At 38.7% G+C, this 132,423-nt stretch overlaps 5 protein-coding genes and 1 long non-coding RNA gene across 8 annotated transcripts; 2 read left to right on the plus strand and 4 right to left on the minus strand.

The window, feature by feature from the left end:
• Nucleotides 1-6,800: 6,800 nt before the first annotated feature.
• slc43a1b (solute carrier family 43 member 1b) lies at nt 6,801-25,823 on the plus strand. 2 transcript variants are annotated; one of them, XM_056240483.1, is made up of 15 exons: nt 6,801-7,055; nt 15,583-15,740; nt 15,872-16,058; nt 16,246-16,301; nt 16,500-16,576; nt 19,588-19,680; nt 19,802-19,935; nt 21,081-21,220; nt 21,305-21,451; nt 21,707-21,742; nt 22,656-22,788; nt 22,880-23,009; nt 23,709-23,782; nt 24,146-24,269; nt 24,373-25,823. In XM_056240483.1, the coding sequence occupies exons 2-15, from the start codon at nt 15,587-15,589 to the stop codon at nt 24,553-24,555; spliced, it is 1,668 nt and encodes a 555-aa protein (XP_056096458.1). In that variant the 5' UTR covers nt 6,801-7,055; nt 15,583-15,586; the 3' UTR covers nt 24,556-25,823. The 2 variants fall into 2 exon arrangements, with proteins under 2 accessions (XP_056096458.1, XP_056096456.1); XM_056240481.1 differs by having other exon boundaries at nt 6,802-7,055; nt 21,302-21,451.
• med19b (mediator complex subunit 19b) lies at nt 24,878-29,024 on the minus strand. Its single transcript, XM_056240485.1, has 6 exons — nt 28,709-29,024; nt 27,623-27,745; nt 27,301-27,434; nt 26,941-27,037; nt 26,765-26,859; nt 24,878-26,170 (listed from the first exon to the last, which is right to left on the minus strand). Exons 1-6 carry the CDS (start codon nt 28,914-28,916, stop codon nt 26,105-26,107), a joined length of 723 nt encoding a protein of 240 aa, XP_056096460.1. The 5' UTR covers nt 28,917-29,024; the 3' UTR covers nt 24,878-26,104.
• Nucleotides 29,025-29,385: 361 nt separating this feature from the next.
• tmx2b (thioredoxin-related transmembrane protein 2b) lies at nt 29,386-36,327 on the plus strand. Its single transcript, XM_056240484.1, has 8 exons — nt 29,386-29,703; nt 30,388-30,448; nt 30,814-30,927; nt 31,071-31,147; nt 33,564-33,670; nt 34,297-34,362; nt 34,458-34,587; nt 35,821-36,327. Exons 1-8 carry the CDS (start codon nt 29,515-29,517, stop codon nt 36,001-36,003), a joined length of 927 nt encoding a protein of 308 aa, XP_056096459.1. The 5' UTR covers nt 29,386-29,514; the 3' UTR covers nt 36,004-36,327.
• A 2,496-nt stretch (nt 36,328-38,823) lies between these two features.
• On the minus strand, nt 38,824-65,129 carry zdhhc5a (zinc finger DHHC-type palmitoyltransferase 5a). 2 transcript variants are annotated; one of them, XM_056240480.1, is made up of 11 exons: nt 64,745-65,128; nt 60,903-61,024; nt 58,833-58,990; nt 57,707-57,879; nt 57,423-57,525; nt 57,006-57,097; nt 56,801-56,927; nt 48,552-48,669; nt 48,051-48,163; nt 44,135-45,063; nt 38,824-39,328 (listed from the first exon to the last, which is right to left on the minus strand). In XM_056240480.1, the coding sequence occupies exons 1-11, from the start codon at nt 64,897-64,899 to the stop codon at nt 39,115-39,117; spliced, it is 2,304 nt and encodes a 767-aa protein (XP_056096455.1). In that variant the 5' UTR covers nt 64,900-65,128; the 3' UTR covers nt 38,824-39,114. The 2 variants fall into 2 exon arrangements, 1 of the variants encoding a protein (XP_056096455.1); XR_008805569.1 differs by having other exon boundaries at nt 39,189-39,328; nt 44,043-45,063; nt 64,745-65,129.
• An 835-nt stretch (nt 65,130-65,964) lies between these two features.
• LOC130075727 (uncharacterized) lies at nt 65,965-77,408 on the minus strand. Its single transcript, XR_008805570.1, has 2 exons — nt 76,985-77,408; nt 65,965-66,530 (listed from the first exon to the last, which is right to left on the minus strand). It is a non-coding gene; the product is annotated as an uncharacterized LOC130075727 (long non-coding RNA).
• A 37,598-nt stretch (nt 77,409-115,006) lies between these two features.
• Nucleotides 115,007-118,424, minus strand: rtn4rl2a (reticulon 4 receptor-like 2 a). The gene is made up of 3 exons (XM_056240495.1): nt 118,250-118,424; nt 117,311-117,537; nt 115,007-117,104 (listed from the first exon to the last, which is right to left on the minus strand). The coding sequence occupies exons 1-3, from the start codon at nt 118,302-118,304 to the stop codon at nt 116,004-116,006; spliced, it is 1,383 nt and encodes a 460-aa protein (XP_056096470.1). The 5' UTR covers nt 118,305-118,424; the 3' UTR covers nt 115,007-116,003.
• Between the last annotated feature and the right edge of the window lie 13,999 nt (nt 118,425-132,423).

Below are 132,423 nucleotides of genomic sequence, written 5' to 3' on the forward strand. Positions count from 1 at the left end.
TTCCCTTTGCCTGCAAAGATGATATTGTCTGAGATGTGGAGAAACTCCTCCGACTGGACTCGAAGACATGATGACATGATGTTGAAGCAGAATAAATTCCTCCCTGACTTTGATTAGGCAGTTGCACAACTCTTCCGAGTGTACTGTTAACCTGCTTTAACGACGACAGTGGGGCTTCGACAGCCTTAGTCAAACGGGTTGGCGCGTATGGTCGGGTTGCGGTGATATTGGCGTTAGAGATTGAGATTGTGGTTAGGAGATTGTGGTTAGGTCACATCAAGGGTTTATGCCACTGAACTATGAGGAAGGAGCAACCTCAGCAGCAGGAGGGTTCACAATAGAAAGAAAGAAACGCTGATGTACAGGTAAGTAAGCTGGGCTGAGTTGATGGGGGAACGGACACGTCAGGAAATATACTTCAGCCATTAACACACCAGGCAGAAGGATATTCACATCCCCGTATATGGAAGAAAGCGTAAATGGATGGAGACGCATAGCTTACTGTAAAGCTACGTCTTAGTTGGGGTGCTTATCTTGGCGAAAGCCGAGTGCAAATCAGCATGAAGTTCTCTTACGAGAGGTTCTCTCGTATTGAGTAAGTTTAGCTTACGCTACGGGAAAGATTAATCTTCTCAAGATATTGAAGCCAAAAAATTATCCTTAATTTTGTATTCATTGTCAACGCAGTGCAGCAGCTAGCAGACCTAGAGCAGGCAGTCTTGTGTGCTCATTGGCTGCCCTGCGGGCATCTGCTGCAGCCTACCAGTGAGCCCCGCATGACGTCACGCCCAATGAAGGGCGCCCGCGCCTTCATAGCGTCATAGCCCGCCAGAATGGGCTCACGCCTATTTTTCTGCCCGCTCTGTCACACGGCCAGAACAGCCTCATACATGTCAGGTTAAGAATGTAAGTTACGTGCCCGCTCACGAGCGCTCACGCTTACTGACAGTCACATCGCCTCAAAAAAAAAAAAAAAAACGCGCGTGTCCCGCTGCGGCCGGACCGCCGTCAAAGTTTATTTCCCTGTCAGTCCCCTTCAAACAGGCTACTGCAGTGGTTCATTCAGCAGCCAACGAGCCGGTTTGTTCACCCTCTCGCCTGCACACAAACGCTGTTTTCACGGCGACCCAGAGAAATCTCAAAAAGAGTCTAATGTCTGGTCCGGCTCACGCCGTTGGCGTTTTAAGTGTAGTGAAAGTGCCCACGCCCCAGTGTTCACCCCTACACACAAGCACATCAAATCTCGTGTCACTCACAGAGCACACTCCCATAAAGCGCAGAAAAGCCGCTCAAGTGTTGAATATAAGAAATGTGTCCACAGGTCTGTGCCCATGATAGCACACGCACATCATGGAGACGTCTATTTGATGTGTGTGTTTACATCTGGAAGACGTATTATTTAGAGTGTTTGCTCATCTGCAATACGTCTATAGGACGTTTCCTGTTAGTTGTCAAATAGACGTTTAGAAGATGTCTTTAAGATGTAATGATTTAGAATGTATGTTAAACTGACATAAACAGCAGATGCTTTCCAGATGAAGTGATCTTTAACAGACATCTTGCAGACGTACTGTGCACTATCTGCCCGCTCTGTTACACGCTCAATAAAACAGCTTATGAATGTAAGTCTCGTGCCCGCCGGAGAGCGTTCACGCTTACTAACACACACCTCCCCCCGGGCGCCGCCCGCGCGTTTAAATGTTATCACAAAACGCAGGCATTGATAAGACGCTCCCCATCCGTTATGATCGGGGCGTCAAATACACTTGTAAGTCTCGTGCCCGCGCACACGCGCTCACGCTTACAGAAAGCTTTTCCGCCCAAAGCGCTGCTCGCGCGTCAAAAGTGAGAATAAAATGCTCCCCATCCCTTATGATTGGGACACCTCACATAAATCAGACGGTCTCGGCTTTCAGCGAGCAGCCATTGCCCAGAACCGAGAGCGGGCGTGCTGCGCTTTCGGCTCCGGCTCAGCTCCACAAGCCCGCAAATGGCGGCGATCTGAACCCGGAGGCCATTCGCCCCCTAACGGCTCACATAGCCGCGTGGGAAACTATCCCAGGGATTTCAGAATAGGTTCTGAGCACAATAAAGCAGGGCTATACACTTCAATTCATTCACCGTCCCCCACGCTTTCGAGCCCGGACCGCGACGATAGTGAATGCGGAAGTAGCACACTTCACGCAGAAATAGCGAAGCTGCTGTGCAAAGGGGCTATAGAAAAAGTACCGCCTTCTCTGAGCGAGTCAGGCTTTTACAGCTGATATTTTCTCGTACCCAAGAAGGACGGAGCTTTCAGACCTATCATAGATCTGAGACATTGAACAAGGCGCTTGCAAAAAGACCGCTCAAAATGCTTACGACCAGAAAAATCCTCGCGCACGTTCGCCCGAGGGACTGGTTTATTTCTCTAGATCTGAAGGATGCCTATTTTCAGATTCAGATATTACCACGTCACAGGCAATTTTTGAGATTCGCCTTCGACGATCAGGTATATCAATACACCGTCCTGCCGTTCGGCCTGTCTCTAGCACCCCGTTTATTTACGAAGTGCATGGACGCGGCGCCCGCCCCCCTGAGAACTCAAGGGCTGCGAATAATGAACTGATATTGGCTGATATTGGCACAGTCAGAGACGGAACTGTTATCTCACAGAACAGTGCTTCTCAGTCACCTGGAAAGCTTGGGTCTCACGGTCAACTGGACCAAGAGCTCATTAATGCCCAGTCAGTCAATTCCCTTTTTAGGAATAGAACTGAATTCTGTGGCCATGACGGCTCGTTTGTCGACACAGCGCGCGCGCCGTGTTCGCTGCCTAGCCGCGTCTTTCCAGAAGGGCAACTTTCTCCCTTTGAAAACGTTTCAAATGATGCCTGGCTGTATGGCTTCAGCGGCAGCGGTGCTCCAGCTGGGCCTATACTGCGCATCCGCCCGCTCCAACGCTGGTTGAGTGCTCGCGCGTCTCGCCGAGCCTGGGTTTCTGGCGGCCTGAAAATCAGAGTGACTCAGACCTGCATAGCGGCTCTGCAGCCCTGGTTAGTAGCCAACTGGTACCAGCAGGGAGTGATGATGGGAACCATCTCTTATCGGAAAGTCATTTCGACAGACGCGTCCAACTCAGGTTGGGGCGCGCTGTTCGAAGGCAGACCGGCCTTTGGCCAGTGGTCAGACCAAGAGAAGTGTTTTCGCATAAACTGTCTGGAAATGATAGCGGTTGAGAACGCGCTGAAGCGCTTCCTCCCGTTCTAAATGAACGCATCCTTATTTGGTCCCAGATGCACCTGCGCTCGCTAAGGGCGGCGCATGTGCCTGGCCATTTGAACGACGCCCAGACAAACTGTCCAGGGACAACGTTCCCCCAGGGGAATGGTCCCTGCACCCCCAAACAGTCCAGAAACTGTGGCGCCTATTCGGCAGAGCGGCAGTCGACCTATTTGCGTCAAAAGACAACGCTCGTTGCCCGATGTTCTTTTCGAAGAACGAGGACGCGCTGGCCCAGGTCTGGGCCAGCCTCCCACTGTATGCTTTCCCTCCGGTCTCCGTGTTACCACAGGTGATCAAGAGAATCAGGGAAACGCGCCACTCGGTGCTCCTCATAGCTCCGCACTGGGAGAATCAGAATTGGTTCCCGGAACTAGCACGGCTGTCACAGTCAGCTCCGTGGCCTATTCCGATGAGGGCAGATCTCCTCTCTCAGGCTCGCGGCTTGATCTGGCATCCCCATCCAGAGCACTGGTCTCTGCACGCATGGTTGATCAACGGGTACTCGTTGCCCTGCCAGAAAGAGTGATGAACACGATCACGCAGTCTAGAGCTCCTTCCATGAGAAGGCTCTATGCGTCTAAATGGTCGGTGTTCTCCAAGTGGTGCACCGACAGAGATCTGGACCCGCGGACGTGCGAGGTTGCGCATCTGCTCACTTTCCTACAAGAGCTGATGGATAAAGGGAGGTCCCTATCCACGCTCACAGTTTATGTGGCGGCCGTGGCGGCGTTCGCAGAATCGACGCACGGCCAGTCACTGGGAAGACATGAGCTGGTCATCCGCTTCCTTAGGGGAGCTAGAAGGATGAATCCGCCGCACCCCCCGTCGGTTCCTATGTGGGATCTTTCCTTGGTCCTCGAGGCCCTGAAAGCCTTCCCATTTGAGCCACTAGACTCCGTGGAGTTAAAATACCTATCACTAAAAAACGTTTTTCTGACCGCGCTGTCATCAGTCAAACGTGTGGGGGACCTGCACGCGCTGTCAATCAGCGGGACATGTCTTGAGTTCGGGCCGAATGACTCTAAAGTCATCCTCAAACCTAGACATGGCTATGTTCCAAAAGTGATGGGCAGTCCTTTTCAGAGCGCAAGTCATTTCACTGTCAGCTCTGCCAGCGTCAGACAGTTAGACAGACGTGAATCTCCTTTGCCCGGTCAGGGCGCTGAGGTTTTACACTACGCGCTCCGCCTCTTTCAGGCGCACGGAGCAGCTGTTTGTTTCGTTTGGTGGGCGCACCAAAGGTCTCTCTGCCTCGAAACAGACTCTGTCCAGATGGATAGTGGCCGCTTACGCGTCAAAAGGTCTGAAATGCCCTCTGGGCATCAGGGCTCATTCCACTAGAGGCATGGCCTCATCGTGGGCGTGGTCCAGCGGGATTTCTATCCACGACATATGTGTAGCGGCGGGCTGGAGCTCCCCGTCTACCTTTGTCAGGTTCTATAACCTAGAAGTTCCCGCCCTGCAGGCTAGACTTCTGTCAGTCTAAGCGAGTTGTGCGTTCTGCCCAGATATATCATGCTCAGACCACTCTCACGTGACTCATGACACTCTCTTGGTTGAGCTGCACTAGTAGGGATGTGCTATATGCTTACACAGACCAGTGCTCTGCTCTGTATTCCCTATGTGTGCTTATGTACGAGTGATGGCCCGCGTGGCTGGCCACCTTATTTTTCCACTTATTGGGTTCCCCGAGAAACCTCGGCGACTCATGGGTGGTTGCTTGGCGCCTACGGCGTTGACAAAAAGTTCCCGTAGCGTAAGCTAAACTTACGCAATACGAGAGAACCTCTCGTAAGAGAACGTACTCGGTTACTAACGTAACCTCGGTTCTCTCTAGAGAGGGAACGAGTATTGCGTAACCGGCCGTGCTCGCGCCACGAGCGACTTCGCTTCAGTCGACGAAAACCAGGGAATTCAGCCTACAGCCCCTTCTTTTATACGCTAAGCCACGCCCATTCTGGCGGGCTATGACGCTATGAAGGCGCGGGCGCCCTTCATTGGGCATGACGTCACGCGGGGCTCACTGGTAGGCTGCAGCAGATGCCCGCAGGGCAGCCAATGAGCACGCAAGACTGCCTGCTCTAGGTCTGCTAGCTGCTGCACTGCGTTGACAATGAATACAAAATTAAGGATAATTTTTTGGCTTCATTATCTCGAGAAGATGAATCTTTCCCATAGCGTAAGCTAAACTTACGCAATACTCGTTCCCTCTCTGCAGTATCCGGAGGAAGTTAAAACCTCATTTAGTGGAGAAAAAAACCCTCACTACAGCCAGTTACAGTTTTTCTGTATTGCTAAAACACTTAACTGAACCAAATTCTCAATAGTCGAAACCAATTTGTCGAATAAATCACTCTTTCCGTAAAACATTAAACAAGTTCAGGTATAAACACTGTTTGCAAATCTCAGGCACTCCTTTTTCAAAACTCTAAACACATTCTCACTCACTAAAACACATTTTGCACTGTGACATATGTTTCGAAATGCAAAACACAGGCAGGCGAAAGTTAAGCACAACTGCAACACAGTTGTCATCGTTTACACACGACTCAAAATTGTTCACACTTATTTCTAATGATGTACATAATACAATTCAGAGTCCCAAAATTTACTCAAAATGTTGCACTGAATGTTGATACCAACAATGGATGGAAACAATATAAGAGGGAGAGAAGGAAGAGGATGAGTAAGAGGAGGTGAACACGCAGGAAGAGCAAGGTGTGGAGAATGTTGCTAAGGCTGGATCTGCTTTAGGGGTTTTCCCTTTGCCTGCAGAGATGACATTGTCTGAGAAGTGGAGAAACTCCTCCGACCGGACCAACATGAAGACATGATGCTGAAGCAGAATCAAATCTCTCTCACTGACCTTGATTTTGCAGTTGCACAACTCTGAGTGTACTTTACTGTAACATGCTTTTCGTTTTACAGCTTTTACTGTAACCTTTTTGGCTTTTGCAGTTGGGTCACTGTATTTTCACAGTATGCAAGTGGTGAATATACAGACATTCAATAGGCCAATGTATACTATTCAATATTCAGTACAATACTATACTTGCAGTGGATGTATACAATTTATTCACCTTACTACTGTAAGTTGTCATATAGGCTATACTTTTTTACGTAATTACAAAATTTGTTACAATATACTTTTTTCCTGTAACTGCATGCTTTGGATTCTGTGTTCTCCATTTTTTGATGTAGTGTCTAATGAATGATCTGTGGTGTTTGTCATTTTGACTCGCTGTGTGATCTGAGAGCATTGTTTGATTTTGAGCACAGATAAAATGGTTTTGAGGCAATTGTTTGATTTTGCCAGAAGAGTCAGCGGTTCTGTGAATGTGGTTTGAAATTTTGTTTTTTTGTTTAAGGTTTTGAGAAAGTGAGTGGTGGTTTCAAGAAATGTGATTTATAGCAATTCAGAAAAACTGTAAATAAAGTTTCGGCGGTCAAAGCCACACGAGGGCGCCGCTGACACTGCGAATGATCAGGCTTCTACACTAACAATCAGTCTTGTGTGCTCTCTCGGAAACATCCATAAATTGAGTTTTCGTTTGGGAAAGGTTGGGAGGAGGGTCGATGCCGGGAGCCATTTATAGACATAAAGAGAAGGGAAAGAGAAAGAGCATAATAAACTTGACATATCCTTTTTAGTTTGTACAAACGTACGAGTACAACCAGGAGTGCACGAACAGAAAAACGCAAAATTATAGCACCACGTTTTGGAAAGGATACCAACACTGAGGAAAACCAGACACATGCCATTGCTATAAATAACAGTACATAACACAGTGGTAAGTTTACTCTCTCCATGCTTCCAAGATTTTGGAAACTTGTTTTAAGAGTCAAGTTTATAATTCAATGCTCAGTTTTTGCAAAACATAACAAAGAGAGATTTGTAGGCTAATAGCCCACATAACTGGCAACAGTTTCTTTTCTCGTTATCAGTTGATTTTCTAAGGTGTGTGTGTATACTTTGGTGGCATACGAAAACTTTGCATAAGAAACTAAATTGACTGCTTTAGCTTATTGATTTTTTTATTATCTTGTGTTGAGGGTCGTGCGTATCATTTTATGAGATTTTATTAAAGTAGAATATCAAATTACACAATCCAATGCAATAATGAACATTAAAATAGGCTATAGCTGATTAATTACGGCATTTTACAATTGGCAATCTCAAGTCCGCGGTGTTTTTTCCTTTAGGAAACTGAAGTGCGCACGCGGCACTTCTTCCAGTGAGCTGCTGAGCACGCGGTAGAAACTGCAGCCAGTGTGAAGGAAACAGCTGTTTGCGTGTGTGTGTGGTCCTGTCTTGGTAAACCATACGTCATGGGGACAAAATGTCCCCACAAGGATGGCAATACCAGAAATCTTTGATCTTGTGGGGATGTTGGTCCTCATGAGGAAAAGTGGTGATAAATCACATTAGATACTAAAGGAAACTATAGGAAACTACTATAGGAAGTTACTATAGGAAACAACATGTCTTTTTGAAAATGTAAAAATACAGAATGTTTTCTGTGATGGTTGTTTAGGGGATAGAATATTCATATTGTAGCCTACAGTATAAAAAATATTGTCTATGGAAAGTCCCCATAAAACATGGAAACCCAAAGTGTGTATTTGTGTCTGAAAGAGAGAGAGAGAGTTGAGCGTCATTACTTTGGAAGGCTGCTTTTGACCTTTTGAGACTCAGATATCTTGTCTTCTTGAGTGGAAGCATTTCTTCATAAATTGCCCCAGCTAAGTAATGTTTTGCTATGTTCATACGGTATTAAGCTATGAAAAATGTTTCTTAACGTTCTTTGAAAGTTCAAAAAGTAAATTGTGTTTCTTGGTTATGCAAGCGTTAACGGAACATTCAATTTTATCAATATGCAAACATTATGGGAACATAAAACATTACTTTCAACGAACATTCTATTAACATTAGCTACTGGAAGGTTCATAACTTTGACAGAACCTTGACAGCACGTTAAGTTCTGAGAACGATGTTAGCTGGGGTTGCACAAGTTAAACTTTTGAATTGTTAATTAGGAAAACACTTTTGTACGGAGCCCCTAAAGGGACATTGTGATGGAAAAAATATGAGATGGGAGAAAAAAAAATTCATTCAGTCGCAAAGAATTGAAAAGTTTCTTGGGTGAATGCAGGCACGGCGCCAGGATTCCAGGTTTGGATGGGCCAGACCAATTGTGGGTGGGCCTTAAATTAAAAACGTTATCCAATCACTGTTTAACCTAATAAAAATTACTGACTAATATGACTAGTACGTAGGCTAGATTTTAATAGCTTGGTGCTCTTTAAATATTTTGTTGCATTGTTACAAAGTTTCGGTGCATATGGAGTCAGGACGGACCTATCCGCGATCGCTCTCCTTGGTCCTGACCAAAGAAGAGCGCTTTGGAATCTCCATTACGCATCATACCTGGGCTGCGTTTCCCGATAGAAGAAAAAGCGGTGTTCTTTATAAAAGAAGCACTTCAGAAATAGTTGGAATTGCATTTATTAGGACTCATGGTATAGGCAGAGGCGCTGGCGCCCTGCAACGGCGCGGGTCGCGCTAGCAGCGATAGTCGTACTATAGCGGGTGGCAGAGACGAAGATGTGCTAGGTGATGTGGATCTCAGCTTTCCTTCATCTCCTGGTTGCAGCGATGACGACTGTACGTGCGCGTTTAAGGTACCTAAACAACGACTGTTGCAACATTGTCCTTTACTGGAAATTATTTTCACACTTTCACAAGCTAATGATAAGCGCTGAAGCTGCAATATTTCTGGAGACATGGAGTGGGTAAAACATTATTTTGACCACTTGAGTTTTGTTTTGTAGAAAGACATTTTTTTTTAAAAGATTTTCGTTTCGTATAAATTGTATCTTAATTTTGATCAAAGTTTTATCAACCAATTGCCCGTATTTAATAAATAAGAAGCAATATATAGCAGACAATGTAATAAGGCGCCGGCACGATCACTTGCATTGCACGACAACTGGAGCATGTTTCCGCCACAGTAAAAAATAAAAAATGTAATTGCGATTTTTTAATCTCACAATTCTGACTTTTTATCTCAGAATTACATGATAAAGCGGCAATTGCAGGTTAGCTATAAAGTCAGAATTGCGTGATATAGGCCTAAAGTCGCAACTGTATGTTATTAAGTCAAAATTGCGTGATATAAAGTGCGAGAAATATAGCTTGAAATTCTGACTTTTTTTCACAGAATTGCATGTTTATATCTCGCCATTCTGACTTTATAATACGCAATTGAGAGATATAAAGGCAGAATTGCATGATATAAAGTCGCAATTGCGTGTTACAAAGTCAGAATTGAATTGTGAGATATAAACTATTCTCGGGTAAAAAAAAAAAAAAAAAAGCAATTGCGACTTTATTTCACGCAATTCTGACTTTATAACACGCAATCGCGGCTTTTTTTTACGCAATTCTGAGTAATAAAGTCAGAATTGTGAGATGTGTACTCGCAATTGTGAGATAAAAAGTCGCAATTATCTTTCAAAATGTTTTATTCTATGGCGGAAACAAGCTTCCATAGTATAGGCTACTATAGCCTATAGTCCTATTTAAGTAGCCTAATTAAATTAATATAAAGGGGCGATTTGCCCACTAATGGCTTAAATGAACAACTAGGGGAAAAAAATAGTCGGAGGCCTTATTCCACATATCTTGGAAGTTCGAGCCAGCAGGCCATTCTGGGTTGAGCGCGCGACCCTGCGGAATGAGTGAGCAGAGCGGAATATTCAGAAATGCGCTCTCCGCTTACATGCTCTGATCGGAACAAATCCGAACACTGTCTGCTGAACTTGCGCAGAAACATCAAAATAGACATAACCAGCTTTTTAAAATTGTTTTTAAAACTAAACATTTAGACTATTTTAGCACAAATTATGTGCTTATTGGCGATTTTTTTTATAATTATTGACAAAACATTTTTGAAGAAAAGTTTTGGGTGGGCCTGTTGAAAAGTGGGTGGGCCTAGGCCCGTCAGGCCCACCCATAACGCCGTGCCTGGGTGAACGTAAGCATTTTGTAAGCAAATACAGAGTTTCTCATATTATTTAGTTAGTAGCCTAGTATTGCATGTTTAAAAACATTGTGTTAGAAGAACATTTTATATTTTTAGTAATCCCAGAGCAAGCATGGGAAATCTGAGAAACCCTTTTACAGTGTGCACCAGGGAAATAAAATATTTGTATTCAAGGTCAAGACTATAAATTACAACAAGAATACAGATAAGTTGTGCTTCTCATCAACAGTAAGCAAATCATATTTTGATTCAGTTGAATGTGTTCATTCAGTAAAGGATTCGTCAGACTGATTCAACCCGGTAACTCCTGAGTTTGTTCCAAATTCAGCAACTGACTCATACTAATGGTTTGAATCAGACTAAACAGGTCACACTTCATGTAAAGAGGAGCAGGAATCACTGTTTGGTTCTGCAACATATTTGTGGTGTTTCATGTCAAAAATATATGTAAATAAATACAAGTTACGGCATCAATTAACTTGTTAGAATTTACTTGACTCATTTGCTAAAACAATTGCAAATGGAACTTTTTGTCTGTAGGTGTGCTGTATAGGTCCTTCTCAAAAAATTAGCATATTGTGATAAAGTTCATTATTTTCCATAATGTAATGATAAAAATTTAACTTTCATATATTTTAGATTCATTGCACACCAACTGAAATATTTCAGGTCTTTTATTGTTTTAATACTGATGATTTTGGCATACAGCTCATGAAAACCCAAAAATCCTGTCTCAAAAAATTAGCATATCATGAAAAGGGTCTCTAAACGAGCTATTAACCTAATCATCTGAATCAACTAATTAACTCTAAACACCTGCAAAAGATTCCTGAGGCTTTTAAAAACTCCCAGCCTGTTTCATTACTCAAAACCGCAATCATGGGTAAGACTGCCGACCTGACTGCTGTCCAGAAGGCCATCATTGACACCCTCAAGCAAGAGGGTAAGACAGAAAGAAATTTCTGAACAAATAGACTGTTCCCAGAGTGCTGTATCAAGGCACCTCAGTGGGAAGTCTGTGGGAAGGAAAAAGTGTGGCAAAAAATGCTGCACAACGAGAAGAGGTGACCGGACCCCGAGGAAGATTGTGGAGAAGGACCGATTCCAGACCTTGGGGGACCTGCGGAAGCAGTGGACTGAGTCTGGAGTAGAAACATCCAGAGCCACCGTGCACAGGCGTGTGCAGGAAATGAACCAGAACCACTTTTGAACCAGAAACAGCGGCAGAAGCGCCTGACCTGGGCTACAGAGAAGCAGCACTGGACTGTTGCTCAGTTTAGCATGTCATTCGGAAATCAAGGTGCCAGAGTCTGGAGGAAGACTGGGGAGAAGGAAATGCCAAAATGCCTGAAGTCCAGTGTCAAGTACCCACAGTCAGTGATGGTCTGGGGTGCCATGTCAGCTGCTGGTGTTGGTCCACTGTGTTTTATCAAGGGGAGGGTCAATGCAGCTAGCTATCAGGAGATTTTGGAGCACTTCATGCTTCCATCTGCTGAAAAGCTTTATGGAGATGAAGATTTCATTTTTCAGCACGACCTGGCACCTGCTCACAGTGCCAAAACCACTGGTAAATGGTTTACTGACCATGGTATTACTGTGCTCAATTGGCCTGCCAACTCTCCTGACCTGAACCCCATAGAGAATCTGTGGGATATTGTGAAGAGAAAGTTGAGAGACGCAAGACCCAACACTCTGGATGAGCTTAAGGCCGCTATCGAAGCATCCTGGGCCTCCATAACACCTCAGCAGTGCCACAGGCTGATTGCCTCCATGCCAAGCCGCATTGAAGCAGTCATTTCTGCAAAAGGATTCCCGACCAAGTATTGACTATTGAGTGTATAACTGAACATAATTATTTGAAGGTTGACTTTTTGTTGTTGTATTAAAAACACTTATTTTATTGGTCGGATGAAATATGCTAATTTTTTGAGACAGGAATTTTGGGTTTTCATGAGCTGTATGCCAAAATCATCAGTATTAAAACAATAAAAGACCTGAAATATTTCAGTTGGTGTGCAATGAATCTAAAATATATGAAAGTTTAATTTGTATCATTACATTATGGAAAATAATGAACTTTATCACAATATGCTAATTTTTTGAGAAGGACCTGTATATCAGTAAAATGTGCATGCTTAAGTTATTTTAAAAGGCATTAACTCTTAACAGGGAACAAATACTTTTTCTGTTTGAATGGAACTCAACGGAGGATATATTTTAATGCGCTGAATAAACATTTGTACAGAAACAGTTCATCATTTAATAAATTGACTGTCTTCTATTCTTCAATAAATATATTTTTGTTGTCGTTTACATTTAGACTTGGAGATTATCACAAAAAATAGTTTTATAAGATGAATTAAAAACAAAAAATTCTGACATTACTGTTAAAATACTGCTCATGCTAATGGTAATGGTCTGGTTTGTATGTACAACAGGATCCATGTTCATATGAGTGTTACAGCAATGATTATTCTATGTGTTGGTGAAATCAGATAAGATGCTCATGGTGTGCCATGAAGGTCTGTGACTATTTCTGGTGTCAACAGGTCAGGGGGTGTGTTGACATGTGCTCGATGGATAATAAAAATACTTCAGCCTCTTTTATCCATGTGTTGAGGACACGTATAAAAAGCTGAGTTCAGATTCAGAATATAAACAGATATAAATCACTTGTAAACTCGCAGATTGCAATGATTTGGGAGACAGACACTTGAACTTCGTCCTAAATCGCTGTCTCCCATTTCATTTTGCAAGATAGACTTGTGCTGTTGAAGAATGTGCTGAACAAAGAGGACAAGTACTGACATAAACTTGTAACAGTTCTGTTTCTGATTGCCCCCCCCCCCCCCCCCCCCTGAACTCATTTCATTTCTGTTGTTCACATACAAGTTATAGTGAATGAACTGGTCTCATTTTCTCAGTTTTCTCATTTAATAGTCAATGAGTGCTGGTTCTTGGTGTGAAAAGGTGTCTATTCAATTCATACTTGCTTAAATTCACATTGGTCTTCAGTTCACATTCTGGCATGAATGAGTCTAAGATGCAGGCTGTTTTTTTTTATTAATGTTTTGTGTTTGTTTTGTGTAAAACTTTGGGCAAGTAGGCTCTAAAAGTGTAGATCACTAAAGACTTGGACAAAAGTGTAAAATTGGGTGTAACTCATACAGGTACACTCAACTCAATCTTTTCTTGTTGTCGTTTAAATAAATTTGTACAGTATGTATGGTCTAATACTCTAATTCATTTTGTTATGCCTACTAAATGCAAAAAATTAAAAGGATTAATATGGATTTGAACTGTTGTTGGCCTTTTGCTAAACATTTGCATAAGGAATGAAGTTTACTTTAATTAAGCAGAGTAGTAAATAAACGGATGTTAATTAAACCATCTCGTTAGTGTCTGATTGGATCTAGATTTATTCCTCCACTTACAGAACAGGAAATGAAAATTATTCATGTACTTAGTCCCAAAGCAGATGCAAATTAAGTAAACTTCCATTTGACAAATTTAAACTTATTGTATAGGCAGCCCCATTTCCAGAAAAGTTGGGACATTTAGTAAAATCCAGTAAAATCAAGAATCTGTGATTTGTTCATTCTCTTGAACCTTTTATTTAACTGACAAAATTACAAAGATCTCCAAAGTTCTCACTGACCAACGTAATTGCACTTTGTAAATATAAACACATTTTGATTTTGATGGTTGCAACACACTCCAAAAAATGTTGGGACAGAGGCAAGTGAAAAGATTACAGAATATACTGTATATGTTTTGTAAAAAAGTCCACAATTTGCAGGTGAATTGGTAATAGGTGAATGTATCATGTTTGGCTATAAAAGATGATTGGCTTCTCTGTCTTTGCAAGCGAAGTTCATGGCTCATCACTTTGTTCCAAATATCATGAGAGAATTGTTAAACAATTCAAAACTCACATTTCTCAATGTAAGATTGCAAAGAATTGATTTCTTTCACCTTCTACCTTACATAATATTGTGAAAATCTCAGTACGTGTAGGGCAAGGCAGTAAACCTCTGTTGAATGTGCATGACCTTTGATCCCTCAGATGGCATTGCATGAGAAACTGTCATGCTACTGTGTTAAATACAGCCACATGTGTTCGGGAATACTTTGGAAAACCATTGTCACTTAACAGTCTGACGCTGCATCAAGAAATGCCACTTGAATCTCTTTTACACACGGAGAAAGCTATCAGTTCTTTGCAGAGATGCTGCCGAGTTCTCTTGGCCCGAGTTCATCTCAGATGGTCTAAAACTCAGTGGAAATGTGTGCTGTGGTCAGATGAGTCCATGCTTCAGCTTGTTTTTGGGAAGAACCGATATTGAGTTCTTAGTCCAAAAGATAAAAGGGACCATCCAAACTTTCATCAGCAACAGGTTCAAAAGAAAACATCTGACATGGTATGGAAGTGCATCAGTGCAAATGTTATGGGTGACTTGCATGTGTGTGAAGGTACAACTGATGTGGAGGCATATATTAGGATTGTACAGAGACATAAACTGCCTTCAGGGTGACATCTATCCTGGGAAGCAAGACAATGCCATGCAGGCCTCATTCTGCACATGCTAAAATGGAGGGATTTTTAGACACTCTACACTGTCGAGTGGATGTGCTTGGCTGCCTGCCTGCAGTCCAGATCTGTTTCTTATTGAAAATCTATGGCCCATTATAAAAAGGAGAATCAGACAACGACGAACACTGACTGTGGAGCAGCTGACTTGTATATCAGGCGAGATTGGTCAAAAATTCCATGCAACAATCAGTATTCTCAGTCACCAAATGATTTAAAATTGTAATTAAAAAGAAAGGTGATGTGACACAGTGGTAAACATGCCTCTGTCCCAACATTTTTGGAGTGTGTTGCGGCCATCAAAATCAAAATTCGTTTATACACCGTAAAAGCAAAAGTTGCTGCCTTCAATTTTTAAGTACAATCAACTTTTGTCATTTCAACTTAAATTACATTAAACACTTACATTAAAAACGAATTGAATCTTGTATAACTTATAAAAAAGCTTAACTTATTTTGATGAGTTAAAGCAATGTAAAAACATATGTTGTCATAACTTATTGATCATATCATTTTTTACAGTGTATTTACAAAATACAATTAAGCTGGCCATGCAGTGAAAACATTGGAAATTCAAATGTCGAACACTTAAGGATAGTCCTGTTCTTAATGAACCGTATTGAATTGTTGTATTAAAATCATGTGAACTTGTGAAATCATGTGGTTTGTTTCATTTTCCAGTGCAATGGCTCCGTCACTCTCGCAGGCCTACAGGAGGCGCTGGTGGATGGCTGTCACGTCAATCATAGAAAACCTGCTCTTCTCTGCCGTGTTGTTGGGTTGGGGTTCCCTTCTTATCATGCTGAAGAACGAGGGCTTCTACTCACACCTGTGTTCAGGTACATGATTAGTACACATCCACACTGACAGGCAAAGTCTTACTCTGAGTTGTTACTAGCAGGTATAGGAAACAACAACATGCAGAGCTTTAAAGTGTTTGACTGTCTATTTCTTCCTCTGATACTATTAGAAAATGCCACAGAGAGTCACACTAACGCGAGTTTGACGGAGCGGCCGATTTGGCTGAGCTGTATTGAACAGGAGGAGATTCTGAATCTGGGCTTTACGATTGGCTCGTTCATCATCAGCGCAGCCACTCTGCCACTAGGTGTCCTGATGGACAAATTCGGGCCACGTCCAATCAGATTGTTTGGCAGGTGAGAGACATCTATCAGTATAAAACTTGAAAAGACTTTAAGTTTGAAGGTGTTCATCTGCAGTGCGTCTGCTGCATGTGAACATGAAATTATATGTATGAATATCCATCACTATCCATCACTCTTGCCCTCTGTAACCCACATCATGGTCACTTCCTCCAATTCTCTGTTTTTATGACTCTTGTAGTTCATGTTTTGCATTCTCCATGGCTTTGATTGCAGTCGCATCTTATGATCCAAAAGGTCAGTATGTAATGCTTATTTATGCTGATTTTATTGTTAAATGAACATTCAGATCCAACGTATAATGAAACATATACCACAGAAATAATATATATATATATATATTTATTGCTAAATCGTTTCACATGTCTATAATTAGTGATTCTGTATTTTTAATGTATTATAAGTAATATAAGCATGGTTTCTGTTTTCCCTCAGTGTTATCAGCTCTCATATTTCTTGCTGTCTCCATGAATGGGTTTGGAGGAATCTGTCTAACCTTCACGTCACTAACAGTAAGACACATTCACACATGTTCACATAGATAAAAAAAAAAGAATAAATAGATACAAAATAGACTGACTTACAGCAATCTTACATCAATTCAGTTCTTATACTGCATATATACCCAAGATAACTACCATAATGATAACTATGCAAAGTTGCCATTCGAGCTGTTCTATATTCTGAAGCCGAGTTTGAATGTGTTTGGGTACATTATTATATCATGAACACTGTTTCTTAGTGGGTGCATGGTGATCATGTTGACACTGGACTCTATTGGTGTTTACATGTGTATATGTGTCTTTATACACAACCGGTCAAAAGTTTAGAATAACTTTTTAATGTTCTTGAAAGAAGTCTCTTATGCTCACCAAGGCTGCATTTTAAAAAAAGAGAGAAGAAAAATACAGTAAAAAACAGCAATATTGTGAAATACTTTATTATTACAATTTAAAAGAATGTTTTCTATATTAATATATTAATGTATTCAGCAAATCTGAATTTTCAGCATCATTACTCCAGTCTTCAGTATCACACGATCCTTCAGATCTAATATTCTGATCTGGTCTTTAGAAACATTTCCTATCAATGTTGAAATCAGTTTTACGGCTTAATATTTTTGTGTAAGCTCTGATCATTTTTTTTTCAGGATTCTTTGATGAATAGAAAGTTAAAAAGAACAGCATTTATTTGAAATATAATTTTTTTGAGTGTCTTTACTGTAACTTTTGATCTATTTAATGAATCCTTGCTGAATAAAAGTATTAATTTCTTTAAAAAAAAACATTAAGCAGCTGTTATTAACTGTTTCAGCATTGATAATAATAAGAAATGTTTATTGAGCAGCAAATCAGCATATTAGAATGATTTCTGAAGGATCATGTGACACTGAAGACTGGAGTAAGGAATAAATTACATTTTAAAATATTTTTTGAATAGATATAAAAAGAATTTTACAATATTGCTCTTTTACTGTATTAATAATCAAATAATCAAAAAATAATTGGCGAGCATAAGAGACTTGTGTAAGCTGAAATGTAAGTATTGTAAGTCTTTGGCTGATCACTTCAGTGCTGCACATGTTTTCCATCCCCTCACTCTACATTTCAGCATGCAGATCAGCCAATCACAGCACAGTTCCGACTTCACGCCCTCAACTCCGCCAAGCCCACCTTCTCTCAACACAGCACACATTAACAACCACTGTCCTTGCTTTCTCTCACGCACTTGTGTCCCCCTTGCTTTTACCATACCAAAAACAACTGCGCCAAACAAATCTTCCGTAACCTACCATATATTAATGGACCATACATTTATTATAAGAATGAATCTAGATTATATTTCGTAATTCACTTCATGCATGTGGGTATTTGTTCCCATTTTACTTCCATAATACAATGTAGTTCTGAGTACAACAGCATATTCAAAAAGCAAAAATGTATGACAGGAAATGATTTAATTCATCTGGGTTTGATTTGAGGGTGAAAAGAGTTTGTTTCTTGGTAGCTTTATTAAACTGTGTGTGACTTGTAAATGTGCCAGATTATTTGCCAATTAGATCATTTTGTCTTATAGACATGCAAACATTGCCACAATGTTCCCTTCTAGCTTACCAACCTCACTGAACTCTTCCACCCACCTCTCTCTGTCCCGTATCCTCTCTCTCTGTGATCTTTGTGAATTTACTGCTGGCATGTCCTGGCTGTCAAATTTCATAGTTTCATAATGGCACACACACACAAACACGCACACACACGCACACACACACACACACACACACACACACACACACACACACACACACACACACACACACACACACACACACACACACACACACACACACACACACACACACACACACACACACACACACACACACACACACATACATACACACACACAGAGAGAGAGAGAGTCATATTATCCTATTTAAACTGAGACAAACACAAACAATTGGCATGGCAAGAGGCTGTCAATGAGAAACAGTTAATTACCAGCTCTTAAAAATAACCCTACTGTTTTAGCGTATAAATAGTCAGTAAAATGAAATACTTTCAGGAAGTTGACATGTCCTTCCGTGTGGCATACTGTATACTCCATCTGAAACTATTTAAACAGCACTTTGCTACTTTGTTTATATTATATTATACATTCAATGTACCTCATATTAATTAAACATGATTCAGGTCTTTATCTAAGTTTAATTCAGGACGTGTGTGTGTGTGTGTGTGTGTTTATCTGATTGGAGTGTTAGAGCAGTGTTGGCACAGCAGGAATAATACTTAGGTCAGCATTTTGTTATGGCTGTTGCTACCTGTGCTTCATAATACCCACACATGTATTATGATATACTAAGTGAATCAAATAAATCAGGGAACGTTTGATTTAAATTTAGAAAGAAAGATGGGCAGAATGTTTGATAAATAACAAATGACTGCTGCAACACGTTTGGAAACATTTATGCCATATCTTTTAGTAAATCACTCTTGTAATTGTGTACACATTTACAGTATTTATTTATTATTACAAATTACAGAATAATCATAAATACATAAATAAAATAATATGCTAAAATAAAATAGAATTGGGTTTTTATAATATATTATTACATGTACCAATTATATATAACTATTAAATAAATAAAATAATATAAATGTATTTATTTGTTTATTTATTTAATGTACCACACATAATTACAAATTAAATATAATTATATATAATACATATATTTAAATAATAATAAATAAATTGCATAGCATATAAATTATTTATTTATTATGTACAAATCATCATCAAACTTTTATTTCTACTTGTATAAGCAGTAGCGAACACCCTCATAAACAGTGGAAATCTTGAGATGGTACAGAGAGTCTTCACATGTTGTGTAGCTAAACGCCATTTCAAATTTCTAGCTCACAATGCTCTCTAGTGGCAACAGACACACACTACAGTTTGAATACATACTGTATATTATTAGTACATTAATTTATGATTCTCTCTTCTTGATTGATTTTCTCAGTTGCCGAATATGTTTGGAAATGTGCGCTCTACGATTCTTTCTCTCATGATTGGCTCCTATGCCTCCTCTGCTGTCACCTTCCCAGGAGTCAAGGTAATGTACAAACAACACTTGAACAACAGAAATACAAAGTATGTAGACATTATGCTCAAAGACTTTTCTCTTTCAACACAGCATTTGAACCAACATGTCCTCTCTCTGTCTTGTCCTTTAGCTGATCTATGATGTGGGCGTATCGTTTTCTGTGATCTTCTGGATGTGGGCAGGGTTCGCCTGCTTCGTCTTCCTCAACTGCTTTATTAATTGGCCGGGAGAATCTTTTCCTGCCCCTGAGGACATCAGATTCAAGTCAGTACTTGTCAAATACATACACTATATGCCTAATGCCTAAAAATATTCAGACATCTATTCTAAACATCACACCTATGTGTTATTTTAACAGTTTAATTGGTTACACTTTATTTTACAGTACTTATGTGTACTTGCAGTGTAGTTACCCAATAAAGTACTTGTAATATTAGGTAAATACATGGGTTAAGGTTAGTTTTAGGGGTAGGTTCAGGGTTAGTACTTAGTTATTACCCAGTTATTGTAACTGCTATAAGTACGTAGTATGTACACGGGGAACAGTACTGTAAATAAAGTGCTAACGTTTAATTTCATTTCAAAATGAGTGTATATATTACCATTCAAAGTTTGGAGTCAGTTAGATTTGTTTTAAATAAATCGATACTTTTATTCAGCAAGGATGTTGGAAATTGATCAATAGTGACAGTGAAGACTTTTATAATGTTACAAAAGGTTTCTATTTCAAATAAATGCTGTTCTTTGACACTTTCTATTCATCAAAGAATCCTGGAAAAGACCAAATCAGTGTATTAGAATGCGAACAGAAGAATGTATACAATATCTAGAGTCAAACCAAAATGTATTCAGACACCTTCAACATTTCTCACATTATCACAGTTTATTCGCTATAGTTTAGAAAATGGTACTAAAATATGACAAGACCTCAAGAGTTATCAAATCAGTTGATATTTCACTGGTTTTGGCCATCCTTCTGTTAGACTGTCTCACAAATGAATTAGGTCAAATACCTGTCAGTTGTCAGCTGTTAAATTGAAGTACACAATTAGATAATACCAATTTAGGTCAACCAATTACCAAGCAATGTTTAATTTTGCTCTGCCTGTGGTGTAAAAAGGTCGCAATAGCAATTAAAGAAAAAACACTTTTTTGTTTTTAATTTTTGGCCCCAAATTTTTTATACATTTTACTGGTAGTTATTTCTGGATATAATATGTCACAGTTTACTTTATTTTGCTATCCTCACTTATATAAATGAACTATAGTGTCCTGCATCCACTAGTATTAAAATATCAAAAATGAGATCTGGTTTCTGAATCATTTTTGATTTGACTGTATATATTAGCTACACAAGATATACACAAATAATTGTGTCTATTATTGTAAAAACTATTTTTATTTCATAGTACAATGGTGAAGTTGAGTGGTAAGGTAGTGGACGATGAGATGACCGACACTGATGTGAGTCTTAAAGAGCGAGAGGTGACCAAAAAACAACCTTCTACTGATGAAGCACCCAGCGATGGGACAGTAGCAGGGAACCAGGGTAAGTCTCACAAACACACTGTCCACAAAAAGGACAAAGAATTATGAAATTGATAATAAAATAATCCTGTTTGCGGGACAGCAGGATCCCCTCCCTTTCGCCGCTCTGTGTGCTCACCGATTTTCCTGTGGAGTATCATCACGATGGCGATGACCCAGCTCCGTGTCATTTTTTTCATGGGTGCCATGAATAAGATGTTGGAGTTCCTGGTTACCCATGGTGACCCTAACCGTGAGCATCAGCTGAATATTTGAGTCATTTGTTTGAATGAAATAGAAAAATGTGAAATGAAAAGATATGCTCTTTTTTAAATGTGTTTATGTAGCTTTGCTCAAGAGCAGATGGGTAAATGTAATTAGCAAAAGCTTATAGGCGTATGCTAGTTTTGCAGAAGCATGTGTTGTGGGTGGGTGGGTGTTTGTAAGTGGGTAGTAAACATAGTTTTATATTTCACTATTTTCCACCGCCTGTTTGTGTCTGTTTTAGCCTCAGAGGAGTTGGAGAAGGTGGCAGAGGACCAAGGTAAGAAAAATCCGGTTATTTTCACCTAAACAAGTTATGTTTCTTTTGGTTTTGTAACAAACAAAGAATTTGGACACTTACGACACACTTAATGTATGAAGATATTGCACTAGTAGGTGATAAAATATCAAACCAGATTGTAATTATTTTTGAAGGACACTTTTCAAGTGAGACATTTCACAAAAAAAAAGTTTGTTGACCTTGATACCAGTTGATAAAAGTTCCAAAATGGCTCAGAAAAGTTAAATTATTTCTGAGAAAAGATCTAGCATAATTTATTTGGTTTAATACATTGATGACTAATGCAATGTGTCAGTAAAAGTACCAGCGAGTATAATATCAGTATTAAATGGAGGCCTTATTCCGAAATTCAAAGAGCTGTGTGTGTGTGTGTGTGTTTGTGTGTGTGTTTGTTTGTTTGATTGTTTGTGTGTGTTCATGTTTTTCTATCCCGATGGGGATTATGAGTTTTTTTGAAAATGTAAAAATGCTGAAAGTTTTGTGTGATGGGTAGGTTTAGGGGTAGGGTTAGTGTAAGGGGATAGAATACCGTTTGTACAGTATTAAAACCATTATGTCTACAGAGAGTCCCCCAAGACATGTTTGTGTGTGTGTGTGTTTGTTTTTGTGTGTTAGTTTGTGTGTGTGTGTGTATGCGTATGTGTATGTGTGACAAAAATGTCCCCACTAAGGTGGCAATATCCAAAATCCTTGTCCTTGTGGGACATTTTTTTGGTCAAAAAAGTGATGTTTTTTTTAAAATGTAAAAATGCAATACGTTTTCTGTGATGGGTAGGTTCAGAGGTTGGTTTAGGGTTAGGGGATAGAATATACAGTTTGTACAGTATAAAAATCATTATGTCTATGGAAAGTCCCCAACATGTGTGTGTGTGTGTGTGTGTGTGTGTTATAGTGAGTCTCTACTCGTCCATCTTTGGCACTCTTCAGCTGCTCTGCCTGATGTCCTGTCCTCTGATTGGCTACATCATGGACTGGAGAATGAAGGAGTGTGAGGACGTGGTGAATTCAGCTGAGGGAGAAAAAAGGTGAATGTGGAGAAAGAGAAGGAGTGAAATGTTGAATTATTTGTATGTGTCAGTGATATGGTTACATTTTCCCTTTCATTGTTTTCTTCAGTCCATCTGGGCCTCCAAAGAGGGACAGAAAGATCCAAAAACTCACTAACGCCATCAGAGCTTTCATCTTTACTAATATACTGCTAGTCATCTTTGGCATCATCTCCCTCATAGACAATCTACCCATACAGGTTAGACACAAATTTGTCACAAATGTGCTTATTTGTTAAGAAATATTATTATTTATATAATTTACATAATTACATTGTTTAAATATTTAATACATTTTATATAATTTATATAACCTGGAGAATTTTATTTAATTATAGATTTTATACATTTTATAATTTATAATTTATATAATCATATATAACTTTGCACATCATTTTAATGTAATATATATATATATATATATATATATGTATGTATTTATAAAATTAATTTATATATATAAACTTTACACTCATATATGTTTATATTTTATTTTGAATATCAGATTTTCAATGTGGTATAATTTATTTGGTTTAACATATTGATATCTATTGCATTGTATCAGTGAATATAATATCAGTATTGGCAACATTATTATGGGAGATGCTTTATAGCAAATTTTATATATTTAATTTAATTTATATAACCTGCAAAATGTTAAGTACAAATTGTATATACTTTATATAATATATCTAATCATATATATCATTGAATTGAATTACTGTAAATACAATTTTCCGGGTTTAAATTACAATTCAACTTTATTTCGGACCCCAGTTTTCAGTGTGGTCTATGATATTTTTGACCACGCTATATGCTTATGCTGCAAAACAAATATTTTCAGCAGCTCCTCAAAGCAACAGCAGAAATGTGATGACTGTTAATATTATGTGTTACAGGTGGTGTCTTTTATTCTTCACACTGCAGTTCGAGGTTTTATTCACTCCTGCTGTGGTGGGCTCTATGCTGCTGTGTGAGTTTTACTTTATTTTTGAGCCGCTTAAAGGTGAAACTACCTGAACACAGCAAACAACAATATGCTCGCATGAAGATTAGGCTAATAATTCCTGCTAAAAAGGAGAAATGAGGGAAAAGAATCATTTGAATCAGTGTTAATTTAGTATCACTAATATACTATCAGAGATTTTATTAATATTTTGAATTAGATTCTATTTTTATATTTTATTTTTATTATTGTTATTTATATATATATATATAGTTTTTGTTAAGTCTTAGGTTGTATTTTATAAGACACTGTAAAAAAGGCCTGAGTAAGTTGGATATGTATAATATTTGCTATTTGTTTTATCTTCAAGCTGTTTATATGTGTATTTAGCTTCCCAACCAATCACTTTGGCACTCTGACGGGCATGCAGTCCATGGTTAGTGCTGTGTTTGCACTCCTGCAACAACCACTCTTCATGTGGATGGTGGGACCATTGAAGGGCGATCCTTACTGGGTGAGACATACATTGTTGAGTGTAATACACCATTCATGTGTGCGTGACAAATGTATATTTATATACACCAAAGTACCAAACATGACACTTTTTGAATCAACAGATCAACTTGGGTCTGCTTCTGTTCTCATTGGTTGGATTCTTGCTGCCAGGATACCTCTTCTACCATCGGAGACAACTTATAAAGGAGAAGGCAGCGCGCGATAGTCTATCACTGGCGCAGGAGAGCGTCAGCCTCAACCAAACAACCGAGTCTTCAAAATACCAAACCAACGGGAACGTCTGAGCTGGAAAACATTTATTAGTGAGATGTATGTGAATTATATATAGACCTAAATTATGACAGTTATTGTTCCATTGCTTTTCAGAAACTGAATTATTAGGCTTCCTGTTCAGTCACTGTAGTGACCTGACAAATATCAAACTGAAAAAAAAAAATCAAGTGAAAGTGCAATTTAAAGTATCAGCCAAGGCTTTGACTGTGTGACTGGGCAGGATGTATTTTCAAGGCTTTTATTATTACCTGCTCTACGTTGTTGACTTGTGGAGCAAATTGACAGACAAAATGAAAGGATGCCACACTTAGCATTTTGTTAGTTAACCTTAAAAGACTTAAAAGTCTCACCATCACAACGACATTTACAGTATTTTCGTGGTTGCACCAAACATAAAAACATTATGCTAGCGCCTAAAATATGTTGTTTGGCTGCGGAAACACTGTTTTGTCCGTTATTACATTGACACTTTGAAATGTCCAGGAAAATGGTTGTAAAACAACAAGGAGGGGTTAAATGTCGACAGTATGAAATCTAAATCTACTTTTTAATATTTGTTCGCAGTGTTATTGTGCATAATTTATCAGTGCATGTTATACCAAAGACAATCATTTAGTGTTTATTCTTTCAGAAAAACTTGATCCAACTTACTGAGATAGTTTCAGAAGGAAACGTGACCTCCATGTCTCATTCAAGAAGCCTCTGTCAGAGGTTTCACAATTGACCGTAAACTCGTATTCTACCATGATATGTTCATCATTATGTATGTGCGGGTCACAGACATATTCAAATTCACTAGTATGAATAGTCACTATTTTTAAATAATGTGTCATTTAGTGGAATTTTGCTGTATGGGTAAAACTAATGTCCCATTATGACTCAGGGCAGGTAAACGAGGCAGGGTTTCATGTAACGCTCACTTTACCATGACATGGATCATTTTCATTTTAAACCTTAGGTCTGGAGTAGATCTTTTCATTGTCAATAACTTTTTGTCACATCCCACTCTCACTAAACCTGATGGACATTCAGCTTTATGTGACAACTGGTAAATACAAAGTAGTGTTTTTATTGCAGATGCCGGTATTGCACTATATTTTTTTTGTTTCAAAAGTACTGTTCTGTATGTTACAGAGCTGTGATCATGTGCTCAAAAGTTTCAATGATTCTAGTGATTTTTTTCAACATAATGGTGCTTGCATTGTGCTCGTGACTGTAAATATGCCTGAAGGGGGGGAAAAATCTAATAAATACAAAGATTTTGTCACAAAAACCACCCCATTCTCGGCTGATTGTGTTTTATTTGTAAAAAAGGTTAAAAAAATTGAATGAAAAATGTTCCATTATTCATCAATCTCATAAATAGATACAGAGGCACTTATACACTTACAAATGCAACAGATATGATGGTTTACCAGGTAAATTATGTAATAATATACTCTGACACATATACACACAAATCTGACTCTCACTGTAACTGGCCCTTTAAGGCCCAATTTTCCAGCTTGTGTATCACTTTAACTCCTTTAGTTCCTGGTTTTTCTGCCATCAAGGAAGTTCTTATCTTAAACTGCTGCTGCTGGGTTGAGCTCCAGTCATGCCTGGGTGATCAGGACTATGGCGATTCTGAAAACAGGCAAATAATACAATAATTAATAGAAATAATATATATATATATATATTTTTGTATTTATTGGAAGATATCAGATGTACTGTTGATCACAATTTAATTATTAATGTAACATTTTTATAAAGACTCATTGAATTGTTCAAAAGTGACAGTAAAGACATTTATGTTACTAAAGATTTCTATTTCAATTAAATGCCATTCTGGTGAACTTTCTAGTCATTAAAGAATCCTACACAAAATGTATCATGCTTTCCACACACACAAAAAAAAAACTGTTTTCAACGTTGATAATAATAATAATAATAATGTTTCTTGAGCACCAAATCAGCATATTAGAATGATCTCTGAAAGATCATTTGACTGGATTAATGATGCTGAAAATTCATCTTTGCCATCACAGGAATAAATTACATTCTAAAATATATTCAAGAATAGAAAACAGTTATTTCAAATTGTAGTAATATTTCACAATAGTACGTTTTTTACAGTATTTTATCAAATAAACGTAGCTTTTTGAATGTAGAAAACTATAAAATAAGTCCATTTGTAACATGTATTTTCATGCAAAGTGTGTAACAACTCCAATTAACCTTCTTTTTCTTTTTATCTTTCTTCTTTTTCTTTCTGTCTGGATCATCGTCCTTCTTTTTCTTTTTCTTCTTATGGTCTGAATCTGATGGAGTTTCTGTGGTAAAGAAGTAAGATTAACAGTTGATATGTAAGAAATCACAGTCATCTCTTTGTGTGTTTTGTGTGTGACAGTTACCTGGTGGTAAAGGATCCTGAGGCCGATGATGTTTATGTTTGTGTTTGTTCTTCTTCTTCGGCGGTTGAATGTGCATCAGTCTGTATTGCTCTGGCAACTTTGGCAGGAGAAAGAGCCACATAAAACATGCATGTAAAAAACAGCAATATATGATTGACCCACATAACCATTCACAACCAACATTGACTAAGAAAGATATAGACAATCCTCAGAGTAACAAGTCCTTCTTTTGTCTCTCACACACACACACACACACACACACACACACACACACACACACACACACACACACACACACACACACACACACACACACACACACACACACACACACACACACACACACACACACACACTTACTGGGCCAGTGTGTAGCCTGAAGCCGGTGAGCATGACCCCAGTGAGAGGACTGAAAGAGTTGTTGCACACTGGCGTCTTCTCAATGAGAGAGCGCAGAGAGCTGTTGTCCTGAATGCCTGGGCTGTCAATCATACCTGGAGTCCAGAAGGATAAAAACAAAACAATGTAGTTTCAACACAGGCACTAGCTTAACCCAGGCCTGGTGTTGTTATAAGTGAAGTCAAGTGTATACTACTGTACTGTGTTCCTTTTTCCCTACTGGAATATTTTTCGAGGAACTGCTCTAGAATCGTGAAAGTATGGTGAAAATATGCACACGCACCAGGAAGCTCCGGAAGAAAATTGCTGAGTTTCTCCTTCACCTTCTTTCCACAGAACTTGTTATAAGCGTGCTCCAGGTTGTAGTGTGTGATGAGATTAGTGTGTCCCGTCAGCTCATTCTCCACTGTCAAGAAGATATAACAGGTTCACAGAGCACTGACAAATCATTTTCCTCCCATCTCATATTTGTTTTCCTTCACCATGTCCCTTTAGGAGCTTTTTAGGGTTCTAACTCTTTTTAAACAATGAATTTACATGACTTTTCCAGTCGTTTGAGATTTACTGGATAAGGAAAAGGATTTAAAACCTTTTTTTTTTTACCTACAATTTCTACCCGATAAAATATTTTAGAGCTTGTAACTAGAGAAATTATACATAGTGTATATTCATTATAAAAATGGCATTTTAGGTTATATTAATTTGCATGACTTTTACAGGTCTAGAAATCACACCTTTAAAATGAGGCTTCCTCATAATAAAGTTTTTTCAAGACCGTGGGAATCCTGATTCTTCACAGAAAAAAAAAGTTGTTGAACAGGCTTAATTATAATAAGAAATATATTGATTACTTGTTGTTTTAGCTTATTTTAAAGCTTGCTGTCTTATTTTAAGTCATCTTGAGGCCCCCTTGGTTTGCTGAGAACCACTGATCTATATAGTGACTATTGTTACTACAACAAAACCATAACACAATTATATGCAATATAAGCGAATTTTCTCAGCTGCTAACTATTGTTACCAGGCTAGTTTATAGTAAGGGTCTTACATGACATGACATATATTTCATACACACCACCAGTACTCATTCCATCATTGTGCATGTGTGTTGAAGGTATTAATAACGGTAAAGGTATTATTAGCACCACGGCATTGGCCACTATGGTATAATAATTAACGTTACCATGGTACATTAAGTACAGCACCTAAACGTGCCAATGCTTTGTGGACTTGATACCTACCAAGGTATTCTTATTATCATACCATACAATCACTATACAACGGCATTGACACTGACACAGTGCGTTATTACATAATTACTACGAAATCAATAAAACCGAAAATTAAAAACACAAAAAGAGGCGCTCACTGGGCAGTTCTCGCAGCAGGTAGAAGGGCTCGTTCATCGCGGAGGGTTTTCTGATCGGACCCCCCTCATCCCCCATCTGATGCGGGAAACAGATCGGGCCCATGTTTTGGGGTACCTGAGGTTTCCCAGATCCAAAGCCCAGCGCAGACGGTCCTGATGGACCCTGGGAATCAGGCTGACCGTACAGCGAGGAGAAGATTTCTGTCATGTTGACAAAACTACCCTACGATGTTGTGATGATTGTGCGGACGTTTGTATTGGGTTTACTATGAGTGAACGTCCCTCCCTTACGTTCTGTTGACAATTGCTTCCGGTTGTTCTTTGTACCTTCCTTGGGGAAATTACCGTAATTTATCAAGTAAGTTACATACATGATCCTATTGAGTCCAGTTCCTACGTCTGACTAAATAAACTCACATAATGCGTCCTAAATGCATTATATAGTTTAATACTGCAATTTAATTGCAAAAATAATTGTAAACGAGGAGATAAACAATTCATGTTTTTTGTGTCAGTGACGCACGTTAAAATCGTCGCTTGCCGTTTATGTATTACGGTAAACCCAACACTTCCGCTTGTCCTTCCCTTTATGTGACGTCGTTTCAGTAAAGTTACCAATCAACAGGGCTGCTTTAAAGAGGAGGGGCGATTTCCCCTTCGTCCGCAGTGACCTCTGTCCCTTTAAATCGTTTAATTCATTTGCCGACGAATATTGTCTCGCATTGATAGCGGTATTGATGCGGACTCTGTCGTCTAGGATCTCCGCAGCAATCGTTTTCTGAAAAAAAAAGAGAAGAAAAAAGAAAATGGCATTGTTAACGCCTTTGTTAGCATTTCTGTATCATTTGCCACAGGTTTACAAATGGCTACTAAAACCATACTACATAGCCTCGTTATTTATGTCTAGCGCGTTCCTGCTTATCCGCAAAACGCCTGGGGTCTGTGAACATCTTTCGACGCAGCGCGAGGATGGCAATTCATGCGATTTTGATTGGGTATGTATAAAGCAGACCTTTGGGGTTTCATGCTGAATGATAACGCATATAACCTGCTTCGTAACAAGGAGACTGGGCAGTGGCCATCAGAAGATGGTCTATAGAATTTGGGGGTGGGGGTTGCTATTTAGCTGGGACGGGAACAAGCCTAAATCATGATAAAAGAGTCTGGAATACCATGCATATAGGAATGATACATGTGGAAAAAAACTTGGCAACCTCTTCCACGTGTGGTGCATGTGTATCACTGGATGATCACACTGTTGTGTTGTTTCTTCGACTTTATGTTTATATTTATTATTATATTATACTTAGTATAAGGGAACCTGGAAACAAAGAATGTTTCAATGTTTATTTTTTTTTAAGTTGAACCTTATATATATATATATATATATATATATATATATATATATATATATATGAGCACCATTCTAAGATAATTAAACACCTTTTTGACATTGACCACCTTTGTACGAAGTGTCAGATTTTCTTCTCACAGGATGCTTTTTGGAATTTTCTGTTATCATTCGACATTACTCTCAAATTGTTATTTTTTATAAATAGGCTAATAGTATAATTATGTATTTTAGCCTTATTGTATAGGACCCACTTAATATTAAGTGTCTACAATGTATGTACATTTAATATAATTTCAGCCATTTTTCTGTTCATTTTGTTTTTCAGAGAGAGGTGGAGATACTGATGTTCCTGAGCGCTATAGTCATGATGAAAAACAGAAGAGCAAGTAAGAGTTTCTCCCCCTTAAAACGCTCTTTTTTTTCCCCAACTTTGTGCAAAAAAAGTATTTCCTATACAGTTTTGTTTATTGACATTCAAATTTCAGAAAAAAATCTCTAACCATACCGAATCTGATGTCAATAGCCCGAGGTTGAATGTTAAGGTTTTGTTTATACACTAAACGCTCCGACACCTGTGTTCTCAGTGACGGTTGTCCTTGTGTTTGTTGTTAAATCAAATGTCCTTTGTCATTCAATGTTTCTGTTATTCTCTCCCCCTCCTCCAGCTCCGCTGTTCAACTCGCCCCCTTTCACTATTCATTTTTGTATGACGAATATAATAATGTGTTTTCGTTTAATCTTTGCTCCCCAGTTACCGTTGAGCAGCATGTGGGCAACATCATCCTCTTTAGTAAAGTAGCCAATGTGATCCTGTTCTTCAGACTGGACATACGTTTGGGGCTTCTCTACTTGACCTTGTGTATTGGTCAGTATTTTTTTATTTTTTTTATTTCACTGTCAGTCAGTGGAAACGTTCTAATGTTTAAAGACTAAACCAAATATTAGATCAATTTAGTATGGCTGTCAACCATTTCTATGCATACTGATGTTCTTTTATCACTGATGCAGTTTTCCTGATGATCTGCAAACCTCCTCTGTACATGGGCCCTGAATACATCAAGTATTTCAATGATAAAACCATTGATGTGAGTATGATTTCACATCATACTATGAATTCAGTCACTCTTCGTGGGCATCTGGTTCTCAAAACAAATTTGCACAGAATGGGAAAAAGAAGAACAAAATATTCAAAGCCAGGGGACTATTTAAGTTATAAGATATTTGTGGGATTTCTGCTGTAGTTATGACAAAGCAGCTTGTTTTCAAGGTGTATTAACAGAAACTGGGACTATAGACATATTAATTCTTTCCCTGCCATTGGCGGAAATTTCGGCTTTCCGTGTTTTCACCGTTACACTGTATCTTCTGAAAGAGTCCTGAATCTCCAGATCAAAACGCAGCAGAAACAACAAGCGATCTCATATGTAAGCAGATGCATATGAAAAATAATGCGATCATCAACATTAAGCAGCATATAAATCAAAACTGACGAATGTTACGGAATGAAATATGGACCCAGGATGAGCTACAGGACTTTGTAAGCATTAGGGGTGTTGATGGACTCGATCTACTCCATCTATGTTTTGATCATCGTTCTGAATCCGAGTCCAGACGTAGTCTTTGACAAAAACGTGATTTTTTCTCAGCTTTTTGCTCAAAATGTTGCTTTTTTTTAAGGAAACGCATACATTCAAGTGTTGATAAAAAAAGAATGCATAAAGCTAGAATAAGATATTCATACAACTAAATATTCTGGGGGCCATGAAAGTTTTGTGAGAATGATCCAAAATGCTGGCGGTGGGTGGCAGCTTTAAAAAACCTGGCGGGGAAAGAGTTCAATAAATTAACCACGATTCGTTTTGTGCTTCAAGAAGATCTAGAACTGCATATTCTTCAATAAAAACAATAGTTATCGAGGGGGAAAAGGCATTATTTACGTTTACGTCTTACATTTATGTTTAGCATTTAGAGATTATTTTAATATATCAACAATAATGTATTAATTTTGTGCACAGTTCGAATTCTGTGTACACCCTTTATGGAGCGGGTCAAATTGACCCTAATTGGATTCAATACAATTCCTCAAAAATCACACTATGAAAAACAACAAAGATTTAGATACAAACTGTAAACTTTTAATATCAACATTTGTCAAACATTACAAAAACATTATATCTGAAAATATGATTTATAAAAATGTTTTAAAACCATTTTTTAAACCAATTTTTGACAAAATTGGAAAATAAACAGTATACTGACTTTTTTTGCATATAATTTTTTTTTTTTTTTTTTTTTTTTTTTTTTTTTTTTTTATGCTTTGAACATCGTAACTGAACAATAAAATTTAGCTGTATAATGACATTTTTAAATTTTCCTAAGTTTCTTAACTTTCCCTAGTTTCCTAAGACCTAGTTCCCTAGTTTCATTATTCACTCACAGGGAAGTGATAAACCAAACATAACAAAATCATACATCAAATAAATGTTTTTTATTTATTTTTTGGCTCTGTGAAGCTGCCTTTGAAAATCCTACATAAAAGTTTTGGTTAAAAGCTAGGTATTTTAGATATCTTGAATATTGAAATGAGAGCTTATTTTACTATCTGTGTCTGACAAAGATTTTCATCTGTAATTTGCAAATAATTCTAAACACTGTGATTTTAGCTTTTTCAAGTGTGTTTGGTTAGGGTTAGATCACTTTTAGATACACTTGCACGTTAGAACTGGAGTTGAAGTGCCCTTACATACAGAAAATAAATGTTTTTATTTTGTGTCTGTGCAGTTGCTTTTGAATGGCTGCCTATGAGGGTCAAATTGACCCGCGAACATCACGAACGTAATAGTAATTTTGTTTGTATATGTCAAAACACATCAGCATGTTGAAACTTTGCATGCATGTTCATCATGATAAATGAGAAAAAGTCACAAAATATCAAGAAAAAAAAACAACGGTTAACCAGTATTTCCAACAACTAGAAAATCGAAACGGGTCAAATTGACCCGCAACACAACACAAGGGTTAAATACTTTTAAATCATCCTGCAGCCCCCTTGGAAATTTGCTGAGGCCCCTCTGTGGGCCCTGGCTCCTGGTTGAGAACCACTCATTCATTTGTATGATATTTACTTATTCTTTATGTATTTTATTGTTTCTTCATCTTTAGTTTCCGCTGCCCAATGCTTCGGTCATAGTGTCTCTCACAAGTGTGCACACTCTGCACTTCGACTTCTCATTGCATACTAGTTGCGCACTTTAAACATCAAAGGGAACAAGCTCGAGTGTCTTATTAGTGAGAGGAATTCAAAGCCCATAAATGTGAATTAACATTGCAGCCCAATAGCCTTTGCAAATAAGCCATTGGGTGTTTAAGAAAAAAAGGCGGGTTTAATGGTTTCAGCCACATTCATAGTTGAACTTTAACTTCAGCAGCCTGAGGGACATAGTGTCCAAATACATGTTGTTGGAAACTGAGTATAGATGTTCACCTTTCTTTTGTGTTTAGGAGGAGTTGGAGAAGGACCACCGAGTGACCTGGATCGTGGAGTTTTTTGCTAACTGGTCACCAGAATGTCAGTCTTTCGCCTCCGTCTATGCTGATCTGTCCTTGAAGTAAGAACATTGATCTTGATACACTGTCATTCAAAAGTTTCAGGTCTGTAGTGTTTTTTTTTTTTTTTAAGAAATGCCATTTATTGAGGATCAAGGATGTGTTAAATAGATCAAAAGGGTCAGTAAAGACATTTATAATGTAACAAAAGATTTCCATTTCAAATAAATGCTGTTCGTTTGAAATTCCTATTCATCAAAGAATCCTGCATTTTTCTTTTTTTCATGGTTTCCACAAAAAATATTAAGCGGCACATTTTCAACACAATAATAATAAATGTTTCTCGAGGAGCAAATCGGCATATTAGACTGATTTCTGAAGGATCATGTGACACTGAAGACTGGCTAAAAAATTCAGCTTTGACAACACGGGAATAAATGACATTTTACCACATATTCACATAAAACAACATTCATATAGAAAACAGTTATTTTAAATTGTAATAAAATTGTACTGTTTTGCTGTATTTTTGATCTAATAAGTTCAGCCTTTGTGAGAATAAGACTTTTCAAAAATATTTATAAAAAATTACCCCAGACTTTTGAACCGTAGTGTACGTCCTGCTGCTCATCAGTTACTGTGAATTAAAATATTATGAATGGAGACGATTGACCTCTCTCTCACTCAGGTACAACTGTGCAGGGCTGAAATTTGGCAAAGTGGACATTGGTCGTTACAGTGAAGTATCCAAGAAGTAAGATGCCCTGTTGTGTCTCACTGTTTCTCGTCATACTCTGGTACACAGACTGTGACAATATCCTGTGTTTCTTCCCCCCCCCCCCCCCCTAGGTATAGAGTCAGCACCTCTCCTCTGTCAAAGCAGCTGCCCTCTCTTGTGCTCTTCCAGGGGGGAAAGGAAGTGATGAGGCGCCCTCAGGTGGACAAGAAGGGACGCGCAGTGTCTTGGACATTCACAGAGGTGAGGCTTAAAGGGTTAGTTCACCCAAAAATGAAAACTCTGTCAGTAATTACTCACCCTCATGTTGTTCCATCCCCGTAAGACTTTCGTTCATCTTCGGAACACAAATTAAGATATTTTCTATTAAATCTGAGAGCTAGATCACTCCTCCATAGGCTTCTTGAGGGATTGAAACTGGCCGGCCCAAAAGTTATGAAAGACATCGTTAAAATAGTCCGAGTGACTACAGTGGCTCAACCCTAAGTTTATCAAGCGACGAGAATACTTTTTGTGCGCAAAAAAACAAACAAAAATAACGACTTTATTCAACTATTCATTTCCTTCTCTGTGGGCCTCGAGTGAGTTCACGTAGTGGAACTGCGCAACGGTTCTGTGTGGTACGTCACACACAGGCTCACTATTGACCGACGCTGGTCATGTGTGTGATGCGTGTGACGTACAACCTAGAAGCTTTGCGCAGTTTCACTACGTGAAATCTCGAGGCCCACAGAGAAGGAAATGAATAGTTGAATAAAGTCGTTATTTTTGTTTGTTTTTGCGCACAAAAAGTATTCTCGTCGCATGATAAACTTAGGGTTGAGCCACTGTAGTCACTCAGACTATTTTAACGATGTCTTTCATAACTTTTGGGCCGGCCAGTTTCAATCCCTCAAGAAGCCTATGGAGGAGTGATCCAGCTCTCAGATTTAATAAAAAAATCTTAATTTGTGTTCCGAAGATGAACGAAAGTCTTACGGGGTTGGAACAACATGAGGGTGAGTAATTACTGACAGAGTTTTCATTTTTGGGTGAACTAACCCTTTAAAGTCAGCATGAAATGGAAGCTGCAATAGTCTTTCCTGTGACGTATATCTGAGTGAAACCGCTTCTTGAACAAGAAAAAATTTAGGCTGGGACTTGATTTTGTCCATCAGGAACTGATTGGATGGTTGTGGTTTGCTATTGCTGTGATCTCATGTGAGTGACAGGTTGTCCCGTCCTCACACTGAAAAACACATAATCAGAGAAGAGATGTGGTTGCAAGTGGGAGGTGGAAGATATTTTGTTTAAAAACTTTTAAATTTAGTATACGGATAAATCATTTATGATAAACACTGCAATATTCCAAAAAATAAGAAGCGTCAATTTTGATTTCATGGTGAATTAATCAACTGATCCTTCAAACACTTCAGAAATCTCAAAAGCCTGTATGTTTTCTATACAACACAGAGAAATGTTTTTTTTTGCTTCTAGGAAAATATCATCCGAGAGTTTAACCTCAACGAGTTGTATCAGAAGTTTAAGAAGCTCGGCAAGACCAGAGGAGAGAAATCCGAGAGGCCAAATGAATCTGTATTTTCCCCTGTGCCTGAAGAGGAGGAACCGGAGACCGAGACCATCACTGCGATGGACACAGAGAGCAAGAAGGACAAATAGAAAGTGCCCATTGCTGAAGAGCACTGTCAATCACTATGGGACTGGACCAGATTGTGCTAATGTTCAGTGTATGCAGAGAGAGAGAGTTTGTATGTAGTTCTAAGCAGAATGATTGTTTATTTCGTTTTGTATAACGTATTAGTTAATTGCAAAATCAGTCCAATAATATAGTAAATCCTAATACATTAATTAAACTTCATAATCATTGATATACTGGATACAGTATACAGGTGTCCAAACAACGTCATTTGGGACATTGATATTCGATGTCTGTCCGCTGTGTAATTTCAATCGAGTTAAACATAATTAAACATTGGACTTCTACCTCTAATATGGTTGATAATTATGAAGTGATCATTAGTAAGGGGTTATTTTGTGTTGCATATGCATCACATATTGGGGAACAAACTTTATCAGTTTTTTTTTTACTGTATTGGTAATCCTTTCGTACGTTTGACACTCCTAGTATTCTTATTTTCAGTTTTTTTTACTACTTTTCTGAGACGTAGCTTGTTTGTATGGTACTGACTACTAGACTGCATTCAGTGATCTAAAAAGGGAGGGTCTTTTATGCAAACAGTTCATGTCATTTTACAAATTAAAAAACTAAGAGTGAGATCTCAAGATAATATTCTGCAAAATGTGGTTACCTTTGACATTGAGACCCAGTTACACATTTATTTTCAGACTGAATACTGCTGTTAATGTCTTAAGTTATTTAAGTTTATATTAAAAATTATTGAATCTTTTAACATTTTTATCATTACTTTAAACACCGAAGAAAGCTGCAGGCAGACTTCATGTTAGAACCTTTTCCAGTCATTACTGTTGGAAACTTATTTTTAGTGTATGTAGAATTTTGCCATCAATTTCCTTACAAAAAGGAGGAATATTGTTTTAGTGCACTATTGAATAAACAATTGTTGATTTTCACTAATCTTTAATGAATTGATGATTGAAAGATGACCAAGTGCTTTGAGTGGTTGTGGATGGAAAGTTTTTTTTTTTTGCCATTCTAATAAAACACTTTGTTCTTCACGCCCTGTTCTGTGTAGCTTGTACATTTTATCCAGTCGCTTCAAATTCAGACTCAACAGAACATCCAGGGAGATTTCGGACCATTTGCCCAAAAGCTGAATCAAGCACATCTAAATCACTCACCAAAGCACTCAACTTGAGATGGAATTGAAACGTTGCAAGGCATCCTCCTCCGTGGTGACTCCAATGTGCAGTGGCTACCAAAAATATACATTAAAGTTGCATCTGCAAACAAATAATGCTAGACATTCTTTCAGAACTAATTTCTTAGAGTAACCACAGGTGTCATTGGTCACATTAATGGGGCATTTCCCAACCTGAAAGTGTCCAAATACCTTTTGTCCTAATTTTGAACATTTTATGTATTTTTGAGGCCTCTGTATACATTTAATACAGAATAATATATTTTTCTGTCAGCTGAGATTCATTACACAACAAATAAGAGCATATCCACTAACACATGCAGTATTTTTAGCTACACTCAAACGTCCCACCCCAATGCTGCAACATTGTAATTGTAAGGTGCCAAAATATTTTGTAGACCATTTTTCTGATGTCTACATTGACAACAGGCTTTCACAGATTCGAGACTGGACAGAAAAAAAAAACATTCATGGACATAAATGGTTTATACATTTCCAAAGTTTATGCATTACAAAAAAAAGCAATGCACAAAGGCACAACTGATTTATAAAGAGTTTATTACCAATGCTCTCACACACACACACACACACACACCCATACACAACCGTGCTCACTCACACTGAACTATACAGTACACGTTCTTTTCTTTCTTTCCCCCAGTCCATCTTTTGATCCAAAATATTCCTAGAAGTGTATTCATTGGCTTTTGTATCAGCCAGCAAATAACTTCTGTCCCCTGATTGGTCAGCCCTGATCTAAATGTTGATCAATACACCTGACAAGACAGACGATGATTGAAATGAGTCACAATCTTTTTGAATGTACTAGGTAAGAATTAAATAATTAAAAATAAAAGGCTTTCACTGATTAATAATGACAGCTAACTTCCTCTGACTGGCTCAACTGCCGTCCAATCACTGATATGTCACCAAGGGCACTGATATGGTTACCCAGCGTTCAGTGGCACCGTGAGAAGAAAGCTTTAAATCCTACATGGCTGGCTAGTTAAGGCCACCAGTGAGATTTGCCTCTCCTGTATTAATAAAACAATACAAAAAAATAAAATAAATTCATACCCAAGAGGCAGACAATCAATGTTTACAGGATACAATTTGAAATATGTCCCACAGGTCACAATGTCAAAAGCATTTTTATGCTACGAGCAACCCTCTGACTGATCTAGAGTGCCACCAGCTCTTCTTCCCTCTATACGATTAAAGTTCATAGAGAACAAATATCAGCCTTTGTAAAAAAAAAAAAAAAAACATTTTGATCTTATCAATAACCATTTATAAAGTCATATAAAATAACACTTTGAAAATTAAATAAAAACATATTTCTTCCTTAAATTTCCAAGGCCATTACTCTGAAAACACTAATTTGAAAAGGCTGCTGTCATTTAAATAATGCATTAGTACATTTCTTTATCTTTTCTACCGTTTTGCTTCCCTGGTGCTGATTGGATACATTATCGCATGCCAATCACAGTGGTCTGAAATGGCTACCGAACGCCACAGGTCCCCTTTCTTAAAAAATCAAATTCCACTCTGTGAAAAAAACTAAACCGGTGACCATTGTTTCTCTATACAGAACAATTTACACATTTATGTCAGATAAAAATCTTTTTTTTCTGAATCATTTTAAAGGCAATCCGGTCCTTTGCCGTCACACCAGTTATGTGTTACAGCTCCTTACTGATGAAGAGTCTTGAAGTTTTATTATGTCATGGCTTGAAAGGCCCCCCCCTATGATCCTCCTCCTCCTCCTACATGTCATATCCAACCAAAACCTGCTGGTCAGCATTGATTTCAATTTTGAAAAAAAAAATCCATATCTTTCCCTTGGGCACCAATGAGTCTGCCACACGTGATTTTCTCCGCTATGTTGGTGAAGAAAAAGAGTCCAACACCAGTAAAAACAGCCGCTCTCTCACACCGATATCTCGTAAGTGGTCCCTCCGACGCCCGTCACCTTCTTCACCCCACCTCCAGGCTTGTGAGCGGGGCTCTGAGAAGAGCCAGCACTGGAATATGCCTGACCTGGGCGAGTCGACACGCTGACAGGATGAGAGGGGGACGAGGGGGTGAAAGGTGGTTTCGGCTGCCCGTTTGTCCGGCTATATGACTTCATCTGAATCTCGTCCCTAAACCAAAGAAACAGAAAAACTTGGAAATTAGAGAAGTATTTACATTAGTATGTACATTTGCATAGTAAATACGCTACTGTTCAAAAGTTTGGGATCATAAAGTTTTTATATTTTTGAAAGAAATGAAAACGTTTATTCAGCAAGGATGCATTAAATTAATCAAAAGTGACAGTAAAGATGCATAATGTTACAAAAGATTTCCATTTCAAATCAATACCTTTAAACTTAATTCATTAAAGAATCCCCAAATGGATCACAGTTCCACAAAAAAAACATTAATAATCATAATAAATGTTCAAATAAAGAATCTTGATGTGAAATGTGTTGTTTTAGAGTGATGTCATTTGCAAGTTTCACTGCCACATAAAAAAAAAGAAAGAAAAAAAAGATTAAAGCATTACAATACAAATTACAATCAAGAGTAAATCACAACACATAAGAAAGAACTGCAATGATAAATCAACAAAGAAATGCATCACAGGATGCCAGTTATTTCATATTGCCGTGGCTATGACAAACAAATTATAACACAGACGTCAGTTAAAAAGCCTCCCAGAATAGGTATCAGTTCAGAAAACAAGAGTGCAAAACGGCGGTAAAAATAGTTTAGCTGAAGTGGCAAATCCAGCCATGCCTGCCAGTGAATTTCAATTTTTCTGCCGCACAATTTGGAAAGGAAAGCATTCTCTCAAGCACTGCAGGTTTATTATAACCATCAGCTCTGCTATCAGGATGCCACTGAAATGTCTGTTAATGATGAGGGCTCATTGTCTGGCCCTTGGTTTGTTTCCAAATAACAATGCATACATGTCAACTTTGGTTAATTTTATTCTCTCCTTTATTCTGAGAAACAATGTTGTACCGTAAAAAAGATTCCTTCTCTGCTTCTTAGTGGAGACCAGGCCAATTTTGTTGCCTTTAAAATGCTGACTATTAACTAAGCAAAGCAGGCTTTCCAGACCTCTATAATGAGCAGAGTGATGAAGCATTCTGTCTGGCTCGGATCTATCCATTTAGTCATTTTGCCAGTGAAGAAATTGGGTCTGATTATTCTAGTGTAGACAATATCCAGTTTATCTTCATAAGCAGCAGCATAATGTCAGGAGACTTCTAGTTTTCTATCCGCTCTTTCCACACAGATGTGCTTTATTTGTATCTGCTCATGTTTACCATGCCATCTTGCCAAGGCACTGAACTTAAGGTATATGAGACAACAGAGGCATTACTGTATTTTAAACATGCATACATTAGTCTGAACCGGCTCACTCATTCATGACGTTAGTCACATTCTGTCAGTCCAAATCCAATTATGCGTGTATCCGTTTGGAATCTGATCTAAATTATTGACTGTCCACACTGGCTACGCTTACATGCAACCAAATAATCGGCCCAATCGGACTGAAAAGCCTTCATTTAAACACCTTAATTGATCCGATTGAGTTCAATACGAGTGAAATTTCGACTGGATTTGAAGGGGTGGTGTAGACCTTTTATAATCTGATCAAAAGGACATGTAAACACTTGATCAGATTGAAAACCGAAACTAGAAATTACTGCGTATGTGCAATGACGTACAAATGGTGTAATGACGTATGGAGCGAGCTGTTGTTGTTTTGAATGAAGTGTCATAAATGACTGTCGTGTCATTCTAAAAAATTCTCCTACCACTTATTGTCTGTGAAGTGCTGCAGGACAGTGTTGTCCCATCAGTCCTCACTTCACACTCTCATTCACAGATGCTTGTTTTGGGCACTGGAAGAGGCGTTTTTACTGCGCAATATAACAGCACAGCACGGCACAACGGTTCATTTGTACGTTGTCTCCTAATCAGGACCCGAAACAGATAAATATTAAATCTGCTCTTTAAAACAAAGAAAAGAAGCAATGTAGGAGAATAGAATAGCATGTGCAAACCGAGAGAAACTGTAGTGAGCGCATGTCAAAAAATCAATTCCGATTTGAAGCTTGTGACATATACGCGCATATCAACCCAATCGCTTTATTTAGCGTTCATGTAAACACTACGTTCAGATTCAACAATCGTAATGAATAAATTCCGATTGAAACAAAAGGTGTCTATGTAAACGTAGATATTGTGTATCGTGACTGTTCGGATCTGATTTGTGTGTCCCGTGGTGCTCTTTCGTTTTCCGGAATATCTGCATTAGTTTCTATGGCAATGACTTTGCGTTAATAGGCATAAGCCAAAAACAACAACAACAGCAGCAGCAACATGGAGGTGTTTGCAATACAGATGTTGCCTTATTTACAACATGACAACGTATAGCCGCCGCACTGGACTACCTTGCTTCTGCAGCAACTTTCAACAGGTTTCCTATAACAACGTCTGACACGTTTATGGTTTACGTGGCGTGAGAAAGCCACAAACCCCGCAACATCAGACCGGTCAGACTAAAACGGATTTCCAGAAATGTGATTTGAATAGGATTTCAGACAACATATATACACTACCGTTCAAAAGTTTGGGGTCGGTACGATTTTAAATACTTTTAAAAGAATTCTCTTCTGCTAACCATGGCTGCGCTTATTTGATTAAAAATACAACAAAAATCAGTTATAGTATTAAATATTATTCCAGTGTAAATCAGCTGTTTTCTGTGTGAATATATAGTAAAGTGTAATTTATACCTGTGATCAAAGCTGAGTTTTCAGCATCACCAGTGTCAGTGTCTTCAGTGTCAAATGATCCTTCACAAATCAGTATAATATGAGGATTTGATGCTCAAGAAACATTTATTATTATTATCAATGTTGAAACAGTTGTTGGTCTGTCAGTTGTACAGTTTTTTTTTTTTTTTTTGGATTCTTTGATGAATAGGGTTAGGGTTAGAATCTTTTGTAACATTATAAATGTCTTTACTGTCACTTTCGATCAAATTAATTATTCCTTGATAAATAAAAGTATTGATTTCTTTCCTCCAAAAAATAAAAATAAAATTCTCACTGACCCCAAACTTTTGACCGGTAGTGTATATATATATATATATATATATATATAGCTCGAAACTGATCTGTAAATTAAAAATAAATCACATTTTATGCGACTTTTTGTTGTTCACAATTGCTAAATACAATCGGATTCCAATCGGATATGAACAAAAATTGGATTTTGACTGAGACAGTCTGAACAAGGCTATAATGTCCTGAATGGCAAACCCCCCCCCCCCCCCAAAAAAAAACTGAAATTCGACCTGATTGTTTCAGTTTAAATCAAAACAAAACTGTTTAAATGTTAGTTTAATTACATTTTTTTTTTTTTTTTTTGTGATTCTTTATTTATTAAACATTTTGTGTTTTTAACTATTTACAACAAAGCCCAAGATCGCCCATAACCGTAAGACTAAATATAAATACATAGAATAGATAAATATGACAAGAAATTAAAATAAAATTGACCAAAACTTAGAAGGATCTCAAAAACTTCTTGATAAAGTCTCAATAAGGTCCAACCAAAATTGTATTGTCTTTCTATTGGCTCCGAGCACTTTAGCTGTGGTACATTCCAGAAGGGCAATGTCCAGTAGATATGACATCCAGATAGACATAGCTGGGGTAGTTGGTTCAAACCACAGTTTTAAGATAACCTTTTTAGGAGCAGTAAGGACAACGGACAGAATTAACGATTAATTAAAACCAATAGATTTTTATGCTGTTTTAATGCTTTGACAATTCAGATTAAAGGGATACTCCACCGTTTTTTCATATTAAACTATGTTATTCTCTTATCTAAGACGAGTTGATACATACCTCTCTCGTCTCAGTGCGTGCACTGAATCGCTCTGTCGGGCGGAGAACTTTGAGAGCAGTTAGCTTAGCCCCATTCATTGTATATGGGCCAAACAGAGATAAAGTTAGAAGCGACCAAACACATCCACGTTTTCTCTATTTAAATATAGTTACACGAGTAGTTACACGACCAAGTATGGTGACACTAAATAAAATGTGGCGCTTTTTATAAGCGGGTAAAATGGATAACTATAATGTATGGCGGAATAGCACTTATTGGGAGCACTTCGACTCGGCGCTGTAATATCTTCACTCGTGAAAAGTCCTCTCCCCCCTCTCCCTCTCCCTCTCCCTCTCCCTCTCCCTCTCCCTGTCATTTCCGTCAATAGAACCAACGTGACCTGCACGCCTGCAGTAGCCTAGTAGTTTTTTGTGCAGAGTTGACGGAGGGAGAGGGAGAGGACTTTTCACGAGTGAAGATATTACAGCGCCGAGTCGAAGTGCTCCCAATAAGTGCTATTCCGCCATACATTATAGTTATCCATTTCACCCGCTTATAAAAAGCGCCACATTTTATTTAGTGTCACCATACTTGGTCGTGTAACTACTCGTGTAACTATATTTAAATAGAGAAAACGTGGATGTGTTTGGTCGCTTCTAACTTCATCTCTGTTTGGCCCATATACAATGAATGGGGCTAAGCTAACTGCTCTCAAAGTTCTCCGCCCGACAGAGCGATTCAGTGCACGCACTGAGACGAGAGAGGTATGTATCAACTCGTCTTAGATAAGAGAATAACATAGTTTAATATGAAAAAACGGTGGAGTATCCCTTTAACATACGTTCAACACAAAGAAACCAAGTAGCAGAAAGCATAAAATTACTGAAGGGCTTCCTAGACAGAAGGAGTTTAGACTAGTGGGAAAAAGATGAAGGAAGAAAGAAGTGAAAGAGATACACTCACAGGAGTCTGGGAGGAGGAGGAGGAGGAGGAAGAGTAGGAGGAAGGAGGCAGTGCTGCGCAGAGCGTCGTAAGGTTGTGGGGGAGTTACTCACTTTGGCGCCTGTATGCCCCCTCCCCCGACCGAGGCCGAGGCTTTGCGGACCAGGCGGTACTGCATCTCTGCAGCGGCAGCGCTAGAGTAAGACAGGGACTTCCCCAGTGGCGGGGGGTGTGGCGAGAGTGGAGGGTGGGTGTTGGGCGGCAGGGGCGTGTCAGTGGAGCGAGTGCGGTATGGATACGAGGGCTGAGATGGGCCCGAGTCAGAGAGCAGAGGGGGTCGAGAAAAGCGAGGAGGCCGATGGTGATGGTGGTGATGGTGGTGGTGGTGGTGATGGTGGTGCGGTTGCGAGTCGTGCAGCAGGCGTTCACGCTCGCGTTCAGGCGGAGCGGGAGGGGAAGCAGTGGAGCCACGTAGATAGACGGCATGCTGCGGGGAGGCGAGGAGGACGGCGCTGGAGGCAGATGGCTGGTGGAGTTCAGCCTCCCGTTGCTGGGCGATCTGTGCTGACAGGAAGGGCGAACTGTATCCGACTACTGGGGCGCGCGGTCGCCCTGGCGTCATCTCTGGTGCCGCGGATTCAAATTCTGGGCTTTCGGAAGGTGTGAGCAGACTATCGTACGAAAGACTGCCGTTCCGAGGAGCCGGTGGTGGCGTCTGATTGGCTAAGCTTTTGTAGCTGGTGGAGGTGGTAGCCTCAGATGGTGGGGCATTGTGGGAAGAGCGAACACTGGAGGACCGTGAGGCCCCTCCGGCGAGCACCGTAGGATCAGAGAAGGAGGGGTACGAGCGCCCTCCTAGGGAGTATCCTGGGATCCCTGAGGCTGGAAGTCCTCCAGGGCCCCCACCTGTTCGCTCGGCCCCACTTCGCTCCGCTCCGCCCACCTCACACCCATCCAGACTGGGCTCGGAGCGATAGCCTGACTGCTGACTGGACTGGAGGAGAGAGGAAGAGGACTCTTTAAGACTGTCCCCACGACTCATCTACAGAGAGAGCGAGAGAGAGACAGGAAGCAGAAGAGTTTATAAAGTTACAAGAGAAATGTGAAAGCCAAATTCAATGGGAGATAAAGGACAAACTCCATTGTAAGGATCACGTGGGCCACTGGGGACAGATGATTTGGTAAAGTGTTTTCTATAGCTATAATGAAGAGCCAGCATTACAGAATACGACAGACAGCGAGGCTAAGCTTGGAAAGGCAGGGAACACTGAAGTATTGGCAACGAACTTGGAAGCACTAAGGGCAGAGCACTGTGCATTAGGGGTGCACGATTCAGAAAATGTCACGATTCGATACCGATTTTTTGTCTCAAGATTCGATTCAAAATCGATTTTCGATTCAAAAACGATTCTCGATTCAAAAAACGATTCGCAGTATATAAATGTAGTTTACTTTTTCCTATGTGATTGATTGCAGTAGACACAATTTAAAAGAAAAAAACACAACAAATTAAATGTAGTTTAAATATTACTTTATATGTCTTCATACAAAAATAAAAACTTGCAATAGCCTACATTTAATTCAAGTTTAAAAATAAAACTTAAATACATTTACATTTAGCTTTAAAGTGCTGTAGTCAGATCAAACAAACAATTAGGCTAAATGTGGTTTAAGGACTACTTCAGCTACCAGGTTGACTGTTGAAATGTGAACTCGACTGGGCACATTGATTGAACTTCATAAAAATATATACTAATGGTTCTATATTAGTATACTAATATACACTAATATAGAACCCTTGCGAAAATATTTTAAATAGATTTTTAAAAAGCCACCGCTACTGGTAACATCTATGGTTAGATTGATTTGTTTAGATCCAGTGAAGTCGTTCATATCTCCAGTTAACTAGCAGAGCATTCATTTAGTTCGCTATTAAATAAGAGATCTGTTGTTTTTGAAATCAAGCTGCGCGCTCGTTGCCGCTGCTACCAGTGTCATGGACACAGTGTTCTCTGTGGCGCAGTCTTCACTCGGACGCGCGCTTCAATCTATCGCCGTTGTGGAGACTCCGGTGAAATCACAAAATAAAATGCACACAAACGTGATGAACATATGCGGTTTTGATGAGAGAGAGAAAAAAACTATACGAGTGCGGTTTAGAACCCGTAAACTCTGACACGCTTGGCAAAAGATCTGAACTCAAACATAAGATCTGCGGATCGATGCATTTATTTACGGGTTGAGCAGAGAGGCTGCACAGTTTGACCAGCGCGGGTGGCAAGAACTTGCAATGTAACTATTTATCAGACCGGCCCTCGCGGCCTCGAAACACTACCGGACCACCGTTAAAAGTCCCGACTCACCCGATTGCCACTCCGCCCGTGTACGCCATTAAAAATATATATATATGAATCGATTTTTGGAATTATATTAATCGATTCTGAATCGGTAAAGATTGAATCGCGATTCAAATGTGAATCGATTTTTTTGCACACCCCTACTGTGCATGTCATTTTTGCCTTTTGTTTCAACAAGGCACAGCACATGAGCAACCATAAAAAGTCGAAAGACCACAACATCTACTGGCCGGTGAATAAGTCCTGAGGCCTCATGTATAAAAGGTAAGATACAAGCAAGTTTGATATTTACCCTGTTGTTGTTTTTTATTGTAGACCTGAGTGACTGTGGATATTTTTTTATCCATTTAACTCGCAGGTATATTATTTCACAGAACTATAATGTAGTTCTGCACATGAATTTCTAGTTTGTTTTGCTCCTAAATGCTCAACCAAAATGGAACCACTTAAGACTTTTATCATTCCGCTGGGAAGAAATATCACAATTCCAATGTGATATTTCTTCCCAGCAGAATGATAAAAGTCTAAGTGGTCAATTAATTGCACTCAAAATGCAAATGTAAGGAGGCGGAAAGAAAGTTTGTAAGCATACAAAAGAGTACAAAATAATTGACTGTTAATCGGCAGTTCCTGCAGATGAGGGCACTGGATTATTTATGATATTATCATACGTGTAGTATTAACACAATATCAATATTGAATTTTTATATGCATCACTGTTATCATCAGTTCCGGACCGGTATACCGCTACTCACCTAATTACAGCTCATGAATTGAAAGGAAGCCAACAGCACAAATACTATTTTATAAATCTAAACTATGTGCACACAAACTTTTAGAATGGAAGCTCACAGTAAATTTTTATTCATGAGGCCTCTGGTCTTTCAGAATCAATTAAATTCACATCATGTAGTGTGTTTCTCATCTAATCTATCTTAATCCAGCACCACAGAGCCCAAATTGACACACCCTCAGCGTTAAAACTAGCAAAACGTTTTGCACAGCCACTCTGTGAGGACAGATGGGTTGTTTGTGTTGGCTTTATTAACACTACTTGAGTTTAATCACACAAATGGGACAGATTACATTTGTTATTTTGTTTCAGAAAGGCAATATTTGTCTGTGCCAAATGTTTTGTATATGCTGTGGGCTTTTGAGAAAGCAGTATGGTCTTTTTGTAAAGACAACATCTTTATATAATATAACCCTAGAGATATGAAATCCCTACTATGATGATAAACTAAATAGTTGGAGAATCAAAATACAATAACAATTAAATAGAAAATTAGCAACATTAACAAGCTGCATTTATAAAATTAATTGATGTCTACAAAAAGACAAGTATTAGAGAAAGGAGAGGAACATTAACAATAACACACACACACGGACACACAAATAATGAAGTACAGTGTAAACTTACTGATACTGTTCAACTGAAAGCCACTGAGTCAACCAAATTGAAGGGGAAAAAACAATATAATGGATTGAATAAAATGTTAGAGGAAAAAGAAAGGTTTAAAATATGCGGTAAAATGGAAACAATAACGGTCATGCAAAAGAATGTGAATGACGTCGCATTAACAAATTAAATGCAAAAATCACCACCACCACCACAGACTGTGAATGATTACACTTTGGATAAACAATACATACATCAACACGGAAAAGTTACCTGGTTGGCATATGCATGTGTAAGAGCAGTGTGGTTCTTTCCTGGGCTACTGTAGGTGGGTCTGTACTTGAACATGGTGGGGGTGGGCGGAGCTTTATTCAACAGACTGCTCTCTGCAAACAAAAAAGTAAAAAAAAAAAAACCATGAGAAATCAGATTCAGAGTTTTAAACACATTTTAGGAACACATTAAGTAGATTAAACCAGCATTCCAACAGGTAATTGCAATCTTATAATCCATTCCAAATATTAATTATTTATTCCTAAATGGCTAAATATAATCACAATTCAGCATGAAAATACAATTATGACATCATTGCGGTTACATTTTGAAACCTTGAATAAACACTATTGAATGCAAGTCAAATGGTGACTTAGAAAATGTAATCTGAAGTTAAAAAAATTAGCTAAAAGATTTTAACAAATAAGGCAGAAAAGATAAATGTTTGAAGGATAATCAATCAGAATGATATTATAGTTTGTCATGCTGGTTGGCTCTAACCCTCAGGGTGTCCGCCAGGTCCTCGTGACAGCCCAGGGTATCTGAGCTCTGGTTTAGGTGGAGGCGGAGGCTCGGCGTCAGCAGATTGACTCTCCATCATCTCCAAACTGCTCTTAGACTGAAATATTGCAAGAGAAAGGATAAAGCACCAGTGGTTAATTAAATAAAAAGAAACAGACACAACAGCAGACAACACACTAAATGTAGAAGCAAGGAATTCAGCATCCGAACATTGGAATTAAGGAAGGAGTTGTGCTTCTAATCAAAGTCACTAAAAAAATGATTATTGAGGTTATATCTAAATCTAATATAAGACAAATGGAAATGTAGCCAATGTAGTCTTCAATGCTTTTCATCATGCTGAAGAAAAAGGTTCAAGATTAGGGGGGTATTAGAATACAAAGTCTTCTATGAACGACGTCACTTTTTAGGTTAAGGCCATTGATTTGGCACTAGGGTCAGATTGATACAGAATATTTGGGACAATATCACCTTCTAGTACTTGACTAGATTTAAAAAAAATAAAAAAAATAAAAAAATTATTAGCAGCAGTGATGTTCTAATTAATGTTTGCGTAATGCAATTATTCATACTAGTTTTTGTAACATATTCAGTGAATCCCAAACATTTATGCTTCAAAGTTGCATTGCCTGAACTGCCAAACTGTGCACTGTACTGATCAGGTAACGAAATATGATAAATTATATATTGTAAATATTTTGGTACTAAGGTTCTTGCTTTGTATTGGTATACCATGCAACCCTACTTGGTATAGTTCAACATGTTGCTGGGTGTGGAAAGATGAACACACTTTAGTCTCTGGACCATTTGTCGTGCCAACTCTCCATGAGTTACTAGTTGCAGCAGACACATCTCCAAAAGATTCAGCAACCTTATCAGAGATAGAAGACCAGGACTTCTGAAAAGTGATTGCACATCTCTTTTAATTGGTTACTTCCATTTCTGCACAGTGGATCAAATTTATCAAGCAGCTCTCTCTGCCACACTGTACCTTCATCCTCCCACTTGCTATCAGTGCTTACAACTCAGCAAGCTAGAAGTTGAGCCTCTCATTTTAGAAATCATTAATGCAGAAATCCATCTACTGCCAAAAAGCGAACACATTTTCCTCATAACTCCAGGTTACAATGTTAAAAAATGTCAAAACCCTGTAATAAAGTGCTCCAAACTGATAGAAAGTTCCTGTAGTTCTTCAAGAACATAAATCAAGAGACATTTCAGAACACAACCTTTCATTAAGGAACAAGAAAGTATTTTTGACAGTTTAAAAGCCGGTCTACATTTCAGCCATATTAATGCAAGCCTGTCTGTGTCAGCTGTCCTCAATCACATGGTAAATGGCACAAACAGATATTTTTTAGCTTTATCTGCCAGAGAGCGGGAATTGGAGCCAGTTGCTTGCAAAATAGTCTAGTGCACTCTCTGACCTAGGGATTTGGGCGGCGACAGGAACATCTGCATCTAAAAGGCAGTGGTAACGCTCATGGCCAAATATTCCTGAGGCCCCATCCACACTACTGCGTTTTAGTTTAGAAACGGATAATTAAAACGAATACGATCTCCGTCCACACCAGCGTTTTAGCTGCGTATTAGAATTGATCTCCGTCCACATTAAAACGACTGAAAACGCGGATCACGTGACCATTCACCAACACTGGGCATGCGTGTGCCGGTGTAAACACAACTTCATTGATAAAAATATCTCACCATGCTCTGGGTTAACCGCAAACCGACGCTACATATACGGTCAACGCCGCCGCTGCACACGGGAATTGTCACAGATCGCTCGAATAATAGCTTGACTCCGGCACATGTAGGCAGTTATAGCGTTGTAAAATGCAGAATTTACTTGTACAACAGCTGCTAGCAAAGATATACGCCATGACTGATGACACCCAATCAGAGAGCCGAGCGTGAGCCTCTACTACGTCATCGTTTCTAAAGTCCTCCGTTTTGACCCGTCTACACTAAAACGCCCTCCGGAGATTCAAAACGAAAAACGGATCGGCAGCGTTTCTAAAATTCTCCGTTTTGGGTCTCCGTTTTTGCCGTTTTAGTGTGGACGGGAGGTGCAAACGTAGCAAAAGATCTACGTTTTTAAACGAAAACGCAGTAGTGTGGACGGGGCCTGAGTCATTTAGAACAATATGTGATTCTGTTCGACCAATTTAATAAAAAGAACAACTTTGGACAAAATTGGCCATCATTATAGCTTGCAAGCAGCTTTTTGCCCTATACAAGAGTATGATTTCATTAGTTTCCATGGCTTTTTCAGGCCTGGAAAATTAAATAAAAAAATTCCCTGATATAAGGTAGGGTAGGCAATTTCTGAGAGGCTAGCAATAGCATGCTGGCTTTGAAAGCAAAGGATCCAACACTCCCTTCAGAGAGCTCTCTAAAGCCATGCCTCCTCCAAAACACATGAACGTGCACAGCAAAAGCAGACTCTGCAAAGGTTCACGAGGCCGTCTTAAATTACCTCATGTCTCAAAGCACATAACATTACAATAATAATGAACGTGAACAACTTAGAGCTCTGACTGCTGAAACGCATAATTCCGAGCAGAGAGGTTGGTTACCGAACTCTAGGGGTGGCCCCGAATAGTCAAAGATTCGATGCTTCGATAGGAGGAGCCAGATTCGACTACCAATCTCACGGTCGAATCTTCGCAGAGGTGTTATGAAACGAGGATCATGCCACTTTGGCTACATGAGTGTGCTCAATGTCTGATTTCACATAGAACTACCGGTTTTCTGTTAATATACAGCCTATTATGATAATACTGTAAATAAAAATGTGCAAAGAAAGAAGCTTTTAAAGTCCCACTCCGATCATATTTTTGAGCTATTTTTAAACATTCCCAGTGGTCTTTAAATTATGATTATGCCATTTTTAGCCAAAATCACAAAACCTGTGCCGTTTTCTGGGACTTTGCTTCAGCAGAGCGGCAGTAGCTCATTAGAAAATTCGCCTCTGCGTTGTGGGCGGAGCCGTTGGCACGGAGACGACCCTCCCCCTCCCCGTTGCTGAGAGCTCTGTCTCTCCTGCTAGCTTAAATCCCCAAACTGTCAATACCGGTGCAACAAAAATGGAGAACAATATTGGAGCTATCCAGCCGTACAGTTTTGAGCCAGATGCCAGCTCGGACGAGGAACAAGAGGACGTACATAGATCTAGTCGTCGTCTACAAGTGGATGTATCAGAATGGTATTGTTTTTGTAATCTCTTGAATTGACTATTTCAGGCCAATAACTCCTAATAACATGTTAGTAAATAAATATGTTTGTGGACATGCTCCAAACATTTAGTCAGATTAACCTTTTTGAAGTTGATAGTGTCTTGATGGAAGGCACTGCATCCGGCTTCAAAAACAATTTATTGACGAAGCCCATTTTCTTCTCCTGCCAGTTGGTGAAACAGTCTTCTGTAAAGTGCTGAATGCAAACCGATGTGTGGTTTTTAACATTGCCGTGACCAAGGAACGTAATCCATCTATCTCTCACAGCAACATGTTTTGGTAAAGCATGAAAGCTAATACCACTATTTCTCCTCTTAGCATTGCAACCCGCTACCGCACATAGGTGTTGATCCGCCATCATCTTCTCTACTCCTCAGAACCTGAGCGGGCGTGGCGGGGAGTATGAGCTTGTGGCCCCGCCCAGTGGAGTTACTACGTCACAACTCCAGTCTATTTTAGCCGGCATTTTAGCGTCTGCTACTGATTCACAGCCATTTTAATGTAGAAATACTCAGAAATACAACTTTGAGCTTATTTTTCTAAAGATATGTCCTCTAACATAAGAAAAATGCCACAAGAACATGTTAACACCTAGAAAAACATTATTTTCATCGGAGTGGGTCTTTAATAAATATCTTTAGCATGCGTGAAATAATCCAACCACCCCTGTGACAGATTTAAGTTTCACTTTGGATCCGTGACCGACAGAGGAGCATCTTGGCGGCAGGGATTTAAATCTTTAAAAATGTCTGGGATAAGAAAATCTAAAGTGTGGATGCACACCATCAGAAAGGATATTCTCCAAGGCTGGATTTAGCATCAGGAAACCATGATCGCACTTCTGTCGGACAACGTTAACAAGTTGGTTTTCCTCGGGACATTCTAAAACGCTTAACGTGAAAAAAGCTTTTAAAACGCTTAAAGGGCACTTTTACGCATGTACACAGTACACACCTTATTAACCCTTGTGTTATGTTGCGGGTCAATTTGACCCGTTTCGATTTTCAAGTTGTTGGAAATACTGGTTAACCTTTGTTTTTTTGCTTGATATTTTGTGACTTTTTCTCATTTATCATGATGAACATGCATGCAAAGTTTCAACATGCTGCTGTGTTTTGACATATACAAACAAAATTACTGTTACGTTCGTGATGTTCGCGGGTCAATTTGACGCTCATAGACAGCCATTCAAAAGCAACTGTACAGACACAAAATAAAAACATTTATTTTCTGTATGTCAGGCCACTTCAACTCCAGTTCTAACGTGCAAGTGTATCTAAAAGTGATCTAAACCTAACCAAACACACTTGAAAAAGATAAAATCACAGTGTTTAGAATTATTTGCAAATTACAGATGAAAATCTTTGTCAGACACAGATAGTAAAATAAGCTCTCATTTCAATATTCAAAATATCTAAAATACCTAGCTTTTAACCAAAACTTTTATGTAGGATTTTCAAAGGCAGCTTCACAGAGCCAAAAAAATAATAAAAAAAACATTTATTTGATGTATGTTTTTGTTATGTTTGGTTTCTCACTTCCCAGTGAGTGAATAATGAAACTAGGAAAATAGGTCTTAGGAAACTAGGGAAAGTTAACTTAGGAAAATGAAAAATTTTCATTATACAGCAATTTTTTTTTGTTCAGTTACGATGTTCAAAGCATAAAAAAAAAAAAAAAAAAAAAAAAAAACATATGCAAAAAAAAAATCAGTATACTGTTTATTTTCCAATTTTGTCAAAACAAAACTGTTATAAAAAAATGTTTAAATTTTTTTTCATAAATCATATTTTCAGATATAATGTTTTTGTAATGTTTGACAAATGTTGATATTAAAAGTTTACAGTTTGTATCTAAATCTTTGTTGTTTTTCATAGTGTGATTTTTGAGGAATTGTATTGAATCCAATTAGGGTCAATTTGACCCGCTCCATAAGGGGAGTACACAGAATTCGAACAGAACACTTAAGAAACCATACTATGTGCAGATAAGCAGATGAACCCAGAATATGAACGCAACGCCTTTCTCCTATAGAAAGTCACGTAGCGTTTTCTTTATAATAACGGTTTTCTATGGGAGGAAAATGCTTAACGTGTAATGTAAAATGTAATGTAAAATTAGAATGTATTTTATCCGCGCACACAATTTGAAAAGACTCAAATGGACACAGACAGAGTGAAAGACTGGATTTTGTTTCTCGATCAGGTCTGGGTACAAGTGATTTCAAAACATTTCAGATAGTTCTAATTTGATTTTTGGATGCTGTGAACATGTTTAGCTAAAAAGACTGCCGCTCCAGTTTAGCGTTTATTGTGGTTTCTGCAGTTAAAAAGACAAAGTTGACAATTCTGGCTATACTTTAGTTATTTTAAGTTTATTTATTGATCACTCAGGGTTATCTAATTTAACTATTTGTGGCTTGTGTTTTGAATATGTTCCCCTGCACTTTAGGCACTGATTAGTTTGTTCTGTATCTTGTGACATTTGTTCTGTATCTTGTGACTTGATTCTGACTTATTTTGTTGTGTATTTTTATTTATTAGAAAGGTAGGCTATATCCTGTTCTAATTTAATTCTGTAAATTAATTGTTTATTTTTTCAGTGCATCGATGTTGCGCTGTAGGCCTAGAGCGTGCTCGCACAGGCAATTTAGCCGATTTAATTGATTTGCATGTGAAATGCAAATCCTGTCTGCAGTGTGGCCTTTCTGCAGTTATTTCTTAGTTTTATTGATCCGAAATGTTTTTATACATTTTCTTCTATATCTTTGTGTGATGTTATGTACATCGCGGCTTTAAAATGTTAAAGACCCGCCCATCATCAAAACGTAGTTTAAGGAATAATCAAAAATTTTCCTCCATGTTTTAATTTTAACAGTATTAAACTCAGTTGTGCAGCATGTTATTTGACAAAAAAAAAAGTGTTTAATTTCATATGATTAAAAGACAAATTAAATTAATGTTTTATGTAGGGCCGGGACTCGATTAAATTTTTTTTTTTAATTAATTAGAGTCTTGGTAATTAATTAATCGAAATTAATCGGATTTTAATTGCATAAATATTTGACCTGAGAACAGGGAGAAGTAATTTTTTTCACATGGATTTTTAGTATACCGTTGAATAATGACTGAATACATAAGCTTAAGCAACAAAATATTGTTTATTTTTGTTCAACCAAGTCCAGCAGACCAGTGCAATTTTTACCATTAAGTGTAGCAATAGCATATTGCTATACTACACTAATAGCAATGGCGAATTATTCCTTGTTGCATAGCTTGCACACAACCATGCTCTCGACGCTTCCATCCGTTCGTTTTTTATAACAAAATGTCCCATCCACGGGGCCAACCAAAGCGGTCTCGTCAGCTTCTTCGTTCATGTTCACTGTGGTTTGTTGTTGTCTGAAGTCAAGTCATCTTCATTTATATAGCACTTTTAACAATGGATTGTTTCAAAGCAGCTTTACAGAGATAAACATATAATTTAAGGTAACAGAGATTGTTTTGGTTTTTTTTGTGTAATTAATTAACGTGTTAAAGTATGTAATTAATTCATCTTAATTAACGCGTTAAAGTCCCCTAGTTTTATGTCTTCATTTGATTACCAGAAAATACACAACAGAATTAGTGGGGAGAAAAAAAACCTAAAAATGAAATTTAAATTATTTTTTATATTAAAATGTTTTTATTTTATTAAATTCATTGAGTAGCCTACTATTTACGGGTAAATATCACAGTATACAAACATGACAAGACAATGGCAGACAGCAACCAAGGCAGCTCTGGCATAATGTCAATAACACTTCTATAAATGACTTACAGGTTCTTTACAGTTATTGAGATAAACATGCCTAAAGTACCGGAAAAAAGTTACCGTTGGGTACCGGCACCTAGAGTACGGGTTGCAATCTCTTAATTACGGAAATTACGACATGCCGTGAACTTAGCATAAGCTCGTTGTTTTGGTTCAGGAGGAACTGTAAGGTGGCTGCTGTTTGTTTGTGGCGCTCTGTGACCGTTTCTCTACAGCTCTGCATATCCTCATGGAACGCGCTGATGTCGTGATGTCTGTGCGAGCAGGGTGTGTGGAGGTATAGAAATTAGGGATGCACTGAAATTTCAGCATCAAATCCAAAATGGCATTTTCGGTTTTTAGCCAAAAGAGAAAAAAGGCAGAAAATATACGCCGAAAAAGACAACCTATCATTGGACGAAAATGTTTTCATCATGAGACTTCCACAGAAGATATATGTACATTTTTTTTAATATATTTAGACCACTTCTATGATTGATTGCTATAAGGATGACTTCTATGATTGATTGCTATAAGGATGTGGAGAGAGTTTCAACCAGTATAACAAGAAGTGTTTATGAAAACATTGCCTACCCTACCTTTAAAGGGGTCATCGGATGCCCATTTTCCACAAGTTGGTATGATTCTTTAGGGTCTTCATGTAAAGTTTGTAACATACTTTGGTTAAAATTCCTCAATGGTTGTGTAAAACAACACCCTTTTTACCTCTTCAAAAACAGCTCTGTTCACAGCGACCCGTTTTGGTGCATGTCTCTTTAAATGATAATGAGCAACTGCTCACCCCACCCCTCTCTTCCGTAGGGGGTGTCGACACAAGACGTAAAGTGCTGCCTCGACAACCTACCTTGGTGGACAGTATACAAATGGCTGAGGGCGGAAATATGCTAATACGGGACAGTCCATCAGTGGTCATGGGTAGAGCATGAGCAATATGACATTATATTGCTCAGAAAACGGCTTGATTATTGAGAGTGTTTAGGCTTTTTGAGGATAAAAAAAAAAAAAAGTGAATGGATTTTTTTCATTGTATGGTGGTTGTGTCCACACACACTACAAAGACACATTTATATGCAAACACCATATAAAAGGGAATTTTGCATCCGAGGACCCCTTTAAGGTTGGAGAGAAGCAGACAGAACATTGAAGAAAAGAAGTTAAATGGGATTATTTCCTTACCCGGTGTAGGTCTCCATGGATTCCGTTGTCGAGCACCTTGGCTGCCAGTTGAGCCTCTGTAAGTTGCGGTCGGAGGAAAGGAGGCTGAACAGACACTGCCAGAGCCTTCTTCTTTCTACCCAGATACCTGAATACAACACTGAGTTAGAACCTCAATCAGAAAATACAACACAGCTCAAAGTTAAGAATGTAATTGAAGACACACCTGGGTGCCTGTGAGCTGCACAGAACGTGCGAGACGTTCCTGAAGCAGCCGTTTGTGAAGGGGTTCACACCTCCCCTGAACTTCCCCGTCACCTACAAACAAGGAGTTGACCATTAAACAATTACTTTATCAGTTACTTGTCAGTTGGCACTAGAGAAAAATAGTGAGACAATAAGATACAAAAGCGTGCACATGTGGTCCACACAAAGAGGAGGAGAGGTGGGCAGAAAGAAAGCAGCAAAATTATTTGGGAAGAGGATTATGATGAGATTACAATCTAAAGGAGGGCTGGGAGAAGGTCATGTTATGTAGGATTATAAAGCTGCTTAATCCCAGTTCACCACCACCAACATGATTATTGACAGGAAAACAAAAACAAACAAGGCAGCATAAGATTATGATTGCACATGTCACAACCTGCTCATTGGTGGTCCTGCCTCTTGCCACCAGAACGACATGGAAACCAGTGAGGCCTGCTACTGGAATGAAGAAAAGTCCGGCGACACACATGACAGCCATACTGATAAAAAGTCAAGGAGGGAAAAGTAAAGCACAATACAAATTGTATCAAGTAAAGCTCTCAATCTAAAGACACTGCATAGAGTGAGATTACAGTGCTGATTTTTTCCTCAAATGTTTGCTGTGAGCACATAAAAAAGAAAAATAATCAAACAAATGTTTACGTGGGTTTAAAAGGATACGTGACAGCCGAATGCACTCTGTCCAGCTGCTGGGTGTGGTAGAGAATGAAGAGCAGGCCGAAGCCAAACACGCCCATTATGTGAGCCGTCAAAGAGATCAGGAACAGGAAAAAGTAACGGTAGTTCCTCCGGCCGATACAGTTGTTAACCCATGGACAGTGATGATCAAAATCCTGTGGGGGGGGGGGAGAGAGAGAGAGAGAGCTGTGTGAAAGAGCATAAAGTGAGAAAGACCCTAACCAGATACAGGCTGAGTGACCACAGTCTGGCTGTAGAGAGAGGCCGGCACAGGCAGAGATGGCAGCCGAGAGAGCAGAGACTGTGTTCTCTGTGCTCTCAGGGAGAGGTGGAGACAGAAGAACACTTCCTCATACACTGCGATCACTATCACAGCATTAGATCGGACTATTTCACTAGATTTCAACAGCTAGAACCAAATTTTATGGCATTGCCAAATTCTGAAAAATTAATTCATATTTTGGGAGAAAACTCTTGCTCAATCACAACAGCAGCAAAGTATGTAATAGCCTGCCACAAACTACGTGAGTCAGCCAGTGGACAAAACTAAAATCTGAATGTTGGTTCAAAACTGTGTTTTTTTATTATTATTTTTTTTTATATATTTTATTTTGATTCATTATGATATAAATGTAATGTATTCATGCATTTGTTTACATTATTAATTTACTGATTATTTGTTCAATGCCTATGTAATGGCCAATGCTTTGGCAATACTGTATAAGTCATGCCAATAAAGCTCATTTGAATTTGAATTTGAGAGAGAGAGAGAGAGAGAGAGAGAGAGAGAGAGAGAGAGAGAGAGAGAGAGAGAGAGAGAGAGAGAAAAGCTTAAGGCTGTCCTAAGCACACACACTTCTCTATTTAATTAACACAAATCGATAGGTTTAGTCTGCAAAGCATTAGTCAGAGCAAGAGTGGACAGACTGATTAATGACAAAGATTGACCCTTAGAGAAAAAAACAAGACAGTAAAAATGAATGCAAAGATGTCACATTTATATGTAAATGGAATTGCTATTTATTGTAATGTCATGTTTATTCAATGCTCATATTGGGGTCACAGCTGAACACGGTCACAAGAATAAGGTGTGTGTGTGTGTGTGTACCTCTACACAGTTGTCACACACGGAGCAGTGTGAGCAACGTGGGGGTCTGTAGAAACGGCATGTGGAGCACCACTTCATCCGCACTTGAATGCCTCGAATCTCCACAGTCTTATAGAGAGGAGCCCGGAAATCATCCTCTTTATCTTCATCCTCCTCAGCTACAACACACAGACAGACACACACAGTGTTTTACATTCCTTCCTCAGTGGATAAAATTAAAGCAGGAAGTGAATAAAATATAAATGTAAAGTCAACATGTAATCAAATCGCCCTGTTTACTTTATGACACTACTGTTCTCCTTACCCGTTGTGTATTGTGCACTGTTTATCAGTGTATGTTACTTCAAACGAATACATTTTTTAAAAATAAAACGTAAATGAAATGGAACAACTTTTTTTCAGAGAGACATCACATAGGCCACAGAGGCAGAGAAAATAACCAAAAGCCAAATTAGCTGCAGGTTTACTTTTTTCCATTGTTGAATATTCCATTTCTCGAAGGCCCTGTTTACACCTGGTCAATGGGATCACAAGTAGACGAAGGAGACACATACCGGTTTACACCTGGTGTTTTAATCCGTCTCTTTTGTCTACTTTCGACCACTTCTGTCCTGATTTTCGAGGGAAAGGTCTATGGGCGGGTAAATGCATGTTTTTTTTTTTTAGATCTTTCGATCTAATGGAAAAATAAGCTTGCGCAATTTACATATGAACGCGACTGAAGACGACGGGAAAACATACGGAGAGCAGCAGCTTTGGTTTCTGCTCTGACAGCTGCAAGACCATGCCAAATGCTGTGAGTTTGTGTTAGAAATCAGGAATGGTGAGAAAATATTGTGCTTGGTACGTTTTTGTCTTCAAACCAAACTTGGGTTTTCATCCAACAAAGTTTAAATCCCACCTGGCTAGCGCTCTTCCCATAATGTTTACGTGCTAGTTCAGCAGGCGGAGGGTAGGCGGTCTTTTACAGCTGCTAGAAAACATTTGACTAGAGATGCACCGATTCCAATTTTCTAGGCCGATTCCAATTTCCAATTTTTCAGAGTTTGACCTGGCTGCCGATACCGATATTTTCTCTCTTTTCTTTAGTAGAACATTTTTGAACAGTAATCGCTATAAAATAGGACTATATAAATTACTCCTGGTGTGGGAAATCCACACACATCTAAAGTGCAGTGTTATGGAAGAACCATTTCCTTCTTTTCCCATCCAATATCCAACTAAAAAAATGTGATAATTTCAAAAAGAAAATTCATTTTCTTTTCTAACATATACTCCAGTTCTTGTTAAAACACACCAGACATGCAAATTCTGTGCATTTTGGGCACTTTTATGTGAAATCATATTCCATCAAAAGTGTGCTTTCACTTTAATTGAGCGTGAGCAGTGCAGCAAAAATAGACTCTGCGCCGAAACCCGCACTTCACCGCTGCTCCTGCTCGAGGTGTGAATGCACTCATTGATTTACATGCACGCCGGAAATAATACGCGCTGCTCCCGTTGCGGTGTGAAACGGCCGTAATTCACGAGGTTTCCTACATGTGCACGTGTGATGCTGATGTTGCGCGATGTTGATGTTGCGCGATGTTAATCATGCGGCGCACGAGTGCATTTGGCCGGCATAAAATCAGCATATGTCAGACTGACCGGCCGGTCGCCGATCATGACCAATGGCTGGTCACCAGCCGATCAATCGGTCCATCTCTACATTCGACCACATGAGCATTTAAACTACGAAAGCAATCCGGTCGAATGTGTTTTCGACTACTGGAAGTGATCGAAAGTGGACAAGCTCAAAACGTTTTAAACCCCGTTTACTCCTGTATTTAGCATCATCCACTTGTGATTCAATCTGAATACCAGGTGTAAACAGCAAGGTCAGTTTATTAAAAAAACAGAATTAAAAAGAGCAGATTTAATAAGGGGAAAAAATACTCCAATTCAGTTAAATTCCTGTATTTTCTGCTCTCAAACAGTCTGGTTTGTTTTTCCAATAAGGCAGCCACTAAGCCCACATTCTACTACAGCTGTAATACTTAAGCACACAGACACATCATACTGTTTCACTACCTCTGGGGAAGATGCCAGGATCCATAAAGGTGGCCATACAGAAGTTGGCCAGAACAAACAGAAACATAATGCCATTGTATATCGGCACAGCAACAGAAAACTGCTCGGAAAGCCAAGGGCACCTGAAAGAAAGAAAGGTATTAATGGGACACAGGATGAGACAAATCACACACATCATGTTTGCTTCTATGAAGGCACATACGGATCAAGGATCAACTACGATTCCTATACATGACATTGCACGTCCTGCAATGCGACTCTCGTAGATGTGCACATCGCATTATTGATGCTTATACGATATATCGTACAGGCCTATTGCCAACCTCATAATTCTGCTCATTCTCAGGCTATAGAAAATCGTTACAGTGACAATGACAGGATTTCGCGAGTAGCCTGTAAACAGTGTTTCATGTGCTGCTGTAAATGACAGAATTGGACATTACGTACATTAAAGAACAGCTTTTTAGTGCTCCTTTAGCTCTTTATTAATAACATTTTTATTGACATTAAAGTGAAATTACTCAACTGAAATATAGGAGCCTGATACAAATGCTAATTTAAAGGAAAAAATGTCAGAAAGACTTAGGTTTTTGCATCTGAAGTCTTCATATTGTACATTTTTTCTTAATTTAAGGACTGTTTTAGTAGCATGTTTTACTACTATACAAACTATATAGTCAAATGCAGATAACAACACAATTTCACAAGGTTACCACCAGAAAACCTGCAATGTAGGAAGACAAAAAATGGAGAAGAGAGAAATGAAAGAAAAAATTGAGGAAGGTGGTACTTCATGACAGATGTTGGCCTATTTTCATTGCGTTTCAATGTTTAATCAGAGGGGTTGGTGAGAAAAGAGGGATCAGAAGGGGCAAATGACAAGAATGAACAGACGTGACACAGCATCTGACTTAAGCCCCCCATATTTACTCTTGTGTGCCAACTGGAAGGACTGTTTTTTGGCATGATGACTGTTTCTGTTGTATTCATAGGTCACGACTTACAAAATCCAGGGCACAAGAAGTCAACAGGAAGTTAATGTGATTTCTCAAGTTCAACAAAAGAAAACAGCTCTGACTGTGCTTTAAATGCTGAATGATGCTGCATAAACATATTACGGACCTTACCAGTTTGTGCGCACAAGCAATTCTGTGCAACATTAAGGAGCTTATAATGCGAGATTTACATAAACATCAAACTCATGTCTATTTCAGTGTCCCTAGCTAGGTCAATCTATTTACTCCTAGCAGAAGGCTTATGAGAGGGTTTTGCTGTAAATAAAAACTACTTATGCATGCCTATGTAGTATACTAAATTGTAAGTCACATTGGTAGGAAGTTACGTGACTCCTAAAACCAGAAATGCTGTATTAAATTTGTTAACTATGTGCTTTCCAAATGGATAAATCATGAGTAGAAAAAAATCTTTGATGTTGCCTCATCTAAGACATGAACTAGGAAGTTAAGACTCCTAAAATATAGATTATTAAATATAGAAAGATTATTAAGCAAAAAAGCCTTTTAACACAGTACAGCCGAGGTAAAATGTGATATTCTAAGCTGTGTGAAAAATCCTTCTGACATTCAAGACAGCCCGCTGTATTAAACATTAACATATTCTGAACTGAGGATATTATTAGAAGCGCATTCCTTAAAATCAGGCCGTCAACAATAATAATAATTTTAAAAAAGACTAAATGAGCCACATCTGAGAATGTAACAGTCTCAGTATTAAAATAACTGGAGTAATGCTAAAAAGTGACAGCAGTGACATTCACTATACTGCTACTACACTTCTACCTTGCAACTACATTGTCATCATCAGACAAGAATTTGCCATTTTCTAATGTAAATTTATGGAACTTCTGTTTGAATAGATTTAGATCTTTTTTTTTTTTTTTACAGAAAGAAAATACCCGTATAGCCTGTGGTTGCTGTTAGTTATAGCAGTGATAAAAGATACCCAAGAAAGGAATATACATGGTATTTAGTATTTCATGTTATCAAAAGAAACATAACTTTTCAACATCACAATATCTTTATACAACAATTTATTCTCTCAGTTTGTCCGTTGTTGCTCATTTGACCAGTTCTGGGATAGGCGTAATAGTTAGTTTACGGAACCATCTTTGCGATGACGAATGCAATTCCATTCATCAACATAGCGGCATTTGCACTCGGTTCTTATCAAAAGGATATTAAATACTTTAAACAAAATTGTCAATATTGATGTTTTCTCTCTATTTGAAAATAGTGAGTGAAAATTTGAAAATACAATGAAAATAGTTCTGAAAATAGCAAAACTGTTGCGCTTCTTCGAGCATGCAAATTTCGTTCATTTTGTAGATTTGAATTTGAATTATGAATTAATACAATACTGCATGGCATTGTGATACTACTTGGTATCATGATAAATCAGCTGGTAGTACCTTAAGATGCATTTATGGTATCGTGTCGACCCTAGTTCACACAAAAAACTTGTGAACTAGATTACTTCCACTGCGCTACTTTTCCATTGTTTTTTTTTTTAATGTGCTAGACAGACGTCTTTAACCGCTGCGTTAGCATCTTTTTCGGCTCAAAGAACACCTACATTTGTTCAAACTTAATGTTACCTCATTTAAGTTTTGATTCGGGTCACAGACATACTCTTATAGTAACGCATATGCAAACTCACAATACCAAGCATTTACAAAATTGACAAAAATTTACAGATTGCACATTATTATTTCACTCTCAAAAGGTTGTACGACCCCTGAAATGAATAATGTAAAAACATTTGACTATTTCTACCACATTACCATGGTTACAGTTAGCATTACTACTACATTAAATCCATGGTGAATGTTGGTGATTTGAGGACTGGAAAGCCTTCTATAACTTCACTCATGAGACAAAGTTTTTCCTGGTTTCCACATCAGCGCTGCTTGATCTGATATGGTTTATAACAGTTCTGCTCTGAATTTGAATGCTTCTCACAAGAACTCGTTATTAATTCGGCAGCTAATTTAAAGGACAAGTTCGGTATTTTACACTTAAAGCCCTGTTTTAAGATTGTTTCTGATGAAATAGAACGGTTAAGACTGAAATTTGGACACATGCTGCTGGCCTGAGAATTTTCGGTTTCTGTGGTAGCACCCCCCCACCTCCACAATGGTTGCATAGGTGCACTGGAACAATCCTTCATAAAACGCATTAAACTTCAGTTTACAAAGACGTGAAACTCACCGAGTGGTCTGGGGTGTTCACTGATATGCTCACACAAAAATCGCTGCAAAAGATGCTTTCCAACAGGTTTTATCGTAGTTTTTGTCCAACTTGTCCTTTAAATGCTTTCTCACTGGATCTCCCAGCATTGTGTAGTAGTTTTGTCGGGTGATCAAAGATAGGCCAGCATCAGCAAGCACCTATTTGTGAGCTCGAGCAGCGCTGTCTATTATTGCTCCGAGCTGATAAACGGTCCATGCTGCGCAGCTCAAAAGAGAGAGCGCGGTTTCGTTCTGCTTTTGTTTTCTTTGCCGATTGAGGTTTCTCATATGCAACAGAAATAGCAGCTCTTATCAGTTGTGCAAAATTTAGTTGCACCGACTGGAAAAAAGGTCACAAAATGCAACCATTTGGTCACGGTCAGGAGTCCTGAGAATGTAAGAATATCTTAGTTAACTGCTCCAGTGAAAATCAGTCAAGTTAAAAAAAATGTGGTACTTCTGAGCGGGTTCTAGGCAAACACATGGCATTATTCACTCCATTGTGCAGCAACACACTGTTATTCATCAGGACGGGTTGACTCATCCATCATAAATGATTGCAGCAATCAATGTTAGTAAATGTGTGCGTACTCACGTGAAGCAGAAGAAGAGTGTGGTTGATCCAACCAAGAAGGCCGTTGCCGCTGAGACCGGCACGTAGCGACTAGGCCGGAGAGGCCTGGATGGAACGGTGGGCTGGGGTGGGGAAGTGAGTCCAGACACGCCACCACTCATGCTGCCGCTCGGCATCACCCAGGGGGCAGGATGGCAGCACGCCCCGGAAAATTATCCGTTTGGGAGTGTGTTTGTGTTGTTGAGACAGCACAAATGCAAAGAAAGACTAAGGGAGAAGTCGTTGTCCTTTTAGCATTATAAAAAAAGGCCACAAGATGAGCATTGTTTTAACAGTACGAAAAAAAAGAAGAAATCCTTAAAAGAGAGAATTTGGAAAACGTTATTAAAAATTAAAAATATATACATTTAAAAAAGTTGTAAACTGAAGAAATTTTGGGTTTCAGCAAATTCTTGAATTAAAGTTTATGATGTTTGGACGCTTATAAATGATTAAATGTATAAAGCCAATTACTGAACAAAATTTGCTCAAAACTTCTATATTTTGTCAAGTCTAAATATTACTATTTTGGTCGTGTAAAATAATTATTGAAAAAGCAAACTTAAAAGGCTTAGGAAAAAATCTACAAAATGGCAAGAAAAATGACTGGAATATGGGAATTGCTTTTTTTTATCCTCAAATGTCTAACCACTTCGATAGTTTAAATCTTCAGTGATGCTTAATGTAACCAAAATATGAGAAAGATTTGGTGGTACTGTATGAAATAAGAGGTAGAGGAGAGTAATGTTTATGAACTTTTCTTTTTGTGATGCTAACAAATATTTTAAATATATATTATTGAGTTTGATGTTTTGATAAGCAGCCCTGTAGTCAGTTTAAGGATTTCAAAAGTTGGCAAATTGTTTTCTTCTGCTGTGAATGTGAGTTGAATAGATCACCAAAATATACATAAAAAAATGAAAAGGCGAGAGACAAAGAAAGGTACAGGAGGATTTGTCTTAGTTTTAGAGTAGTTCAGTTTTGAAGGGAGCAACGACAATGAAGGAATCAGACGGCTGTCACAACCTTTAACAGTTGTCCCCCACCGTCCACACTTTCAGAAAATATAAAAATGTCTCTCCTTCATTTCAACCAACGTGTGCTACACTGCACCTTATGAAATGGAGCCTCGTGTGTGTCTCTCCTGAGTCGAAGCATTGCTGATCCACAGGGTAGTTATAAAGAACAGGCCAGTATCTTCCCAAGTAAACAGGCTCACACCTGCATGGCTGATTAGATCAAATTCTCACTCTTTGAAGAATGGTCCGGCAAAAACACCTTTCTTGATGGAGCTTGCACAGAGACAAAAACAGGTGAGAAGAGCAGCACTTTGCTCGCACACCACAAATCTCCGGGGAATTGATCCAGGTCAGTAGAGCAATTCTGAAATGAAAACGTTGGAGCGCGGAGGAATCCCAGGATGTACAGGTGCTTATGTGGGGATTGTGGGAGGAGGGGTTCAAAGAGAAAACAAAGGACAAGAGTTCAACTTCTCTCTTGGGGCAGTTCAGGGACTTCCTTAAGCGTGTTTTTGTGTGTATCAGGCCCAGCTGATGTCTATTAGCAGATGAGGAGGCATTACACAAGAATCTCAGGGGGGCGCGGCCTCAAGGGAGTGCCTTGAGCCATGTCGACACTTCCTTTTCTGACTCTGTGGAGTTATCTCCTCTTTCAGCGGACCATATGCAAACTCACAAACAGAGTTAGCACGCACTCATTAAATGATGGGCTTCCAGAGGGTGTGCTGGAGAATGGAAATAAACTCCACCTGAAAAGAACAAGAGGATTTTTTTTAATTTCTGACCCAAAAAAGACTTGAGCAGCAAATTTTAAATAGGGTTGACATGAACAACAAATTTGGTAAATAATGTGCCTAAGATTTATTTAAACAATGAGAACATTTCAGTTTATATAATTTATTCTATAAGTTGTGTGTGAAAAGTAGCCTACATGAAAAAGGTTTGGTTAATGTAAAGGTCACAAATATAAAGTGGAAATTAAATAAGACTTACAGAAAGCAGAAAAGTTTAAATAATTAACATCAATTATAAATAATTACATTTAAGTTGTCCTCGTGGGCTGCACGCAAAAATAAACAAACCATGTGATATATATATATACACACACACACAATGATCACACGGTTTGTTTATATATATATATATATATATATATATATAACGTAAATTCATTAATACACTTTTTAATGTCACATTTTGTAATATTTGCGTTGTTTTATTTTTGTTGTATGGATTATTTTCTCATCCAATTTAACTCCTCGGAAGAAAAGCCCCTGATCTGTAGGGTAATCCTCAACCAGTTTCTGTTTGTTAACCAAACAGAAATTTGTTGTGTAGAGATGACATCACATTTCACTAACAAATGTTATGTTAACAAAGGTGATGTCTGCCTCAAAAAGACAGAGACAGAAAGCCTCAAGGTTTTCTCTGTGTTCTCTGTGTTCACTATCATAACTGAACTGTGTGCACCTGTACAGATTGTAATGTCAAGTAAAACCTTTGATGTCATGGGGTCTTGATTATCCATAAAACTGAACTTAGTCCGTCTGACAATGATCTGAGATCGTTTACACACCGAGTCTATTTTTGCTGTGCTGCACGCGCCGAATTAAAGTGACAGCGCATAGTTCATGGTCAAAATGAGCACAAATTGACATGACAATGAATTTCATCATAAATGCATTTAATTAAATAAAATGTAGTAATCTCACCATAAATGCATTTAATTAAATACTACTATTTTTCACAGTCATCTTTTTACTTTTTTATAGTTTTTTTGAGAATATTTTGATTTGATAGTTAAAAGATTATTTTGCTAACATGAGGTCTTGTGTCTCTAGCCGCGTTTCCATTACCCTTCAAATTGCGCAAATTGAAATTGCGAATTGAAAATACTCACAATGGAAACATGTCAATTTCGCAAACACTCCCATTTATTGCAAACAAGTTTTTACACTCACATGAAGAGGTTTTTCAGGCAATTCGAAAAAGGAATATTTCGCAAAACTGCAATGGAAACAGTTTTTGCGCATTTACAGTCACCTGACTTAGAAGATGTGGTGTGTTTGGGGTCCGTGTAGCCTACGCAAATAATAATAATAATAATAATTATCATTACATTATTATAACATTTATTAGGCTACATAGCCTATTTAGAAAGCAAATCGTCAAATGTCATTCATAATACAGGTTAGACAATAATAATACATTTATTATTTTTCTGGCAATCATTTCTGGCCATACAGAAAATAATAATGCATTATTCGCAACTACTTTTATTTGCGTTAACTCAAAATAACAAGAAAACGTTGTGCTTTTGTAAAATAAAATAATCAGCCACGGTTTCATGGTCTCCGTAAACTGGAGCGCGAGAACTGAAACAAAATATAGCCTATGTAGGATAAAGCTTGAAATGTCCACTTTAAAACGAACAAATTCGAATCGAAAGCTAATAGCCTACCTTCTGATTATGTAGGCTAATCCGTATGAAAGGTGCATTTCTCTAAAGGTGGATCCGCCTTACAGCGGAGATGGAGATATGTTTTAGCCGACACTGATTTAGAAAACAATAGTTTATTAATAAACAATTAAAATGCATCGTTATTTTTTCAGACACATTTATTATCATTAGCCTATAACTCGCCTATAAATCACCTTCCTGTAGGCTGTGGTTCCAGAGACATAGGCCTATGGCTCTTCTCATTCAGCACTGCGGGAAAAATATCATTTCCAATTCCAGGTTCTAATTTGGCCTTAGAAAACCAGTAAAATCTACATTTTTTTCATATTAATTTGTGAATTTTTTAAATGTTTAATAAAGAAAACAAAAATCTGAAAATCTGTCAATACTTATTTTTTTGTATTGCAGCATTTGGTGTGTACAGTTCAAATTAAAATTTTGGTGTTCAACTTTGCGTTTTAAAAATACAACAATCCTTCATTTTTCGGTTTGCAAAATTACGGGTTAAAAAAGGAAAAACGAATGGACACAAAAGTACACTGACCGTTTGGACAGAATACGAGACATAGTTCTTTATTAAATTCATAAAAAAGAAACAACAATTACAGGAATAGGCTACTGGATTCTAAACCTCAAAGAAATGCCACAATCAAGACCTCGGAGCAGAAATGAGGGAGAAACACCCAGAAACTTCTTAGGCTATGTGCCGTTCGCAGTATGCGGGTCTTTCCCTGCCATTAATGCTTGGATAACACACCTCTCTCCTTTCATTAATAATAATAACGTCTAGTGCGGTGGGTGGCTGGGATATATATAAACCTACCAATGTCCGTTGCCATGATTTTTGGAATGACTTATCGCGAGAGGAAAAAATGCCGTTTTAGTCGCATAACATCAGTTAATGGAAACGCCGTCATTTCGCAATAGTTTTTTATCGACATTTAGAAAAAAGCGCAAACGTTTTGCGCAAATCTGTAATGGAAACGCGCCTACTGTCAGTCTTTTTACATCAGTGCAAAACTATGGTATGCAGATTAAGACCACTATTCATCAGCATGCATTGATTAATCCCATGGCATGTAGTAAAAAAAAAAAAGGTGCGACCAAATCATATGCGGGTGCGACCAACTGAGAAAGTTGGTAGCACCAGTGCAACCAGCGGAAAAGTTAGTCTGGAGCCCTGCATACATAGGCTGGCATTATGCAAATTATGCAAATTCTTTTTTTTTTTTTTTACAACTGCACAAGTCTAGAGCGGCAGTTTTGGGACACCTTTTCTTTAAGATCTGCAGAAGTAAACCTGCTCAGCCAAGTAGTTCAGACCAATTTCAGACAGCCTTGTTATCAGTTTAGCTATGCCTGACATTTGGTAACCTGACCCGGGGTTTGGTCTAAAATTGCCATAGCTGTGTAACCCTGCATAAGGTCCAAGGGACAACACTCCAAAGTATGTCAGTGTGGATAGTGGGAATCTCTAGGCACCTCACGATTTGATTCAATTACGATTCAGAGGGCTGCGATGCGATGCTAAAACGATTATCGATGCATCTTTTTTTGTGTGTGTGACTACTTGGTACTTTTAAAGCAAAGTATTTATAATGACCCATTAAGAATTTACTTCCAATATCTTTTATTAATAAAACAAATGGAAGTGATTTGGCAAGTCAATTGTAAGGTTACATTTGCCAGCATATGTCCCAAAATTGCAAAGAACCAACAGGAAAAGGAACGTGTCCCTGTACTAGCAGCATACTTGCAGTAAATTAATAAAACTTCAGCATATTCTGAATCTCTAACATAAAATAATAGACTTCTAATCAACATCCTCCTGTTATGTGCAATGAGCAATATAATCCTTCATACAAAAAATAAATAGGCTAAACATTTTGTTGAATCACAATCAGCTCTCATACAAAAATAATGCTTGTGGACTTATTTATTTATATTCTGAATAATTAGTAACATACAAAGCTGCTCTTACACACAAATAAATAATAAAGAGTCTAAGACGTATGACTTGAAATTGTTGCTGTGTATACCACAATCAAAAACAGCTTACAAAAAAAGTAAATGAACATCTGCAGAGAGCAAAGTCAAAATGTAACTTTTTGTGACTGGCATTGCACTGATACACACTGTGACTGTGGAGGGCAGCACAGTAAACCTACGTATAACATGCGTATAACAGATCTGTTTACAGAATATTGATGTGAAAACAAAACAGAAAGCAGCTCTCATACAAAAATAGAAAAAAGACCACAATGAAATTATGCAAATTTTCCATATGTTAGCTTTTAACGAAGAGGGTGCCGTTCGGATTTCGCGCTCAGCCATCATGCGTCTCTGTTATGCGCACGGCACAGACTGGCCGGGATATTGAATATTGACAGTTACGCCTGATGCGTTCCGTAAATATTACGTTGATTTTTTTTTTTTTTTTGAAAATCGATTTTTGACATTTGTGAATCGATTCAGAGTCGTCCACGTCTGAATCGCGATGCATCTAAGAATCGAATTTCCCCCCAACCCCAAGCTGCATATCTGAACAGCTTTGGTTTGTAGACACTGAGAAAAAAGACACTTGGGGAAGTCTGATCCTACATCGGCATTCAATGAAGCAGTAGCCTACATCTTACAGCAAGTACCTTTGTGAGAGGTGAGAGCCTGTATGAACTGCTGGATCAGGTAGTTGAGTCAGCAACAGACGGGAAATAGTCTGGCTCAGAGTTTCCGCTAGAAAAAAATGGTGCCGGTCAAAGTGACCGGCAGAGGTTTCGTTTAACGGACATTTTGATGATATGCCGGTCAAATATCGCCTCTTAATTAGTCAAGTTGAGGAAAACTGGAGGCAGGCTATGTAACTTAAAAAATGACATAATCAGGCCGTATAGAATGCAACATGTTATTATTAGCTCAACTTTCAAAAAGACGGAAAAAAAAACATGAAAGTCCGATTGGCGTCAATCAACACCAATTGTTTTTTTACTATTTCACACACATTCACTTTTTGAAACATTGAGGCACGGATGTACCTAATACAAATCAATAAAACATCTCCAGTTAACTAGCAGATCATTCATTTAGTTCGCTATTAAATAAGAGATCTAGCGCTAAAATCAGTTGTTTTTGAAATCAAGCTGAGCGCTCGTGTCCGCTGCTATTTGCAAGGACGACGCGCTGCGCGAATTGCGCAATCTTCACTCGGACGCGCGTTTCAATCTATCGCCGTTGCGGACAGGCGAATAGAGCAGCACATACAATTTATACAAGACGAAATAAACTTTAAAGAAAGGCTTTACAAAACTTAATAAGTGGTCAAAATCTGACCCATTCCAAATGTTTTCCGATATATTCCGGTCATCTTATGATCCTATCTTACTCATCTCATGTGGTTCTCTTTTCATATAGGCTAATCAACATAGATGAAATAAAAAATAACATTATATTATTTATAAATATGAAACGTATGTTTAAGTTTTTTAACTTATAATAAGCGTCACACCGCTCCACTTTGCTCATATGCTCTGGTGTGTAGCCTAATGCATGTGTGCGTGCATGTGGTGGAGGGGTGCGATTTTCGAATAATAATCAACCCAGCGATCTTTGAATATTATTTTTGCTTGAAAATTTCGTTTTGTATAAATTGTATCTTCATTTTAATCAATGTTTCATCAACAAATTTGCCTGGATTAATAAATAAGAAGCAAATATAGTGGACAATATAATCAGGACGGAGTCGCCGGCGCGTGCACACTTCTCTCTATAGGCGCGTTCACTGCTGCGAAGATGGCGAGTCTGCATCGTCAACTTTATCAATTTATCAATAATTCAAATGTTTCATGCATAGGCCTAATCATTACTTTTGCCGGTTTTGTGTGTCAAGCTTTATTTCAGGTGTTGCTTGTGATATCTCTGCGCCCAAGTATCAGTGCTTCGCCTGTGCTTCCAAAAATGCATTTGCCCACCTATCTAAATGTAGGGGAGACCGTGAATAACCCCAATTTTTTTAAAAACGGTGGACCGTTCCTTTAAGGCTAGCCTGCCTGGGCCTGGCCATATCTGAAACATCTCACTCAATCGTTCGTTGTTTAGGTCTATATTACAGCCGTTTTAGGCGTGCGCTTTATTTGAAATGCAGCATGCGATGTTGTTTAATAACTTTCAAACGGTAGAGGCTGTTCCTTTATAACATAGCCAAAAGTCGGTGTATTTTTGCTTTATACATTTTAGGCTTATTCTCAAATAAATTCATATTGTGTTAGGGGGGCGGGATTATTACGCAATTTTAATCGGACAATTTGACCGGAGAGATTTAATTTTGTCGGACATTTCATTTTTTTCCCGGCCAATGTCCGGTAATTACCGGACAACGGAAATCCTTGGCTGATATTTTGACCAGTATTTAGGAAAGGCTTGGTATATGGACTCAGTGTGTATGTTAAGAGAAAGAAGAAAAACAAGGAATCCACAAGACCAGAACACCATAGATTATTCATTAACCAGTCTATTGGTTTTACTTTCGTTATTGTCACTGTCATATTGATGTGACTTATAAAATGCAGTGCACCCATTAATGAACAGGGAAACATTTTCACAGCCATATTGCCTATACTAGTCTATTTGGAAATAAGAAAATTATAAAATATATTTAAAAAAATAATATATATATATTGCTAATTCGAAAGTAAAATGCGCACGGCTGCCCCGCCATTCGTAATGGCAAGGAGGAGAGTGAGAGTTTTCAATTAATTCCTATGGAAGTTGAGAAATAGGCACTTTTACATTTCACTTTGAAACCATCATCTTGTCAGTCAGCTCCTCGCTTTTGTACTGGTCTGTGATGCGACTCTCATTCGGCTCACACAGCATTGAGCAGACACATTCAGTTTTTAATTGTAGTGTCTATTCTCTAACTCAGTGTTTCCCAATCCTGCTCCTGAAGGACCCCCAACCCTGAACGTTTTCTTTGTCTCCGTAATCAAACACACCGTATTCAACTCATCAGCTCATTATCGCATATATCCCCATGTGATAATGAGCTGATGAGTTGAATCAGGTGTGTTTGATTAGGGAGACAAAGAAAACGTTCAGGGTTGGGGGTCCTTCAGGAGCAGGATTGGGAAACACTGCTCTAACTGAACAAAATTAATTTTATTACTATTAAAAAATTGAAATGGCGCAGTAGGCAAGTGATGTAACCGGAGTTGCGGCTGAACACCCATAACATCTATCGCAGCAAGCCTAATACATACACTCACCTAAAGGATTATTAGGAACACCTGTTCAATTTCTCATTAATGCAATTATCTAATCAACCAATCACATGGCAGTTGCTTCAATGCATTAAGGGGTGTGGTCCTGGTCAAGACAATCTCCTGAACTCCAAACTGAATGTCAGAATGGGAAAGAAAGGTGATTTAAGCAATTTTGAGCATGGCATGGTTGTTGGTGCCAGACGGGCCGGTCTGAGTATTTCACAATCTGCTCAGTTACTGGGATTTTCACGCACAACCATTTCTAGGATTTACAAAGAATGGTGTGAAAAGGGAAAAACATCCAGTATGCGACAGTCCTGTGGGCGAAAATGCCTTGTTGATGCTTGAGGTCAGAGGAGAATGGGCCGACTGATTCAAGCTGATAGAAGAGCAACTTTGACTGAAATAACCACTCGTTACAACCGAGGTATGCAGCAAAGCATTTGTGAAGCCACAACACGCACAACCTTGAGGCGGATGGGCTACAACAGCAGAAGACCCCACCGGGTACCACTCATCTCCACTGCAAATAGGAAAAAGAGCCTACAATTTGCAAGAGCTCACCAAAATTGGACAGTTGAAGACTGGAAAAATGTTGTCTCGATTTCTGTTGAAACATTCAGATGGTAGAGTCAGAATTTGGCGTAAACAGAATGAGAACATGGATCCATCATGCCTTGTTACCACTGTGCAGGCTGGTGGTGGTGGTGTAATGGTGTGGGGGATGTTTTCTTGGCACACTTTAGGCCCCTTAGTGCCAATTGGGCATCGTTTAAATGTCACGGCCTACCTGAGCATTGTTTCTGACCATGTCCATCCCTTTATGGCCACCATGTACCCATCCTCTGATGGCTACTTCCAGCAGGATAATGCACCATGTCACAAAGCTCGAATCATTTCAAATTGGTTTCTTGAACATGACAATGAGTTCACTGTACTAAAATGGCCCCCACAGTCACCAAATCTCAACCCAATAGAGCATCTTTGGGATGTGGTGGAACGGGAGCTTCATGCCCTGGATGTGCATCCCACAAATCTCCATCAACTGCAAGATGCTATCCTATCAATATGGGCCAACATTTCTAAAGAATGCTTTCAGCACCTTGTTGAATCAATGCCATGTAGAATTAAGGCAGTTCTGAAGGCGAAAGTGGGTCAAACACAGTATTAGTATGGTGTTCCTAATAATCCTTTAGGTGAGTGTATGTGCCAAATTTCAATGCTTTGGCCTTTAGGTTTATGTTTAAAGATGGCCATCTGTGAGCAAGACTGAATGGATTTATATGAAATTGTAACACTTTACAATACGTTTCCACTTGTAACATTAACTAAGGTTAATAAAAGTATTGTTCATATCAAAATTTACTAATAGATTTTTACATTTTAAAGTTGCATCTCTTAACAATTGTTAATGCACTAACATAAATAATGATCAAGGTATAATTAATATACATTTTATATTTAAAAAGTACAGTACATTTTCATGGTTACAATTTTTGTTCAGCACTATATTATGTTATGTTTGTTTTAAATCAGTAGGCCTATCCATTTTAAAAACTATCGGTTGATAATCGATTATCGGCCAGTGTGTTCCAACCTAGTTATTGTTATCAGTAAAATCCATTATCAGTCAACGTCTATTTAGCATGTTTAAATTATATAAATCATTACCACTGAGTGAACTGACGTCCACAAACTTACATTATGTTTAACCTAAGTCACATAAAGGCCTTAAACCTGAAAAGCACCATTTATTTTATTGGCATCCTTTCTCTATTGTATTTATTTGTGCTATTGTTATAGTGTGATTATTTGACAGAAGTCCTTTTTTTTTCCTGAACACAGCACATACTGAACCATACCGAAACAGTGAACCTAAAACCGTGACACAAACCAAACCGTGAGTAATTTGAACCATTACACCCCTTTAAACTTATAAAATTATTGATGACAGCTCAGTGACAATTTGACATTTTATAACAGTCAAACAAGTCTTTCACTAGGCTATACCTTTACATACAAATATGTATAAAAAATTTTTTTGTAAACATGTTTATGAATGAGAATTTATTTAGATTTGCTCCAAATAGATAATAGTTTTCTGAAGGATTAGAACATCCCAATGTCAGTGACTCTCCTGACACTTTTGGATTTTACAAAACCTAAGAATTAGGTTAAATAAGGCATTGCGGTCTGACACATTTCGAAATGCAACAGCACAAAATCATGCTTGCATAGGGACGGGAATGTGCAATTATGTATGTATAGAGTATGTTTCAGGTCTATGTCACACACACAGTGTACGTATTCCTCCACTTTATTAATCCCTTTTTATGTGAATTCCCTCTCTACTCCTCCTCACTGTCCACTAACACAACAGAATGACTGAAACCTAAAGCCATGTGGCATTACACTCCCTGCCAACTGAGGCAACCTGCATTTCTTACAGTCCAATAAATGCCTGCCAATTTCACATGGTGAGAGTGAAGCAAAGCCTCTCTTTGATTCAATAAGGAGAGAGAGAGAGAGAGAGAGAGAGAGAGAGAGAGAGAGAGAGAGAGAGAGAGAGAGAGAGAGAGAGAGAGAGAGAGAGAGAGAGAGAGACATCTGTCACCCTTTTGAACTTTTTTATTTTCCAGTCTTCCCTGACACACCCCTCTGCACTTCAAATGGAAATAAAGATAAACACCAGACCTAAGCTGGTACACCTAGTTATGCGTAATACTAGAAAAACACACTGGACTATGTCAGAAAACATTTGATTTTCACGTGCACAGCTCAAATTCCACACGTTTTCATTCAAACATGAGTCACTGATTGTATGTAACCTGGTTTGTGCACGGTCTTACAATCGGTGATCTGATGAAAAATAATGACTCCCGTGTGACTAAAATACAAAACGTGCAGAACTGATAAACATGATCTCATTATGCTAAGGTGGCACGATTAAATAGCTAAAAGGAATCAAAAAGCAGTGCGGCGTTGTCTTACATACTTTGAGGCGGTGAGTGTATCTTTTTGGGTGTGTTTCGCTGCAGCTGCACTGTTTAGGCCCTGACATGAATCCGCGCGACGCCGATACCGAGCGCGCGGTGAAGGCTTTGGCGTCGCGCGAAGCACAACGGGGCCTCGATCGATTACCTCAGTAAAACCGAATCGAAAATGCCATTTAATACACACATTCCAGGCTTTAACCTTAACACTGCAGCGAGTACATGTCAATGTAAAGTCAGTATGTAGTCACACCCTTGAAAACACGACTTATTCTGCTACACGAGGAATGACAGCAAATACATGCACAGAATAAATCACTCGTGTTTAAGGAAATCAATTAATTGTTAACATGGAAGCGTTAGAAATGACATATTATCCTAACTAGTTATAGCACAGCTGGGCAGGACTATATTAGCATGACAGCTAGCATTATATAGCCTCTTTTTCAAAACAGTGTTTACGTTGAAATAATGTAACACCACTGGCGACCTACCTGTCAGTTCATTGGCGTCGCTGCTTTAGAGGCTTGGTGTGTGTGACATTGGTTATCCTCTTTAATAGATTAGATGATGGCTTTAATCTCCGTTTCAATCTTTGGGTGGTGGGGTCTTGCTGCCGACGGCTCACTTAGCCAGTTAGCCTGCGTCCAAACTATGAATCTTTTGCCTTTTTTTTTACACACTCGAGTTAATAAAATCTGGGCGCTCTCGATAAGCGTTTAAATCTATATTCTGTCGCATATGACTTGATAAAGCTCGCGTAGCTTAAAGCTAACGACGGGTTTAACGTATTTTCACCTAGCTAAGCTCAGCGCAGCGGCACGAGCTCCAGTCCACATCCTCGAGCCTCCCAGAACAGTCTGACGTCCCCGCCCTCCTGTGCGCTCATTGGCCGAGAGCTGCTGTCGATCCATCCGGAGCTACCAATGAGAAGACGCAAGGAAGCGTTTGACGGGACTTGTCAAACTCACTCTTTCGAATGTCAGGTGTTTGTGAAAGATCGTGACGGACACCTGAACGAACGCTCTGGTGTACAGGAAGGAACGTGAGAAGAACGAGCAGTGGTAGGACTTCCAAACGGTTTATAATACTTTTAGTAATGAACTGACATACATAAACAGCTTAATGAAGGATAAAAAGTGACAAAGTGACATTAAATACGTGTGTCTGAGAGGGAGGCAGACAGACAAGACGCTTGTGTTGCTCTGAGGATTAAAGGGACAGCAGGAGTTTTACAGATAAGCGTCTCCCCCACCCACTCTAATATCCCCACAAATCTGACCAACATCTGTCACACCACCTCTTGTAGACCAAATAACACAAATCTACTGCTCAGTGTACAAAACACATTTAACAAGAGCACCCTGACAGATGCCTGGGTTAGACTGTAATTTACTGGGAAATATACAGGAAAACATCAACTCTCTGACATGCCTAGATATGGCCAAAATGACAATAAGTGTAAAAAATAAAGTAGCCAATAGAATACAGTATTATGTCTGGCAATGGGTTTGCACACTAAATCCTACATGATGTGTGACCTTTCAAACAAGTTCATCATAACAAATGCTAATCCATGGTCTTTCAGTAGACTCTCATGTATTCCTGTAAACAGACTCTGAATTTGGGCGTTCATTCAATTTTATTTCATGATCCCCAAGTTGAACAACAAGGGAACCTCAAATCAGAAATGTTGACATTCTGGACTCACAGATAAAGAAATTATAAATTCATTATTACTTTCAAAACCAACAAGGGAATTCCATTGTCATGCGATGAGATATTTACATGCACATGATATGGTAACCCCTGAGCTATTTTAATGCTAAGGTGAACACAAGGGACTAGAGATGAATACTAAAGACATAATGTAGAATCCAAGTGATATATTTTAATAATTGTAAATCCAATGAGGATAATCAAAATTCGATGACTAGATCGAAATACAGATGACTAATGTTGATCACAGAATATAAAAAAATAGCAAATAAAGAGACAAAATTTCACATTGACAAAGAACCACATGATTTTTAAACAAGACATGAGACACAAACAAATAGGACAAAATATAACAACAAATTGGGGTGCAAATCATCTAGTGCAATAGCCTGGAAGCCAGCCAAACTTAGCCCCGCCCACAACATTTGAGGTCGGGAAGTTCGGTCTGGACTTGATCCATTGTGAAGTATGCCCGAACCAAAGCTGTTCGGACCAATCAAATTGTCAGGGTGGGCTTTATACGATGATGGACAGATGATCAACCGTAATGTAATCATCCACGTCACCAAAGAGCACTTGGGTTGAATTCATTTACAACAAAGAAACACAGTTGTTTATATTATTTATACATTTATAAAATTTATAAATTTGTTACAACAAAACAGTTGTCAGAATTCATACAACTTCAATTAGACCTATTTACACAACACATTCCAAGACATCCATAACCTCGTTTTGTCATTTCATGAAGGAGGCTTAGTGAGGTGAAAAGGTTGTCATGTACAAAGAGATACACCCTGAAGGAACTTCCTCTTGTTCGGCTAGACCTCTATGGGCTAGACCAAGGAATACACTTTGGCCCTGTCCTAAGCCAGTTTCAGGGAGATGTGTGTGCACTCATTCAGTGCACTGAAGATGGGCCGTACTTTGTAGAAAGGGTTGTTTGTGTGGGGCACACCAATTGGTTCTCATGAACGTCTGCCTCATCCTCTAGATAGTTCACCTCTGCATCGCCATTCAATAATCTACCTGGGCAAATGGCCCGTTACGTCCTGTTACTCCCTATCTGAGCCATCACTATCACAGTCACTTTCAATTGCCTCTGTTTGCTGCCAGGGCCGTAGCTAGGGGATTCGGGGCCCGCTGAAAAAATATTGATGTGGGCCCCCACCACCCTCCACCAATATCATATACTGTACAATAGATGAACATGGAGGCCCACATAACAGAAGATGGTGATGTTGTTGTAAAACCTTTATTTTAAAAGTTAAATGTTTATATAAAAATTACAACTAATAAAAACTAACAAAAAAGCAAGAAATTGTTAAGTAATAATAAAACCAATTTTTAAAAAGTAAAACAAATTTCCCCATCAGTCTGTTATAATTCATAAATCAAAAAGTAAACATTTAGAAATTGACAAGAATGCAGTCTAATTCAAAAAATAAAACCATTCATTGTCTTATTTTTTAATAAAGATAATATGGAACTGGTAATATTATTAAATAAAGCGAATACATTTATTCATCCAAGTGCAGTGTGTTGTATTCGTGTTTTCTCGATGTTTTAAATATCATCAGCCGGCAGGTCAGATGCATAATGCAATGCGTCGTGACTCGTGTAATTTTTTTAAAACTCTAGTTACAATAATGTAAAAAGACAGGAATTTAGACCACGTAATCATTCGGTCGATTGCGGCGCGCACCGATAATAAAAAATGACTGTACACGGCAGACTGTAGACGGAAGTTTTCTAATTCCCAGCGAAATAACAATATATAACCGGTCTTTAAGAACGTCTTGATCGAATGGGATACAGCCACTCTCCTTGCCTCCCTCTCCGTCTTTTCCTGGCATTTCTTGTTCCCTGATTTATGTTTTCTTTTCCCCGACATTTTTCAGTCAGTTAGTCTCCTGCTCTTCCACCAAGTTCATCGTTAAGTTCAGGCTGCCGCCTCAACTCTGATTGGTTCTGTTCACGAGCTGGGGTGGGACTTACAATTTTATTGGGTCCATCTGATGTTTGTCACTGACTCTGACTGAATAATTAATAATTACTTTAGGTCGGACTGAACCATTTTTATGGAGGTAAGAGAAGTAGATATTTGGAAAAATATTTACCCAAATTCCACGTTTTTGTGGTTTTCATTTAAATCTCAGGCATACAACTAATATAAATATTAGAATTATTCATACTACAGGGGCCTAAATAGTATAGCTGTTGGATTTTGTGTGGCCCCCTGGGCAGCGGGGGCCCCTATAATTGTCACCACCTTTCACCCCACTAGCGACGGCCCTGTTTGCTGCACACACCACTTAGGGGGTCACGTACGTCTCTAGGAGGTCCAACACATCTAATAGTTTTTAAACGGTGTAAAAATAAACAATGGATAACTAACAGCCAAAACCTGTGTTTTCAATTGAAACACTGTGTTATACTACCAGTCACAATTGTGACAGTTAACAAATTTACACGTCTTACGAGCAAAATATATATGCTGGAGTATAAATATATCAGTATAGACCCTCTAAAGAATATACAAATTATGATAGTTCTATCTGTTAATTAAGGTGTTTTGTTTTACATACTACTTTTTGTCTGAGGAAGAAATCTTCTTCTAGATGTGCAAGCAGGAAGTAAACTGATCTGGTCATATGACGTTTCACACTAGTCACATGACATTGATACATTTTAATCAAGACAATCTATTTTTCATTTAAAAGTCGAATTTCTTGCCCAAAGCCAATAACAACACTTTTAGAGCTTCCAGAAAGAAGAAAAAAGATGCAGTCACAAATGTGCTCAGTATACTCTTTTGTGTCTCTCATTCTATGTATAAATATGTACAAAAAAAATCAGCATTTAGTCCTAGGATGATTATTAATGTGAGATGCACATGTTTCAATAGCACCACTATCTTCACTTAAAATGGGATAAAATACTCTGTTAGTTCATTTTATATTTAAAAGGGGTTTCCTTATTTTCTCCTCTGCTCTCATGTAATGTTTCTGTATTGTGTAGGCTTTTTGTACTGTGTCCAAGTATACATTATAAATGTCATATGAATGCTTAAATTGAAAATCTTCCAAAAATGTTTGATATGTTTAAATGAAAGCTCCAAAAAGTACAAAATCACCACAAAAGTGATCCATATGACTCGTGTGCCTATATTCCAGGTGTCATATTACAGTTGTAATCCATTGAAAATCATGTTTATTGGCAAAATTTACAGACTTTCGGCTGTTTGCAATGAACAAATCAAACAAAAGTAATTGGAATAGCTCAACACAACAAATGTTTCAAGTGGTTTCCCCAAATTCAACTGAAAAGGCAACTTTTAATGACTTCTGCAGTCTCAAAATCCTTCAACCCCCTGAACAGAATCACACATTAGCACAAATCTGCAAAACAGTTGTCGTCTCAAGAACACTTGATGCAGCTAATCAAGGGCATCATTAGTTGCATCAGGTGTGCTTGAGCTAGAACACATGAAATATCTGAACTGCTAGGTTTGTTGAGTGTCACGTTTGACTGCATGTTAGAAATACGGCTCATAAATATGGCAAAAGAATGGTCCAAAAAGTAAAGATAAAATAGCTTTACTTCACAAACAAGGAACAGGATACTAAAAGATAGCAAAGGCACTAAATGTTTCTATAGACACCATTGGAATCATAGTTCGCAAGTTTAAGGTTAAAGGAATAAATCATATAAATAAGCCACAGAAGTTTTGGGATTCTGTTTTGTGGAGCGATGAAACTAAACTGGAACTTTTCGGCCCTATGGATCAGCGGTATGTTTGGTCAGTGATGAAGCTGAGGCTTGCATGTCATTGTTCATTCCAACAGGACAATAATCCCAAGCATACCTCAAATTCCACCAAGGCTTGGTTGCAGAAGAAGTCCTGGAAGATTCTACAGTGGCATCACAGTCACCTGACTTGAACCCCATAGAAAATCTCTGGTGGGATTCGAAGAAGGCGGTTGCAGCACACAAACCCAAGAATATTCCTGAACTGGAGGCCATTGCTCATGAGGAACGGGCTAAGATTCCTCAGAAACGCTGCCAGAAGCTAGTGTCTGGTTATACATCTCGTTTGCAGCAGGTCAAAACAGCAAAAAGGTGTTCAATAAACTATTGAAGATGCTTGCCATGAAGGGGTTGAATAATTTTGAGACCGCAGAAGTCATAAAAAGTTGCATTTTCAGCTGAATTTGGGGAAACCACTTGAAACTTTTGTTGTGCTGAACTATTCCAAATTACTTTTGTTTGATTTGTTCATTGCAAATTGCTGAAAGTCTGTAAATTTTGCCAATAAACCTAATTTGCAATGGGGCTTGAATTATTTTGATCACAATGAAGTTATATTATACTCGATAATACACTTAAAATCTCACTCTTTGTTACCAGTATTTTGAGAAGGAAGAATAAAATTATGGAGCTGTGGAGGAGATATGAATGATTTGAAGTGAACTTTTGGTCTGTTTCCCATGCAAAGCTACTATTTGACATCAGATGACTTTAAATATGATTTACCACTTTTATGGTGTTTTTGTTCCTTTTTGAAGCATGACAGCTGTGGTCAAAAATGTCTCCCTTTGTGTTCCACAGACAAAACCACTTACTGGGTAGGAACCACATGCACAAGGGTGAGTAAATGATGATAACATTTTAATTAAACTATTATTTATCACAAAAAAATAATAATTCACGTAGTATGTCAGAACACTGATATTTTGTTCCCCGCCCCTAAAAAAATAGGCTGTTGTTGAATCATACAGCACTATGAATTTGCGTTAGTGTATTTATCCAAAGCAACTTTACATTCAGGGCACATCAGTTCATGCATTCCCTGGTACACGAAGACTTTGGCACAATAATACAGAAGTGAAATTTAAGCAGTTACATCTGAATAATACTTTTTAATTTCTCATTTGTGTTCATTGCTTCTTGCATAACAAGCCATGTAATTCCGTGTCCAATGCATTAATCAATGCATTTGCTATAATCCTAAAGCTAAAACCATGCAGTGTTACACAGTTTTAAAAATGATAAATTATGTTCTTTACATTTAACCTACAAGATCAGCTGATTAATTCAGACATACAGTGCTTAGCATAAGTTAACACAACCATGATAAAGTTGACTAAAATGTATTTTGGAAATTGATCTTAATGCCTTAATTTAAAAAAATGAGGAAAACTCCAACCTTTAAGGACACAAATTTTCTTTGTGCATGAATAATGTATCGTAAATAAATAAATGTTCTTCCTTAAGTCAGGACACCCCTATGTTAAATTCCCATAGAGGCAGGCAGATTTTTATTTTTAAAGGCCAGTTATTTCATGGATCCAGGATACTATGCATCCTGATAAAGTTCCCTTGGCCTTTGGAATTAAAATAGCCCCACATCATCACATACCCTTCACCATACCTAGAGATTGGCATGGTTTTATTTCAGTTAGCCTAATATCTGGTTTGATTTGCATTGAGAGATGATCTTATGGAAAGTACCCCAGATTTTTGTGACACTTGTTGTTCGAAACATGTTGGCTCATGTACTTTTAAAATGATTTAAGCCATACTAAATAAAGGCCTTTTAACTTTATCCTTCTCCTCATTGAAAACTTGACTGAGTGCCTGGGACCTGCTTTTCGTTTGAACAATGCTGCCCTCTGGTGTCCAGAATTTGTATCTCATTTTGTGGGAAGGTGTATCACAGATTTTTGGGCAGGAGAAAGCAGCCCGGTATTTCAAGATGTCCTCGCTGTAGCCTGTTTCCCTACACTCAGATTTTTTTTTTTTTTTTTTTAAATGTTACTTTTACGGGTACAACAGCTTGTCACTGGACCTAAAAGGTTATTTTAGAGTATTGCTACCCGGGTACTAATATTTAGGGGCAAAAAAGGTACAAAGATGGCCTTTTAAGGGTACTGCCCCATTGACAAGCTGTTTTCCCCCTTAAGGTACAATTATCTTTTCTGAGAGTGTATTAATTCTAATACGGATTGGATGTGTTTTCCCCCAAAACCAGTCTAAGGTTAGGGTATAGGTTTAGGGCTTAGTGTTGTAGCATTAGGCAATCAACACTGTGATCGAATGGAGTAATTCACATTTTAGAACAGACTGTTTGGGGAATAAAAAAAGCATGCGTCCATTACGTATTGGATTTAATGCAGGAGGCCTACGTCACCCCTAGCCTGGAAGCCAGCCGAATTTAGCCCCGCCCCCAACATGTGAGGTCGCAGGTCTGGAAGTTCGGTCTGGACTTGATCTGTTGTATGCCCAGACATTAGGCTTGTTTGAGATGCGCCTTGCCTCGCCTGAAATGTAGTCGAGAGTAGGCGGCTGCAGTGAGAGGAGGAGTGAAAAAAGCGCAGGCAAGCCGGACAGATCGCTCTTCTCGCAGTGGATCAGACACCTGTGAGATCAAAGGCGGATATCGCGGGATTCACGGGATTCACACTCGTGCACGGTGTTGCTAATAAACTGGATGTATTTTAAGTTTTGTTGCTTGAATATGAAAATAAATATAATGAACAAGACACTCAAAGTACTTATTTAATTCCATTTTAAATAGGCCTATATGTTTATGAATCATTTTTTTTCTTTACAGATATGTGTTTTTATTTTTAATTAAAAAAAAAAATTACATCAAATAGATCGCACTGTCTGAGAGTTTGGGGATATCCACACATAATCTATACACATAAAACATGATATCAGAGTTTTAAAATCAAACATTTTAAAAGAGAACCATACATCACGGTTGTTTAAACCAATGAGCATTAAGCTGTGTCGTCAGCAAGTCGTTTCCCATCATGCTTTTGATCAGCGCAGTCGGTGGAGAGCAACTGCGCGCGACTGCAGAATCCGACACGTGCGCCTTGCGGTCGCGAGACTTTTTTGACTCACGTCAGCATGACATCAGAGCAAGGCGGACCGCACTCGGACACATTTCTAACCGGCATGCATCTCGCGCTGATCACCGGTGATCGGTTCTGCGCAGATTTTGCTCATCTCAAACAAGCCTACTATTTCTCTGGTATGCTCGAACCAAAGCTGTTCGGACCAATCAAATTGTCAGGGCGGGCTTTATACGATGATGGACAGCTGATCAACCGTAACATGATCATCCACGTCACCAAAAAGCAATTTAACAATTAATCCGAAACATAAAAATAAATATGCTTTTATTGATAAAACCATCACTGACACTGATAATCTGTACAAATAGGAGTTTTTACACATCAGCTAAAACTTTTATATGCCATCAAAATTTGAGTAGCCTATTTTAATTTAGTTAGTTTAGTTGTTGTGATTTTAAATCTCTTTAGTGCATATAGGCAACACAATTCTTGGTTATGAAATAAACAGACATGCAGATTATAAACAGACAAAGCATTCCCGACCTAATCAACAGATTAGTTATTATTAATAAAAACCATACTGAGCAGCAGAGGCAAATCTGGGTCATTGGATAACTCTGTTGCAAACTTTTACCTCTTGAGGGCATCGGAAGCCCACGGAAACTACAAGTGGTCAGGATCAGAGATGCTGAAGCAAAAGGATTCAATGTCCTTAAAGTAAAATGCAGTATACATTCCAGGTGTCTACATCTCCTGCCTCAAACAATTGGGTGTTTGTTTATCAATCAATCAATCAATCAATCAATCAATCAATCAATCAATCAATCTATCTATCTATCTATCTATCTATCTATCTATCTATCTATCTATCTATCTATCTATCTATCTATCTATCTATCTATCTATCTATCTATCTATCTATCTATCTATCTATCTATCTATCTATCTATCTATCTATCTATCTATCTCTCCATCCGTTTATGAAGAAGATTGCAAAGTCTGGCAGGCAGATGATTAGAGAGGCAGCGGATGACTCATTATTACCGGCCATCTTGAGAGGGATGATAGGGGATCCGCAAGTGTCCCAGGGCACAACTCTGCATCTGTCCTGGTTTATTTTTGACTCACTGAGATCCTTCTTCTACGCACTGCCGAGACAAGCAGGAGCAAAAATAGGCTGAGGCGGGAATTGGAACAAAGAGCGAAGGAGTTTGAAGAGGACACATGAGAAAGGGTGTAGAAGGAGAAGAGGCAGGAATTTAAACAAAAGAGAATAGAATGACGAAAACAGCAGCAGGGAGGACGTAGACAAGATGATGCAGAGAGCGACAGTGTGCGTGCAGTGAAAGATGAGGGGCAGAAAATTTAAAAGACTTGATAATGAATGCAGGAAGGAAGACATAAATATGGGCATAGACATATGATTATTAAAGAGCTCTTTTAATAAAAATATTAATTCTGTAAATCCTGACATGAAATATATATTTTTTAAATGGAAAAGTTTGTTTATTTATTTATTGAACCTTTAATCTTAAAAACATTTTTTGTTTGTTTTAGTGTCATATTTGACACAAATGTTTTTATGGTGTATATGCTATGATATAAGAGAACATGGAGGTCATAAGCTAAAAATATGCGAATTAGGTCAGTTTGATATTTATATGGCCAAAAAGTAAGAAGAAATTCTGATAGCTTGTAATATAAATCAATAAGACCTTCTTTACAGTATAGCATAAAATGCATCAGTTGTCACTCTATCTCCCAATAATATGTAGTAAGATGATATTGAAATGTTTAGTTTCATTAAAAAAAGGTCTGTAGTTTTTATTGTGGGGGGCAAAACATATTGTAACGATGCGGCTGAATCAGATGCAGGAAGCGGGATCCACGTGCAGCAGTGATTTTAATAAATAAACTAGAAATTAAACAAATACAGACACGGTAACAAGACTCGGGAACAGGACAGCCAACATACCACGTTAAGAACCCATAGTAAGAGATGAGCCGGCCAGCAAAAGAGCATGTACAATACATTTTCTAAGACTCCACCTGTGATGAAATGGCATAAGGGAGTTGAGCGGCTCGGATATAGCCCTCCACGGAAAAATATGATATATATGTATAATCAAATATATAAATGTGCCAGCTCAATAAAGTTCAGGATACTCTTCAATGGGCCTGTCTCCCTGATGGAGCCACATTATCTGTGCTGCTGGATCCATGTTTTGATGGGTTCTTCTGTAATGATGTGGTTGAATAGGAGGAAGCAGGATCCACGTGCAGCACACTTTAATTAAATAAACTCAAAACTTCTCAAATTCAGACATAGACTCAGGAACAAAACAACCAACGTTACAACATCAAGAACTCACCAAGACTGAACTACACAGGGCTTAAATAGACAGGAAAACAAGCTAAACAAGATAACAAGGGGGCGTGGCTAATCAGGGACAACTGGGAAGACTAATAAACAAGAAAAACTACAAAGTACTACAAAACATGGCACAGAACAGGAAATAACAAAAGTCCACACAAGACAAGGGGAAGACAAGACAGGAATCACAACACATATAATGCAATACAATACAGTGATGATTGAGAGATGTACAAATAAACATTCCTCAAAAGTATGATGTATCATATTTCATGCTCACATTTTAACATGACTTTTCAAAAAAAAATGATGTATGGATATCAACTAAGCCTATTACTAACAATATAAAACTTATTCTTAAGTTTACATTTAAAAATCAGTAAAGATTTCACAGCAAAAACGTCCTGGTTGCGTCAATTACCACATATCACAAAATTATAATAAATGCCTTTTACTCAGTAAAAAAGTATAAACTATCAACCAGATGACATGAAGTCAGATAGAAGATTGTGTACAACAGGTTTTTCATCAATATTTTGATCATGTTGATGATTTAGAGGCCCTAAATATTTTCTGTATCAAATATGTAACAGCAGTGTTTAGGGTTATGGGCAGTGGTATAGGTTACAACAGTGCTAGCTTTAATAAAGAACACTGCGCAAATTAAATATAGATTTTTGCCCACTTGCAACAACTGATTCATGTTTGCAAATCTATTGGTCTGTCACATAAAACGTAGATATAATGCGAAACAAAGCAGTACAAATCACTTTTATTTAAAACTACCTTGAATATTCTAATAATTGTAAGGATGCAAGCAGTATTATTACTCTTAATTCAAATAAAGAGGGATAGTGATATTTTTATTATGTCAAGTGCAGCAGACAAACATCTAGCTTCTGTCTTTACTAACTGTGACGTGAGTCATCAATGTTGTTGCTGCTGATGATATTGAACACAGAAATGTCTCAAACTTAATATCACACAAAATTAGTGATTATGAGCTTCATCACAAAAAGCTCTGAGTGTTCAAAGCACAATACGAAAGAAAAGAAGCTGGGCGGATATTCATGTTATTTATATTGAGTGTATTAGTGGGTGCCGGGGTCTGACTGATTATGACTCTGGATGCGGAATCAAAGGATTGCCAGGAGTAGAAAAAAATGGATGACGCTTAATTTGTTCATATATTTCGTCATCAACTGTCTGGCGAAAATGTATTAATAGTGTAGTGTGGGTCGATGGGAAGCAAAACTAAAACTCTCCTCACAATACTTTTCTTCTCACCTGATAAAGTGCGAAAGAAATATGCCGCTATTAAGAAGAACAACAGCACTAGACTGTTAGAATCAATGCCGAATAACAGGGACTTATGGGTACTCTTCCAGTAGCATGCAGTGAAGAAAGAAATAGGAATTTGAGAAGTAACATGGGCATTTGCCTCTTTTCTTTTTTTCCCATTAAGATATATGTTGCGTAGGTGCTGTCTGTGAGTAGTCAGGATTTCAGGATATTTTCCTTTTTTTAGCGTCTTCTGCCATGTCATAAGATGGCATGTCAAGTGAAAAATAGTTTGAACGGCCCCTGAGAGATTAAAGTGTGCATCTTATCTCCACTGGTCCATCTTGAATCCTGGTAGTTAATGCAAACAAGTGTGCTTGAGCCAGCTTTGCAGAAATACGTGTGCATTCACCTTCTGTGGCAGCTGGCTAATTGCATCACATTTGCGTCCATTTTAGCCTGTATTTCACATAATATTTCAAGCATGATAAGACCTCGCTACTTGATATGTCATGTCAACTACCCAAAAACTTCACATGCATAAAACCAAATGAGTCAAACGTTCCAGATGATGGAGTTGCGTAATGGTTGTCAGCTAGTAAGAGCTGTGCGAGTAAACCTCACTCCCCTGGCCTCAAGAGGCGCACTAGCCACTGATGCTAGAGGTTGCGGTCTTTAGTGCCCTTGTTAGTGTGCCTGCCTCCCATGCTGGTTCGAATCCTGTTTGGAGCGGAGCGCATAGGTTGCTATTGCAACCGTTTTTCTCACTCTTAATCTATCTTCAGTGCACGCACAAAAAAGGGACACACTCACATACACACCTTGTGTCCAAATATGCATATACCTGATAAATAATATGCAAAAAGCAGAATGCTTTTTTATGGCGAGGTCTCACTGGAACAATGGCAAAGAACGTCTCGGTTACGTATGTAACCCTCGTTCCCTGAAGGAGGGAACGGAGACATAGTCGACGTGTCGACTGATTGGGATCACGAGAGAGCCTGTCATGTTGCCCAGCCCTCAACTCTAGAATATCTGTCAGCGAAGCACTCTGTGTCAACGCCTAAGTGGGAGCACACACTCATTTAAGAGGACCTCACCACCTAAGTGGACATGTGCATCTCGGGAATTTCACCAAGATGAAGGCAGCCACTTCAGTGGGCCAACCTCGCTTGGAAACAGCCTTCCCTCTCTGCTGATTTCCTTAACAGATAAGAGCTGATCTGAGGTCCTAAGGCTTGCGTTCTGTGCACGTAAAACCGCAATGAAGCAGAAAGACAGAGAAAGCCAGGGCTGGGTCTGCCTCCTCCAGGCAGCGCTTGCAGGCTCACCACCTGGTCCCTTTAAGGGAGAGGTAGGAACCTTGGGCACATATCCAGGCCGGGGTCTCAGCTAGTGAGAGTTAGCCGGCCCGAATTCCAGGCACAAGTCGTTGACCGTAAGCAAGCAAGTCCCTGCCCTCTAGAAGAGACCATGCGTGCAGGAGAACTGTTAAAAACAGAATTTTTAAATCACTGCCTGCAGTGGCTCAGGGGCGGTCTCTGCATTGCAATAGGACCAGAGATAGGCCCAAGAGGATAAAGAGGGGCGCAGGGATGACCCTTGATCCCTCAGGAACCTGACGATCAGGACGTGCTTTCCATACTTCTGCATATGATGTTTGTATCATATTGAGGGTGAAGGAACAGCCTACTCCAACCCAACTTGCAGGAAAGAGAGCACTGAAATGACCGAACGCTCTCAGGATCTCCTCACGGAGAGAAGACTCATTCAACGAATAGGTTCCACTCCTAACTAGCGAAGCACAACTGCCTTATCTTTAGGGGGTGCTTGCAGAAGTGATGGTCACTACCACATATCCTTGTGATAGCGACCTGAACCTCCCCGTCCAGTTCTTTGAACGCGGGTGCCATCATGCCCCGTCCCTGAAATGTATTCAGGGGAAGTCAGGAAGGCTGTCGAGGGAACTAGATCTGGTTGGGCCAAAAAGGGGCAACTATCAAGACCTGCTCCACTCCTGACTTAGCACAGTAGGTGCAAGCGACATGCACGCACAAGACAGGAGCACTGCTCAACACTAGATGTGATAATTCACTGAGCTTCAGGAGCATTTCTGCTCAACACCTGAGTGTGATGAACATCACTGAACTTGAGCAGCGCCAAGCGATAATGAATCGCATAGCCGCTTTCTTAGAAGGCTCACTGGGGAACGCATTTCTGCTGGGCCCCGGGGTCAGCTGAAAGCCAGTGTCTATCCAAGGGATGTCCGCTCAGACAGAAACACAACTGGCAGAGGGACGAGTCCGGAGGGGCAACAGATGTAACTGTGCGGCCCCGAAGTGGTCCCTGCCCAGCTGGACCGCCAGGGGATTGGAGTCTCCACTCTCCCTGGCCATAGCTGTCGTGAGCAGTGTTGTTTTTGGCAGCCCTTTTAGTTTTAGTCTTAGTCTTAGTCTTTTGGACGAACATGCTTTTTAGTTTTAGTCACATTTTAGTCACTTAAAAACTTCATAGTTTTAGTCAAGTTTTAGTCGACGAAAACAAAAAAAGGTTTTAGTCAAGTTTTAGTCGCCAAAATTACAAAAAGGTTTTAATCAGGTTTTAGTCAATTTTAGTAAAAAAAAAAAGAACAAAAAAGTCTTTAAAAAATAGAGAAAATAAAATGCGGTATGTCAAAATTGGTATCAAGTTCAAAAATAGAAAAGAAAAAAAAGTGCCACTTTGCAATCTGTTAAAAAAAAGAAAAGAATAGAAATCCATTTGGCAAGACAGGTCTATTTATCCCTGCATTAGTGGCTGCAATGAGCCTGTTTTGAATTGCACAATTTCTCAAAAGTCATGCTCAATGTTCAGCTGAGATCTGTACTTTGTTTTCAGTGAAACTGAAACAGCTGAAAAGCCCATCTCACAGAGATATGATGTGGCAAAGGGAAGAAGAAAGCACACAGCTCTCTGCCTTTAGCCTACTTAAAAACGTGATATATATATTTTTTAAATAGATAAAATAGACATAACATACTGTGTTTGATATGGGATTAAAATGATGGGTAGTGTATGGGCAGTGTATAAGATATAAACTAATGATTAATTACTTTAATATTCCTTTGTTCCGATCAGAGCATGTGAGCGGAGAGCGCATTTCTGAATATTCCTCGGCTCGCTCATTCAGCTCCGGGTCGCGCGCTCAACACAGAATGGCCTGCTGGTTCGAGAATATGTGGAATAAGAGCTGCCTCCGACTAAAGTTTTTATTCTAGTCGACTAGTAGTTGTTCATTTAAGCCATAAGTGGACAAATCGCCCCTTTATATTAATTTAATTACTCAGGCTATACGGGATATTGAGCGTTATAGCCGCACTCAAGCGCACGACTGCACACATAAAGCTTGCCACAAAGAACCGGCAAAAGTAATGATTATGAATGTGTAAAAAAATAGCAAGGAGACATTTAATTTTTTAATAATAAACTGGTGTTTTCGGTGTCGCTGCAAAGATGAATTTGACGATGCGGACTCGCCATGAACGAATAAAGATAAAAAGGCATAAAACGGAAAATTTCCTCCCGTTTTGGAGGAGACCTGTCACGGCAGTGGGGCGCGCGCGCCCCACACTTTGAGAACCGCTGGATTATACTGAAACTGAAAGTATGTCCATCAATTATCTCGTCATTTCCGACCACCAAGCCCGTTTATTGGCTTCACCGCCATGGTCCTTCGAAGATGTGTGGTGAGTGACTAGCCGCAGCCGCAGGTGTGTTGTTGTGTGGAATCTGGTGCGCGCGCGGCATGGGTACCCAAAACAATGATAGGAAGCGGCAGCATTGCTGATACTTTTTTATCTCAAAACAGACAGATTTCACGCAAAATAGGCAGAAATGACATGCATTGCGAACGTCAGACTTAGTCATTTTCGTTCCGTCTCGTCTTGTCAACGAAAACTCGAAAACGTCTCGTCATGTTTTAGTCACATTAGAGCCATTTTTAGCTAGTCATCGTCGCGTTATCGTCATAAAAAAAAAGTGCGTCAACGAAATCATTTTGTTATCGTCATCGTTGACGAAAACAACATTGGTCGTGAGGCTCGTTGGCGGCACGATTGAGCAGGCTGGAAGAATTTTATAGTGGAATGAAGCGACCTCAGAAGGTTCTGACTCCAAGTCAGGGCGAGTTGTGACATGCGAGGGAAGCTTAGCGCAACGGTCGCAATGTTGTCTTTTCAGACCAGTACCAGCTCGCTGAGCAGCGGTGGCTCAAAGCGAGGTGAACTGCCAACTCGAGGTAACGAATACCAATGCAGTCGGAGGTCGCCCAGGCCTCCGTTAAAGCATGCCCCTTTGTACATGGCCCCTCAGTCGGTGCTAGTGGACCTGAAGGTCTGAACATGGGCTGAGAGTTTGGCGGCAGGCCGGGGTGATCTTTTATCACACAGGGCGTGGCGCTCTGCCACGGTCACCTCGGGACTCATAAAACTAGTGCTAAAGTGTCTTCATATGGAGGAAGCCAAGCAGCTGCGTCTGCCATATGGCCCAGGAGCCTCTGAAATTTTCAGTGGGACCCTTTCTCACTTCTAGCACTAGCCAAACACACTCTTCTTGAAGAGACGTGTTGGACCGAGTCCTTCTCCTGAACTGAAACAGAGATACTCAGCCCGTGGGCGAGATTACTCTCTCCCAGTTGACCTGAAGACCCAACTGGCTATGGAGCACTCGAAGGGTAGGACTTGTACTGATACTTCGTACCCTCGACGCCAGAACACAGAATGGTCTGTGGAGCGGAAGGATAGAGATCTGAAGTACTGTCCTTCAGGTCGAACGCTGCAGGCCAACCTTGGGGACGGAGCATTTGAAAATGCATTTCTGTGTAGTAATTGAACGGAGGCTTTCAAAAAAGGGCCCGTTTCAATTGACACAGGTCCAAGATGGCCATAACCCAACACCTATCTAGGCTACAATGAAGTACGGGTTTATAGAAACCGGCCTTCATATCGGCTGGAGGAGAGGCTACATCGCGTCCTTCGCCAGTAGGACAGCGACGTGCGCACACAGGACAAGAGCAGCGCTCAACATGTAGGTGTGATAAATATCACTAATCTTAGGAACATATCAGCTCAACACCTAGGTATGATGAATATCACTAAGCCAGGGCGAAGCCAAGCGAAATGAATCGCAAGCCGAGTCTGCTGGTAGTTTCGGGGCCAGCTGGAGCGGTAGGAAGCATCTTCAGGCTTAAACACACCGTGCCAGGGGCCAGGGAACCACAGACGTACCCAAGGTGGGGCAGCGAGGTGGAGGACAGGGACCCGGCTTGGAGGGCCCGGAGGCGGCCCGAAGCAGGGTCTAAGTGTGGTGTGTGACACTTACCTGTCTCCACGAGACGGCCAGGGATGCGTGAGAAGGTGGATGACCGGGTCCTCGAACCGCACCCAGCTGCCGTGCTGGCGAACAAGAGGGGGCTGAGGGGTGCAAGGCTTACAGGGTCGCACACCGCCAGACTCGCCCTCTTGGGACCCAGGAACAGAGGAATTTGCTCTTTCTTTGGAGTGTGAGTACCACTTGCACCGCTTCTTTTGGGAGCAGCGGAGGAACAGACACACACACAAACAAAGACTCCACCCGGCCCTCACCCGGGGGGAGGGAGTGGATTGGTGACGAACTCCCAGAGCATCCTCCTCCATCCCTGAGTGGCCCGCTCCGGAATGCTTTCGCTGTGGCTTGCCACCTGGCTTGGCAGCGCCTGGAGCGGGCTGGGCGTCCCTACTGCCGCCGGCTCCATGCTGAGGCCTGGCTGGAGGCTGCTGCGGAGGCCCAGTGGTAGCGGCGGCAGGCGGAGGGCGAGGTCAGATGCAGTGCGATGCTCACCTATGAGCGCACGGTCTGGGCTACCCTCGTGCATGTCCATGGGTGCCCTGGCCTGACAGACCTGTAGCAGCGCCATGGCACGCAAGAGGAGGCGGCTTGCCCACAGGCTTTGTAAGTTCTGCCCGTCAGAACGGACGAGAACTCACAGGCCTTAGGGGGAGACGAGGATCCCCCCAAAAGGTAGCGGCCTCCGGACACAGGTGCACCTATTCAGGCCGTTTCTGGCAGAGAAAGGTGCCATCCACAAACTGGTAAGCTCATGCACTTCGGGAAAGAAAGGCACTGGGGCGGCGAGCTGAGAACCAGCGCGGCCCGCCCCAAGACACCAATCCTCCAACCGAGACTGAACGGGACATGGTGGAGGGTTCCACTCGAGCCCGGCAGCCCGTTTCAGCATAGCTGACATTTCTGGATCTGGCTCGGGCAATGTTAAACTCCCAGAGGGAGAAAACACAGCCGAGTCGTCATCTCCAGAGGCCACAGGTGCACGCCGGATACAGGTGCACCTATTCAGGCATTTTTTGGCAGAGAAAGGTGCCATCCACAACCTGGTAAGCTCTCCATGCACTTCGGGAAAGAAAGGCACTGGGGCGGCGAGCTGAGTACCAGCACGGCCCGCCCCGAGATACCAATCCTCCAACCAAGACTGAACGGGACACGGGGTGGGGCATGGTAATGGGGACTCGCGCTTCGCGGACGAAGGCGAGTCTCGATCTCAACACCGCGACAGTCATATTCCCGCAATGGGAACATGTACCGCCCACAAAAGCTGGTTCAGCGTGCTGTAAGCCCAAACACGTGATGTAACAATTGTGACCGTCAGAGAGGAAAAGGGAACGACCGCATCCAGAAACGCACAGGTGGAATGACATCTTTTAAAACAAAAAAAACATTTTTTTTTTTTTGTGAAAAAGATGCAAACGCACCCGTGTTGCTCTTTCAGGAAATAGGACCCATCACCAGTGCCGGAGCACAGAGGGGAATTACCGCGGCAACACTGAACAGTGAACTGAAACAGTGAAGCACTCACTTTTCCGCCCTCTAACCAGCCGTCAACACACCCAAACATTTAGAAATTTGTTGCTGTTAAAACAGCAGTTGAGAGCTCAAAGCTCGCGATCATCGCTGCACTCGCGCTGTAGAAACCACCAGCACTGGGAGAGTTTTCTAGAAGAACACCGACACACTCGCTCGTTGTAAACAACAGCACTCTTCAGAGACATCAGACGATTGGCTCCGAAGCGAAAGACAACTAGTGCGTGCATCCACTTCCGTATTTATACCCGTGCCGCGGGGGCGGAGTGTGTAATGCATTTCACGCACGTCAATTACATTGATTCGTTTTAATAGTACTCAAAGATGACAGGCTCTCTAAGCGTGATCCCAATCAGTCGACACGTCGACTACGTCGAACGTGAGCGACTGAAAGGGAACTTTAAATTCTGAGTGGGTGTTTCTTCAACTTTAGTTTTTATAACTTTGCTACTACTATTTTTTTTTAAGTTAGTGTACCTGGTTGCCAAGGAGACAACAGTGTCAGTGTGCATGCTTGTAAAAACATGATGGTTATTGTAGTTCTAGACTAAATGTGAGCATGCATTTACTCATCTCACTTGCGGGAAAAACAAAACAGATTTAGTATTACTCAAAATTAATAAAAACAGTGAAATGCAAACTCGGAATATTACAGAAACCTGCAACAATTAAATATATTAAATTACACAAATATACTTTATTTATTTAATCTTTTTTTTTTTTTTTTTGCTGCTGCTGACCTTCGATGATCCACTTCAACCATACTAATAAGCAAAAATGACTTTAGATAAACATCACATTTGTGTTTAAATTTTTAAAAATGTTTTATTGCTGAAGTAAGTGTTGAACTTTCTTCTCCTGCATCCTATTCTTCTTCAATCCAGAATGGCAAAACAGCTGAACTTTACTGTACAGGTGTGAATTTGCTTATTCATTTCAATTTTGGTGTGAAAGGGCCTTTACATTTGCCAAAAATATAACTTTTTGTTGTTGTTAGTAAAAAACAAATAAGCAAGCCCAGCCCAGGTGAGAAAAAGTAACGCAAAAGTAATGTAACACATTACTTTCCATAAAAAAGTAACTAAGTAATGCAATTAGATACTTTTTATGGAGTAACGTAATATTGTAATGCATTACTTTAAAAAGAAATTTTTCTCCAACACTGAACATTCCTCCCTACACCATACATTTCACGTCCGTGAATTTATTTATACTACACAACTACACTTCTGTATGATGCACTTCAGTGGAGAAGCAAGTTCTATATTGAATACTATATATAATTTAAAAGTATGAGTAGTATTAACATAAACCATGTGTCACTTTTTGAGTGATTTATGACCCTCATGGCTGACAGGGGATGAGGGGATCCTTGTGTCTCTGATTTATGATGGGTCGCTGACAGGCTCCGGTATGTCTAGGCTGCGCGACGCCATGTGACATCCTCCTGCATTGACATCCTGGCCAGAGGTGTAAAAGAAAGGTGTCTGGCCCTTGGCCTTCCGGGTTTATTGGCCGTCTACCTGCGCGAGATAGGTGTTATGTCGTTGTGTATTCTGTCTGCTGGGGAGGCCCGTTTTCACACTTCGCCAAAAGCTGCGTGTATAAATGTGTGTTGAACGCGAACACAGTCACTGAAGCGCTGTGTCTCGTGTCACGCTCCTCTGCAGTTTTTTTCTCGTTCTCATAACGTTACTATTTTCCAAGCCATATTGTGTTGTTGGATACGTGAGTGCAAGAAGATGGAATCCAGTCTTAACAGTAAGTATTTTTTATTATTTAGTAACATTGTTAAGGATGATTATTTATTTATATGAGTGTCGCTGTTCTATTGCGTTACTTAAGGTTTTATCTGCCCGCTTCAGATGGTGATAGTTTGAGTCTCTTCGATCTTGTTGAGGAGATTAATTTCCTAAATTAAGCCAGCGCTACGTATAATTATGTTTAAATGTTGCATACGTTGTGTGTGTGTGTGTGTGTTTGTGTGCGTGTGTGTGACGGATGATGTTTTGTTTTGTTTTCGCCAGGAGGCGTGGCTTAGGGTTGCCAACCGTTCCGTATAATACGGAATCGTTCCGTATTTGACACATAAAAGGCTTGTTCCGTATTGAACTGATACGGAACGCACTTTGTTCCGTATTTTTGAGAATCAATTCAGTGCAAATCCATGACAGACGCATAGCTTCCAATATATATGTCAGACAGACTATGACGAATGAACGAAGACCCGCTGCATGCAAATTCGGGGACTTGGCGCCACCTTGACGGGCTCTGACGTGTAATGACGTAGAGTTGTCTCATTGGTTGCACGTCAGAGGCGCCCACGCCATTGGATGTGCAGTTGCCGCAGCGCAGCCTGAGCGAGCCAGACGCTCAATGTGCAAGCTGTGCAGCTGCAAATGCATTTTACAGGCTTCAGTAAATCAAGTAAAATGTGTTTCCGAAGACATTTGTAGGCTATGATAAGAAAAACTTATAAAAAAAAAAATTAACATTTTTTTGCACCGAAAAGAACATTCTAGAAGTCTAATTCTATTGAAAAAGTTCGCACAAGGCTACAGAAAACTGTTGTGTTTATTTTTCTTCAAATGCAGTCTAAGCCGATGAGTTTCGAATGTTATATGTTGTATTTGTTTAAGTTAAAAATAAAACGTATTATAATCTAAACAAATACATGGTTCATTTGTGGCAAAATGATCATCATAGCCTTTATATATGTGGTTAAGTCCTGTATATTGATTAAGCCTACTTTGCTATTCTATAAATATATAGGCCTAATAAGTTGCATTATAATATGATATAAAATGTATGAATTTTACATTCATACATTTTATATGTATGAATGTAAAATACATTCCCCCCCCCCCCCCCCCCCCCGTTCCTTATTTCCATTTCAGAAAGTTGGCAACCCTAGCGTGGCTAGACCTAGCACAGCTGCGGCAACGCACAACGCTGTTGCCTCTTCACGAGCGATCACGGAAGCACTTGTGCCAGGTATTGTTAAATGTTGTTACACCCGTGTTTAAACAGTGTTGTGGCTGTGTGAAAATATCTTATCTTCTCTGGGTTTTTTGTTTTTACCAGGGCCGAAACGCGGCCTATATTTTAATTGAGTCAAAACATTTGAGTCAAGGCATTCAGGAATACCATTAGCCCTGTGTGTGTGTGTGTGTGTGTGTGTGTGTGTGTGTGTGTGTGTCACAGTAGGATGTAGTACCTGAACTATAGGTTTATGGTAATACCTAAGACAAAGAATCAAAAAATTTTGGGTGTTTGGGTGTTAAGGTGTTTTCAAGTGGAACTGGCAGGGGAAGAGTGCAACCTAAATGGGGTTGTTAATGGTTTTACGACAGTTGCTTAGGCTGGATGTTTAAAGAATGACACATCAACAAAAGCTTTCTGGTGATTCTCTGGGGTCGCACACAAAAAAACATTTTTAGTGTATGTATATCAATTTGGTTGTTACTTTTGTTATTTTAGTATTTTTTAAAGAAAATGTTTTAGTTTTTACCCCAACCCATAGTGAGTGTGTGTGTGTGTGTGTGTGTGCGTGTGTGTGTGTGTGTGTGTTGCAAAACAACAACAGATTTACATATTTTACTTCAAACTAAGGGATTTTAAATGTTCAGACATTTATACATTTGTTTGCCACAAAAAGCAAGGAAAGTTGTCTATTTTCTTTAAATAAAACTTTTACTTCATTGTATTCTTTAAAACAGACTGATAACCAGCAACTGGTATTAGAACTGTAGCCGAACAGTTTCCTCACACGAGTAAAACACAATTTTCACTAGAAAATGTATGACTGAACCTTTTTCTTTTGACAAACCTACATTTCAAATTATACCTGAGGTGTGTAACAACCACACATTGATTCCTAAGATCCGGGGCACAGTGCAAACAAGCAAAAGTCAAGAAATCAAATCTTAGTGTAATCTCTGTGAGGTCAGAAAACAAAACTTTATGTTGAGTGATCCAGATAAATCTTTATGCTACAAAACATCATAGAAGTCACTAGCACTTTAAACATCCAGCACAAAATTAAAGCGATGAGCTCTATTACACATCCTCCAAAAGTGTGTGTGTGTGTGTGTGTGTGTGTGTGTGTGTGTGTGTGTGTGTGTGTGTGTGTGTGTGTGTGTGTGTGAATAGTACTGCTAAACTCTTTGTGTGTATTTTTACACGCTAACATATTTTGACAGGGGGGTATTTCACACCGCAGTGATACAAAGTTTTCACACTCTTGAATAACTTTCAAACATAATCTTTATATAGTTACTGTATGTGTGTCCAAAAACATCTGTAAGATTCAAAAGACCAAATCAGTAAGAAAAGAGGGCACAGCATACATTGAAAAGCAAGATTTATAATAAATACACAAAATCCATTTGTGAACAAATATGAAAGTTGGTACATTTTGTTTTGTAAGTAGTGTTTTTATCACTCCACTAGTGTTATTCGTCTTATTCAGATATTTTGTTAAAATATTTTGTTTGTTGGACGCTTCTTTGAGAACTGTCAACATTCAGTGTTTATAGGAATAAATGTAAATTAAGAATTTAAGTGATAGTATTTCTGCTTGAGAGTGTTTGACTAAATTGATATTTCTTGCAATGCAACTTTACAGCTATCTATGATTTCAGTTTACACAAAGCATCAACACGAAAAATAAGTTATGCTTTTAGTTTAAGTTTTACACTTAATCTGTTACAACTGAATCGCATCTGACTATTGCACTGAGAGCTATACATTGATTCATTTCATAAACTTTAATAATGGTAAATAATGTTCCACACTCTGGCAAAATGAAAAGAAATAATGAAGTGTGCATAAATCACCATGTAAATTCAAGACCCCAAATCACTAAGAAAATAAATTACGCCATACAGACATTGTTTATGATGCATACATAGAAAACTCAAATGTTGAGCAATTTGTACTTTTGTTTCATGTTTTGTAAATATGGTTTTGCAAAGGCTTTTTTATCGCACCACTAGACATAGTCATCTTGTTGAGATGACACTGTTCACATTTCTTTCTTTTTTTTGTTTTTGTTTTAGGTGAAGACAGAAACGATGTAAGTTTATGCTGTTCCGCACATGGGAAAACATGTGTGATGAACGCATGGCTTACATTTAAGAGGCTTTTTTATTTATTTTTTTATTTTTTATAAATGACTGAACTTTCTCCTTTTGACAAAATCAGTATTTCATATTATATTATACTTAATATTATATTAAGTTGCTCAACATCCCACTTAGCATTAAAGATTAGTTTGTTTTTAATTGGTATCATCATCTTCTTTGACTCAAATAAAGTTACTGTATATGTGCTATAAATCTTTGTAAAAAAATGTTTTGCTCTTCTGACAGATTTGTTAGAGGAACTATATGCCACAGTATTGTAATGCAAACACATTAAGAACAATAAAGTTACAGGTCCTTGTAAAGACTATGAGTAAAATTCAAACAATCGTTATACAGGATTTATGTTTGCACAAAAGGAAATACAAGAGGTAAATTTACTTCAACCGTGTGTACGGGGTATAAGAGGGCTGAAAAGCTGTTTATAATAAACACACATAAGTGTGCAAATGACGGTTCTATTACGCCGATAGATTTAGTCTACTTGTTCAGACAGCAGATGATACTGTTTCACAGTATGTATGTAGGACTGTATGTTTTTAGGTGAAGACTTTTCTTAAAGAGGTGTCAACATTCTGCGTTTTATAGGAATAAATGACAATTCATTTAAGTAATAGTCTTTCTGTTTGAGAATATTTGACTAAGCTGATACTTTGTTTAGGTCAACTTCCCCCATCTATCTATGATGTGGTCTATATATGCTGTTTTACACTTAAAACCATACGGCAGAGTCACATTTGACTATTGCCCTGAGAAATGCGTATTCATGAAAGCATGAGGTTGTTAAACAAAGTTCCACACTTTGGTAAATCCAGCAGATAAAATTGCACAAAAGCAAATTCTAGAGGTCAAATTGCTAAAAAAAAAAAAAAAAGTAAATACAACATGAGCCATTTAAAACAGATACAGAAACCCTTTCTTCCGATCTATTGCTAAAGTTTAAGAATAAAATGCTGTTTAAGAACAGCATAAGAAAATTACACACATTTAAACCGATATTATTTTAGGTCTGTCTACGAAGAGGTCACAAGACATATAATAGGACCAACATTTAAAAGTGAGACTTGATGTTTATGTTACATACATACAGTACAACTGTTACACTTAAAACAAAACCTATCGATTAGCTATATTATGAGTCAAGGTGTCACAGACACACAATTCGTCATGTTTGTCTTCACAATCGGGGATTCTTTAAGAAAAACAGTATGTGTCCATCATCAGTGTATACCAAATTTGTTTAACATATCTTCATTTTCCACAATTATAAATATTGATTAGCAACAGCTCAATGGTTACCAAATGCTAGTGAAGAGATTATCTACAGAATGTCACTGGCACATTAGTTAGCTATTAGTGATAGTGGCCCTGGTATCGTCACATCGCAGTGAGTACACATATAAACCACAAAGTTTTGACTATGAAGCCAGGCCAAAAACAGAAAACGGCAATTAGTTGTAGCAGTATGGAGATTGAGTTATGTTCTTTGATTTTGCAAAGAACATAACAGCAGCATTCTTATTGTAATGTCGGGTGTGATTGTAATGCTTGTGTGGTGTTTTCTTTACACTTTCCCCATCGATGTCTGTTTCCCCATGTCATGTTAGTGAACTCTAGGTCTTCTCGCCTTCTATTTGGTCATAAGTGACAGTATTCACATGAATTTGCATGATTTAATAACTTTGAATGCTGGGTGTTATATCCATATCTGTGTTACACAACATATTTTCAACACAAGCTGTTTATGTTGAGCGTAAGCATCGGTAAGTGTCAACATGTATGGAAAAGACCATTGTGTTACAGCAAAACCACTATCGGTGGAATGATATTGTAATGTATAGAGTTTTTTTGTATTAATACATTTTTATACATTAATTAACATTACCTCATTGTTTTAATTAACATTACCTCATTGTTTCTTGACATACGTTTATAACAGTGATCCAATTTTCACATCTCAAAGAATCTTACAGACGGAAAATGTTTATCCAGAATTTAGACTACTGTTAAAAAAAAAGTCGACATGGAATGATGTTGTAATGTATAGAGTTTTTTGTATTAATAAATTTGTATACATTAATTAACATTACCTCATTGTTTTAATTAAAGGAGCTGTATGTAAGAAATGTTTTTCAATTAATCATAAAATGGCCCTGGTGTGTCTCTAGACATTAAGAAATCATGTTAATTTCAAATACTTATATCACTGACAACAGTAGTACGGCCACGATATTGTCATTTAAAAAGTGAAGTTGCAGCCCTCAACTGATGTTGATGTTGTCATCTTGTGTTTTGGCCTGAAGCCCCACCCTCCACCTATCTACCAATCACGAAGTCAGTAGTGTTTCGGCATCCGGGTTGCCAGCTCTGCTCTAGTTGAAAGCTCCTTGTAGCAGCCTACGTTCCTGCTGGATCCTGCAGCCTATCTGGCAACCTCGAGTCAGGGGGGAGGGGGAGGGGATGCACCGCTCTACAGTAATTTGAAAGTGATTGCAGTACCAGTTTTGGCCACAATCTTGCATACAGCTCCTTGAACATTACCTCATTGTTTCTATACATACGTTTATAACCGTGATCCAATTTTCACATCTCAAAGAATCTTGCAGACGGAAAATGTTTATCCAGAATTTAGACTACTGTTAAAAAAAAAGTCGACGTGTAGGGATATATACAATCGGTACATTGTATTTAATGTCACTAGAGACAATTTAATGCGCGCTTCAGGGGCTGAACTTTTAACATTTTAATCTTTGGTAAAAGTTAACTTAAAGTCTGTACAAAAAGAAAAAAAAAGAAATTCCATCCTTTCTAAATGCATGTTATGGATCTATTGAGAACAATTCACCAGTGCCTATGTTTTGACCTTTTAATGTTTATTCAAATTTGTTGGAAAATCAAAAATACATGTAGGCTTTACTCAACTTTTTATGTCAACAGGTTTTACGTAGATGCCGCATTTAATTAACATAATTTATTTCAGTAAACTTAATTTTCTTACATAACATTAATTCAATTTCATTTAGTGGAATCAGGTTAACATTCTTAATTTTGTCCAAAACTATTAAGTTCAATTATCCTAAACTGTTATATCCAAGGCATGCCCAAAGTAGTTGTTTTTATTGTTATTAAAACCACTTTAATTATTGTTAGCACGTCCTCACCCCCGGTCTACACTTTACCACAATGGTAACCTCCAAAAACACTAACACATCAGAAACTCTTTTAAATATAATCATAAAAGAACATTAAACATTGACAAGTACCAATTTTTATCCTGATGAAAATGATGGGAAGGGGGAAATCCTCTTCCTAGTTTTCTATATTTGCTGTATTGCTATGGGTATGTAATCTCAACCCAAATGGATTGAAAAGAATCGTGTTGGATTAACTCCATTTACTTAAGTATATTGAACAAGCATCAAATGTTATTTTTGGTATACTGAAACATGAAAATATTGAGTTAAGTCAAACTCAACTGTTTCAAGTCAGATTAACGCAATGTATTGTGTTTGAATGAGAAAGCTAATACAACCGTGTTAAATGAAATTATTATTTTTTGACTGAATTCTCTCTGGCGACATCAAGGACTTGTTGTTTATGCAAGGACATAGTTATTTATGGCTTCCTGAAGACCACCCCCGTACACCGTTACAATGATCTCCAAGGATCTCTGAAATATTTAATCTTTTAAATCATGTAGTATTTTTTGAAGATCATTAAATTATTACTCTACAAGAATCAATATGTATAATACCATTTTTAGCTTAGACACGGTCACGTAAGAATGATGACTTAAGTGGATAAACCTTTTATTTCAACATTAATTACATATACATAAAGTAAAACAATAACTCCATTCACAGGTGATCGAGCCAGAATAGGAAATCGCGGCATGCTATCATGTTTTGCTCCAGGATGAAGCTGACTAAAGTTTCAATAATTTCACGACGTCACATAATTTCTCATTTTTTGAAAACAGTGACACACATAGATCTGTTACAAACGTACACATACATAGAACTCCAAACTCGTTACTACAATCAAACACCACACCCAGAACTTTTCTGAGAATTACACAGACTGGCTCATTGGCATTAAGACACACAATCGTAACATCATGCCACGAATTTGTTAGGCCTCTTACAATCATTTCATTTTTGAGATTTGTTACACGTCTGGTATCTCCCGCACAGTCATTATTCGAAACACACGCACCATCGATGATCTTATGCATCAAGTCAACCATCTGGCCTCTAAAATAATCTTCAAACATACAGTCTATTGTAGCTCTTAAACGGCACTCTTTGCTCGTGGCGCACTCGTACACTGTAGGCTTGTGCGCAGCATCTTCAGAACTCAGCGGGCACGCTCCATCAAGCCTTTAGTTAGAAATTTTTAGATTTTTTTTTTAGAACAAAACTTCGTGGATGGTGTAAACTTTGTCCCCTATTCGATGTTGAAAGATTCGGATAGTTCCTGGAATGTCATGTGATTGAGTCCTTGCAGCACAATCGTCCAAGTCTTGTGCATTAACACTCTGAAGTTTAGGTTTATGGGTCTGATCCTCCAAAGTGTTTTTAGTCGAAGAAGCGCAATTTGTGTCATGCTCAGGTATAGGGGAATGTTGAAGCGGTATTTGGCAGTCCATGTAATCAGACAATGTTCCTTTGATCGCTGAGATGTTAGTAGAGATGTCCACTCTGGAACATGTACTCTCCTGTTAAGGCAGCTCTGTCAGCAGGTCACCAGAGCTCTGTGTAGCTCTGTGAGATTATCAGGGTGGATAATATAACCCCATACCCCCATCCCCCCCCCCCCCCCCCCCCCCCCCCCCCCCCCCCCCCCGGCTGGAGAGGGTGGTCTTCAGGAAGCCATAAATAACTATGTCCTTGCATAAACAACAAGTCCTTGATGTCGCCAGAGAGAATTCAGTCAAAAAATAATAATTTCATTTAACACGGTTGTATTAGCTTTCTCATTCAAACACAATACATTGCGTTAATCTGACTTGAAACAGTTGAGTTTGACTTAACTCAATATTTTCATGTTTCAGTATACCAAAAATAACATTTGATGCTTGTTCAATATACTTAAGTAAATGGAGTTAATCCAACACGATTCTTTTCAATCCATTTGGGTTGAGATTACATACCCATAGCAATACAGCAAATATAGAAAACTAGGAAGAGGATTTCCCCCTTCCCATCATTTTCATCAGGATAAAAATTGGTACTTGTCAATGTTTAATGTTCTTTTATGATTATATTTAAAAGAGTTTCTGATGTGTTAGTGTTTTTGGAGGTTACCATTGTGGTAAAGTGTAGACCGGGGGTGAGGACGTGCTAACAATAATTAAAGTGGTTTTAATAACAATAAAAACAACTACTTTGGGCATGCCTTGGATATAACAGTTTAGGATAATTGAACTTAATAGTTTTGGACAAAATTAAGAATGTTAACCTGATTCCACTAAATGAAATTGAATTAATGTTATGTAAGAAAATTAAGTTTACTGAAATAAATTATGTTAATTAAATGCGGCATCTACGTAAAACCTGTTGACATAAAAAGTTGAGTAAAGCCTACATGTATTTTTGATTTTCCAACAAATTTGAATAAACATTAAAAGGTCAAAACATAGGCACTGGTGAATTGTTCTCAATAGATCCATAACATGCATTTAGAAAGGATGGAATTTCTTTTTTTTTCTTTTTGTGCAGACTTTAAGTTAACTTTTACCAAAGATTAAAATGTTAAAAGTTCAGCCCCTGAAGCGCGCATTAAATTGTCTCTAGTGACATTAAATACAATGTACCGATTGTATATATCCCTACACGTCGACTTTTTTTTTAACAGTAGTCTAAATTCTGGATAAACATTTTCCGTCTGCAAGATTCTTTGAGATGTGAAAATTGGATCACGGTTATAAACGTATGTATAGAAACAATGAGGTAATGTTCAAGGAGCTGTATGCAAGATTGTGGCCAAAACTGGTACTGCAATCACTTTCAAATTACTGTAGAGCGGTGCATCCCCTCCCCCTCCCCCCTGACTCGAGGTTGCCAGATAGGCTGCAGGATCCAGCAGGAACGTAGGCTGCTACAAGGAGCTTTCAACTAGAGCAGAGCTGGCAACCCGGATGCCGAAACACTACTGACTTCGTGATTGGTAGATAGGTGGAGGGTGGGGCTTCAGGCCAAAACACAAGATGACAACATCAACATCAGTTGAGGGCTGCAACTTCACTTTTTAAATGACAATATCGTGGCCGTACTACTGTTGTCAGTGATATAAGTATTTGAAATTAACATGATTTCTTAATGTCTAGAGACACACCAGGGCCATTTTATGATTAATTGAAAAACATTTCTTACATACAGCTCCTTTAATTAAAACAATGAGGTAATGTTAATTAATGTATACAAATTTATTAATACAAAAAACTCTATACATTACAACATCATTCCATGTCGACTTTTTTTTTAACAGTAGTCTAAATTCTGGATAAACATTTTCCGTCTGTAAGATTCTTTGAGATGTGAAAATTGGATCACTGTTATAAACGTATGTCAAGAAACAATGAGGTAATGTTAATTAAAACAATGAGGTAATGTTAATTAATGTATAAAAATGTATTAATACAAAAAAACTCTATACATTACAATATCATTCCACCGATAGTGGTTTTGCTGTAACACAATGGTCTTTTCCATACATGTTGACACTTACCGATGCTTACGCTCAACATAAACAGCTTGTGTTGAAAATATGTTGTGTAACACAGATATGGATATAACACCCAGCATTCAAAGTTATTAAATCATGCAAATTCATGTGAATACTGTCACTTATGACCAAATAGAAGGCGAGAAGACCTAGAGTTCACTAACATGACATGGGGAAACAGACATCGATGGGGAAAGTGTAAAGAAAACACCACACAAGCATTACAATCACACCCGACATTACAATAAGAATGCTGCTGTTATGTTCTTTGCAAAATCAAAGAACATAACTCAATCTCCATACTGCTACAACTAATTGCCGTTTTCTGTTTTTGGCCTGGCTTCATAGTCAAAACTTTGTGGTTTATATGTGTACTCACTGCGATGTGACGATACCAGGGCCACTATCACTAATAGCTAACTATGTGCCAGTGACATTCTGTAGATAATCTCTTCACTAGCATTTGGTAACCATTGAGCTGTTGCTAATCAATATTTATAATTGTGGAAAATGAAGATATGTTAAACAAATTTGGTATACACTGATGATGGACACATACTGTTTTTCTTAAAGAATCCCCGATTGTGAAGACAAACATGACGAATTGTGTGTCTGTGACACCTTGACTCATAATATAGCTAATCGATAGGTTTTGTTTTAAGTGTAACAGTTGTACTGTATGTATGTAACATAAACATCAAGTCTCACTTTTAAATGTTGGTCCTATTATATGTCTTGTGACCTCTTCGTAGACAGACCTAAAATAATATCGGTTTAAATGTGTGTAATTTTCTTATGCTGTTCTTAAACAGCATTTTATTCTTAAACTTTAGCAATAGATCGGAAGAAAGGGTTTCTGTATCTGTTTTAAATGGCTCATGTTGTATTTACTTTTTTTTTTTTTTTTTTAGCAATTTGACCTCTAGAATTTGCTTTTGTGCAATTTTATCTGCTGGATTTACCAAAGTGTGGAACTTTGTTTAACAACCTCATGCTTTAATGAATACGCATTTCTCAGGGCAATAGTCAAATGTGACTCTGCCGTATGGTTTTAAGTGTAAAACAGCATATATAGACCACATCATAGATAGATGGGGGAAGTTGACCTAAACAAAGTATCAGCTTAGTCAAATATTCTCAAACAGAAAGACTATTACTTAAATGAATTGTCATTTATTCCTATAAAACGCAGAATGTTGACACCTCTTTAAGAAAAGTCTTCACCTAAAAACATACAGTCCTACATACATACTGTGAAACAGTATCATCTGCTGTCTGAACAAGTAGACTAAATCTATCGGCGTAATAGAACCGTCATTTGCACACTTATGTGTGTTTATTATAAACAGCTTTTCAGCCCTCTTATACCCCGTACACACGGTTGAAGTAAATTTACCTCTTGTATTTCCTTTTGTGCAAACATAAATCCTGTATAACGATTGTTTGAATTTTACTCATAGTCTTTACAAGGACCTGTAACTTTATTGTTCTTAATGTGTTTGCATTACAATACTGTGGCATATAGTTCCTCTAACAAATCTGTCAGAAGAGCAAAACATTTTTTTACAAAGATTTATAGCACATATACAGTAACTTTATTTGAGTCAAAGAAGATGATGATACCAATTAAAAACAAACTAATCTTTAATGCTAAGTGGGATGTTGAGCAACTTAATATAATATTAAGTATAATATAATATGAAATACTGATTTTGTCAAAAGGAGAAAGTTCAGTCATTTATAAAAAATAAAAAAATAAATAAAAAAGCCTCTTAAATGTAAGCCATGCGTTCATCACACATGTTTTCCCATGTGCGGAACAGCATAAACTTACATCGTTTCTGTCTTCACCTAAAACAAAAACAAAAAAAAGAAAGAAATGTGAACAGTGTCATCTCAACAAGATGACTATGTCTAGTGGTGCGATAAAAAAGCCTTTGCAAAACCATATTTACAAAACATGAAACAAAAGTACAAATTGCTCAACATTTGAGTTTTCTATGTATGCATCATAAACAATGTCTGTATGGCGTAATTTATTTTCTTAGTGATTTGGGGTCTTGAATTTACATGGTGATTTATGCACACTTCATTATTTCTTTTCATTTTGCCAGAGTGTGGAACATTATTTACCATTATTAAAGTTTATGAAATGAATCAATGTATAGCTCTCAGTGCAATAGTCAGATGCGATTCAGTTGTAACAGATTAAGTGTAAAACTTAAACTAAAAGCATAACTTATTTTTCGTGTTGATGCTTTGTGTAAACTGAAATCATAGATAGCTGTAAAGTTGCATTGCAAGAAATATCAATTTAGTCAAACACTCTCAAGCAGAAATACTATCACTTAAATTCTTAATTTACATTTATTCCTATAAACACTGAATGTTGACAGTTCTCAAAGAAGCGTCCAACAAACAAAATATTTTAACAAAATATCTGAATAAGACGAATAACACTAGTGGAGTGATAAAAACACTACTTACAAAACAAAATGTACCAACTTTCATATTTGTTCACAAATGGATTTTGTGTATTTATTATAAATCTTGCTTTTCAATGTATGCTGTGCCCTCTTTTCTTACTGATTTGGTCTTTTGAATCTTACAGATGTTTTTGGACACACATACAGTAACTATATAAAGATTATGTTTGAAAGTTATTCAAGAGTGTGAAAACTTTGTATCACTGCGGTGTGAAATACCCCCCTGTCAAAATATGTTAGCGTGTAAAAATACGCACAAAGAGTTTAGCAGTACTATTCACACACACACACACACACACACACACACACACACACACACACTTTTGGAGGATGTGTAATAGAGCTCATCGCTTTAATTTTGTGCTGGATGTTTAAGGGGATACTCCACTTTTTTTGGAAATAGGCTCAATTTACAACCCCTCCAGAGTTAAACTGTTGAGTTTTACCGTTTTTGAATCCATTCAGCCGATCTCCGGTTCTGGCGGTACCACTTTTAGCATAGCTTAGCATACATCATTGAAGTGGACAAGACCATTAGCATTTCTCATTAAAAAATGACCAAAGTGTTTCGATATTTTTTCCTATTTAAAACTTGACTCTTCTGTAGTTACATCGTGCACTAAGACCGACGGAAAATGTAAAGTTGCGATTTTCTAGGCTGATATGGCTAGGAACTATACTCTCATTCCTGCGTAATAATCAAGAAACTTCACTGCCGTACCGTGAGAGCAGCAGGCGTAATGATATGACGCAGCGCCTGAAAATAGTTCCGTTGTGTTGACGGAAGGTGGCCTATTTTCAGGCGCTGCGTCATATCATTACGCCTGCTGCTCTCATGGTACACAACAACAGAATACACAACGACATAACACCTATCTCGCGCAGGTAGACGGCCAATAAACCCGGAAGGCCAAGGGCCAGACACCTTTCTTTTACACCTCTGGCCAGGATGTCAATGCAGGAGGATGTCACATGGCGTCGCGCAGCCTAGACATACCGGAGCCTGTCAGCGACCCATCATAAATCAGAGACACATGGATCCCCTCATCCCCTGTCAGCCATGAGGGTCATAAATCACTCAAAAAGTGACACATGGTTTATGTTAATACTACTAGTATGCATAGCAATATGCTAACACCCAAGTCGTCTCATGTGTTGAACACTATTTGTGTATTATGGATAGTTGCTGCTATGCAAAGCATTCTAAGTAGGTTACTAATGAAGTTCCATTTTGATGTTTCCCAACACCATCTCATGGCCATTTATAACTATTTTATGCTTTGGTGAATTGATGGTTAATTTGTATGAATTAATACAATCTCATTTGTACGATCTACTTAAGCCCCAGAGACAGTTGTTTAGGGGTTGGTTGGGGTCACATTGTTTGAAATCAAACTAAATTGGCACCTCATAAAATAGTTGTTTTCCCTTGAGATTGGGTTGTGTTGCTTCATTAAGGCAGCTCATTAGGTTTTGGAAAAGAGCCACACACACACACACACACACACACACACACACTTAAATGGCTGCAGTGAATGTGAGTGCAGGTTGCAGGTATGTGTGTGAGATTGATATGCAGGCAGTGGAGGCACGTGAACCCTCCACGGTCCAGTGAGGAGAGCGATGACGCACTCCATTTGAAAACCGTCTGCCTCACTGCAGGAAGAGTGCAGCGCTCTGCGAAAGTGTGATTAGAGCTAAATGATTGTGTATGTGTGCACCCGCGCAAGTGTGCGACTTTGCATACGCAATTCATAAACTCTCCAAATGTCTGTGGCACCGGAATCTGCCAAGAATGTGACTCAAATATCTCACATCTCCTCTCACTCCTCCCTGCATTTTATTCACCGCTTCACACACTATTTCAGCCCTGCTGATGTCTCTTGCAGTCTGCCTTGTCTCTCTTTCTCTCTCCTTTTGGTACCCTTTCAAGTTTTAACGTCATCCACTGTCTCTTTCATCCATTTACGCAGAGGAATATGAGTTTAACGGTGCTCATACTTTGAAGGCACATCAAAACATACAAGATGAAAACCTGTCAATGTGTTTAAGGGATAAATGGGAGTTGACGCACCCTCCCCACTCTTTATTTTCATCACTCAACAGATATTCTTACTGGTAATGAGAACATCATTAAATGCTGGGCATCAATTACAAATCCATACTTGGGTTCAAAGCACCTGTCTCTGAACACCTGTAATTAAACCTAAAAGACAGAGAAAAGAGGGGAGGTCAAGGCAAGGGAGATGGCTGATGCGAAGATAAAGGTATGTCACCTTGTCAAGAAGAGCTGGAAAAAGTAAGGAAGCAGAGGGAGTGAAAAATGTTGGTAAGGGATGGGTGAGAGAGGAGCTGATGATGACATACAGAGCGGAAAGACCGAAAGAAGAAAGAGTGTGAAAAAACAGAATGTGTAATAAAGAAAGAGAGCTTTGAGCTGTGCTGAACTGCATGCTAGACAGAGATGTGGGAATGTATTAAAATTATTGATAATTTATACTGAATGAAATCCCAGCAGCAGCTAGAAATGAGAAATGTGTGATAAGTTTGTAATCATGTTTGTTAGAGAGAAAATGCGATTTCAGCTCTGAAAAAGTGTGCAACTTTCTGCATAAATGAACTGAACAACACACTAAAGGTGTAAATCTAAATGTTTGTAAATGTCGATACGTACCAGGAACTTTATTTATTTGACATTTCTTTCTCGTGGGGGCGATTATCAACACTTCCAAACACTCACTGTGATGAGCAACTTCCGGTAAACTCACTTGCACACAAACACACACAAACACAAAGTAAGTCGTTGCCCCTCCCATTTCTGTCTCCCTCACACATATCCCCCATCCATGCGATGCAATGACTCATTCTTGAACTGATATTCAGTGATATGACGTGGTCGCCACCCCTCCATTGCTAGCCAACTCATTGTGTCTCATTGTTAAGTAGCGTGGCCGACAGCCAATGTGAATGCAGATGGTGGGTGGGATGGTGAAGGGACAATTTGCGCAACTGTACTCCGTCCAATGGGGCATCGAGATTCAGATGTCTTGCATTCAAAGGCCTGATTTAAAAAAATAGCCCCATGCATCATAATTGGCCATAAACAGTTTACTCAATTGATGGATGATTGAGTTGAATATAGGAATCTGGTAGAGTCTACAAAAGCATAATTTACATGACACTGACATATTTAATCTGCAATCAGTGCTAGATGTAACGCAAACAGGCTGAAGATTAAGCATTGGATGGAAAATGAAGCGGCCTGCTGGCAGTAGTTTTTATGGACATTTATGTGGAATTGAGAGAAAAAGCACTTGAGCCTCTCACCGGGATTGTGTGTGTGTGTGTGTGTGTGTGTGTGTGTGTGCGTTCACGTTTGTGTTAAGCACAGCCTGCCTTTGCACATGGGAGACTGAAGCAAGCTTTCTGCATCTTGCTGCTCTTTCAGTAAGACCCATCTGCTAAAGACAGCACAGCTTTAGAAAGAAAGAGAAAGAAAGGCTTTCTGAATCTTAATTGACAAAAAAACCAATTCAATAGCACAGCTGGAGTGCTTTGTGAATACCTTTTCCAATAACATCATCCTTTTGCATCTTTTTGTCTGCATAAGGGGTGCATTTACTTTTATAGGCCAGTGTGCACACGTCTTGCATACTCTGCAACTCTGAAATGAATTGAAGCTCTGAATGGTGGCCAGTGCGTTGCATGGTAACTGCATGTTATAGTGAATGATGTTGCCTTCAAAGAACTTTACAAGCAGTGAGGAGTAGATGTGTGTGCACCAGTGTGTCTGTCTATTTGTCTGTCTGTCTGTATGTGTCAAGGGAGGTCAGACTGAAAGATGCGAGGGAGAGAAGGCACATGTGAGATTGTACTGTAGAGTCGTAGCCGTTGGACGAAGATATAAAGAAAGTACGCCCACACCAAAGATGTTTCGTATCCACAGATAAGCATTTATTCATTTGCCATGCTTTCTGTCCGTCAATTTGTGTTCTAGTGAAAAGATTCAGCAGCTCATTTTTTTCACATTCTTACATTCAACTGCATACATTCTGGGTAAAAAGGTATAACTAATGCTTTGGTCATCTATGAGCGACCTCACAAACATGGTCGCTCGAGAGCACCTCAAGGCAGTTTGACCTTACCCGTCCAGCTGAGATATACATTCACACGTCATAAAAACAATTATTAAAGACATACATTTGTCATGGAAACATCTGTGGGACAAAAAGAGCAGTATTATCTGCTTCTCTACTGTCTCAGGGTAAACACAAAACAGGATATTGCTAGAATTAACAGTTGACCAAAAGAAATCTTTCCGATCTTTAGCTATTTATTAACTTTAGATTGCATTTTTCCTTCTTTATCAGCATGTCCATCCTTTTTCATCCATATCTTCGCCTCTACCGCCCACATCCACCCCTGCTCTCTGTGCTTTTTCTTTTTCTCTCCTTTTCCTTTTCTCTCTCCTCTTGTCCTTGCTCTCTCTGTTTGTTTTCCCTTAAGCCTTTAGATTCTTTATTGCAGTTCGAAAGAGGAGGAATAGGCAAGGACCAGCAAAGAAAGCCATTGTCCTCAGCATGCCCACAAAGAGCAGCCCAAACAGTCTGTATTTGCACCTGCTCTCATCACAACAGTGACCAATGGTAGACATAATTCTGAATGTCGACCAATCTGTCAGTAAGCACATTTTACTGATATTCCAATTGGCTTTGGCCCAAGTAGTCAATTCCCATCAAGAAACACATCTTTCCACAGTGTCCTCAATATATTGCCTTGCCTCTTAGTTTTAGCATTTTGCCTATTCTTTTTTTGACTAGCTGCAAGCTGTTGATTGACTGGTTTGGTTTTAAATCAATACTTTAAATGAAAAAGGATGGAATTTGCTGTTATCCAGATAAAACCAGTTAAACTTGAATTTGAACAGAAGAATAAAAGAACAAAAGTCTTGGAACAATGTAGGTTGTGTATTTTTCAGTAATAATATAACATGTTAACAGTATTTTGACAAAAATAAAAAACAAAAAAACAATAACATTCGCACACTCTCGTGCCATTGATCTTTCCATGCACTGACCATTGAAATAATATCACAGACATTACTCACAGTGGCATTCTTGGCCATTCAGAACAGTGACAAACATAAGGCCTTTCATAGCGCTATTTACAGCTCCCTCTGCCAAGATGTCATATTTACACATGTGATAATTGCTGTCATAGCTAGTTGGTGATGTAATGAAATCTCTCGCCTTCTCTTGTGCGTACTCTCTGTCTCTCTTTCTCTTGCGCGTGCTTTCTCTCTCTCATTGTGTGTCTCATCTTGATTTAGCTGTATTGTAACACTTTCAAACTCCTCACTCCAGTATGCTCTGTCTATCTTGCTCTGTTGCTGCACGCCGTTCCTTTGTGCTTTTCAAGCCCTGAATGGTTTTGAGACCCTTCTGTTATAATAGAGGAAATATTACATTCGATCACTCCCAAGGGGAATGAAAAGATTTGCTCATTATTCTATTGTTACCAGTAACTACTGAAAAAAATTGAGCTGTAGCGTTTATTGGAAAGAGGGTGTCATGGTGACATCACAAGCTATAATTACAACTATCATAGAAGCACTTAGAGTGGCTGAAAAGTCTAAAAGCATACAAATATTGTACGTAAACATAAGATGGAAATTTCTATCCTCTGTCTGCACTGACTGTGACAGAAATGGCTTAGAATACACTTGTCCTCAAAAAAGAAGGACCGAGTATCTGCTTAACTAGCCAAGCCCTGTGAACAGCTTTCATTACTTTCCATTAAGGCCCTGTACTGCCCAACGTTCCCTGCTGACCCACTGTATCCTAAATCAGTGTAGTGCCCTCTAGATACCAGGAACTAGAGGCTCAAACTGAACAGAACAAAGATACAGGTGAGGTTGATGGTAAACAGGAATCAAGGCATTGAAGAGTTAAATCGAGCAAACATGGTTTTCCCTCCTCCAGAGAGGAGAAAAAATTAAGGGGAAGTGGTTTCTTCTGACATATTCAGCCAAACAGAAGATGGATGCAGACAGTCAAAACAGACATGGAGAGTAGCAAGAGAACAGAAGATGAGGAGCGAGAAGAAGAGGAAGATGGTGGCAGAGAGTCAAATTCGGGAGGGCACTCAAGCTCGAAGCAGCGCAGGGAGGTGATACCCGCATCTTCATTGCCGTAGTTGGCCCAATACTCTTCTGGGTCAAGCTTGGGAAGCAGAGCCTCTTCCTCCCCAAGCTCATACTTTGTGGATGTAGATGTGATAGAGGGATGTTGGGATTTTCCTCCATTTAAGGGGTACGCCCTGGTCTCTGAGCTTTTCTCATAGATACCCTTGGAAGTGCTGACGGGCTTGTTCTTGGAGAACCACCAGCGAGTCTTGGTGCTGAAGGTGGTGGTGGTGGAGCCAGCGAGGGAGCCGGGGTCGGGAAATGGGCACAGAGCGAAGTCCATCTCCCTCAGGAAGCGCAGGTCCTGTCCACGACGAGGAGCTGGGGAAGCACACAGAACCTCTGAGCTGGACAGACGGGCACTTCTGAAGAACTCCCACAGGGGACGAGCCTCGCAGCCGCATGCCCAGGGGTTGTTGTTCAGCCGCAAGAACTCAATGGAGGAGATGTCACGCATGGCCTGACCGGGCAGCTCTGCCAGGGAGTTGTTGAAGAGAAAGAGCATGGTCAGCCGGCCCAGGTCACGGAAAGCGCGACGATTGACCTGACGGACTCTGTTGTCATGCAGTAGCAGGCGATCGAGGTTGACCAGGCCATGGAACACATTCTCGGACAGAGTGCGAATGCGGTTGCCGTGCAGGAAGAGCTGGCTGAGGTTGATCAAGTCGGCGAAGAGATCATCCTGGATGAAGTGGAGCTGGTTTTCCTGCAGGTAGAGGAACTGCAGGCTGTAGAGCTTGTGGAAGATGTCATGGGGAAGGGCGGCTAGCCGGCAGCGGTGCATGTGGAGGCTCTGAAGCTTCTCCAGGCCACGGAAAGCTCCACCCTCAAGGCGGTGCAGGTGAGGGTTGTCACCCAGATCGAGCTCCTCCAGATCGCGCAGCTCGCTGAATGCACCAGCCTCAATCCAGGTGATGTTGTTGGAGAAGAGCCACAAAACCTGGTATGTAATGAATTGATGGACAGAAAGGAAAGGAAAAGGGTAGAGGGAGGAAAAGGTAATGAGGTGAAGATGTTTAGAAGGAATACAAAATTAGTAAATTACACAACCAAAAGGACTGATACCTTTTTAAATGTATATTTACAAATGTAAATATTAAATGTTCTGTTCTGTCCCATATATAGAGCCCACATACACTTCCTTACCTGTGTGCCAAAAGCAAAAGAGCCCACTCTCAGTTCAGTGATGCGGTTGTTCTGCAGAAAAACGCGCTGGGATTCGAAGGGCATGCCATGGGGCACAATGGTGAAGTTCTGCGCCTGGCAGCTCACAGTCATGGGGGTCGGGTAACACACACACCGGTGAGGGCAGTTCTGCGCAGGCACGGGTTTTACCACAACCAGCCAGACAACCAGCCAGAGCGAGAGCGCGCCTGAGGGAAAGAGAGGATCGCGTCAAATCACGAAGTCTTATTAGCGCATTGCATGTTTCCTTCTTAATGTCTAGGGAGCTCTTCTGGTCCGTAAGTCTCATTTTACAAACATGAAAATAAAATACAAAAGATAACAATGACAACTGATATTTTAAAAATGTTCAAAATTCATGAATCTCAAAACGAATTTTCTACAAATAAACTAAAACGTTTTCTTCATTATAACAACGTATTTGTTTCCATCTATGTAAGTTGTGAAAATCATTTCTCTCATTACTACACGATATTATAAGTTTCAACTCCTAAATTTAAAGTTAATTTTCACGTTTCAATTTTAAATTTTATCACCGCAGATTGTCAATTTAGATTTTTTTTACATCCAATTACTCCAAACATTATTCTCTCCATCTAAATTTATTTCCAAGTTCAGAAAACATTTAACTCTTAAATACATGCGTACACTTGGTACAAATAAAATATTAATATAAAACACTAAAACATTAATGCAAAACATCGTAGCACCAAAGAATAAATATATTCCAACCAACTGTCCCTGCGTAAAGCCTAGCACATTTTCAACAGCCAATTTGGTCATATTCTAAATTCTTCAATTATTTTAAATGCATTCATTTCCATTAGAACAGTTAAGAAATGTAAGCATTTAAAAAGCACATTCAGACTAAAGATGAAAATTGAAGAAGCAGAAACTCACTCTTAAAGTTGTGCGCAAAGGAGCGTTGGCTCCGCGTAAAAGTTGATGTTTCCATTCCGAACCAAAGCCGAGAGCGAGTTAGCCTGAGGAGTTTAGCCACTGATTCCCTGCTATCTCCGCTGATGCTCTGGTTCCTGAGTCGGAGCGACTGAGAGAGTGCCGAATGATGGGTCCTGGGCCCATTTTATACCCGAGCACAGCGCGCGCCTACGGCTGTGGGCACCACGGAATCTCTCCTACGTCACTAGTCGGGTCAAGCCCAAGCGAGGGTGGCAAACGGAAAAGGCGGGACGGAGCGAGGAGGGGAGGGCTCTCGCGCACCAGTTTGGACCGAGGGAAGTTCGACGTCTTTGCTCAGAGTTACGATTGTGGAGACGTAGTTTGGAAAGGGTGGGGGAGCGCAGGCACGGCGCCCGGTAATGACTGAACGAAGAGCATGCGAGGAGGAGCGCACGAGGCACATGAAAGAGACACACAGCTCGTTTCTTGGCTTTGCATCTGCGTCTCTTTGAATTATGTTGTCCTCCGCATTATTAATGAAACAAACGCATTGTTTATGCTCTAGAGACATAAGAGTCATGACTTCAAATATAGAATATAAAGCTTTACCACTGAGATAATCGTTAAGGGATTTAATAATGGGAGACTAAAGCAATTACTGGTATTTACTGCTGAAAGGAAAGAAAAAACAATACCAAATTTGGTCAAAATATGGGCAGCTTCCCGGAGTCTTAAGCCAATGGAACGTTATTTACTCCAAAGCTTTTTGCAATGTATGTATAGGCCTATGCTATAACACTGTCTGGCCCATATCCAATATAGATTCATTAAAAGTATATACAGACACAGTATGTGAAAAGTGCTTCGTATCCTCTTGCATTTGTATATTCCTGTCCTGATGATCTAAGGCCAGATGTTCCTTACTCCAGAATGAACCCAGACAAGATAATTAGGACCCTGGCACAAAATAAACAAATAGATGGACGTGAAATATTGATTTGAGTTGAAATTATTATATGTGAACATTAAGTGTGTCCAGGAAAACTGAACTCAATCAGTATTGATCAACCTGTCCGTTTTTAAGTTATATTGCTTCTTAGGTTTCTCGTAGAGACCATGAAGAGAGCAAACACGAGCACATCTACTATGTAGGTAACAGGGTTTCAGGGTGAGTGGTCAGGTATACATCAGTACTGCCCTAGACATTAGTCATTATTCAGAGGTAATTCAGAATACCATGACTGACCAACCAGAATCAGAGAGCCTGGTAATAAACAGACAGACAAACTGAAAGACGGTAGACCCGAGGATGTCCATGTTGTTGTTTAGCGCCTCCTCCATTCGCTCATGTTCTGAACACCTCTCTGTTTTCCTCCCTCCCTCTCCACCTCCACAAAAACTCAAGATGACTGGACGAACAGGCTTTCCCCGCTCCACCTACACCTACCAGCTGGACGTGTGAGTGTGTGTGAAGGTTTTCATGTCTCATGTATATTACCCTATCGCCAACAGTAAGCCAAGTGAATGCCATGACTGACAGCATCTGGGTCGTGGTACAGTCGTCTAAGAAAATGAATGAAAAAGCAACAACAAAAAGACAGTGGCGGGGGAAGAATAGGATAAGGAGGAAGTAGTGTGGTTGGAAAGGAGGAGTTTATGGAATTAAAAACATGGGAGAGAAGCGACACATGACTCATAGTGGAACAAGAGTGAAATGGGACTGCACTTAGAGGGATGTTGCGCATAAGGCTTGATTATTGTGCGGGCCAGCAGCCTAATGCATGAAAGCTGTATCCCCTGTAGTGTTCCAAGAGTGGCTTTGTAGTGCCCTAAGGGAGTGCTCTACAGTGGCAGCCCACATACAATGACAGATTTGCTTTGCCCTGTTGCACAGAGATAGCAGAATAAAATCAGCACTGATAACTTTAGAGACCTGCGTCATGACCCTCATTGGTTTTCTGCGTGTTACAGAAGCAAATTTGGGACGAAGGGGTGCATGGTTTGGAGGAGTCTGATCCCCAAATTAGGGGGAAATTTTCCCATAAAATAAAAATTCGGCAATCATTTACTAACTCTCATTTTCTCCAATGAAACTATAAATGGGGTTGAATGTTGTTTGGATTCTTAAAAAAACTTTTTTGTGTGTGTTCTTATGCAGAAGATGTAAAGTCAGGATTGAAACAACAGAAGGGTGAGTAAACATTTGTGCGTTAACATACTCTTTTAAGAATGAACGGAATCAAATATAAAGGTTTACATTTACTAGACAACATAAGTGAATTTAATTTTATATTTCATTTAAATATTTTGGTCATTATCTATATTGGGGGGTGATTATCTATAAAAAAATATTTTTTAAAACGTATTTTTTGCACACTGGAAATCGAAATATATAGGAATGAGGACAAAGTAAAATGATTTAATTTCAGCCAATTAAAGATATGAAAGTCCCTGTTGTCTATGAAGTAAATGGAGGCGCAGTGAGGGATGTTGTATGTACGTACTACATTATCGGCATGATTTTATATACTGAGGCCATCCCTGTTCTGTTCCAGTGTACCATGGGTACAAGAATAGTCACAACAAAGCCAATAGCACTGTAATCAGACTTCAGGAGAATCTAATGATGCACAACCACAATCAAATGTTAAAATCCCCTGGGGTACCTTTACTCTCTCTCTTTCTCTTTCTCTCTTTTTCCCTCGCTTGCTCATTATTTCTTCCTTCCTGAACTCTTTAAGTCTTGCTGCTTCTAGCACCAGTGCCAGTGTGTTTCAATCTTCATCCTCCTGTGCGCGTATACTTTGTGGTTATATCTTGATTATCAATGTTTGACCATTGTTTATTTCGTTTTTTGAACCTTAATCCATGTATAAATTCTGGTAGTATCAAGAGCCTTACATGCTAATGTAAACTGTAATCACACCTAATACACTCATCAATTAATGCCATGAATATGTATGCACATATGCAGTCTATGGGTGTAAGTAACTTCTAAATGTGTGATCTGTGTGTTTTAGAATGTCTATGGCAGACTGAAATGTGGATTATGTCTTTATTAGATTGGCTTATATGAGTATTGGCCCTCTGAAAATGTGCTTTGATTGCTCTGATTAGATGAAATCCATTTCAGACACTTTTGCCGGGCTGTGCAAAATAAAGTGTCCACTAGAGATTCGTCAGAAAATTTACTCTGCTCTTTTCTAAAGCATTGAGGTTTGCTCAAGTGGATCATCTTGAAGACTGTAAAATATAATGAAAATACCGTACTGCCATGATTGCAAAAGAAACAAGAAGTTCTAGGGCTTTACAACAATCCCAGTTGGATCATGGGGCCAAAATAATGAGAGACACTTGTTCAGTAGGGTCACACAGAAAGACCCGGACCTTAAAATCAAGCATTTGGGCACCTTTGGCCTAAAATGAAACCCATTTACATCACTTTTAAAACACACTAGTTTGATTTTTTCAATGTCTCAAACCACCATTAAATGCGCAATTAAATAATATTTTTTTAAACCTTTTTTATTTAACAAGGCTACAGCTTTATTTGATATGACTCAAATAGAAAATATTCTGCTCGCAAGGGATATTTCCCTTGAGTTGTCCACTTCTTCACAGATCACATATTTCTCATACCATATTTTCTTCAAGTCTCATATTTCACCATATTCTTGTACAGCACTGTTGGGTCCTTGGTAAACAAGGTCACTTCTAACCTTTATTAGTACCAACATTTTGGCTTATGGTATCATACCAAAACTGAGGGACAGGCATAATCTGTGTAATGATAAATATCAATTTCACACAATAATTGCTATAATAATTTTACGTATATTACAATGATTCTACAGTTCATGCAATAATTCATATTTTTAGGAATTGAAACAATACTTTTTTTAAATTAACTGTTTAATGTGAACTAACAATTTATTTATTTATTTTTTAAGTAAAAGTGCCCTATAGTTAAAGAAACACCCATTTGGAAAGTTTTTCAGCGTTTTACATCACTGCCTGCTATGACAACACAAGATTATAATTAGTTAGAGACGTCAAGTCACGCTTCAGACAAAAAGAGAACGACAAGCTGTCAGACTTTTCCTGTCTGTCTTGACAGAAGCATTGTATTTAGTTAATCGTTGTCTTTCTTTCTCCTCTGCCTACTTACAGACCCACTTCCTGTCCTTGTTTCTCATATTTGTTCACGCTCTCTTTAAAACAGCTGTCATGCACTCTGCACTGGCCATGATTTACTGATTTCATCAATTTCTGTTACTATACAGAAATCGATCAAACTAAATCTAGTGTTAAGTATTTGGACACTTAAGCGACACTTAGAAATGGATGTTGCCTTAAAACAACATCCACATAAGGAAAGATAGACACTTTTTTGAACGAAAAAAAATCATAAAAAGAAGTTTAGGTTCAGTTTCAATTTCGGCACACGTAATGGAACATGTACATATAATTATGAAGAACTACATCTGAAGTGTAAAAAATAATCATAATTTTAACGGTAAACGGTTAATGGTGAATTTATGTTAAAATACTGTTAAATACAGTTTTTAAAGCGATAAAGAGCAAGTCATCTTATAATTTACAGTGAAAATCCATAATTGACATTCTCTGAATTCTCTGTGACAGCTCACATTTGATGGCTTTTGACTGTTTTTTCTTTGTTTTTGTTTTCTTATCAGTTATGTAAAGGATTTATATTACATCTTATGTTGGTAAATTAATGTTTATTGCATTATTTTAGTGTCATGTGTGTTACCATGCTGATGTTTTGTTTTTGTGTGCTTGACTCATGTGTGAACCTTAGCATTTACTTCAGCATGTAGAAAGTTGTCATGAACTTTGATTCATTAATAAGTGAACTTTGGGTTGCACTTTATTTTACAGTTAGTACGCTTTCATTGTACAGTATCTTGCTGTGTACTTACCCACAAAAGTACTGAGTAGTGTAAGGTAACTAAATGGGTTAATTTAAGGTTTAGGGGTATAGGAACACGGTTAGTAGACATACATCATCGTGTGTTCATGCGAAACAGGACTGTAAAATAAAGTGCTACCGAATTTTTGGGTTTTCTTATTACCGCCTGTTTTTAGTTTTTTGGGTGGTTGTCAGGGCATTATAAAGGGACAAAACAGATTTAAGTACTTTAGTAGGTTGGTATTTTAACATAATATTGCTAAAAAAAAATCCCGGTTAAGTTCTTGCAAAAACGGTTGCTTTTTTTTACCATAAATTCAAAAAATTACCTAATGCACTTCTATTCAAACGTTTTTAAGTATACTAATGGATTTTGGCGGCCAGAGTAAAACAAACGGTAAATATAAGATTAAATACAGTAAGCTGGCTGTACACATAATACATTGAATGTGTCACAATACTAAAATCAACACTAGACTCCTTTCTTTTAGTGTATGTGATGACATCAACCAAGCAAAAAAAACCAAAAAAAACATAAAGCAGCCTAGTTGCGCATTCAGACGCTTTGTGTTCAAATCCCTGATGCCTGTGACTTTGAATTCATTTGAAAAGCTTTTTTTCCCCACATATAGCGTACTGTGGTTTGTATTGCAAAGTGCAAAATGCGGCTATTACACTAAAAAGCTGAATGTCACTGATGTTTTTTATAAAGCATATCTCGTTAAAGGCTTTTCATCCTCAGTGTCTCATCATGGTATAACAAAATTATTTATATACTCAAGTTGTTCTATCTAAAATGCTAAACTGCAGCTTAAAGTCGTTACTACTGTTGTCTTTATATATTTTTACTGCAGTTTGATATACTCAATTATCATATGTGACAATTGATGATATGCTTTAGATATGCTCAGATACATCTATGCATACATATATATCTACATTTCATTAGTTGTATGAATCTATCTATATTAACATCTAGGCACCTGTCTAAGGACATATATACAGTAAATCTATATCTAAAACAAACTCAAAAACAAAAGAGAGCTGGATCCATATGCAAAAAAAGACCAGGGAACAGAATGAGCAGCACCAAATGTAAATCTGTTTTGGACAGGACTTGACAAAGAACACCGGGGTTTAAATACACAAAGGGTAAAAAGCAAACAAGACACACCTGGGAATAATCACAGATCTCAACTAGAAAAACTACAAAGGACTACAAAAATGGCACACAGGACAGGAAACAGGAACAGGGTAACTAAAAGTCCAATAAACACAACACAGAACACAAAGCAGAGAATACAATAGGTATCTTTCAGTGTCTATATCTTTATCTTCGCTCTTAAAAATAAACGTTCTTTATCGTCATCTGTGGTTCCATGAAGAACCTTTAACATCCATGGAACCTTTACATTCCACAAAAGGTTCTTTACTGTAGACAATGGTTCTTTCAAAATGTCCTTGTAAATCTATAGGCATCTCTCTTTATCCATAGGCTCTCACAGTATCTTTATAGTTACCAGTACCCCGAACACGGCAAATTTTGGATGCCTTCCTTATCCAAGGGATAACCCTTGAGGTCTTGGAGTCTAATGAGTTGAATCAGGTGTGTTTGATTAGGGAGACACTAACCTATAATGGGCAGTGTTGTCTATATAGGCACCTATCTGTAGTTGCATATATATCTACACCTACATATGCGTAACAAACTCTTCCCTTCCTTAGTTCTTTTTGCAGTTGTTGCATAACCCTGACCCACATCCTTCAGTCCATTTCTGTTATTTTCTCACTCATCTGTTTCCTCTGCCATTGATGATCCACAGTCACTGCTGAGTGTCTGCCTTCATTTTCTCCCAAATAAAACCCTCAATGCACAGTAGTCTCCAAAAGCAGGCTCTCTCTCTCGCTCTCTCTGCGATTTCCCTCTGTCTGCTTTTCTTTCATGCACATTTCTTCTCTTTAGCTCTTTCTGACAAATCCCTTTTGTGATTCTTCCTAACTCTCTTCCTGCCTCATTCTTTCTCACTTTTTTTTTGTTTTGCTTTTTCGTCTTCTGGTGACATCTTCACTGTCCTCCTCTACCGTGCTGTTTTCCTCTCTCACTCGTTTTTTTTCTTCCTCACCTTCTTTTCTGCACTGACTCTTTGTCAGACTCAAAGAGAGGGATGCAAGTGTTAGTTTGCTCACTGCCTTCTGTGTGTGATCTGTGTGTGGGCAAAGTGTGTGATATCTTTGTGTACAGACACAGCTAGAACTGTACGACCCTGTGTGTGTGTGTGTGTGTGTGAGAACAGCTAGCATTGTGGAATTGTGCTTGTGTGTCACTCAGCTTGAACCACTACATTGTGTTTATGTGTCTCTCTGTGAATGTGACAATGTGATCATAGCTCTGTCATTTCCTGTTTTTTTTATACAACAATCAGTCTCAGCCCTCTAATTTGATTGGTCGAGTCATGAGTGATATCAGAGACCTGAGGAGGAGACAGACCACACATAGAAAAATGATTGGAGGAATCTTAACGCTCAGTACCCTTTTTCAGAGTTTCCTTTCAAATCCGATTTTTGTGCCTATCAAATTGGAATTTCACATGCCACATAAACGTGAACACGTTAGACGTCGTTGCAGAACTTGCATGTCCTGATGGGCAAGAAAGGGTCGTAGATGTGTGGATCAGGGTGAGCAGCAGTGACTGGTGTACTTGTTTGGTTCCCAACTTAGATGAAGGGATGTGGCTGTCAAACTTCAGAATAGACACTTTCACAATGATTTGTAAAAAAGAAAAAAAGAAAAAGTAAATGCTACACATAATGATTTAAGACAACATCTGTTTTGCAAACCCCATGTTGCTGTTGTTGTTTTTTGGCATATCTGTCAAGATTCCTGTCTTGTGTTCCCCTTGTCTTGTGTGGACTTTTGTTTGTTATTTCCTCTTCTGTGCCATGTTTTGTAGTCCTTTGTAGTTTTTCTTGTTGATTAGTTCCTGATTGTTCCCAAGTATTTTGCCAACAGAATTAGTTCCAAGCAAAGCAGAAAAGTTGAGTCTCTCAACAACACATGTTTCATTCTTAAATAATACACCGTTTTTTTAACTAATCGGGAAAGTCAATAATTCAATTTCCCATTCATGAAGTTGACATAAATAACAATATGAACAAATTGTTTGAATGAATGATTCTATGATTCACTTATTATGACTTGTCACCACTTACTCGTGGTTTAGTAAGTGGTTTATGTCATTATCATTTCATTTCCCCTACATTTCATTTTTCTGTATTCAAAATGTAGAGCATTCATCTCATAACATTATTTAGGCAATTGTAATTGCAGTGTAAATGGATTTTTTTATAAATGGTAAGATGGATTTTCTTTATACTAATTTCAAATAGTGTAATTAATTATAAGATGATTAAAAATTTACCTTTATTTTTTACAAATAATTATACAGGTGAAACTCGAAAAATTAGAATATCATGCAAAAGTTCATTTATTTCAGTACTTCAACTTAAAAGGTGAGACTAATATATTATATAGACTCATTACGCATATTTCAAGCCACATCAAATAACAAATAAAGGCTTGAATTTGAAATATGCGTAATGAGTCTATATAATATATTAGTTTCACCTTTTAAGTTGAAGTACATCTGTACATGTAAGGCCCGACTCGATCGGCCCAATGGAGGCATCCGATCAGCAGGGAAGGTTGCTGCGTGTTACTGTCTTTCCGCGTGGCAAAGTCATTTTGATTAAATCAAATACATTTCACATGTATTTTCTCATATTTCATCTGACTCCATAAATGAAAAGGTTTTAATGATATCCGTGCATCATTAAATGTGAGCGAATGTTTGACTATTCTAACTCTTGAATGAAAATGAGAATAATCAATTCTAGTCAATTAGAATAATCAAATGTAACAATTTATTATGTCAGGCAGGGCGGTAGAATTTAGTAATGACGCTATAGGGACGTGTCCCTACCAATATCAGTGACAATGATATATCCCTAGCAATAATTTAAACCAAAACTTAAAATATATTTATATATTGATGTCCCCGTCCCCACCAATTTCAAAATCAAACCTACGCCACTGATGTCAGGTAAATGTATCATGCCAATTTCATAATCAGTTCAAATATAATCAATACAATAACATCAAATGCTCTGGAATAAAGAGAAGAGATGCGGACCCAAAATTAGGAAATACATGAAGCTGAGACCGGCGGCTCTCAACATTCACGGGCTGATCTGAGATACAGAAGGCCCCGATCCTTTTGTTGCATTTCTTTATATAGACAGAAACTTCTTTCACATGGAAACATGGGCTAACAATGGAAATTTGCATTCAGAGGTTACACCTTTTGAGGGCAGGATGTCATTTGCCTGGAGGACACACCCTCCTCTGTTAGCAAGATATCTCTAAACTCTTAAAAACTTTATTACCTTTTGGTTTACATCTTTGGGGATGAGACATTTGTACCAGTCGCACTGAGACATTTCAAATGATACCAAACATGTATAACACTGTATGATAATTGTTCACATTAAAACCATATATATTTTGGATGAATTTCAGGTGATCTCAGCACGAGAGAGAGAGAGGGGGTAGAGGAAAGAGATGTAGATTAGAATGATTCTGAGGTAAGACTTGCGTCTCAAATGCTGCACAAGAGTTCATTCAAATGGTAATTTCCTTTGTTCTCTCAGAGAGTAGCCCTCTCTTACAGTTCTTACAGTTTTTCCAGTCTTACACCCTGAAAACCTTTTCACAATATTCTAATTTTGAATTTGGGGTTTTCATAAGCTGTAAGCCATAATCATCAAAATTATAACAAATAAAGGCTTGAAATATCTCACTTTGCATGTAATGAGTCTATATAATATATTAGTTTCACCTTTTAAGTTGAATTATTGAAATAAATGAACTTTTGCACGATATTCTAATTTTTCGAGTTTCACCATTTCACTTGAGCACCTGCCCCCAAAATGTCTGTGCATGCCCTGCCCTGATTGCCATAGAAACCAATGCAGATATTCTGGAAAATGAAATAACGCCACAGGACACACAAATCGAATCTTAACAGTTGCGATGCACAGTGTGGACAGTCAATGATTTAGATCAGATTCCAATCAGATAAACAAATATTCGGATTTGGACTGTGAATGTAGCCACTATGGAGGCTAGGAATGGAAGTCCCACATTTGAGTTAAAAACTGTGGGACTTCAGTCACACTTTAATTAATAATGATAATTAATAGTTAGTAAGGTAGTTGTTAAGTGTAGGTATTGGGTAGGATTAATGGACATAGAATATGGTCATGCAGAATAAGCCATTAATATGTGCTTTATAACTTATAAGTAATAATAAACTGCCAATATCCTAGTAATAATCATATTAATAAGCAACTAGTTTATAGTTAGAATTGGACCGAAAACTAAAGTGTTCCCGAGACTTCTATTTTATAGAACAGGGTTTTATGAAGGGAATGTGCTCTCATAATCTTTAATCTTTAATCAGATTCCCCTCCCTGAAGTCAGAAACAGAAGTCCCACTCTGCATTTGATCTTGTTCAAGAAGCCGCTTCACTCGCATATACTGTACATCACAATACGAAGGAAGAAAAGATTATCGCAACTTCTGTTTCATGCCAACTTTATATGATTGAAATATTAACTCAAAATCTCACGGGGTACTTTAAGTAAATGTTTTAGGTCAAAGGGGTTCGGTTGACAAATAATTTTCTTATTGCAACATAAACTTAGCTATAGCTTTTAAAAAATATTTAGTTGTGCGTATATTGTAAATTGTGACCATTTACGTCAAAATTAGACCAAGTTGTAATTTGTAACTTTCTGGTGCAACCGACCCGATGTTCGGAAAACCCAGAGTGGAGTTTCTCAGTCTGTATCGCCTGACAACATGCAAAGCTTGACACTATGGCTTGTTTTGGAAGTATGTTGGCTGAAAAAAAAACACATATAATATAGGCCAACAAAATGTACTCAATGGTAACTTTTATTTTTTATTTATTTCATTCATTCATTCACAGAACACAACAAGTTCATGTTTACAGATTTAAAGAATCATTCTGTAAAAGAAAAGGACCTCCCAGAAGCCAAGTCCTGGCTTATAAACAGGGCCCTTAAAGACACATAATTAGTACTAATAACATCACAAAATAATCCACCCACCCAGTACCCATCCACAACAAACAACAACACCATTCACCACAAAAATATCCACCCCCCAACCAGTATATATCACGCATCTCATCCAACCCTCAAACAAAATCCGATAGTAGGGTATTCGAGAAAGTCAGATAAATTAATAAATATGAATGAAACCTTCAGCCTTGTGGGGTCTATCATGCATAATGTTGTAACAATTTGTGTTTAAGATACTTTTTAAGTATATCAAGAGAAGGTAGTTCCTTTATAGAATTGTCAATCTCATTCCAGATCCCAGGACCCCTACATGCCATACTAAAGCTGGTACACTTCAGCTTACGCTTTTTCCCTCGTAATAAGGTTCTCCTTCTAGTGTTATGGTCATGAATAGATGAGGTGACTAGAATGAGATGGCAAAGTTTTGGATGCAATTTATAAACTACATTATACATAATACAAGCATTTTGAAAACTGTTGCACTCAGCGAGCTTCAAAAGCTTATACCTATATAAAAAAGCGGACCAGAGGGTGCATCATACTTTGCCCATGATATTACACGTATAACTTTCTTCTGTAGGATCTGCAATTTTTCAAGATGGCTTGGATACGTGTTACACCATATAATATTACAATAATTTAGATGTGATTCAAAAAGGGACCGGTACAGTGTTAGAAGAGCAATAAAAGGAAGATCATATCTCAATTTATAGAACAGACCAACATATTTTGACAATTCTTTTGTTAAACTCTCGATATGTTGTTTAAAGTTTAAAAACTCATCTAAATAAATACCTAAAAATTTGATGTTCTCTACTCTTTCAATTACTTTATTATGTATTTTGATTTGTATCCTTTCAATGTTTAACCGGCTTCTATTTGAACGAAATATAATAAATTTGGTTTTAGATACATTTACTGATAATTTGTTACATTTAAACCAACTATCTACTTTAACTAATTCCTCATTAACAAGCTTTTGTAAAATATCTGGATTTTTATGAGACAAAAAAAGATTAGTGTCATCTGCAAAGATAACCTGATGAAAAAGATTTGATGAACTTATAATGTCATTTACATACAAAATAAAAAGAAGTGGACCTAATATGGAGCCCTGGGGGACACCACAAACGGTACCTGTGCATTCTGAATAACTATTGTTAATTTGCACAAATTGCTCCCTATCAAGCAGGTAACTTTTGAACCAGCAGAGTGCCTTCCCTCTGACACCATAGTGTTGCAATTTCCCAATTAGAATTTCTAAATCAATGGTGTCGAAGGCTTTTGATAAATCTAGAAATACACCAATACCAATCTCACCATTATCTATAGTGTCGTTGATTTTTTCAATGAGATCCAGCATTGCCAAACAGGTAGAGCTCTTATTCCTAAATCCATATTGAGATAGGATGAGTATATTCATTTTATCCAGGTAACCACTAAGTCTGTTGTACACAACCCTCTCAAATACCTTGGAAAAAGTAGGTAAAATGAATATAGGTCGATAATGAATTGAAATTGATTCATCTTGCTAACATATTCATCATCCAAGCATAAGTAGGCTAGTCCCAATAGTGGGTATATCTGCTTGAGTTGAAGCTGCTTCTTTGAGCTCTTCCACTCCGAACAACAAGCCAAATACACTTAACCTTAATAGCTTAAAGATTATATAAGCAAACAAACGCGTGAATTGAACTGCCTGTCTCCGAAAGCTGAGAAATGCTGCCTCCACAGGCAGCAAATGAAGGTAGAACGGCAGCAAGGCACGTCCAAATCCAATGATCAAATCACATCTACTTAGATTCCTTATCTGATCGATTTTTGAATGCAGCATGTTCACAGTTTAAGATGTCCATTAATCTGTGCATGTGATTCCGTGACTTCAGCGTAAGGAAAACAATGGCATCCATTTTGTGTATTAATGTATATTTTTTTGCCACATTTTTCATTCTCCAGTCCCTCCTGGGTGTCTGGGAGGTCTACTGTCTGGTGGTAGTTGGCCCCGATCCAAAACAATGATTTCAGGGTCTATTCGTCAAAAGGCGCGATGACAGAACTGTTCAGTGTAACTACAAAAATCAAGTCCCTTCTGGGCAATCACAGCGAATTTCGCTGCATAATCCATTACTTTGGTCGGTCATTCTGTCACAAAGATGAAGAAGATGAAGATGAGAGTCCACAGGTTCCAATATGAAATGTCTTTAATAATAAAGTAAACTCAGGTAAATAAATAAGCTGTAACAGTGTGTGCGTAAAACAAACGCAAACACGAAAAACGACTGACAACTGAGGGTGAACCGGGAGGAACTTAAATGCATCGAGGAATCAAACTAAATGACAAGCAGCTTTGAGAATAATCAGTGTCTATAGAAACTGAGTTGCGCAAAACAAAGGCAAAGAAACACATGTGTCTAATGAATACAAACTAAAAGTCCATGAAAATGAAACTAAGAACAAACACAACTGAATATGTGAAACTATAGATATAAATTAGAAAGATCAATTGATCATAAGATTCAACCCATTTTTTAAACTCAGTTTAATGTAATTAAGGTGGAATGAATTAAACATCTTAAGTACATCTGTACTTAATTCAAGGCAGCAACTTTTGTCTCTTTTTTTTTACACTGTAACCATATAGACATTAAAAAGTAATAAAAACAAAAACACAAAAAACATTCTACATCTACCATTCATATTGGCAAAGTTTTTATTGGCAAAGATTATAACTTCACATAGATTTTTTTTTCCACATAGAGGTTATGAATATCATATATCTTCCTGCTTGCACTGTTATACTCTTATCTAACGCTAACTCATTTTCTCCTGCTAAAAATACCCTTTATTCACACATGGCTCTTCCCCCAGATTCCTCAGACTTGCCCCAGCATCCCAACGCAGTTTCTGGCCTCTCAGCCTCATGCTCTCACTCATACACACACTCTCACCCCTCTCTGCTCTTTATTTTTAACCCAGTCAATCAGACACTGCTCACCGATGACGCAGATCCATATGCAGCTCTGACACCATCAGCCAGAGAGAGAGAGAAAGAGAGAAGGAGGCTGGCAAAACGGG

This window comes from Rhinichthys klamathensis, unplaced genomic scaffold, assembly GCF_029890125.1.
Source record: "Rhinichthys klamathensis goyatoka isolate OS25496 unplaced genomic scaffold, OSU_Roscu_1.1 h1tg000601l_1, whole genome shotgun sequence".
Classification (NCBI taxonomy): domain Eukaryota; kingdom Metazoa; phylum Chordata; class Actinopteri; order Cypriniformes; family Leuciscidae; genus Rhinichthys; species Rhinichthys klamathensis.

Coding starts and splice junctions, on each gene's coding strand:
- slc43a1b (XM_056240481.1), top strand. CDS start 15,587: ATGGCTCCGTCACTCTCGCAGGCCTACAGGAGGCGCTGGTGGATGGCT. Junction 22,789..22,879: donor TCAGCTGAGGGAGAAAAAAG/GTGAATGTGGAG, acceptor TGTTTTCTTCAG/TCCATCTGGGCCTCCAAAGA. Junction 23,783..24,145: donor GGTGGGCTCTATGCTGCTGT/GTGAGTTTTACT, acceptor ATGTGTATTTAG/CTTCCCAACCAATCACTTTG.
- med19b (XM_056240485.1), bottom strand. CDS start 28,916: ATGACAGAAATCTTCTCCTCGCTGTACGGTCAGCCTGATTCCCAGGGT. Junction 27,038..27,300: donor TCAGGCTACACACTGGCCCA/GTAAGTGTGTGT, acceptor CTCCTGCCAAAG/TTGCCAGAGCAATACAGACT. Junction 26,860..26,940: donor TCAGGATCCTTTACCACCAG/GTAACTGTCACA, acceptor TCTTTACCACAG/AAACTCCATCAGATTCAGAC.
- tmx2b (XM_056240484.1), top strand. CDS start 29,515: ATGGCATTGTTAACGCCTTTGTTAGCATTTCTGTATCATTTGCCACAG. Junction 30,928..31,070: donor CTACTTGACCTTGTGTATTG/GTCAGTATTTTT, acceptor TCACTGATGCAG/TTTTCCTGATGATCTGCAAA. Junction 34,588..35,820: donor TGTCTTGGACATTCACAGAG/GTGAGGCTTAAA, acceptor TTTTGCTTCTAG/GAAAATATCATCCGAGAGTT.
- zdhhc5a (XM_056240480.1), bottom strand. CDS start 64,899: ATGCCGAGCGGCAGCATGAGTGGTGGCGTGTCTGGACTCACTTCCCCA. Junction 57,526..57,706: donor AGAGTGCATTCGGCTGTCAC/GTATCCTTTTAA, acceptor ACTTTTTATCAG/TATGGCTGTCATGTGTGTCG. Junction 48,670..56,800: donor TCCATGGAGACCTACACCGG/GTAAGGAAATAA, acceptor GCAATATTTCAG/TCTAAGAGCAGTTTGGAGAT.
- rtn4rl2a (XM_056240495.1), bottom strand. CDS start 118,304: ATGGAAACATCAACTTTTACGCGGAGCCAACGCTCCTTTGCGCACAAC. Junction 117,538..118,249: donor CTTTGCGCACAACTTTAAGA/GTGAGTTTCTGC, acceptor TCTTTCCCTCAG/GCGCGCTCTCGCTCTGGCTG. Junction 117,105..117,310: donor CTTTTGCTTTTGGCACACAG/GTAAGGAAGTGT, acceptor ATTACATACCAG/GTTTTGTGGCTCTTCTCCAA.